Source organism: Callospermophilus lateralis, chromosome 18 (genome assembly GCF_048772815.1).
Source record: "Callospermophilus lateralis isolate mCalLat2 chromosome 18, mCalLat2.hap1, whole genome shotgun sequence".
NCBI lineage: Eukaryota > Metazoa > Chordata > Mammalia > Rodentia > Sciuridae > Callospermophilus > Callospermophilus lateralis.
The window spans coordinates 48639339-48765732 of record NC_135322.1 but is presented as its reverse complement, the minus strand read 5'-3'; the positions used below and the strand labels follow the sequence as shown (position 1 = coordinate 48765732).

The following is a 126394-nucleotide window of genomic DNA, read 5'->3' as shown; positions in this document are numbered from 1 at the left end:
TGAAGCACCCCTGGGTTAAATTCCCAGTACCTTCACCACAAAAAAAAAAAAAAAAAAAAGAAAGGAAAAACAAGTTTCACTCAATCTCAGTGATTTGACACAGAGGATTCTAATCTCAGGGCTTTACCAAAAAACAAAACAAAGCAAAAAACAAAAAAAAGAAGAGCACATGTCCACTAAATGATTTCTGAAAATATACACCGCAAGTTTTACGTAAAATAGCCTAAACCAAGCATGAAGGTACCCTTATCGCAATTCAGGTACTCAGGAGGTCAAAGGAGGAGGATTGGAATTGGAGGCCAGGCTGGAAAAGTTAGTGAGACCCAACTCAAACTAAAATAAACAGGGATGAATATGTAGATCAGCTTTAGAGAGCTCATGGGTTACGTCTCCACTAATAAGGAAAAAAAAGAATAAGAGGGATGAGGACAAATGGAAGTCACTCAGGTGTGCATCAACTGGGAATGGCTTAAAGTGTGGCAGATGTGTACATGCAAGGCCACTCCTGAAAAAGAGAAGAAATTGCAAGTTCAAAGCCAGCCTCAGCAATTTAATGAGGCGCTAAGCAACTCAGTGAGATCTGTCTCTAGTAAAATAGAAAAAAGGACTAGGGATGTGGTAGTGGTCAAGTACACCTGAGTTCAATCCCCAGTACCCCCCGCCACCCCCAAAAAACTCTTAATAACAGCTAATGAAGGAGCTGGGTGTGGCTCAGAGGTAGAGCACTCGCCTAGGACAGGTGAGGCACTGGGTTCGTTCCTCAGCACCACATAAAGATAAATAAATAAAGGTATTGTGTCCATCTACAACTAAAAAAAAGAGAGAGAGAGAACAGCTACTGAAACTACTGAAAGTCTGAAAAACACTCTGAGGACCCACTCTGGGAGCATCCTGTGCATGCTCAGAACTGAAAACCATACAGGGGCATGTTTGCAGCAGGAGCACAATGAAAGTTTTCAGCACAGAGTGGAAGGATTATGCACCAGTCCCTGTACACTAAAAGGAACTAAAAGGTCTTTTCACCTCTGCAGAGATCCAGTCAGCCCAGGCTTACCGCTATCCTCGTCTGCCCCCTGGTGTTCAGGATGGGAAACACGGCAATCTTCATCTTGAGCCCTAAAGGCCTTGGTGCCCTGTGGTGGGGCTTAAATGCACTGGGTGAAAGAGGGGAGTTTCTCTGCTGGGAAAAGTGGTGCCTCATGGGGGCAAGTTGGTGAAAGGGAGAGGATAGGGGAAATCCCAAGGTCCCATGGAGTGAGGAAAACAGCCTTTCCATGACAGAGAGAAAATGCTTTGGAGGAACAAAAAGGTATATGGAGCTCATTTGGCACTTTTGATTACTGAGATAAAAGATGAGAGGATTTCTACTGGAGGGGCCAGAAAAATTTAGGGACAACAATGGGTGAGAGGGAAAGTCAACACATGGATGCCATAGTGAGTGGGGGATGGTCAGGAGGCTGCAGAGGGAATTCTGAAAGATTCTGGTTGGAGAGGTCCTCAGGGAGCCAGGGACAAGAATCCCTTCTGCTATGTGTCTGGACCTCCTGACATGTCAAGGCCTCTTCCAGGACACACCCCACAGAGAATCATCTTCACAGCTGTGTTGTGATTGTGTCACTGTGGGGCTCACAGTGTCTGCAGAGGCACAGAGAATGAGAACTTCAGGAGACAGGACCCTGAGGACCCCACCTGGCTCTCCAGGATGCACCCAGCTGGTCCAGGCTCCAGAAGCCAATGGAAAAGCCCAGTCCTGCTTCTCATAAGGATGGGGCCAGTCACCTCCTTGGGACAGCAATAGATGTGTATGCGTGTAGATTGAAATGTTAATAATGGATGACATTTAATCTCCAGGTGGGCTCAGGGATATGGAACTTTGCTTTTGCTAGTAGTCTGGGTGGGTTAGACGTAAGTGTTTGGCCTGAAAGTTTGTGTGTTGCAAATTCATACATTGAAAGCCAGTCTCCATGGACTGGGGATAGAGCTCAGGTGGTAGAGCGGTTGCCTAGTCCGAACTAAGTTCTATTGCATTAAGTTGTAATGCACTAAGCTCAATCCCCAACAACAAACACACACACACAAACACACAAAAAAATGCATAACTAATAAAATCAGTCTACTACCTGGGCTTTCATTGAGAAAGAAAGAAAGAAAGAAAGAAAGAAAGCCAGTATGAAAGTGATGAATCATTGTGAGGGGACAGGGATTAGGAACTGTCAAATAACCCCAAGAGAACTTATTTGCCCCTTCTGCCAAGTGAGGACATAGTGGGAAGGTGCCATCTAGAAACCAAAGCAAGACCTCCCCAGACAACAAATCGGCTAACACCTTGATTCTGGACTTGTCACGTCCAACACAGAAGACAACACATTTCCATTGTTTATGAGCTACCCAGTTTATTGTGTTTATTTGTTGATATTTAGGTGGTAGGACTGTGATCAAACCCAGGACATTGTGCATGCTTAGCAAGTACTCCACTGAGCTACTCTCCCGGGACTTGTTTTATTTTGAGCTCGAGTCTCCCCAAGTGGTCAGCCTGGGCTGAATATGTAATTCTTTTCCCTCAGCCTCCTGAGTGGCTTGGATTATGGGCATGTGCCACCATGCTGAGCTAGGTTATTATTGGAGTTGTTGTCGTTGTTACTGTTGCTGTTACTGTTACAGGAGCCTATTGGAGTAAAACCCTGGGGCTTGTGGTGTCCAGGTTTTCTACAGAGGTCCCACTGGTATGAGAACATGGGGTACTTGCTGAGAGGTGGGCAAGGGGTTCAGAAAAGTACCAGCTACGCCTCCTAAAACTTCTTTGTCAGCATGGGAGGGTGTGGCAACTGGGAGGAGGGGATAGGAGGGGTTGTAGGGAAGGAGAGGGGAGGAAGGGAGGGAGGGACTCAGGCACAGTGGGGTGAGGAGGAAGGTGGGCATGAACTAGTTTACCCATCCACAGCCTCCTTGGCAATTACTGAGTGTGTCTAACAAGAGAAGACCCATGGCAAAGTGTATGGACGAATAGCTATGTAAACAAGTGGGTCAACCCTGGTTCGTGGGTGGGCATGTGTGGGCACCACAGGAAGACCCCATCACACCTAGCACACCCCTCTCTTCCTGACAAGGAAGCTAGAGCTCTGTGTGCTTGTCCTCAGCCCCCTTTAGCTCCTGGATCTTCTGAGGCAGGGTCTTGGTCCAGAACTGCAGCCTGTGTGCCTTCAGGGCCTGGCCCACAGCAGGCTGGATGTCCAGCTTCAGGTACTGCTGGTCCTGGTCGAACAGTGGCCAGTGGGGTAGGCCCTCTCCGTTGGGGTTCCTGTGCACATGCCCTCCCAGCAGGGCAGGGCGAGGGTCAGTCTGAGCTCTGGTGAACTCAGACCTGACCTTCAACCCAAATTATGAACAGGGCAGCCAGCCAGGCACACAGGGGTATTGAGAATGGGGAGAGGTGTCCTGATGTAGGAAAGTAATGACCTCTCACTTATGTCATTCCACACAGGGCAGAGCAATCTGGCCTGTGTTGCCCTTCCCTGAGAGAAGCTGGCTCCCATGGTAGCCCAGCACTATGGCTCACCCTCTGGACCACTGTGAGAAGAGACCAGTGACCTGTACCCAAATAGCACCCTCTTTTAGTGTGGGTCTTCCCATTGGGTAGGGGGCTAAGATGTGATGAAGGAGACACAATAGCTAATGGGGTCACCTCAGACAAGGGGAGCAGTGGAGGGCTCGTGCCCCATGGGAGGCTGAGATGTGCAGGTGTCCTCACCCATTTCGAGCAAAGTTGGCCCAGCACTTCATCATCCTCCTGTTCAGCAGCTCCTCCTCCTCAGTGAGCTCAACTGTGGGAGGAGGAAGGCAAGGGTCCAGGTCCTGTTCACTCCTGTGCCACACTCACCACCCCAGCCCCAGGCTTGTGTCCCTTCCCTATCACAACAGTCCTGGGGCCAGGCCCTCTGCTTGTGCAACCTGCCTTTCCTCCTCCCAGCCTTTAACTGAATTAACACTGGGCTCCTCCGTGCATAGAAATTTCCTTCTTTTGGACACTGTGAAGTCATTTAAGAAATGATTAGGCTTTTACCCAACCCCCTCTTCTCCTAGGCTAGACACCACAGTTGGGTTGGCAATAGGTGGAAGGAGCATAGATTGGACTGGGAAAGGGCTAACCCTGGAATGACCCATTGAGTTGTAATATGGAAGACACTGGATCCCATGTTCGCTCTTACCCCAGTTTCTCATTGTACCATGAGAGTGATTGCCACCCTGTACCCATGAGAATACTTCTGTGGAACAAGGAGAACTCACCTCTGATGCCATTGATGTAGGATCCAAAGACAAAGACTACCTCATCACCATGGTCAGCCTTCACATGTGGAGGCCTCATGTCCTTAATGACGCTGGGCGGATGCTGGAACTCATAGAAGTAGACAGGAGCATGGGAACCTGGAGGGTGGACAGGATGTGTCACTGTTGGTGTCAAGATTGCTAGGTCCAGCACTGTTTGAATCTTCACAGTGGCTTGGAAGCTCAAAATGGATCAGGGTGTAGTTGGAAGGCTCTTTGTTAAGTCATATCTTGGACTTCCTGGCTGTATGGTGACAGGCAAGTCCTTGAGTGCCACTACCATAGTTCCCGCCTCTGTAAAATGTGTGTGATGTCTATCTCTTACTCTAGCCATAAGGATTAACTGAGATGAGGGCCTTCAAGTGCCTGGGACCAGGGTCTGGAAAAAAGACATGTGTCAGGACCTGACACCAGACCTCACCTGGGACCCACAGCTCTGAGCTGTCTCCTAGGAAGCCAGGATTCAGGTTCAGATTCACTTACTCTGGTCGTGTGCTACTTGGAGTGCAGGTATCACAAACATGGAGTCCGCCATCATCTCCTGGAACTGGAGTCGGAGGGTGTGGGGGTCCTCGTTGTCTCCCATGTACTCCTCCATCAATAGGTCAGCACATTCGGCAGGCAACTTCATCTAGTCCAGGGGATCAGGGAGAGTCAGGTTAGGCAATCTCTGGGGCAGGGAGGCAGGATCTAAAGCATAGGGATTGGGGTTTGGGATGTCTCAGGAAGTAGGGCAAAGGTGTCAAGCTGTGTGGTGGCCCCACTCACAAATTTACATAGATCAATTTTTGTTCCTGAAAAGGAAGAGTGTCTTGCTGCACTCTTGCCTGGCCCAGGACTTCAGGAGTCTCACCCTCTGTGTTGATATTCTCTGCAGAACAGCTCGCATGGTCTCTCTGTCTACGTCTTTCTGGATTTCAGGGGGGCCCAAGATCTGTGTGGTGAAAAGATAGTCTAGAGTTGGGGGTGAGATGACCAGGAAGTACGAAGTCCAAACCACTCCCACCTGACACTATCACGGGAATTTAAAGAAGGGACTCACCATGGGAAGAAGCCAGCCATACTCATCATTGGTGACACCAATGATGCTCGGAACAGGTTCAAAATCAGCAGAGGCCAGAAGCTCCTGGGGGTGCCTGGGTAGGAAGGCCCCATCCACCACAGCAGGAATGATCTTGAAGGGCTAAGGGGGCATACAAAGTCCATGATTATGGGAAGCAAAGTCTCTTTTCTAATGACACCTGAGTTACTTCCAATGCATCCTACTCATCCCATGATTCTCACACCAACATTCAGAGATTCTACACCTGGTTTAGCATATTTTTGTCTCAATTCCCATCCAGAACTATGAGGATACAAGAATATCAAGCCTTGGAAATGACATCATTGTTCCACAGTAGAAATCACTGTATTTTCCTTACATCATAACCCCTGTCTCCTCACTAAAGTCCATTCAGCCCTACCTTGGTAACAGCCAGCATTTCCTGTTCACTCTTGCCCCGCAGGCAGCTCACCAGGGCCTCTGACTCTACTTGCCCACAGGCAGACAGGTTGGCCACCATCTGTAAAGGCACCAAAAAGAGGCTGAATCATCCCTCCAGACAGGGAGGGGGTTGCTGCCTAAGGTCTCAGCTGTTGCAGGTTACCCATAATTCTCAAAGGGAACCATCTGTGTATTCCAGCAAGTATGAAATCCTTCCACCTTCCCTGAAGCTCAGGTGTCAGCCAGAGGAGCCATCACACCTGCTTTACATGGGTCTTCGGAGAATGAGGCCCCCAGGGTGTGTACCCTTGCAGACCCTACAGCAAAATCAACCACTTGAGGCAGAAGTGTGTGAATTCTGACCTTTGAGCTCCTCAGAAACTCTAGGGTATTGGCTAGTTCTGGAGACACCTGCATGGTCTTTGTTCTCATGGAATAGACACAGTGGCAGAGGCTCTGAAGTTGAAGGGTGAGGCAGCAGATTTGGCCTTGGATAGTAAAGGATACTCACTGTGGAGACAACTTTAGATGAGCTGGTGATGAGGTCAGGCAGCAGGGCCACCCCACTCTCCATGATGGCACCATGGAAGAGTCCTTGGGACATTGGAGACACCACATGTGAGGACACACTAGTGCCACCTGCAGACTCGCCAAAAATGGTGACCCGATCAGGGTTGCCTCCAAAGTGGGCGATATTCTGCTGAACCCAGCGTAGGGCGGCCACTTGGTCCAGGTAGCCCCAGTTGCCAGTGGCATGCTGGTCTCCAGTGCTGAGAAATGCAAGGATGATGATCACTGGATGGTCCTCTGTCTACTCAGCCTCCGTTGACCATCCCTGTCCCAGGCTCACCTGAAGAAGCCCAGAACTCCCAGGCGGTACTGAATAGTGACCACCAGTACATTTTCAATGGCTGCCAGAATAGAACCATCAAACATGGAAGCTGAGCCCATCACCAAGGCACCACCATGGATCCAGACCATCACCTGGGAAATCAGGAGATATACCATGTGGTGGACACCCTGCCCAATCCCATCCTGGCTGAACCCCTAGTCTGAACACCACTTTGGTTGTGTAGCTACCCACACAGAACTCTAGTAGGACTTCATGACCTGGGGCACTGGTGACAGTAAGTTCAACTTGGATGATCAGGCCTCCCATACTGTGGGTTCTACCCATGAATCAGAACCTGGAACAATTTCCCTCAGAACTACTCTGAAGGGAAAAGAAAAGTGATGTTTCTGTGATTACCCCACTTGAGCATTAATTTAAAGTGTCATCCAATCTCTGGACCCCAAATTAATCCATGGTCATGGAATGTAGTGATCTCAAAGTGCAGCTTTGGGCACCTGCATGGATCTGCTGGATACAAGCTGGGGAGTTGATCAGTGGGACAGAACATTGGCCTCTGAGAGCATCCAGGGTTCTTTGACTCCATTTCTAGGTTAGCTACCTGCCTGCCTAAGAGGCCTTCTTGGAGAAATGAGAAATTTTCATGGTAGTTCACATCACAGTAGTGGCCAGCTGAACCTGTGTCTTCCAGTGTCATTGGTATTCTTATGTAATACTTGGAGTCAATCCCAGGCCTTCACAGCATTATGCTATCTCTCTACCTTGAACCATGTCCCAATCCAGCTTCGAAACACATTACAAAGGAAATGTTCTCCCACCCTTCCACTGACCATGACTTAACACTCACAGGCAGGTTAGAACCCTCATGGGCATGTGCAGGCGCATAGATGCTGAGGTACAGGCAGTCCTCTGACATGGGGATGGGAGGCAAGTTTATACTTTGAAGGTTCAGATCCTCTGTATTCATTTTATCTGTATTTTGCAGACACCTGGTGACAATGGAATACAGTTACTCCAGGGGCTGAGCAGTGGTCAATTCAGACCTCAGGTCCTGACTCGATCCCAGACAACCTCACTCCCTGCCTTAACTGATGGCTGCCCTCACATGATCCTTCTTTTAAGTCATTTCCCACTGAGTTCCAGGCCACAGGCTCGGGGGAACCTGGGATGGAGCCTAGACCCCCAGGGAGGCCTCAAGATTGTTGAGCACCTGATTCCACCTCCTTCTGAGGCTGGGCAATCCTGACTCTAGGGCCCTGACTGGGAAACACTGGCTGCCCCTGTTGACAGTCACTATTTTTTACTATCTCCACTCAGGCCTGGAACAGCATAGGTGTCCTCACACAGGTGGTGCCTGAGTGGATGGAGGTTAGTTTCTCACAGAAGGGTGATGGGGCATCCCACAGCCCAACTCGATACTCTCAGAAAACCTCACCCCTCCACTGAGTCTCCAGCTATAAGTATATGCCCCTTTCCCTTGGCCCTGTGGGTGGGGTCCCCAAGGAGCCACCACTGTTGCCCTCCTCAGAGATCTGCACCATCAACTGCTGGAGTCAAGATCTTTTATAGGTTCACAGAGCCAAGCCGACCCTCTACCAGACACATGTCCCCTGGTGGGAGAGAACAACTGGAGTAAGTCAAATCCAGGACATGTGTTTCTGCATTAGCACCTGGAGCTAATGCTTTTTCGGCTCCAACCTTGAGGCAGGGGCCTGGCAAAGTTACTCTTGCATTGGAAAAATGAGTGTGGGAATTGCCCCAATGCAGAGGGATATATTTCTATATATTTGTTTAGTTAGGTCCTAGGTTTCAAAGCCAGTGCATTAGGTTGCTAAAAACACATTACCACTGACCTACAGCACCAGGCATGGCAGTGCAGTGTAGATGAAGGAGCCACTGCGGCTCACCCCAGCCCTGAGGTTTCACAGGAGAGCTTACATGGCCGGGTGGGAGGTCCCATCCCTCACACCACTCCAAGGTTCAGGGGGCTCAGGGGCTGCAAAGCGCAGTGGTCCTACAGGTGGCTTGGCAAAGGGAATTCCTAGGAAGGTGTGGACCCCAGCATCGGTGCCCTTCACGTGGATGAGACTGCCCCGCACCTTCCCTGTGTGGGTGGTCCGGATGGGGCTGACTGAGTCCTGGCCTGTGGGCAGAGAGATGCATTTCAGGCTCAGGTCTGCCCACTCAGCTGCTGGCCCACAGCACTGGGCCTGGTTGGCCCTCCTCAGCTCAGCCTTGTGGAAGGAGCCTGATCTGTCAACATTCACTTCAGAATCTTTCTGCCCATCCCTGTTCCTATCCCCACCACCACTATCACTCAACCGGGTCACAGCCTATCCCTCCAGGCTCACCAGGCCCCTGTGACTTGCCACCATCCTTCAGCCCTAGCAACTACCAGCAGAATGTCTTTTGGGCTGATGGGACAAGAGTGTCCATTGCACTCACTGTGCCAGGTCGTGTCACGCAATAAATAGGAGGACTATGGGAATGGAACTAAAGATTCCTATCCTTAAGGATCTCATACTTGATAGGACAAGAAATGATAAAGAAGCATCATTCATGTAAGGAGAAACAGACTGTGGGAGGAGAGCTATGAGTTCAGGGCATGAAAGTCTTGTCCCTACTGGTGTTGGGGATCAGGGCAAGGAGGCAGTGGAAAGTCAAGTTAGATATATCTGGTTTGTCCAAGTCATGATATTTATTAAAAGTTTATGTTGGGCATGTTGGGTTTAACTCTTCTCTCTACCCCAGAATGGGCCCACTCTTGGGTGCTGTGTAGCCCTCAGGATGCCCAGTCCTCTCTGTGCTTCAGGGTGCAGGTAGTTAGCAGTCAGGTCCACAGGCCTCCTGCTATTGTTGACATCTCCCCAGCTCCCACATCACTGGAGCCTTCCCTCCCCCAGGCTCCAGTTCTCACTCTAGAGTTTGGCAGATCTGAGCTGGTTTCCATAAGAAAATGTTAAGAACTTCAAACCTCCTCCTCTCTCCCACGAGATGAGCTAGGATCTGATGTTTGAAGCTACCTGGAACAGGTCAGGCCAGGGCAGCATACACTTACAGAACCAGAGAAGGAAATTGGCCAGCATCCCTCCAAGTCCAAATGCACACTCCTGTCCCTACCAACATGCTGTCTCCACACAAGGCCTTGCCAGATGGGATCCTGGTCCATGTAACTCATGTGGCCACTGCTACTAATGCCTGATATTAGTTACTACAAAGGACAAAGCCTGCGAAATACTCCTGCTCACAGTCTGCTGACATTATGTAGCTGCTTCCTTGAGGACAAGCCCTGCATGAAACAGCAGGAGGAATCTCACCCATGTATATATGTAGGGGTGTGAAGTGTCACCATGTCTAGACGTGGAAAAGGTCACATCAGAAATGATGGGGTTTTGACCATTTAGATGAGAGACAAAGATGAGGAGTGTGTAAGACCTGGAATCTATTCAAGACCTAGATGGGCCTGTGGAGGGGCCAGGACTGGGTGGGCAGAAGACTGTGGGACTCAATTCTATACTCTCTCATGACTCAGTTTTTCTTTTTTTAATTTTTGGACATGAGTTAAAGAAAAAAAGACTGTTGAAAATAGAATCTGTCAGTGAAGCTAGAAAAATCTTCCTGTTCTCTAAGACGCCAGGTAAGGGAGGAAGCCTGTCAGCGGTGGTCCAAGGGGACAGGCGAGCCTGGATTCCTCTGTGAGATTAGACTGGGAAAGCTGGGTCTATGTCCAACGCCCACAATAGGAGCCTTTGGGGTGGGAGGGATCCAGGGCTGCTGACACTCCCTGGGCATGGTGCTCTCCTGCCAACACCTTCTGATAAGGGCCTAGAGACTTCTAGCAGGTACAGAGCACATCGCTTTTATCCTAGAACAATCCAAGCCATGCCAGTTCAGGTTGACCAGTGAAGAGAATTCACCAGTCATTCAGATCAGCTTTGAGAAGTGGTTCCCGGGGTTTCTGTAACCCCCAGGGCCAGTAACCTTGACTGTGGCCCCTTTGGAAGATGCCAGCACTTCTGTGTCCAAGGGGTCAAAACATTCAGAGCCCAAATGTAGCCAGCAAGCTCTTAAATTGCTGTTGTTATTATCCAAGGGTGAGTAGTAGCTACAGCCACAGCCACACACAGGAGGGAAAGGACCCTGTCCCTGTTCCTTTGCCAAGAGGCTTCTGACTTGCCCATTCACTGGTTTCCATTCCCACAGTCTTCTGCCCACCCAGTCCTGGGATCTTCCACAGGCCCATCTCGGTCTTAATTAGGGTCCAGGTCTTACATACTACTCTCTTTGTCTCTCACCTAAATGCTCACAAACCCATCAGAATCCCCTCACACTAGCTCACTCCTCCATGGGGGTGTCCTCAGGCAGCTCTGACCCTCTCTGGCTCACCCTCCTGCCCCTCATCCCCTTCATCTGTCTCCTCGACCAACTCCCCGCCCTGGTGCCTTCCCTCCAGGCTCAGGCTCTGTCTCTGTGCACTTTGGCAGATCCAACCCGGTCTCTACCACCCTCCCCATGGCAGCCTCACCCTGGCCCTGGATGAGGAGCATCAGGAGCCCATAGGCCACGAGGATGAGCCAGGCAGGAAGTCGATGCAGGCACATGGTCGGCTCCCAGGGCTGCTTCTGTATTCCTGGGCTTCACCTGGAAATGCAGAGCAGCATTCTGCCCAGGGGGAATTTGAACCTGACAGTGAGGAGGCTGGGAAATGGGAGGTGCCCTGCAAGGTGTGTGCTGCAGGAGAGTCACTCTGAACTCTCAGAGGTCATGGAGCCATTGTGCAGCAGGCAGGGCCCTACCCCTCTTCTTCCCTTGGGCACCTCCCAAGGTGCCACAAGCCTCTGCAGCCCCTCTGAGATCCCAGGACCCCTCTCCTCACACTGGAGTCACTAATTCTCTGTCCTTGCAGTCACAGGCCCATGAGGGTGTTGGGGAGGAAAGGAGGGAGCAGAGAGCTGGATGTAACTGGAGGAACCTGGGAGGCTTCTCTGGGGGGGGGGGCAGAATGGAGATTTCCAGAGATGGAGAAATACAGGTGTCCTTGCTGGAGTGAGGGGAACTGCTTGCACAGTGGCAGGGAGGTGTGACTGTGACCTTCCTAGCTGACTGGGTGCCCTTCAATAGTTCCTAATCTTCTAACACCATGATCTGAGAACCTTTGAGGGCCCCTCCCTTCTCAGTCTGACCCTTCTTTGTGAAGGCATTTCTGTAGATACCCCATCAACACATGACCAAGGTCCAGTTTACAGTCACTTATCCATTGGAAAGATGTGAAACAAGTGCCTGCCTGTCCAGGGAACTCCCAGAGATTAGGTGTCTCTGAGAGATTCTGAAACATCCTGAGCCCTGCATGGGTGAATGGAAGCCAGTGTGGGTTAGGAGGACCTGCTCAACCTGACTTCCCTGATGAAGGGGTGTGGGGCTCAACTTCAGGCAGCCTAGAGGATCCCCTGCAAACTGTCCTTGGCTAGATTCTCCCCACCCCCCATGGGCTCTTACAGCTCAGTTTTGTGTCCTTCTCAGCCACTTTGGGGAGCAATCAGCTTCATCCAGATGTCAGGAGACAGCATGCTGAGAACACTTCTTCTCCTTGACCTCCACCCAATCCACAAGGCTGCTGTAGATTCAGTTCCTCTGCAGTATTCTCTGCTCCAAGCCATCGTCCCAGCCCCTTCCTGGGCAGATGCTTACTCTGCCCTCAGTCTCCTGATCTAATGCATAGCTGGGCTTTGGGCCCCTCCCAGCTCAGTCCTATTATAAGCTCCTTTGTGTCAACTAGACAACAAGTGCTTCTTCCTAATCTGGAGACTGCTAGGGTGAAGGTTCCCATAGGCTCTGCCATTTATGGCACCATCTTACTGAGGCCTTGGCTTTGACAATGACCAAGATAATAGTAATAATGTGAAATGAAGAAGAGTCTCAGCAGCGTATCTGTGTATGTGTTTGTATATATTATATCTTATACATATATAGAGATGAGAGAGAGAGACAGAGAGAGAGAGAGAGAGAGAGAGAGAGAGAATGGAAGATGGAGGCAGAGTCTAGAAGTCAAAACAAACATCTGCAATGAGATCCCCCAACACGTGGTTTAAATACAATTTGATCTAAGACCATCAGAAAAGTGTTGAAGAGGATATGGAGCAACTGGTACCCTCATAAATGGCTGGTAGGGATACAAAGTGACAGAGTCTTTGTGGAGCAGAGTTTGGTATTTCCCTTAAAGTTTCCACACACACTTGCCATATGACTCAACAATTCTCCTCTCAGGTCTTTCCTCAACAGAAATGACAGCATGGGTCCATATAAATAATTTCTGATAATGTCCCTAAGAACTTCATTAGAATTAGTTAAAAAAATGGAAGTCACTCAGATGTGTATCAACTGGTCAGTGCATAAAATGTGGTGTGCGCCTACAAGGAAACGGAATCTGAGATCTGCTTGCATCTCAAAAATAGGATGTGAAGTGACAGAGTAATTCCTAAAAGTGTCCATTTGTATCATATTTGGGGCAAGGCCAACTAGAAGAACAAGCAATTAGGTGACTGCCTTAGAGCAGGATTCAGGGCAAGGAAGGACTACAAAGGGGCATGAGGAAGTTTAGGAAGCAAAAGAAACTAGTAAAACTTGTGGTGGTGGTGTTTGCTTATCTTACATATTACCTCAGAGTGAGTAAATTGTATACTCAAGAGATTAATTTAATTGTATGTAAGTTATTTCACACTGAGCTGTGAATGGATGTAGCTCAGTGTTATAGTGCTTGCCTAGCAGGCCAAGGAGGTAGGTGTGGTCCCTAGCACTGTACACACTCACACACACACACACACACACACACACACACACACATTCTACACTAAAGCAATTTTAAAAGCTATTAAAAATCTACCAAATATCATGGAAACCCTTTGTATAATACAGTGTGCTTCTGCAGAAATGAAACATAGAGGAATGTTCACAAGAACTCAGTAAATGTTATAATGTTGCACCCATCAGGCTTCACCAAAAGGAAAGTCTTTCCTGTGCTGGGTCTCGCAGGCTTACTGTTAACCTTGTCTGTGCCCTGGTGGCCCAGTTGACAAAATGGAATTATCATCTTTTGCCTGAAATTCATGAATGTCTTTGGGCTTAAATGTAGTGAATGGAAACAAGGGAGCCATCTCCCCTGGAAAAATTGGTGCCCTAGGAGGGCATGTCAGTCAGAGGTTGGAGAGTGGGGGACTCCCAAGTCTCATCCTTTGTGATGAGAAATCCAGCCTGTGAATGTCTGAGAGAAAAAGATTTGAGAGAACCCAGAGGCACATTGAGTATTATTTGCTACCTGTGTTCAATGAGAAAAGATGAGGGGGTTTTCATAGGAGGGGCCAGAGAAGCTTAGGAAGAGCAATGAGGGGAGAAGGAAAATCAATGATGTGGATGCCATAGTGAGTGGGGGATGGTCAGGAGGCTGCAGGGGGAATTCTGCAAGACAGAGGGACACCTTACTGGAGGGAGAGGTTCTCAGGGGACCAGGGACAAGAACCTCTTGTCTGGAACTCTTGAGACTCCAAGACCTCTTCCAGGACACACCACACAGTGAAGCATCTTCTCAGATGTGTTATAATCATGTCAGTGTGGGGCTCACAGTGTCTGCAGATTCACAGAGAATAAGAGCCAACTTCAGGAGACAGGACTCTGAGGATGCCACTTGGCTCTCCTGGACATACTCAGCTGACCCAGGCTCTAGAGTCAATGGAAAAACCCAGTCCTGCTTCCCACAAGTGTGGGGATGGAAATAGATGGGAAAGTGGTTGTTTTAAATAGGCAGACATTTTCCAGTAGTTTGCAAACTTGGTTGCTGAGATCTTGGGCTGTAGGTGCTAGGGTCTCAAAACTTGTGTCCACCCAATTCACACATTGAAACCTAATCTCCAATATGATGGTTTTAAGAGTTAGGTTCGTAGCTGGGTGTGGTGGGCCATGACTGTAATCCCAGTGGCTCTGGAGGCTCAGACAGGAGGATGGGGAATTCAAAGTCAGCCTCAGCAATATTGAGGTGCTAAGCAACTCAGTGAGACTCTGTCTTGAAATAAAAATAAATAAATGAAAATACAAAATAGGACTGGGGATGTGGCTCAGTGGTTGAGTGTCCCTGAGTTCAATCCCAGGTACCAAGAGAAAAAGCGTTAGGATAAAAACTACCGGTTATTGCAGAGAGTTCTTCTTCCTCCAATGTTTAAGTCTGAACATTAGAGAAGTGCCAAGGCAAGCCGATAAAGGAGGTTTTATTCAAAAAGTAGTAATACAGACTTCTCCTGGGAGAAAGAACTGGTCATCCTGGTATCCTGGTATCCCAAGAAGTGAGAGCATCCTGCACCTTTTAGACATTTTAGGCTTTCTGTTTTCCTGCTCTCTTCCCCCTTATCTCTTCCTTCCTGACTAGGCCCAGGAATAGCAAAAAGGTGAGAAGCAGGTGGGCTGGAAGGGCCAAGGTAGAATGATGGGGCAGGAAGGGAGCTGCATCCCAGGGGCCTTAACTAGCAGCTCCCTGTCTGTTCAGGGGGTGCTTCATGAACCCCCTTCTAGGAGGGCAGTATAGGCAGGAATCCTGGTAGACAAAGTGCTCAGGAGGCATTACCATTCCAGTCTCCCAGGGGTGGTCTCCAACTTCCTGGACTCCACCTGGCCTCCATTGTCTCCATCGACCCTGTTACCTATCTACATTGACTGCCTGTCCTTAATTCTGGCTGCAATACGGTCATGGGAAGCATTATTTGTCCCTTATACCATGTAATGACTCAGTGAGAAGGTGCCCTCCATGAGTGAAAAAGCCAAAAGCAAGCTCTCCACAGACTCCCAATCTGCTGGCAACTTACTTTTTTTCTTTCTGCCTTTTTTCAGGACTGAGGTTTGAACCCAGGAGAACTATACTACTGAATTACCTCTCTAGTTCTATTCATTCTTAATTTTGAGCCAGTATTGGCATGAGATCAATATTGGCATCATATCCACCATTTTAGTTTGGGAACCATTTTATTCAGGGACTCCCAGGCTTTGATTCTGAATGTGCCTGCTAAAAGGTTCTCCTCATCCCATCCACAGTGGGAGCCATCTGTGGAAATTAGAAGAAAGACTCCCTTTGATCACTGCAAACACTTGGATGCACTGTATTCATGCCTAAAGACATCATGGAAGGCCAAATATGAAATTGACAATCTAGAGGATTCAGAGAATATTTCTAAACAAAATATAGAAGGAGCTGTGTGGCTATTTTTTGGTCATTTTCATTGAGATTTACAATCATACTTGACAAAGGAAAGCATAAAACACTGGGACTATCACAGTCTGCCCACCTAAGTAGCAAAATGGGAGATTGGGTGAGAATATAGAGGATGGGAAAGAGATAACTATGGGTGGGAAGGAGCCAGGCTCTCTGCTTCAAAACCATGGGAGAGAAGGCCTGAGGCCTACACATAATCTTCCAGGTGCCCTTCCATCAACAGCCCAGAAGACCATGGAAGGGGCCCCAGCATTGTCTCAGGATTCTGCTCCTTGTGTTCTAGCAAAATGCTCTGGTCTGTCCAGGTATGGTTCACGAAAGCCCAGGCATGACTCCTGATGCTGCTCCAAAGGGAGCAAGCAACAGACCTTGGTGATGCCCAAGTGGTGCTATTTTGCAGGTACAGAGAATCCAATGGCTCTGCTGGCACAACAGCTTCCCTGGGGTTTCAAAGGAAAGTTCTGGAGGCCAAGCTGTGGTGTGCAGCCACGGGAAAGATTCTTCACCAGAATGCCTAGTGAGGCCATGAGAGTGGGACCACTGCTCTTGACCCCAGAACTGTACAGCCACTGGCAGTGTGCAATGCCAGCCTAGGAAAACCACAGGCCATGGCAAGAGGCCCAAGAGAGCTGCCATGTGGGCTGAAAGCAGCATCACCCCAGGGGTGGGGCTGCCCAAGGCCCTGGGGACCAGTACCCTGCCCTGTGTCTAGGAGGCTGAACTTGGAGTTTGGGGATCTAGTGTCTTCTTTGGTTGTTTTCAGACTTGCTGGGGGTCTGGGAGCCCTTTCTACTTGCTATTCCTCATTTTTGGAACAGGACTATTTGCCCTGTGCCTGTTTCAAGGCTGTATCCTGAAACCATGTAACTTGTTGGAAGTCATTTCCTTTGAGTTTCAGATGAGACTTGGGACTTTGCACTTTGGAGTCACGCTGGCAAGGTTTCAGCCTTTGAGGACTATAGACATGGAATGACTGCATTGTGCATTGAAAGAAGGACGTGAACCTTGAGGGGCGGGGGCAGAATAGTATGTTTGGATGTGGTTTGCCCCTCAAAGACCCCTATCATGGATGACTGGTCCCCAGTTTGGTTTTACTTTTCAGAAGTAGGACCTAGTGATGGGCTCAGGACTGCCCTGTGAAGGGATTAATGCTAGTCTTTCAGAGTAGATTAGCTCTCACAGGAGTGGATTAATTCCTTTGAGGTGAGTGTGAGTTTTTCTAAAAGACCAAGTCTGGGGCTAGAGTTGTGGCTCTGTAATAGAGTGTTTGCCCAGCATGTGTGAGACACTGGGTTCAATTCTCAGCACCACATATGAACAAACAAATAAATAAAGGTCCATCAATATTCAATAAAAACATTGTTACAAAAGCAATTCTGCCTCTTCTCTGTCTGTTGCTTCCTCTTTGGCCATGTGATCTCTCTCCCACAAAGTCATATGATGTCATGCCATTGCCATATTATGACATAGCTGAATGACATTAACAAAGACCAAACCAGAGATGATCACCTGGGCAGAGGTAAATAAATCTTTTTTCTTTATACATTACCCAGTGTCATGTCAGTTTTATTGTTTTAGCACCCCAAATTGAACTAAAATATGTTCCAAGTCAAAAGCCACACGCATGTCTGTAATCCCAGTGACTCAGGAGGCTGAGGTCACCCTCAGCAAATTAGCAAAGTCCTAAGCAACTTAGTGAGATGCTGTATCAAAATACAATGAAAAGGGCTTGGGGACATGGCTCAGTGGTAAAGTAACCTTGGGTTTCACTCAGTACCAATAAGGTGCGGGGGACAGTACAGTATGCTCTGCATCTCAGTAAACAAGCTGCCTACACAGAATTCCTTACTGGGTGAAATTTCTTTACATGTAATGTACACAGACAGCATCCCAGATGCCTCAGGTGTGTGTTGTGACAGCCATGGACAAAGTCGGCTAAAATGTCCCTGATCAGAGACTTGTTAAGTCAACAGCACATCATCCTTTCCACTCGATGGTGGAGGAAGCTGCACCATGTAAGAGTGTGAGGTGACTCCTGTGTTAGGAAGGGGAAAGCATGGTGCCCCAGACTGACTCTCTCTCTCTCTCTCTCTCTCTCTCTCTCTCTCTCACACACACACACACACACACACACACACACACACAAACACACACACACAAACACACACACACATTCACACACACGTAAAGTCCTGGGCATTGTGTGTAAGACCCTGAGTCCTTGATGGTTCCTGTGAAGGAGCCAGGACTGGTGGGGACAGAAGAAGATGGAACCCAAATCTGTGCTTGTGACTTATTAATGATTATTTCTGATGGGTGAAGCCAAGACAATATTTATAATGGCAGCCATCAGTGATGTTGGGCAGCTCTCCTTGTCTGGAAATTCCTAGTGACTTTTGAGAGGAGCCTGGTCAACAGCAGAGAGGTGGGAAAGACCCTCTGTGGGTGTGCCATGGGGGAGAGGTGAGTGTGGACTCCTCCTGGGCAGAGTGGGGAGGAGTAGCAGGAGATAAGGGGGCCCACAGTAGAAGCCTATAAGGGAAAGGATCAAGGGCCAAGGACAGCCCAGGCATCCTGCCAACCTTGCCTAACTTCTGATGAGGGCCTGGATGCTGCCTGTAGGCTCGGAGTCCCTTCACCTTTGCCCTAATGGCCAAGCCATACCCTTTTTTAGTTCAGGTGCATAAAGTGACAGGAGCCCAGTGACATCCCACATCCCCTTTAGGACACAGTGCCTGGGGCCTTCTGTATTTCCCCCCAAAGACAGGTAACCTTGCACGGAACCCCTTTGAGAGGGTCAGGTCACCCCTCTGGCCAAAGGCATGACCTAGAGACAAATGGCAGCAGGAAGGTGTTCCTAAGTGGCTGTTTTTCCCATTGGCAGCTGGAGCTCCAGCACAGCAGCACTCAGTGTCCTGAATGCCCCGTCCAGAGACAGGGAAGGGGGCCCTGCTCTTCTGGGTTCCTCAGTCTCCCCTCATACCCTGCCTTCTCCTTGGTGGTGGTGACATCAGGCTGATTGACCCTGTCTGCACTTCAGGGGAGTCACCCTGGGCATTAGGTGGACCCCTGGACCCCTGTGTGGCTGCACATTCCCGTCTGTCCACTATCATTTCCACCATCCTCCCCCTCCCTGTCACCTATCCTCCTGCAGCCTCAGTCTCTTCCTCTGCACCCTTTGGCTGATGGGACTCCAGACACTGCCCCCCCAAACCCAAACTGAAGCCTCACCCAGGCCTTGGAGGAGGAGCAGCAGGACCCCACAGGCCATGATGCCCAGCTGCCCATAAAGTCTGTGCAGCCACATGGTCGGCTCCCAGGGCTGTTTCTGTGCTGTTGCGGTTGGCTGTGCTTCAGAGGTCAGCACAGAGAAGGACCTGGGCCCAGGTGGATTTTGCACAGAGGAGGCAGAGTAATGAGTGGTGTCCTGCAAGCTGGGCACTGTGGGAGAGCCACTCTGTACCCGCACAGGTTACAGAGCCAGTGGGTACTGAGCAGGACAGGACTCCCTGCCTCTTAGCTCCTCTGAGATCCCAGGAACCCATTCCTCACCCCTGGAGTCACTAATTTACTGTCCCAGCAGCCACTGGCTCTTTTATTCTACTTTTTTTGCTGCTGTGACCCAAAGACCTGACAAGAAAAACAAGGAAATGAAAAAGTTCATTTGGGGCTCATGGTTTCAGAGGGCTCAGTCCAAAGACAGCGGGTCCATTCCTTAGGTCTCGAGGAGAGGCTGAATATCATGGTGGAAGGGTGTAGTGGAGGAGAGCTGCTCAAGACATCATACCAGGAGGCAGAAAGAGAGCGAGCTCCACTCAACAAAGACTAAATACATACCCTCAGGCCCGCCCCAGTGACCCACCTCCTCCAGCTCCACACTCCAAGGCTACAGTTACCATCCAGTGAACCCTCATCAGGGGATTAATTCAATGATTGGGTTAAGGCTTTCATAACCCAATCATGTCACTTCCAAACTTTCTGGTATTGTCTCACACACTGGCCCATGAGGGTGTTGGGGTGGAGAGGAGGGAGCAGTGGGCTGTAATTAGAGGTGCCAGGAGGGCTTCTCTGAGGGGACACAAAATGAAGATCCCCACAGGTGAGAAATGATGACCTTGGGGGATGAAGGGGACTGCCTGAGCAAACTGGGCAGTGTGACTGTGCCCTTGTTACTGGGAAATCCTTCTTCCCCTCAGCATTCATAGTTTCCTAAGTTCCCTCCAAGGTCCTTGTAGTCCTGGTCTGAGGGTCTGTGTAAACCTGTCCCTATTTGGTCCTGGTTGCTCTGTTGAAATACACTGGTGACTGGAACTGTGACACTTCTTAAGAACCCACCCCCTTGGGCTGGGGATGTAGCTCTGTGGGTAGAGTGCTTGCCTTGCATGCACAAGACCCTGGGTTCAATCCTCAGCACCACAAGAAAAGAAAAGAAAAGAAAGAAAGAAAGAAAGAAAGAAAGAAAGAAAGAAAGAAAGAGAGAGTGGAATGTGGACCTGGAAGGGCTCTCTTGGGCATCTGGGGCCGCTGGGGAGACAGGCCCATAACCAGGAGTTGTCAAATCTTCTAGAATCCTGCAAGGACATAGGGAATACAGCAGGAGACAGGAGTGCCTGCTCTGCCTGACTTCCTGGAGGAAGGGGTGTGGGCTCCACCTCAGATGACCTTCAGTACCTTCTCCTAACAGGCCTTGGCTTCTTCATTCTAGCCTGGGTTCATTCCTACACACCAGGATAGCAAGTGTCTTTATTGGTGCATTTCAAGGAGTGACAATATTCCCAGGTGGCTGTGTCCTTGGCTTCTCCTTGACTTCTACCTAAAGAGCAAGGTCTGTTGTTGATCCAAAGCTTTCCGTCCAATGCACTGTGGTCCAAGCCACTGTCCCAGCTCCTGTCCAGGCAGATGCTCTCTCTGTATTCTCCGGACCTAGTTCACAGCTGGGGCTGTGGAGGTTAAGATATTCTAGCTCCTCCTGGTTCATAGCCATGTTATAAGCTCCTTAATGTCAACTGAAAAACAGTGCTCCTTCCTAACCTGGAAGTTGCTGTCTACCTCTTGGTGAAGGTCCCCAAACTAACAGTAAAACTGTGGAATGAAGAAGAGTCTTCAGAGCATTCCGGCATGTGGGGGGTGGGGTGGGGTGTAAAACTGACATATATGTAATGATCTAGAGAAAGCCTGAGAGAAGAGAAGAGGAGAGAGAGAGCGAGAGAGCGAAAGAGAGAGAGAGAAAAAAACACAGAGAAGAAGATTGAAGCAGAAGCTAAAAATTCAGGAAAATATCTGCAATGACAAATCACTGCTACCGCCCTTTCCATCTCATCAGGTTTAAGACCCCCTAAAAGCAAGTTTTGGTGAGAATATGGAGCATCTGTCACCCTCGTATTGTTTAATGGGATAAAAAATAATATAGTCATTTTGGGAGTTAACTAGACATTGTCCTTAAAAGTTCAGCCCAGAGCTGGGAGCAGTGGCACATGCCTATAATCTCAGCAACTTAGGGGGCAGACACACTAGGATTCTGAGTTAAAGGTGAGCTTTAGAAACTAAGCAAGTTCCTCAGTATTTTAGGGACACCCAGTCTCAAATTAAAAGATAAATAAATACAAAATGGATTGGAGCTGTAGTCAGTAGTGAAGCAACCCTGGGTTAATTTCCCAGTACCCTGTCCACCAAAAAAAAAAAGAAAGAAAAAACAAGTTTCACTCAATCTCAGTGATTTGACACAGAGGAATCTTTTATTTATTTATTTATTTTAGTTTTCGGCGGACACAATATCTTTTGTTTGTATGTGGTGCTGAGGATCGAACCCGGGCCGCACGCAAGCCAGGCAAGCAAGCTACCGCTTGAGCCACATTCCCAGCCGGACAGAGAGGATTCTTATCTCAGAGTTTTATCAAAAAAAAAAAAAAAGAAGAAGAAGAAGAAGAAGAAGAAGAAGAAGAGCACATGTCCACTAAGTGATTTCTGAAAATATACACCCAAGTTTTATGTAAAATAGCCTAAGCCAGGCATGATGGTACCCTTTTTGCAGTTCAGGTACTCAGGAGGTCAAAGGAGGAGGATTGGAAGTTGGAGGCCAGCCTGGACAAGTTAGTGAGACCCAACTCAAACTAAAATAAACAGGGATGGATATGTAGATCAGTTTTAGAGAACTCATGGGTTAAGTCTCCACTAAAAAGGGGAAAAAAAAAATAAGAGGGAGGAGGACAAATGGAAGTCACTCAGGTGTGCATCAACTGGGAATGGCTTAAAGTGTGGCAGAAGTATTCATGCAAGGCCACTCCCGAAAAAGAGAAGAATTTGCAAGTTCAAAGCCAGCCTCAGCAATTTAACGAGGCACGAAGCAACTCAGTGAGATCTTTCTCTAGTAAAATAGAAAAGAGGGCTAGGGTTTGACTCACTGGTCAAGTACACCTGAGTTCAATCCCCAGTACCCCTGCCACCCAAAAAAAAGCTCTTAAAAAAGCTACTGAATGGGCTGGAGTTGTGGCTCTCTTATAGAACACTCACCTAGCACGGGTGAGCCACTAGGTTCAATCCTCAGCACCACATAAAGATAAATAAATAAAGGTATTGTGTCCATCTACAACTAAAAAATATTTTTAAAAGAAAAGAAAAAAAAAACAGCTACTAAAACTATTGAAAGTCTGAAAAATAGTCTGAGGACCCACTCTGGGAGCATCCTGTGCATGCTCAGAACTGAAAACCATACAGGGGCATGTTTGCAGCAGGAGCACAAGGAATGTTTTCTGCACAGAGTGGAAGGATTATGCACCAGTCCCTGTCTTTTCACCTCTGCAGAGATCCAGTCAGCCCAGGCTTACTGCTGTCCTCGTCTGCCACCTGGTGTCCAGGATGGGCAACACGGCAATCTTCATCTTCAGCCCTAAAGGCCTTGGTGCCCTGTGGTGGGGCTTAAATGCATTGGGTGAATAAATAAATAAATAAATAAATAAATAAATAAATAAATAAATAAATAAATAAAAGCACTGGGTGAAAGAGGAGAGTTTCTCTGCTGGGAAAAGTGGTCCCGCATGGGGGCAAGTTGGTGAGACGGAGGGTAAAGGGGGAGTCCCAGGGTCCCTGGAGTAAGGGACACAGCCTTTCCATGACAGAGAGAAAATGCTTTGGAGGAACAAAAGGGCATGTTGAGCTTCATTTGGCACTTTTGATTACTGAGATAAAAGATGAGAGGGTTTCTAGTGGAGGGTCCAGAAAAGTTTAGGGGCATCAATGAGGTGAAATGGAAAGTCAGTCATGTGCATGCCATAGTGAGCAGGAGGCTGCAGAGGGAATTCTGAAAGATTGTACATGGAGAGATCCTCAGGGAGCCAGGGACAAGAATCTCTTTTGCTATGTGTCTGGACCTCCTGACATGTCAAGGCCTCTTCCAGGACACACCACACAGAGAAACATCTTCATAGCTGTGTTGTGATTGTGTCAGTGTGGGGCTCACAGTGTCTGCAGAGCCACAGAGACTAAGAGGCAACTTCAGGAGACAGGACCCTGAGGACCCCACCTGGCTCTCCAGGATGCACCCAGCTGGTCCAGGATCCAGAAGCCAATGGAAAAGCCCAGTCCTGCTTCTCATAAGGATGGGGCCAGTCACCTCCTTGGGACATAAATAGATGAGTATGTCCATAGATTGAAATGCTAATGATGAATGACATTTAATCTCCAGGTGGACTCAGGGATATGGAATTCTGGTTTTGTTTGTAGCCTGGGTGTGTTAGATGTGGGAACTCTAAGTGTTTGGCCTGAAAGTTTTTGTGCTGCAAATTATACATTGAAAGCCAGTCTGCATGGGCTGGGGATAGAGCTCAGGTAGTAGAGTGCTTCCCTAGCCTGCACTAAGCTCTAGTGCATTAAGTTCTAATGCACTAAGCTCAATCCCCAACAACGACAACACACACACACACAATGCATAACTAATAAAATCAGTCTACTTCTTGGGCTTTGATTGAAAAAGAAAGAAAAAAAGCCAGTCTGAAATGATGAATCATTGGGAGGGGACAGGGTTTAGGAACTGTCAAATAGTCCCAAGAGAACTTGTTCACCCCTTCTTCCAAGTAAGGACATAGTGGGAAGTTGCCATCTAGAAACCAAAGCAAGACCTCCCCACACAACAAATTGGCTAACACCTTGATTCTGGACTTGTCACATCCAACACAGAAGACAACTCATTTGCATTGTTTATGAGCTACTCAGTTTATGTGTTTATTTGTTGATATTTTGTTGTTAGCACTGTGATCAAACCCAGGACCTTGTGCATGCTTGACAAGTACTTTACCACTGAGCTACTCTCCCAGGACTTGTTGTTTTACTTTGAGTTCGTGTCTCCCTAAGTGGCCAGCCTGTGCTACATATGTAATTCTTTTCCCTCAGCCTCCTGAGTGGCTTTGGTTGTGGGCATGTGCCATCGTGCCAAGCTAGGTTATTATTAGAGTTGTTGTTGTTGCTGTTGCTGTTGCTGTTGTTGTTATAGGAGCCTGATGGAGTAAAACCCTGGGGTTTGTGGTGTCCAGGTTTCTACAGAGGTCCCACTGGTATGAGAAATATGTGGTAAGTGCTGAGAGGCGGGCAAGAGGTTCAGAAAAGTACCAGCACCACTTCCAAAAACGTCACTGTGAGCATGGGAGGGTATGGCTACTGGGAGAAAGGGATAGATGGGGTTGTAGGGAAGGAGAGGAGTGGAAGGGAGGGAGGGACTCAGGCACAGTGGGATGAGGAGGAAGGTGGGCATGCACTGGGAATTAATGAGTGTGTCTAACAGGAGAGGACCCATGGCGGAGTGGATGGACGAATAGCTATGTGAACGAGTGGGTCAACCCTGTTTCTTGGATGGGCATGTGTGGGCACCACAGGAAGACCCCATCACACCTAGCACACCCCTCCCTTGCTGACAAGGAAACTAGAATTCTGTGTGCTTGTCCTCAGCCCCCATTATCTCCTGGATCTTCTGAGGCAGGGTCTTGGTCCAGAACTGCAGCCTGTGTGCCTTCAGGGCCTGGCCCACAGCAGGCTGGATGTCCAGCTTCAGGTACTGCTGGTCCTGGTCGAACACTGGCCAGTGGGGTAGGCCCTCTCCGTTGGGGTTCCTGTGCACATGCCCTCCCAGCAAGGCAGGGCAAGGGTCAGTCTGAGCTCTGTTGAACTCAGACCTGACCTTAAACCCAAATTATGGACAGGGTAGCCAGCCAGGCACACAGAGGTGTTGAGAATGGGGAGAGGTGTCCTGATGTAGGAAAGTAATGACCTCTCACTAGTGTCATTCCACACAGGGCAGAGCAACCTGGCCTGTGTTGCCCTTTCCTGTGAGAGGCTGGCTCCCACGGTAGCCCAGCACTATGGCTTACCCTCTGGACCACTGTGAGAAGAGACAGTGACCTGCACCCAAAAAGCACCCTCTTTTAGTGTGGGTCTTCCCGTTGGGTAGAGGGCTAAGATGTGATGGAGGAAAACACACCATAGCTAATAGGGTCACTTCAGACAAGGGGAACAGTGGAGGGCCCGTGCCCCCAGGCAGATTTTCTCACCCATTTCGAGCAAAGTTGCCCCAATACTTCATCATCCTCCTTTTCAGCAGCTCCTCCTCCTCAGTGAGCTCAACTGTGGGAGGAAAAAGCAAGGGTCTAGGTCCTGGCCAACCCCATCCAGCTGTCCACTCCTGTGCCACACTCACCACCCCAGCCCCAGGCTTGTGTCCCTTCCCTATCACAACAGTCCTGGGGCCAGGCCCTCTGCTTGCCCAACCTGCCTTTACTACTCCCAGCCTTTAACTGAATCAACACTGGGCTCCTCTTTGCCATAGAATTTTCCTTATTTGGACACTGTGAAGTCATTTAAGAAATGATTTGGCTTTTACCCAACCCCCTCTTCTCCTATGCTAGATATCATGTTTGATGTGAGAACAGGTAGAAAGGAGCATAGATTGGAGTGGGAAAGGTCTAACCCTGGAATGACCTGTTGAGTTGTAAGATGGTAGACACTGGATCCCATGCTCTCCCTTACCCCAGTTCCTCATTGTACCATGAGAGTGACTGCCACCCTGTACCCATGAGAATGCTCCTGTGGAACAAGGAGAACTCACCTATGATGCCATTGAGGTAGGATCCAAAGACAAAGATGCACTCATCACCATGGTCAGCCTTCACGTGTGGAGGCCTCAGGTCCTTAATGAAGCTGGGTGGATGCTGGAACTCATAGAAATAGACAGGAGCATGGGAACCTGGAGGGTAGACAGGATGTGTCACTCTTGGTGTCAAGATTGCTAGGTCCAAAGCTGGCTTGAATCTTCACAGTGGCTTGGAAGCCCAGAATGGTTCAGAGGCAGTTGGAAGGCTCTTTGTTAAGTCATATCTTGGACTTCCTGGCTGTATGGTGACAGGCAAGTCCTTGAATGCCACTACCTTATTTCCCTCCTCTGTAAAATGTGTGTGTAATGTCTATGTCTCACTCTAGCCATAAGGATTTACTGAGATGAGGGCCTTCAGGTACCTGGGAACAGGGTCTGGATAAAGACATGTGTCAGGACCTGTCACCAGACCTCACCTGGGACCCACAGCTCTCAGCTGTCTCCTAGGAAGCCAGGATTCAGGTTCAGATACACTCACTCTGATAATGTGCTACTTGGAGTGCAGGCATCACAAACATGAAGTCCGCCATCATCTCCTGGAACTGGAGTCGGAGGGTGTGGGGGTCCTCGTTGTCTCCCATGTACTCCTTCATCAATAGGTCAGCACATTTGGCAGGCAACTTCATCTAGTTCAGGTGACCAGGGAGAGTCAGGTTAGGCAATCTCTGGGGCAGGGAGTCAGGAGCTAGAGGGCAGGGATTGGTGTTTGGGATGTCTCAGGGAATAGGGCAACGGTGTCATTGTGGCCCCACTCACAAATTTACATAGATCAACTTTTGTTCCTGTGCATTACTAAAAAGGAAGACTGTCTGGCTGCACTCTTGCCTGGCCCAGGACCTCAGGAGTCTCACCCTCTGTGTTGATATTCTCTGCAGAACAGCTCGCATGGTCTCTCTGTCTATGTCGTTCTGCATTTCAGGGGGGCCCAAGTACTGTGTGGTGAAAAGATAGTGTAGAGTTGGGGGTGAGATGACCAGGAGGTACGAAGTCTAAACCTGCTCCCACCTGACACTATCATGTGGGAGGGACTCACCATGGGAAGGAGCCAGCCATACTCATCACTGGTGAAACCCATGATGCTCGGAACAGGTTGAAAATCAGCAGAGGCCAGAAGCTCCTGGGGGTGCCTGGGTAGGAAGGCCCCATCCACCACAGCAGGAATCATCTTGAAGGGCTAAGGGGGCATTCAAAGTCCATGATTATGGGAAGCAAAGTCTCTTTTCTAATGACACCTGAGTTACTCTAACGCAACCTACTCATCCCATGATTCTCACACCAACATTCAGAGATTCTACACCTGGTTTAGCATATTTTTATCTCAATTCCCATCCAGAACTATGAGGATACAAGAAGACCAAGCCTTGGAAATGACATCATTGTTCCACAGTAGAAATCACTGTATTTTCCTTACACCATAACCCCTGTCTCCTCACTAAAGTCCATTCAGCCCTACCTTGGTAACAGCCAGCATTTCCTGTTCACTCTTGCCCCGCAGGCAGCTCACCAGGGCCTCTGACTCTACTTGCCCACAGGCAGACAGGTTGGCCACCATCTGTAAAGGCACCAAAAAGAGGCTGAATCATCCCTCCAGACAGGGAGGGGGGTTGCAGCCTAAGGTCTCAGCTGTTGCAGGTTACCCATAATTCTCAAAGGGAGCCATGTGTGTATTGCAGCAAGTATGAAATCCTTCCACCTTTCCTGAAGCTCAGGTGTCAGCCAAAGGAGCCATCACACCTGCTTACATGGGTCTTCTGAGGAGGAGGCTCCAAGGTGTACCTTTGCAGACCCTAGACCAAAATCAACCACTTGAGGCAGAGATGTGTGGATTCTGACCTTTGAGATTCTCAGAAACACTGGGGTGGTGGCCAGTTCTGGAGACACCTGAATGGTCTTTGTTTTCATGGAACAGACAGAGTGGCAGAGGCTCTGAAGTTGAAGGGTGAGTCAGCAGATTTGGCCTTGGGCAGTAAAGGATACTCACTGTGGAGACATCTTTAGATGAGCTGGTGATAAGGTCAGGCAGCAGGGCCACCCCACTCTGTATGATGGCACCATGGAAGAGTCCTTGGGACATTGGTGACACCACAAGCGAGGACACACTAGTGCCACCTGCAGACACGCCAAAAATGGTGACCCGATCAGGGTTGCCTCCAAAGTGGGCGATATTCTGCTGGACCCAGCGTAGGGCGGCCACTTGGTCCAGGTAGCCCCAGTTGCCAGTGGCATGCTGGTCTCCAGTGCTGAGAAATGCAAGGATGATGATCAATGGATGGTCCTCTGTCTACTTAGTGCCCATGGACCATCCCTGTCCCAGGCTCACCTGAAGAAGCCCAGAACTCCCAGGCGGTACTGAATAGTGACCACCAGTACATTTTCAATGGCTGACAGAATAGAACAATCAAGCATGGAACCTGAGCCCATCACCAAGCCACCACCATGGATCCAGACCATCACCTGGGAAATCAGGAGATATACCATGTGGTGGACACCCTGCCCAATCCCATTGTGGCTGATCCCCTAGTCTGAACACCACTTTGGTTGTGTAGCTACCCACACAGAACTCTAGTAGGACTTCATGACCTATGGCACTCATCACAGAATAATTTCAATTTGGAAGATCAGGCCTCCCATACTTTGGGATCGAATCACCAATTAGAACCCGGATCTATTTCTCTCAGAACTACTCTGAAAGGAAAAGAAAAGTGATGATTCTGTTATTACCCCACTTGAACATTAATTTAAAGTGTCATCTAATCTCTGGCCCCCAAATTAATAGATTGTCATGGAATGTAGTGACTGCAAAATTGCAGATTTGGTCACCTGAATGAATCTCCTGGATGCAAGCTGGTGAGATGATCAGTGGGTCAGTACATTTGGCCTTTGAGAGCATCCAGGCTCTTTGACTCCATGCCTAAGTCAGCTTCCTGCCTGCATAAGAGGCCTTCTAGGAGCTGATAGTGAGAAACTTTTCATGGTAATTCACTCCACAGTGGTGGCCAGCTGAACCTGTGTCTTCCAGTGTCTTTGGTATTGTTATGTAGTACTTGGGGTCAATCCCAGGCCTTCATAGCATTGTGCTAGGTCTCTACCTTGAACCATGTCCCAAGCCCACTTCTAATGTTCTCCCAAAAATGTTCTCCCACGCTTCAACTGACCATGACTTAACACTCACAGGCAGGTTAGAGCCCTCACGGGCATGTGCAGGCACGTAGATGCTGAGGTACAGGCAGTCCTCTGACATGGGGATGGGAGGCAAGTTTATACTCCCTAGGTTCAGAGCCTCTAGATTCAATGCATCTGCATTTTGCAAACACCTGATGACAATGAAATACAGTTACTCCAGGGGCTGAGCAGTGATCAATTCAGACCTCAGGTCCTGACTGGATCCCAGACAACCTCACTCCCTGCCTTAACTGATGCCTGGCCTTACATGATCCTTCTTTCAAGTCATTCCCGACTGAGTTCCAGGCCACAGGGTCGGGGAAGCAGGGATGATCCCAGACCCCCAGGGAAACACAGGCTGCATGTGTTGACATTCACCACTTATCCCTGTCCCCATTCAGGCCTGGAACAGCATAGGTGTCCCCACACAGGTGGTGCCTGAGTGGATGGAGGTTACTTCTCACAGAAGGGTAATGGGGCATCCCACAACCCAACTTGAGACTCTCAGAAAACCTCACCCCTCCACTGAGTCTCCAGCTGTAAGCACATGGCCCTTTCCCTTGGCCCTGTGGGTGGGGTCTCCAAGGATCCACCACATTGCCCTCCTCAGGGATCTGCAGCATCGACTGCTGGAGTCAAGGTCTTTATAGGTTCAGAGAGCCAAGTCAACCCTCTCTGAGACACATCTCCCCTGGTGGGAGAGAACCCCTGGAGTAAGCCAAATCCAGGGACATGTGTTTCTGCTCTTGTGTTCAGCATCTGGAGCTAATGCCTATTGGGTTCCAAGCCCTGAGGCAGGGGCCTGGCAGGTTTACTCCTGCATTAGAAAAATGAATGTGGGAATTGCCCCAATGCAGAGGGATATATTTCTATACATTTGTTTATTTAGGGTCTGGGTTTCAAAGCTGGTGCATTAGGTTGCTAAAACCACATTACCACTGGTCTACAGCCTCAGGCCTTGCAGTACAGTGTAGATAAAGAAGCCACAGTAGCCTGGCCCAGGACTCGGAGTACCCACCCTCACCCCAGTCCTGAGGTTCCCCAGACCCTAGGAGAACTTACATGGCCGGGTGGGAGGTCCCATCCCTCACACCACTCCAAGGTTCAGGGGGCTCAGGGGCTGCAAAGCGCAGTGGTCCTACAGGTGGCTTGGCAAAGGGAATTCCCAGGAAGGTGTGGACCCCCACATCGGTTTCCTTCACATGGACAAGGCTGCCCCGCACCTGTCCAGTGTGGGTGGTTCGAATAGGGCTGACTGAGTCCTGGCCTGTGGGCAGAGAGGGGCACTTCAGGCTCAGGTCTGCCCACTCAGCTGCTGGCCTGCAGCACCTTGGCCTGGTTAGCCCTCCTCAGCTCCGCCTTATGGAGGGAACCTGATCTGTCAACATTCACTTCAGAATCTTTCTGCCCATCCTTAATTCCTATCCCCACCACAACTATCACTCAACAAGGTCACAGCCTATCTCTCCAGGCTCACCAGGCCCCTGTGACTTGCCACCATCCTTTAGCCCTAGCAACTTCCAGCAGAATGTCTTTGGGGCTGATGGGTCAAGAGTGTCCATTGCACTAACTGTGCCAGGTCATGTCACGCACTAGGAGGACTGTGGGAATGGAACTAAAGATTTCTATCCTTAAGGATCTCATACTTGATGGGACAAGAAATGACATAAAGAAGCATCATTCATGTAAGGAGATATGAACAGTGGGAGGAGAGCTATGAGTTCAGGCCATAAACTTCTTGTCCCTCCTGGGGTTGGGGATGAGGGTAAGGAGGCAATGAAAAGTCAAGCTAGATATATGTGGCTTCTCCAAGTCATGATATTTGTTAAAAGTTGATAGTGGGCATATGGGGTTTATCTCCTCTCTGTGTCCCAGAATAGGTCCTCATTTGGGTGCTGTGCAGCCCTCAGGATGCCCCAGTCCTCTCTCTATGCTTCAGGGTGCAGAGAGTTACGCAGTCAGGTCCACAGGCCTCCTGCTATTGTTGACATCGCCACAGCTCCCACATCACTGGAGCCTTCCCTCCCCCAGGCTCCAGTTCTCACTCTAGAGTTTGGCAGATGTGAGCTGGTTTCCATAAGAAAATGTTAAGAACTTCAAACCTCCTCCTCTCTCCCACGAGATGAGCTAGGATCTGATGTTTGATGCTACCTGGAACAGGTCAGGCCAGGGCAGCATACACTTACAGAACCAGAGAAGGAAATTGGCCAGCATCCCTCCAAGTCCAAATGCACACTCCTGTCCCTACCAACATGCTGTCTCCACACAAGGCCTTGCCAGATGGGATCCTGGTCCATGTAACTCATGTGGCCACTGCCACTAATGCCTGATATTAGTTACTACAAAGGACAAAGCCTGCGAAATACTCCTGCTCACAGTCTGGTGACATTATGTAGCTGCTTCCTTGAGGACAAGCCCTGAATGAAACAGCAGGAGGAATCTACTCATGTATATATGGAGTGGTGGGAAGTGTCCTCATGTCCATGTGGAAAAGGTCACACCAGAAATGATGGGTTTGTGACCATTTAGGTGACAGACAAAGATGAGGAGTGTGTAAGACCTGGACTCTATTCAAGACCTAGATGGGCCTGTGGAAGAGCCAGAACTGGGTGGGCAGAAGACTGTGGGACTCAATTCTATACTCTCTCATGACTCAGTTTTTCTTTTTTTAATTTTTGGACATGAGTTAAAGAAAAAAAGACTGTTGAAAATAGAATCTGTCAGTGAAGCTAGAAAAATCTTCCTGTTCTCTAAGACGCCAGGTAAGGGAGGAAGCCTGTCAGCGGTGGTCCAAGGGGGACAGGCGAGCCTGGATTCCTCTGTGAGATTAGACTGGGAAAGCTGGGTCTATGTCCAACGCCCACACTAGGAGCCTTTGGGGTGGGAGGGATCCAGGGCTGCTGACACTCCCTGGGCATGGTGCTCTCCTGCCAATACCTTCTGATAAGGGCCTAGAGACTTCTAGCAGGTACAGAGCACATCGCTTTTATCCTAGAACAATCCAAGCCATGCCAGTTCAGGTTGACCAGTGAAGAGAATTCACCAGTCATTCAGATCAGCTTTGAGAAGTGGTTCCCGGGGTTTCTGTAACCCCCAGGGCCAGTAACCTTGACTGTGGCCCCTTTGGAAGATGCCAGCACTTCTGTGTCCAAGGGGTCAAAACACTCAGAGCCAAATGTAACCATCAAGCTCTTATATTGCTGTTGTTATTATCCAAGGGGGAGTAGTAGCTACAGCCACAGCCACACACAGGAGGGAAAGGTCCCTGTCCTTGTTCCTTTGCCAGGAGGCTTCTGACTTGCCCATTCCCTGGATTCCATTCCCACAGTCTTCTGCCCACCCAGTCCTGGGATCTTCCACAGGCCCATCTAGGTCTTAATTTGGGTCCAGGTCTTACACACTACTCATCTTTGTCTCTCACCTAAATGGTCACAAACCCATCAGAATCCCCTCACACTAGCTCACTCCTCCATGGGGGTGTCCTCAGGCAGCTCTGACCCTCTCTGGCTCACCCTCCAGCCCCTCATCCCCCTCATCTGGCTCCTCTACCAACTCCCCCGCCCTGGTGCCTTCCCTCCAGGCTCAGGCTCTGTCTCTGTGCACTTTGGCAGATCCAACCTGGTCTCTACCACCCTCCCCATGGCAGCCTCACCCTGGCCCTGGATGAGGAGCATCAGGAGCCCATAGGCCACGAGGATGAGCCAGGCAGGAAGTCGATGCAGGCACATGGTCGGCTCCCAGGGCTGCTTCTGTATTCTCTGGGCTTCACCTGGAAATGCAGAGCAGCATTCTGCCAGGTGGAATTTGAACCTGACAGTGAGGAGGCGGGGAAATGGGAGGTGCCCTGCAAGGTGTGTGCTGCAGGAGAGTCACTCTGAACTCTCAGAGGTCATGGAGCCGCAGTGGGCAGGGCCCTACCCCTCTTCTTCCCTTGGCCGCCTTCCTACACTCTGCAGCCCCTCTGAGATCCAGGACCCTTCTCCTCACAACCTAGAGTCACTAATTCTCTGTCCTTGCTGACCCAGGCCCATGAGGGTGTTGGGGAGGAGAGGAGGGAGCAGAGAGCTGGATGTAACTGGAGGAATCTGGAGGGCTTCACTGGGGGGTGCAGAATGAAGATTTCCAGAGATGGAGAAACACAGGTGACCTTGCTGGAGTGAAGGGAACTACTTGCACAGTGGCAGGGAGGTGTGACTGTGACCTTCCTAGCTGACTGGGTGCCCTTCAATTGTCCCTAATTTTCTATACACCATCATCTGAGAACATCTGAGGGCCTCTCCCTTCTTATTCTGGCCCTAAATTGAAGGCATTTTTGTAGATACCCCATCAACACATGACCAAGGTCCCTTCTACAGTCACTTATCCACTGGAAAGATGTGAAATGAGTGCCTGCCTGTCCAGGGAACTCCCAGAGATTAGGTGCCTCTGAGAGATTCTAAATAATTCTGATCCCTGCATGGGTGAATGGAAGCCAGTGTGGGTTAGGAAGACCTGCTCAACCTGACTTCCCTGATGAAGGGGTGTGGGGCTCAACTTCAGGCAGCCTAGAGGTTCCCTGAAAACCATACTTTGCTAGATTCTCGCCACCCCCCATAGGCTCTTACAGCTCAGTGTTGTGTCCTTCTCAGCCACTTTGGGGAGCAATCAGTTTTATCCAGATGTCAGGAGAAAGCATGCTGAGAGCACTGCTTCTCCTTGACCTCCACCCAATCAGCATGGTTGCTGTGGATTCAGTTCCTCTGCAGTATTTTCTGCTCCCAGCCATCTCCCAGCCCCTGCCTGGGCAAATGCTTACTCTGCCCAGAGTCTCCTGATCTAATTCATAGCTGGGCTTGGTCCTCCTCCCAGTTAAGTTCTAGTATAAGCACTTTTGTGTCGACTGGACAACATAGTGCTTCCTCCTAATCTGGAGTCTGCTAGGGTGAAGGCCCACATGTGCTCTGCCATTTATGGCACCATCTTACAGAGGCCTTGGCTTTGACAAAGACCAAGATAATAGAAATAATGAGAAATGAAGAAGAGTCTCAGCAGCGTATCTGTGTATGTGTTTGTATATATTATATCTTATACATATATAGAGATGAGAGAGAGAGAGAGAGAGAATGGAAGATGGAAACAGAGTCTAAAAGTCAAAACAAACATCTGCAATGAGATTCCCCAACAGGTCCTTTAAATACAATTTGATCTAAGACCATCAGACCAAGTGTTGAAGAGGATATGGAGCAAATGATACCCTCAGTTGCTTAGGGATGCAAACTGACAGAGTCCTTTTGGAGAAGAGTTTGTTATTTCCCTTAAAAGTTCCACACACACTTGCCATATGACTCAGCAATTCTCCTCTCAGGTCTCTCCTCAACAGAAATGACACCATGGGTCTATATACATAATTTCTGACAATGTCCCTAAGAGCTTCATTAGAATTAGTCAAAAATGGAAGTCACTCAGATGTATATCAACTGGTCAATGAATTCATCATGTTGTGTGCCTACAAGGAATGCCACTCCCCAGGAAAAGGAATCTGAGATCTGCTTGCATCTCAAAAATAGTATGAGAAGTGACAGAGCCATTCCTAAAAGTGTCCATTTGCATCATATTTGGGGCAAGGACAACTAGAGGAACCCAAGCAATTAGGTGACTCCCTTAGAGCAGGATTCAGGGCAAGGAAGGACTACAAAGGGGCATGAGGAAGTTTAGGAAGTGAAAGAAACTGGTAAAACTTGTGGTGCTGGTGTTTGCTTATCTTACATATTACCTCAGAGTGAGTAAATTGTACACCCAAGAGATTAATTTAATTGTATATAAGTTATTCCACACTGGGCTGTGAATGGATGTAGCTCAGTGGTATAGTGCTTGCCTAGCAGGCCAAGGAGGTAGGTATGGTCCCTGGCACTGTACACACACACACACACACACACACACACACACACACACACACCCCACGCTAAAGCATTTAAAAAGCTATTAAAAATCTACAAAATATCATGGAAACCGCTTTGTATAATAAAGTGTGCTTTTGCAGAACTAAAACATAGAGGCATGTTCACAGGAACTCAGTAAATGCTATAAGGGTGCACCCATCAGTCTTCACCAAAAGGAAAGTCTTTCCTGTGCTGGATCCCTCCAGGCTTAATGTTAACCTTGTCTGTGCCCTGGCGGCCCAGATGACAAAACGGAATTTTCATCTTTTGCATGAAATTCAGGAAGGTCTTGGTTTGGGCTTCAATGTAGTGAATGGAAACAAGGGGGGCCATCTCCTTTGTGAAAATTGGTGGCCCAGGAGGGCATGTCAGTCAGAGGTTGGAGAGTGGAGGACTCCCAAGTTCTTTGGGATGAGAAATCCAGCTTCTGAATGTCTGAGAGAAAAAGATTTGAGGGAACCCAGAGGCACATTGAGCATCATTTGCTACCTTTGTACAGTGAGAAAAGATGAGGGGGTTTTTATAGGAGGGGCCAGAGAAGTTTAGGGAGAGCAATGAGGGGAGAAGGAAAATCAAAGATGTGGATGCCATAGTGGGTGGGGGATGGTCAGGAGGCTGCAGGGGGAATTCTGCAAGGCAGAAGGACACCTTACTGGAGGGAGAGGTTCTCAGGGAACCAGGGACAAGAATCTCTTCTCTGGACCTCCTGAGCCTCCAAGGCCTCTTCCAGGACACACCACACAGAGAAGCATCTTCTTCTATATGACTCAGTGTTATAGTCACGTCAGTGTGGGGCTCATAGTGTCTGCAGATTTACAGGGAATAAGAGCCAACTTCAGGAAACAGGACCCTGAGAATGCCCCTTGGCTCTCCTGGACATACTCAGCTGGCCCAGGCTTTAGAATCAATGGAAAAAAACCCAGTCCTGCTTCCCACAAGGGTGGGAATGGAAATATATGGGAAAGTGGTTGTTTTAAATAGGCAGACATTTTCCAGTAGTTTGCAAATTTGGTTTCTGAATCTTGGGTTGTAGGACCCTTGTGCTAGGGTCTCAAAACTTGTGTCCACCCAATTCACACATTGAAACCTAATCTCCAATACGATGGTTTTAGAAGTTAGGTTCATAGCTGGGCGTGGTGGGCCATGACTTGAAATCCCAGTGGCTCTGGAGGCTCAGACAGGAGGATGGGGAATACAAAGACAGCAATGTTGAGGTGCTAAGAAACTCAGTGAGACTCTGTCTCGAAATAAAAATAAATAAATAAAATACAAAATAGGATTGGGGATGTGGCTCAGTGGTTGGGTGCCCCTGAGTTCAATCCCAGGTACCAAAAGAAAAAGAGTTAGGATGAATAGGAAACCACTGGTTATTGTGATGAGTTCTTCTTACTCTAATGTTTAAGTCTGAACACTAGAGAAGTGCCAAGGCAAGCATATAAAGGAAGTTTTATTCAAAAAGTAGTAATAAAGACTTCTCCTGGAGGAAAGAAGGGGGCCATAGCTGGTGGTATCCTGGTATCCCAAGAAGTGAGAGCATCCTGCACCTTTTAGACATTTTAGACTTTCTTTGTTTTCCTGCTCTCTTCCCCCTTATCTCTTCCTTCCTGACTGGGCCCAGGAGATGCTGGTGGAATGGCCAAAAGGTGAGAAGCAGGTGGGCTGGAAGGGCCAAGGTGGAGTGATGGGGCAGGAAGGAAGCTGCAGCCACGGGACCTTAATTAGCAGCCCCCTGTCTGTTCAGGGGGTGCTTCATGAACCCCCTTCTAGGGGGGCAGTATAGGCAGGAATCCTGGTAGACAAAGTGCTCAGGAGGCATTACCATTCCAGTCTCCCAGGGGTGGTCTCCAACTGGCCTCCATTTTCTCCATCGACCCTGTTACCTATCTACATTGACTGCCTGTCCTTAATTCTGGCTTCAACGAGGTCATGGGAGGCATTGTTTGTCCCTTATACCATGTAATGACTCAGTGAGAAGGTGCCGTCCATGAGTGAAAAAGCCAAAAGCAAGCTCTCCACAGACTCCCAATCTGGTAGCATCTTACTTTCTTTCTTTTTATTTCTTTTTTCAGGACTGAGGTTTGAACCCAGGAGAACTTTACTACTGAATTACATCTCTAGTTCTATTCATTCTTAATTTTGAGCCAGTATTGGCATGAGATCAATATTGGCATCATATGTGCCATTTTAGGTTGGGAACCATTTTATTCAGGGACTCCCAGGCTTTGATTTGAATGTGCCTGTTAAAAGGTTCACCCCACCCCAGCCCATGATGCAACCCCTAAGCATGCTTGTTGCTGCTGTCCCAGGAAGGACAGCCTTGTCAGTTTGCTCCATGCTACTGACAATAAATCTCTTGTGTAGGATTCTGGTGTGTGGTGTGGTCCTTGGACTTTGCGTGAACCTCATGAGTGTCCTTTCAGTGGTGCCATGACTTGGATTGGCTCTCCTATTGATCTTCCTCTCCCTTTGGGGACCTGAGCTGCTTTGGGATCCTATCCTGGGTCCTAGGACACCCTCACCACACACATTCCGTTTCACTGAGCGCTCGATTTCTCATCCACCGCCAGCTGATTCAGGTAAGTTCCCCTGCCTTTAGTCAATTCAAAGGAACTGCGGGTCCAGAGAAGTGACCATGGAACATCTGGTGCTCCTAGGCTTCCCTTTGGTCTGGGACACCCCCAACTATGGCTTCCAGAGCTGTGGTTGGTCCCTACCATCAACTGGGTCCATAGGCTCAGAAGTTCTCACCCCTAGCAAAAGATCTCTCTCTGGGTCTTGGTTACTCTTTGGGCTCAAAGCCCTGGTGCCAGGCACTGAGAACCCCTATGGGCGTTAGCCCCAGCTGCCATCCTGAGGTCAGCTGTTCCTTACTCAATATGGGAAGACACAGAGGGATGCCTCTGCTCCTCCCTAGGAACTCTCTCTCTCCCTCTTGCCGTGCATGAGGCCACCTCTGTCATCCCCTGGACACCCTTGGGTTGCCTTTTAGCAAATTCAGACTCCCTCCACCTTACCCCTGACTTAAAGGAACAGAAATTAATTTGTCTCTGGAACTAAATTTGGCCCCTCTATACCTTAGACAATGATTCCAAATGGCCACTTAACGGCACTCTAGAGCATTTTTGATGAAACTTTTTAAATTTTGGGAGCTCTCTAGGAAATGCAAAGATATCCCCTATGCTCAGGCCTATCTTTCCTTCTTTCCAAACTGTCCCTCTGCTCTTCCTGTTCTCTAGCCCAGGTTCTGCTGGCTCTTAAACTCTCTCTTCTCGACCTCAGGACCCTCCTTAACCCCAGACTTTGAACTGCTGAGGAACCCCCTCCCTACCATTCTGCTCTGACCCCTCTGGGACCTCCCTCACCTACTTTCAGTCCACTTGCTACTCCTTCTTGCTCAGCGCCCTCTACCCAGCCTCACCTTTGCTTCCTTTTGTGAAGTAGCAGGTCAGAGGGAGTTGTCCAGGTACATGTCCCTTTCTCCCTTAGTGACCTCTCCCAAATGGAAAGGAGGCTAGGGTCTTTCACCTCTAGTCCCACAGGGTACAGTAAAGAATTCCAGTACCTAACCCAATCAGAGGATCTAACTTTCCATGATCCTATCCAACTGTCTCCTACCACTGAGAACAAGGTTACTGAAAATTTAAATTATCCCAACAGGTATAATTCTATATACTTGAATATTGTATTTTCATGAAATGGTAAACAAATGAGATTCTCTATTCAAATAGGTCTGAAAGTTTTAACTGTGTTTCAATTAGAGTACTTTAAATAGCATAAAGTATTTATTTTCATTAAAATGGAATAATTTGTCTAAATTCAGAAATTTACAAGGATTATTTTAAAAAGTGAATATAAAAGAGTTTGTTTAAAGATGGGAAAGAGAAATTAGAAGGTTTTAGGTATGGAACCATATTTAATAGAAGGAAAAGAAAATGTTTCTGGATAAGAAAGTCTTTATGTGATGAAATAAATAAGAGGGTTTAACTAAGTTATAAAGAGATCTGTATAAGTTGGATATATACATATATATATAAGTTGGATATATATATATAAGTTGGATATATATATATATATGAATCAGTCAAAGCTACTGAAGGTTTTTTCCTAAGGTCAAATATTAATGCACTGATATAAACCAAAGTTTAATCAACATGTTAAAATGACAAGGATTTTTTAAAACATTAATTTACACATAACATTGTGTTTATAAATTTTACTTTTTAGAATAAATAACTTGAAAGAATTTAGGTAAATACAACTGATAAACAACAACTGTTACAAAGTCTAAGTTTTCTTTAAAACCTAAATTTGGTTAATATAAAAACATCAATATAATTATGGTGATATTCCTCTTCTTTGTATATTAAATATGTTTTTATCTTCCAGGTAAACAAGTCTTTAAGGTAGAAGGTTTAAAAGAACATTATGTCAAGCTGGTATTCTCCAAACTAAAATTTTATGGTAATTTTAGATTCATAAGAATAACAAATTTTATTGGGGATTTATTTATATCACTTAATGTTCTACAACTGGACCTGTTATCAATAAGATATATAAAGCTTTATGTTACTTTTTACACTGGGATACAATTTAAATGTATTTTTGAGTTAATGAGAGCCTAATCTATTTAAAGGTTAATATTGTAAAACTCAAAAGCATTTTGCTACATTTCCCCCAAAATGTTAAAAACTCTCAGCCTTTCTTTAATTTGTGTTTTAAATGTAATATCATATTGTGTTAACTAACATTCATATGAACTTTTAAAAAAGACAATATATGTAAGCTTTGTCAAACGGTATTTAAGAAAGAGGCAAAAATCAGCTTCAGAGCTAGAACACTTCACCCAAGTTTTATGAGGAGCCCTGCCTTACCTGAGATAAGGCTCTGCCTCCTGCCTTACAGTGTATCAGAATAACTCCAAAGTAGGCCAAATTTCAGCTCATTGAAAGTTATGTTCAAAAGGTGGATTTTTGTTGTTAAGATTACTAGGATCTCAAATAGGGTATATATATAGATATATAGATATATATAGATATATAGATATATTGCTCAGCCAAAATTCAAGATAGTTATTACACAAACTAATTATGTTTTTACTTGTTAACTTTAGTTTGTATTTTCCTTATAAACTGTATAAATGTTGTCTGTTAATGTTTTGCAGAGGTGTTACTTCAAGAACACACAACCTGGGTTAATTTAAGATAATAAGTCATCACCTATAGGACAGATAGGATAATACTAACCCTGGTTTAATAAAATGGGTAAGTGATTGTAAGGTTATAGACATTAAAGTTAAAAACCAGTAGTCTTAATTTAAGACTGGTGAGACTGACTTGCTGGATGATTAAGATCAAAACTTAAAAATTAATGTTAAATTAACAGGGCCAAGGAAATCAATACTTGGCTCTTGCCCTCTGAGTCAGTCTGAATTCAGGATCAGGGAACTTCTCCAAAGAGCTTTGCCACTCTGGGCCACACAACCTCGTGATCAGGGAGATTAATGAGACCACTGGAGAATGAAAAGCCAATCAGTGCACTCTCTGTGAAGAGGAGGGTCATTGGAGAAGGGAGAATGTCCCTGAGGTTTCCAAGGAAAGCCACATGTCAGCAACACCTGGACCCATCCTGGTGCAAAGAGCACTAGCAGAGCTGAGACCTGCTCTCAAGTGCCCCTACGAGTCACCCCTGTGGGAACTCAGCTGACTCTTTACAATAGATAGAAACAAAGTCCGTTTTGACCAGCTTGACCTTAAACACCTAGCAAAAACAGTTGAACACAAATAGAGCCATTCCTGGGCATTAAAAAAAAAAGGAAGTAATAGTTAAATGTAAGTTAAGATATACACTTGTGTTAGCCCCCAAGAATATGTAAGACTGGAGGCTACAAAAGAGAGATTCTTAGGCAAGAATGCCTGATAAGGATCAAGAGAAACTGCCAAAGCCAGAAGTTTTTAGTTAGTTTAAAAACCTACAGATATTCCTAACCTACACATGTGGGCTTGATGTTTGCTAGTATGATTATCTGGCCCTAAGTAACAAATATAGATATTTTACAAAATCAGATGACATTAAATAGCTTAACTATATCTTGAGAGGATGGACATCTGTGACATTAATAGTTAAATGTTGTGTTTATATTCCTGATAATTCTGGCTCTGTTAAAGATTTATATTCTCGAATAAAGTCCTTGTCCTCTCCACCGCTGTTATAAAGAGAGGTTCTCAGCTCTCAGACCTCCTGGGAAGAGATTATTGGCTTCTCTCATTTAATAGCAGGTCCTCTATGCCTAAACAGCTCCTTGGTAAGTCTGTGCTCATATGAGGCCTTGGACAAACGGGCTATTCAATTTGTTTCTCTACAAGCCAATCTAGGGTTATGGCAGGCCTAGCCACAGGAAGGGCAGGAATAACCACATCCATTTCCCACTTTTATCAGCTCTCCAATCAGCTGATAGGGGATATCCAACAGGTAGCCTAGTCTATAGTAACTTTCCAAAATCAACTGGACTCCTTAGCCTCTGTGGTCCTACAAAACCGCTGTGGACTGGGACCTATTAACAACAGAGAAAGGAGGCCGCTGCCTGTACCTACAGGAGGAATGTTGTTTTATGTCCACCAGTCAGGGGTAGGAAGAACAAGAGAAAAACAACTACAAGAGCAGCTAGAAACGAGGAAACAGCAAGTAGGCCAACAGTGGCCTTGGGGAATGTGAAGTCAAGTGTGGCCTTGTCTTCTCCCCCTCACAGGACTCCTATTAGTCTTCTTTCTGTTTCTCCTACTAGGACCATGCCTGTTAAATTGCTTACAGAAGTTCCTGCTGGATCAGATACACAAATTCATCAACTAGTTGGTCAATCAACTACTTCTCCTTCAAGAATACCAGCCCCTGACTCCCAAGACAGAGACCTATGACTCCTAGTCAATTGTTCCAACTCCAGAGACTCTGCCCCACCTAAAACCCTCCCTGACTCCCTTCATAGGAATGAGATTCTTTGTCCCTAACCAGCAGATAGAAGCTACAGAAGAAAGACCAACACCCTCTGCAATCCTGTATCTATAAAAACAAAAAGGGAAGATTATTGGCATGAGATCAATATTGGCATCAGATCTGTCATTTTAGGTTGAGGACCATTTTTATTTAGGGACTCTTAGGTTTTGATTTAGGAGCCATTTTACTCAGGGCCTCCCAGGTTTCGATTTAGGAGCCATTTTATCTAGGGACTCCCAGGATGCGATTCTGAATGTGCCTGCTCAAAGGTTCACCCCACCCCAGCCCATGATGCAACCCATAACCATGCTTGTTGCTGCTGTCCCGGGAAGGACAGCCTTGTCAGTTTGCTCCATGCTACTGACAATAAATCTCTCGTGTGGGATTCCACAAGAGAATGTGGTACTTGGACTTCACAAGTGTGCTTTCAGAGAGGTTTCTTGCTTTGTACTTGTGATCCTCCTTCCTCAGTCTCCTGAGTTGCTGGGATTACAGGTGTGCGTCACCATGCCAGGCTGGGCATCTTGACTTGAAAATAACCTTGCAAACTCTGAATAATTTTCTGTGGTTTATAAGCTACCCACAGTGTGATGATGTTTGAATGTACCAAGACACTAGGGCTTTAGTAAACAGATTTCTAGTCTAGTCTGTCTAGTGATCAATGTCAAAGATGAGAATACATTGGACTTGCTGAGAAGTAGATGTGGGATTTTGACACTCAGGTGTGGGCAACATTCTCAAAGCATAGCCCTCTTTTGAAGAGTGGCTAGGTGGTTGGAGGAGAGAAGACAGAAAGTACTGGGAGGTGAGGTGAGAAAGGGAGGAATATACTCAGGCCCAGGTGGGAGTATATTCAGTCCCAATGGAGGACAGAGGGCATCCACTGGGCTTACCCATCCACAGCTTTCTGGGGGGATTTACTGAGTGTGTCTAATGAGAAAGAATCCATGGCATCCTGGGCAATGACCATGATGAGGTGAGTTCTTCATTAGTGTTGACTGAATGGACAAATGAAGAGTGGACGAAGAGCTATATGAATGAGAGGGCCAACCCTGGCTCCAGGGTGGGCAAGAGAGGACAACACAGACAGACCCCACCTGCACGTAGCCCTTCCCTTCCTCCCTAAACAGGGAGCTAGAGCTCTGTGTGCTTGTCCTCAACCCCCTTTAGCTCTTGGATCTTCTGAGTAAGGGTCTTGGTCCAGAACTGTAATCTGTAGGCCTTCAGGGCCTGGCCCACAGCAGGCTGGATGTCCAGCTGCAGATACAACTGGTCAGTGGCCAGTGGGGCAGTCCCTCACCTTTGGGATTCCTGTACACATGCCCTTCCAGCAGTGTGGGGTGAGGGTCACTCTGAATCCTGTTAAGCTCAGACTTACCCTTATCCTTAACTTTACCTACCCCATTTTGGCAGGCCTGGTGGCCAGGTGGGCAGGGGCTTTGAGAATGGTAAAATTTCCTGATATAGGAAAGCAATGTGTGACTCTACTTTGTGTAGAACCAGAGATATGAAAGACTGTGCTCTATGTGGGTCATATGAATTGTAATGCATTCTGCTGCCATATGTAACAAATTAGGAAAATACATAAATAAATAAATAAATTTTTAAAATAAAAAAAAAATAAAAAGGATTGGGGATATGGCTCAGTGGTTCAGTGCCCTTGGTTTAAATCCCCTGTACAACAACTACAAAAGAAGTTGAAGAATGAAAAAGAAAGGAAAGTGTTGTACTATTGTAAATGGAGAATTGTCAGTAATCCTGGTGAGAGTTCGAACGACAAAGAGAAAAGGAAGGAGCTAGAACATCATAGAGATTGGTTAAGTGGTTATATTCAGAATGCTCATTGCCATGTGCTTAGTAAAGGCCATCCTAAGGAGGCTTCAGAAGGAAGTGGGAGCCATCTGTGGAAATCAGAACAAAGGCTCCCTTTGATCACTGCAAACACTTGGCTACACTGTATTCATGCCTAAAGACATCATGGAAGGTCAAATATAAGATTGATGACCTAGAGGATTCAGAGAACAACATTTCTAAGAAAAATATAGGAGTTGTGTGGCTATTTTTGGTCATTTTCATTGAGATTTACAATGATACTTGACAAAGGAAAGCATACCCTAAAACACTGGGAATATCACAGTCTGCCCACCTAAAGAGCAAAATGGAAGATTGGGTGAGAGTATAGAGGATGGGAAAGAGATAACTATGGGTGGGAAGGAGCCAGGCTCTCAGCTTCAAAACCATGGGAGAGAAGGCCTGAGGCCTACACATAATCTTCCAGGTGCCCTTCCATTAATAGCCCAGAAGACCATGGAAGGGGTCCCAGCATTGTCTCAGGATTCTGCTCCTTGTGTTCTAGCAAAATGCTCTGGGTCTGTCCAGGCATGGTTCACGAAAGCCCAGGCATGACTCCTGATGCTGCTCCAAAGGGAGCAAGCAACAGACCTTGGTGATGCCCAATTGGTGCTATTTTGCAGGTACAGAGAATCCAAGGGCTCTGCTGTCACAACAGCCTCCACTGGGGTTTCAAAGGAAAGTTCTGGAGGCCAAGCTGTGGTGTGCAGCCACGGGAAAGATTCTTCACAAGAATGACTAGTGAGGCCATGAGAGGGGGACCACTGCTCTTGATACCCCAGAAATGTCGAGCCACTGGCAGTGTGCAATGCCAGCCTAGGAAAGCCACAGGCCATGGCAAGAGGCCCAAGAGAGCAGCCATGTGGGCTGAAAGCAGCATCACCCCAGGGGTGGGGATGCCCAAGGCCCTGGGGACCAGTACCCTGCCCTGTGTCTAGGAGGCTGGACTTGGAGTTTGGGGATCTAGTGTCTTATTTCGTTTTTTTCAGACTTGCTGGGGGTCTGGGAGCCCTTTCTACTTGCTATTCCTCCTTTTTGCCACAGAACTGTCTGCCCTGTGCCTGTTTCAAGGCTGTATCCTGAAACCATGTAGCTTGTTGGAAGTCATTTGCCTTGAGTTTCAGATGGGACTTGGGACTTTACACTTTGGAGTCATGTTTGCAAGGTTTCAGCCTTTGAGGACTATAGACATGGAATGACTGCATTGTGCACTGAAAGAAGGACGTGAACCTTGAGGGGCGGGGGCAGAATAGTATGTTTGGATGTGGTTTGCCCCTCAAAGATCCCTATCATGGATGACTGGTCCCCAGTTTGGTTTTACTTTTCAGAAGGAGGACCTAGTGATGGGCTCAGGACTGCCCTGTGAAGGGATTAATGCTAGTCTTTCAGAGTAGATTAGCTCTCACAGGAGTGGGTTAATTCCTTTGAGGTGAGTGTGAGTTTTTCTAAAAGACCAAGTCTGGGGCTGGAGTTGTGGCTCAGTAGTAGAGTGTTTGTCCAGCATGTGTGAGACACTGGGTTCAATTCTCAGCACCACATATGAACAAACAAATAAATAAAGATCCATCAATATTCAATACAAACATTGTTACAAAAGCAACTCTGCCTCTTCTCTGTTGCTTCCTCTTTCGCCATGTGATCATATTATGACATAGCTGAATGACGTTAACCAAGATCAAACCAGAGATGATCACCTGGGCAGAGGTAAATAAATCTATTTTCTTTATACATCACCCAGTGTCAGGTCAGTTTTATTGTTTTAGCACCCCAAATTGATATAAGATATGTTCCAAGTCAAAAGGCACACGCATGTCTGTAATCCCAGTGACTCAGGAGGCTGAGGTCAGCCTCAGCAAATTAGCAAAGTCCTAAGCAACTTAGTGAGATGCTGTATCAAAATACAATGAAAAGGGCTGGGGGGCATGGCTCAATGGTAAAGCAACCTGGGGTTTCACTCAGTACCAATAAGGTGCGGGACGATACAGTATGCTCCACATCTCAGTAAACAAGCTGCCTACACAGAATTCCTTACTGGGTGAAATTTCTTTACATGTAATGTACACAGACAGCATCCCAGATGCCTCAGGTGTATGTTGTGACAGCAATGGACAAAGTCGGCTAAAATGTCCCTGATCAGAGACTTGTTAAGTCAGCAGCACATCATCCTTTCCACTCGATGGTGGAGGAAGCTGCACCATGTAAGAGTGTGAGGTGACTCCTGTGTTAGGAAGGGGAAAGCATGGTGCCCCAGAGGGTGAGCTGTGGTCATGGAGATGGAAACCAGGCATGAGAAAAAAAATCTCTCTCTCTCTCTCTCTCTCTCTCTCTCTCTCTCTCTCTCTCAAACACACACATACACACACACACACACACACACACACACACATAAAGTAAAGTCCTGGGCATTGTGTGTAAGACCCTGAGTCCTTGATGGTTCCTGTGAAGGAGCCAGGACTGGTGGGGACAGAAGAGGGTGGAACCCAAATCTGTGCTTGTGACTTGTTAATGATTACTTATGATGGGTGAAGCCAAGACTATATTTATAATGGAAGCCAATAGTGATGTTGGGCAGCTTTCCTTGTTTAGAAAGTCCTAGTGTCTTTTGAGAGGAGCCTGGTCAACAGCAGGGAAGTGGGAAAGACCCTCTGTGGGTGTGCCATGGGGGAGAGGTGAGTGTGGACTCCTCATGGGCAGAGTGGGGAGGAGTAGCAGGAGATAAGGGGGCCCACAGTAGAAGCCTATAAGGGAGAGGATCAAGGGCCAAGGACAGCCCAGGCATCCTGCCAACCTTGCCTAACTTCTGATGAGGCCCTGGATGCTGCCTGTAGACTCAGAACCCCGTCACCTTTGCCCTAATGGCCAAGCCATATCCTTTTTAGGTTCAGGTGCATAAAGTGACAGGAGCCCAGTGACATCCCACATCCCCTTTAGGACACAGTGCCTGGGGCCTTCTGTATTTCCCCCAAAGACAGGTAACCTTGCACGGAACCCCTTTGAGAGGGTCAGGTCACCCCTCTGGCCAAAGGCATGACCTAGAGCCAAATGGCAGCAGGAGGTGTTCCTAAGTGGCTGTTTTCCCCATTGGCAGCTGGAGCTCCAGCACAGCAGCACTCAGTGTCCTGAATGCCCCGTCCAGAGACAGGGAAGGTGGCCCTGCTCTTTGGGTTCCTCAGTCTCCCCTCATACCCTGCCTTCTCCTTGATGTTAGTGACATCAGGCTGACTGACCCTGTCTGCACTTCAGGGGAGTCACCCTGGGCATTAGGTGGACCCCTGTGTGGCTGCACATTCCCCTCTGTCCACTATCATTTCCACCATCCTCCCCCTCCCTATCACCTATTTTCCTGCAGCCTCCGTCTTTTCCTCTGTATCCTTTGACTGATGGGACTCCAGACTCTGCCCCCCCAAACACAAACTGGAGTCTCACCCTGGCCTTGGAGGAGGAGCAGCAGGACCCCACAGGTCATGATGCCCAGCTATCCATAAAGTCTGTGCAATCACATGGTCACTTCCCAGGGATGTTTCTGTGCTCTTAGGGTTGCTGTGCTTCAGAGGTCAGCACAGAGAAGGACCTGGGCCCAGGTGGATTTTGCAGGGAGGAGGCAAAGAGTGGTGTCCTGCAAGCTGGGCACTGTGGGAGAGCCACTCTGAACCCTCAGAGGATACAGAGCCAGTGGGTACTGAGCAGGACAGGACTCCCCGCCTCTTAGCTGCTCTGAGATCCCAGGAACCCACTCGTCACCCCTGGAGTCACTAGTTTACTGTCCCAGCAGCCACTGGCTCTTTTATTCTACTTTTTTTGCTGCTGTGACCAAAAGACCTGACAAGAAAAACATAGAAATGGAAAAGTTCATTTGGGGCTCATGGTTTCAGAGGGCTCAGTCCAAAGACAGCGGGTCCATTCCTTAGGTCTCAAGGAGAGGCTGAATATCATGGTGGAAGGGTGTAGTGGAGGAGAGCTGCTCAAGACATCATACCAGGAAGCAGAGAGAGAGAGAGAGCTACTTTCAACAAAGACAAAATACATATCCTCAGGCCCGCCCCAGTGACGCACCTCCTCCAGCTCCACCCTCCATGGCTACAGTTACCATCCAGTGAACCCTCATCAGGGGATTAATCAATGATTGGGTTAAGGCTTTCATAACCCAATCATGTCACCATTAAACTTTCTGGTATTTTCTCACACACTGGCCCATGAGTGCTGGGAGCCACAGCCAATTAATATGATGCTATGATGCATGGCATTTTTGATTGAAAGGTGATGCCAGTTAGCCATTGAGATGATATGATTATGTTAAAAATTACATTCATATGGATACCGGACTCCTGCTGCGGGACTCCTGGAGAGTTCCCATTGGTTGGGAAAGTGCAGTAGGAGGGAATTCCGGGGAGGCGCTTGCGCTGGAATGCCGGGAAGGGACCGGCAGAACACCGCGTGGGTGGATCGGGAAGCTTCCCGGGCGGACGTGTTATTGGCGGTTCTTTCAAATAAAGTTTGTTCCTGTTTGAGTGGCTCGTGATCTTGTGCCCAGCCAGAGACTGCGGCACATGAGGGTGTTGGGGTGGAGAGGAGGGAGCAGTGGGCTGTAATTGGAGGAGCCAGGAGGGCTTCTCTGAGGGGACGCAAAATGAAGATCCCCACAGGTGAGAAATGATGACCTTGGGGGATGAAGGGGACTGCCTGAGCAAACTGGGCAGTGTGACTGTGCCCGTGGTACTGGGAAGTCCTTCTTCCTCTCAGCATTCATAGTTTCCTGAGTTCCCTCCAAGGTCCTTGTAATCCTGGTCTTAGGGTCTGTGTAAGTCTGTCCCTATTTGTCCTGGCTGCTCTGTTGAAATACACTGGTGACTGCAACTGTGACACTTCTTAAGAACCCACCCCCTTGACCCTGGGTTCAATCCTCAGCACCACCAAAAGAAGAAAGAAAGAAAGAGAGAAAGAGAGAAAGAGAGAAAGAACCCACCCCCCTCTACTTGCTCTGTCCCCACCCTGTGGCTTCCCCTGAGGACAGCTCCCTCTGAGTTGAGTTTACTGTTATTTATGCACCTGATAAATTCTCTGAGGACTTTCTGGTTCTAGCACTGTGGACCCAGAAGGGCTCTCTTGGGCATCTGGGGCCGCTGGGGAGACAGGCCCATAACCAGGAGATGTCAAATCTTCTAGAATCCTGCAAGGACACAGGGAATACAGCAGGAGACAGGAGTGCCTGCTCTGCCTGACTTCCTGGAGGAAGGGGTGTGGGCTCCACCTCAGATGACCTTCAGTACCTTCTCCTAACAGGCCTTGGCTTCTTCATTCTAGCCTGGGTTCATTCCTACACACCAGGATAGCAAGTGTCCTTTACTGGTGTCTTTCTAGGAGTGACAGTATTCCCAGGTGGCTGTGTCTGTGACTTCTACCTAAAGAGCAAGGTCTGTTGTTGATCCAAAGTTTTCCGTCCAATGCACTGTGGTCCAAGCCACTGTCCCAGCTCCTGTCCAGGCAGATGCTCTCTCTGTATTCCCCTGACCTAGTTCATAGCTGGGGTTGTGAAGTCTGACATATTCCCAGCTCCTCCCAGGTCATAGCCACGTTATAAGCTCCTTTATGTCAACTGAAAAACAGTGCTCCTTCCTAACCTGGAAGTTACTGTCTACCTCTTGGTGAAGGTCCCCAAACTATCAGTAAAACTGTGGAATGAAGAAGAGTCTTCAGAGCATTAGGGCATGTGGGGATGGGGTGGGGTGTAAAACTTACATATATGTAATGATCTAGAGAAAGTCTGAGAGAATAGAAGAGGAGAGAGAGAGCGAGAGAGCGAAAGAGAGAGAGGGAGGGAGGGAGGGAGGGAGGGAGAGAGAGAGAGAGAGAGAGAGAGAGAGAGAGAGAGAGAAACACAGAGAAGAAAATTGAAGTAGAAGCTAAAAATCCAGGAAAATATCTGCAATGACAAATCAATGCTACCGCCCTTTCCATCTCATCAGGTTTAAGACCCCCTAAAAGCAAGTTTTGGTGAGAATATGGAGCATCTGTCACCCTCATATTGTTTAATGGGATAAAAAATAATATAGTCATTTTGGGAGATACCTAGGCATTGTCCTTAAAAGTTCAGCCCAGTGCTGGGAGCAGTGGCACATGCCTATAATCTCAGCAACTTGGTGGGCAAACACAGGAAGATTCTTAGTTAAAGGTAAGCTTTAGAAACTTAGCAAGTCCCCCAGTATTTTAGGGACATCCAGTCTCAAATTAAAAAATAAATACAAAATGGATTGGAGCTGTTGTCAGTAGTGAAGCACCCCTGGTTTAAATTCCCAGTACCCTCTCCACCAAAAAAAAAAAAAAAAAAAACTCAAAAGGAGAAACAAGTTTCACTCAATCTCAGTGATTTGACACAGAGGGTTCTTATTACAGGGCTTTACCGGGAAAAAAAAAAAAAAAAAAAAAAAAAAAGCACATGTCTACAAAGTGATTTCTGAAAATATACACCTCAAGTTTTATGTAAAATAGCCTGAGCCAGGCATGATGGTACCCTTATTGCAATTCAGGTTCTCAGGTGGTCAAAGGAGGAGTTGGAGGCCAGCCTGAGCAAGTTAGTGAGACCCAACTCAACTAAAATAAACAGGGATGGATATGTAGATCAGTTTAGAATGCCCATGGGTTAAGTCTCCACTAATAAGGAAAAAAAGAATAAGAGGGATGAGGACAAATAGAAGTCACTCAGGTGTGCATCAACTGGGAATGGCTTAAAGTGTGGCAGATGTGTACATGCAAGGCCACTCCTGAAAAAGAGAAGAAATTGCAAGTTCAAAGCCAGCCTCAGCATTTTGATGAGGCATTAAGCAACTCAGTGAGATCTGTCTCTAGTAAAATAGAAAAGAGGGCTAGGTGTGTAGGTCAGTGGTCAAGTACCCCTGAGTGCAATCCCTAGTACCTCCCGCCACCCCCAAAAAACCTCTTAAAAACAGCTACTGAATGGGCTGGGGTTGTGGCTCAGTGATAGAGCACTCACCTAGCACAGGGGAAGCACTGGGTTCAATCCTCAGCACCACAGAAAGATAAATAAATAAAGGTATTGTGTCCATCTACAACTAAAAGATATTTAAAAAAGAAAAGAAACAGCTACAGAAACTACTGAAACTCTGAAAAACACTCTGAGGACCCACTCTGGGAAGCATCCTGTGCATGCTCAGAACTGAAAACCATACAGGGACATGTTTGCAGCAGGAGCACAATGAAAGTTTTCAGCACAGAGATGAAGGATTATGCACCAGTCCCTGTACACTAAAAGGAACTAAAAGATCTTTTAACCTCTGCAGAGATCCAGTCAGCCCAGGTTTAACGCTATCCTCGTCTGCCCCCTGGTGTCCAGGATGGGAAACACGGCAATCTTCATCTTCAGCCCTAAAGGCCTTGGTGCCCTGTGGTAGGGCTTAAAAGAACTGGATGAAAGAGGAGAGTTTCTCTGTTGGGAAAACTGGTGCCCCATGGAGGCAAGTTGGTGAGAGGGAGGGTATAGGGGGAGTCCCAGGGTCCCTAGAGTAAGGGTCACAGCCTTTCCATGACAGAGAGAAAATGCTTTGGAGGAACAAAAGGGCATGTTGAGCTTCATTTGGCACTTTTGATTACTGAGATAAAAGATGAGAGGGTTTCTATTGGAGGGTCCAGAAAAGTTTAGGGACATCAATGAGGTGAAAGGGAAAGTCAATCATGTGCATATCATAGTGAGCAGGAGGCTGCAGAGGGAATTCTGAAAGATTGTATATGGAGAGATCCTCAGGGACCCAGGGACAAGAATCTCTTCTGCTATGTGTCTGGACCTCCTGGCATGTCAAGGCCTCTTCCTGGACACACCCCACACAGAAACACCTTCACAGCTGTGTTGTGATTGTGTCAGTGTGGGGCTCACAGTGTCTGAAAATCCACAGAGAATAAGAGGCAACTTCAGGAGACAGGACCCAGAGGACCCCACCTGGCTCTCCAGGATGCACCCGGCTGGCCCAGGCTCCAAAAGCCAATGGAAAAGCCCAGTCCTGCTTCTCATAAGGATGGGGCCAGTCACCTCCTTGGGACATAAATAGATGAGTATGTGTGTAGATTGAAATGTTAATGATGAATGACATTTAATCTCCAGGTGGACTCAGGGATATGGAACTTTGGTTTTGTTTGTATCCTGGGTGTGTTAGATGTGGGAACTCTAAGTGTTTGGCCTGAAAGTTTTTGTGCGGCAGATTATACATTTAAAGCCAGTCTCCATGGACTGGGGATAGAGCTCAGGTAGTAGAGTGCTTGCCTAGCTCACACTAAGCTCTAGTGCATTAAGTTCTAATGCACTAGGCTAAATCCCCAACAACACACACACAATGCATAACTAATAAAATCAGTCTACTTCTTGGGCTTTGATTGAAAAAGAAAGAAAAAAAAAGCCAGTCTGCAATGATGAATCATTGGGAGGGGACAGGGTTTAGGAACTGTCAAATAGTCCCAAGAGAACTTGTTCACCCCTTCTGCCAAGTGAGGACATAATGGGAAGGTGCCATCTAGAAACCAAAGCAAGACCTCCCCACACAACAAATCGGCTAACACCTTGATTCTGGACTTGTCACGTCCAACACAGAAGACAACACATTTGCATTGTTTATGAGCTACCCAGTTTATGTGTTTATTTGTTGATATTTTGTTGTTAGCACTGTGGTCAAACCCAGGACCTTGTGCATGCTTGACAAGTACTTTACCACTGAGCTACTCTCCCAGGACTTGTTACTTTATTTTCCGCTCAGCTCTCCCCAAGTGGCCAGCCTGGGCTGCATATGTAATTCTTTTCCCTCAGCCTCCTGAGTGGCTTGGGTTATGGGCATGTGCCACCATGCCGAGCTAGGTTATTATTGGAGTTGTTGTTGTTGTTGCTGTTGCTGTTGTTGTTATAGGAGCCTGATGGAGTAAAACACTGTGGCTTGTGGTGTCCAGGTTTCTACAGAGGTCCCACTGGTATGAGAACATAGGGTAAGTGCTGAGAGATGGGCAAGAGGTTCAGAAAAGTACCAGCACCACTTTCTAAAACTTCTCTGTCAGCATGGGAGGGTGTGGCTACTGGGAGGAAGGGATAGATGGGGTTGTAGGGAAGGAGAGGGATGGAAGTGACTCAGGCACAGTGGGGTGAGGAGGAAGGTGGGCATGAACTAGTTTACCCATCCACAGCCTCCTTGGGAATTACTGAGTGTGTCTAACAAGAGAAGACCCATGGTGGAGTGTAAGGACGAATAGCTATGTGAATAAGTGGGTCAACCCTGTTTAATGGGTGGGCATGTGTGGGCACCACAGGAAGACCCCATCACACCTAGCACACCCCTCTCTTCCTGACAAGGAAGCTAGAGTTCTGTGTGCTTGTCCTCAGCCTCCTTTAGCTCCTGGATCTTCTGAGGCAGGGTCTTGGTCCAGAACTGCAGCCTGTGTGCCTTCAGGGCCTGGCCCACAGCAGGCTGGATGTTCAGCTGCAGGTACTGCTGGTCCTGGTCGAACAGTGGCCAGTGGGGTAGGCCCTCTCCGTTGGGGTTCCTGTGCACATGCCCTCCCAGCAGGGCAGGGCGAGGGTCAGTCTGAGCTCTGTTGAACTCAGACCTGACCTTCAATCCCAATTATGGACAGGGTAGCCAGCCAGGCAGAGAGTGGTGTTGAGAATGGGGGGAGGTGTCCTGATGTAGGAAAGTAATGACCTCTCACTAGTGTCATTTCACACAGGGCACAGCAGCCTGGCCTGTATTGCCCTTTCTGTGAGAGGCTGGCTCCCATGGTAGTCCAACATTATGGCTCACCCTCTGGACCACTGTGAGAAGAGACCAGTGACCTGTAACCAAATAGCACCCTCTTTTGGGTCTTCCCATTGGGTAGGGGGCTATGATGTGATGGAGGAAAACACACCATAGCTAATGGGGTCACCTCAGACCAGGGGAGCAGAGGAGAACCCATGCCCCCTGGCAGGTTTTCTCACCCATTTCGAGCAAAGTTGGCCCAGTACTTCATCATCCTCTTTTTCAGCAGCTCCTCCTCCTCAGTGAGCTCAACTGTGGGAGGAGGAAGGCAAGGGTCTAGGTCCTGGCCAACCTCATCCAGCTGTCAACTCCTGTGCCACACTCACCACCCCAGCCCCAGGCTGTGTCCCTTCCCTATCACAACAGTCCCAGGGCCAGGCCCTCTGCTTGCCCAACCTGCCTTTACTCCTCCCAGCCTTTAACTGAATCAACACTGGGATCCTCCTTGGCGTAGAAATTTTCTTCATTTGGACACTGTAAAAAGTCATTTAAGAAATGATTTGGCTTTTACCCAACCCCCTCCTTTGATAGACACCATGGTTGGTGTGGGAACAGGTAGAAACAAGCTTAGATTGGACTGGGAAAGGTCTAACCCTGGAATGACCTGTTGAGTTGTAAGATGGTAGACACTGGATCCCATGTTCTCTCTTACCTCAGTTTCTCGTTGTACAATGAGAGCAATTGTCACCCTGTAGTCATGAGAATGCTCCTGTGGAACAAGGAGAACTCACCTCTGATGCCATTGATGTAGGATCCAAAGACAAAGACGAACTCATCATCACCATGGTCAGCCTTCACGTGTGGAGGCCTCAGGTCCTTAATGAAGCTGGGTGGATGCTGGAACTCATAGAAGTAGACAGGAGCATGGGAACCTGGAGGGTGGACAGGATGTGTCACTCTTGGTGACAAGATTGCTAGGTCCAAAGCTGGCTTGAATCTTCACAGTGGCTTGGAAGCCCAGAATGGATTAGAGGCAGTTGCAAGGCTCTTTGTTAAGTCATGTCTTGGACTTCCTGGCTATGCGGTGACAGGCAAGTCCTTCAGTGACACTACCTTAGTTCCCTCCTCTGTAAAATATGTGTGATGTCTATGTCTTACTCTAGCCATAAGGATTTACTGAGATGAGGGCCTTCAGTGCTTGGGACCAGGGTCTGGATAAAGACATGTGTCAGGACCTGACACCAGACCTCACCTGGGACCCACAGCTCTGAGCTCTCTCCTAGGAAGCCAGGATTCAGGTTCAGATACACTCACTCTGATAATGTGCTACTTGGAGTGCAGGCATCACAAACATGGAGTCCGCCATCATCTCCTGGAACTGGAGTCGGAGGGTGTGGGGGTCCTCGTTGTCTCCCATGTACTCCTCCATCAATAGGTCAGCACATTCGGCAGGCAACTTCATCTAGTCCAGGGGATCAGGGAGAGTCAGGTTAGGCAATCTCTGGGGCAGGGAGGCAGAGGCTTGAGGGCAGGGATTGGTGTTTGGGATGTGTCAGGAAATAGGGCAATGATGTCAAGCTGGTGGTGGCCCCACTCACAAATTTACGTAGATCAATTTTTGTTCCTGTGGATTCCTGAAAAGAAAGAGTGTCTGGCTGCACTCTTGCCTGGATCAGGACCCCAGGAGTCTCACCCTCTGTGTTGATATTCTCTGTAGAACAGCTTGCACGGTCTCTCTGTCTATGTCTTTCTGGATTTCAGGGGGACCCAAGATCTGTGTGGTGAAAAGATAGTCTAGAGTTGGGGGTGAGATGACCAGGAGGTACGAAGTCCAAACCACTCCCACCTGACACTATCATGGGGGTTTGAAGAGGGGACTCACCATGGGAAGGAGCCAGCCATACTCATCATTGGTGACACCAATGATGCTCGGAACAGGTTGGAAATCAGCAGAGACCAGAAGCTCCTGGGGGTGCCTGGGTAGGAAGGCCCCATCCACCACAGCAGGAATCATCTTGAAGGCCTAAGGGGGCATTCAAAGTCCATGATTATGAGAAGCAAAGTCTCTTTTCTAATGACACCTGAGTTACCTCCAACGCATCCTACTCATCCCATGATTCTCAGACCAACATTCAGAGATTCTACACCTGGTTTAGCATATTTTTATCTCAATTCCCATCCAGAACTATGAGGATACAAGAAGACCAAGCCCTGGAAATGAGATCATAGTTCTACAGTATAAAGCACTGTATTTTCTTTATACCATGATCTCTGTATCCTCACTAACGTCCATTCATCCTACCTTGGTAATAGCCAGCATTTCCTGTTCACTCTTGCCCCGCAGGCAGCTCACCAGGGCCTCTGACTCTACTTGCCCACAGGCAGACAGGTTGGCCACCATCTGTAAAGGCACCAAAAAGAGGCTGAATCATCCCTCCAGACAGGGAGGGGGTTGCTGCCTAAGGTCTCAGCTGTGTGCAGGTTACCCATAATTCTCAAAGGGAGTCATCTGTGTATTTCAGCAAGTATGAAATCCTTCCACCTTTCCTGAAGCTCAGGTGTCAGCCAGAGGAGCCATCACACCTGCTTTACATGAGTCTTCTGAGGATGAGGCCCCCAAAGTGTACCTTTGCAGACACTAGAGCAAAATCAACCACTTGAGGCAGAGGTGTGTGGATTTTGACCTTTGAGTTCCTCAGGAACCCTGGGGTGGTGACCAGTCCCGAAGACACCTGCATGGTCTTTGTTCCCATGGAGCAGACAGAGTGGCAGAGGCTCTGAAGTTGAATGATGAGGCTACAGATTTGGCCTTGGGTAGTAAAGGATACTCACTGTGGAGACATCTTTAGATGAGCTGGTGATAAGGCCAGGCAGCAGGGCCACACCGTTTTCCATGATGGCAACATGGAAGAGTCCTTGGGACATTGGAGAGACCAAATGTGAGGACACACTAGTGCCACCTGCAGACCCGCCAATAAGGGTGACCCGATCAGGGTTGCCTCCAAAGTGGGCGATATTCTGCTGGACCCAGCGTAGGGCGGCCACTTGGTCCAGGTAGCCCCAGTTGCCAGTGGCATGCTGGTCTCCAGTGCTGAGAAATGCAAGGATGATGGTCACTGGATGGTCCTCTGTCTACTCAGCCCTCATTGACCATCCCTGTCCCAGGCTCACCTGAAGAAGCCCAGAACTCCCAGGCGGTACTGGATAGCGACCACCAGTACATTTTCAATGGCTGCCAGAATAGAACCATCACACATGGAAGCTGAGCCCACCACCAAGGCACCACCATGGATCCAGACCATCACCTGGGAAATCAGGAGATATACCGTGTGGTAGCAACCATGCTCAATCCTGTCCTGGCTGAATCTCTTGTCTGAAAAGTACCTTGGCTTGTGTAGCTACCCACACAGAACTCTAGTAGGACTTCATGACCTCGGGCTGGGGATATAGCTCAGTTGGTAGAGTGCTTGCCTCACATGCACAAGGCCCTGGGTTCAATCCCCAGTACCACCAAAAAAAAAAAGGACTTCATGACCTAGGGCACTGGTGAAAGAATAACTTCAATTTGGAAGATCAGGCCTCCCATACTTTGGGGTCTAATCACGAATTATAACCTGGATCTATTTCTCTCAGAACTACTCTGAAAGGAAAAGAAGAGTGATGTTTCTGTGATTACCCCACTTGAACATTAATTTAAAGTGTCATCTAATCTCTGGCCCCCAAAAAATTAATGGTCATGGAATGTAGTGATTGCAAAATTGCAGATTTGGGCACCTGAATGAATCTCCTGGGTACAAGATGGTGAGTTGATCAGTGGGTCAGAACATTTGGCCTCTGAGAGCATCCAGGCTCTTTGACTCCATGCCTAGGTCAGATTCCTGCCTGCATAAGAGGCCTTCTTGGAGCTGATAGTGAGGAACTTTTCATGGTAGTTCACTCCACAGTGGTGGCCAGCTGAACCTGTGTCTTCCAGTGTCATTGGTATTGTTATGTAGTACTTGGGGTCAATCCCAAGCCTTCACAGCATTGTGCTAGCTCTCTACCTTGAACCATGTCCCAAGCCTGTTTCTAAATATCTTCTAAAAGAAATGTTCTCCCACCCTTCCACTGACCATGACTTAACACTCACAGGCAGGTTAGAGCCCTCATGGGCATGTGCAGGCGCGTAGATGCTGAGGTACAGGCAGTCCTCTGACATGGGGATGGGAGACAAGTTTTTCCTCCCTAGGTTCAGAACCTCTATATTCATTGCATCTGCATTTTGCAGACACCTGGTGACAATGGAATACAGTTACTCCAGGGGCTGAGCAGTGGTCAGTTCAGACCTCAGGTCCTAACTAGATCCCTCACTCCCTGTTTTAACTGATGGATTACCTCACATGATCCTTCTTTCAAGTCATTCCCCATTGAATTCCATGCCACAGGCTCAGGGAAGCAGGGATTTTCCCAGACCTCCAGGGAAACACAGGCTGCATGTATTGACATTCACTTCTTAACCCTGTCCCCATTCAGGCCTGAAACAGCATGGGTGTCCCCACACAGGTGGTGCCTGAGTGGATGGAGGTTACTTCTCACAGAAGGGTAATGGGGCATCCCACAGCCCAACTTGAGACTCTCAGAAAACCTCACCCCTCCACTGAGTCTCCAGCTGTAAGCACATGGCCCTTTCCCTTGGCCCTGTGGGTGGGGTCCCCAAGGATCCACCACTGTTGCCCTCCTCTGGGATCTGCAGCATCGACTCCTGGAGTCAAGGTCTTTTATAGGTTCAGAGAGCCACGCCGACCCTCTCCCAGACTCGTCTCCCCTGGTGGGAGAGAACACCTGAAATAAGCCAAATCCAGGGACATGTGTTTCTGCTCTGTGTTCAGCACCTGGAGCTAATGCCTGTTGGGTTCCATGCCCTGAGGCAGGGGCCTGGCAAAGTTAGTGCTGCATTGGAAGAATGAGTGTGGGAATTGCCTCAATGCAGAGAGATATATTTTTATATATTTGTATATTTAGGGCCTGGATTTCAAAGCCAGTGCATTAGGTTGCTAAAAACACATTAGCACTGATCTACAGCCCCAGGCCTTGCAGTACAGTGTAGATAAAGAAGCCACAGTAGCCTGGCCCAGGACTCGGAGTACCCACCCTCACCCCAGTCCTGAGGTTCCCCAGACCCTAGGAGAACTTACATGGCCGGGTGGGAGGTCCCATCCCTCACACCACTCCAAGGTTCAGGGGGCTCAGGGGCTGCAAAGCGCAGTGGTCCTACAGGTGGCTTGGCAAAGGGAATTCCCAGGAAGGTGTGGACCCCCACATCGGTTTCCTTCACATGGACGAGGCTGCCCCGCACCTGTCCGGTGTGTGTGGTTCGAATAGGGCTGACTGAGTCCTGGCCTGTGGGCAGAGAGATGCACTTCAGGCTCAGGTCTGCCCACTCAGCTGCTGACCTGAGCACTGGGCCTGGTTGGCCCTCCTCAGCTCCGCCTTATGGAGGGAACCTGATCTGTCAACATTCACTTCTGAATTTTTCTGCCAATCCTGTGCCTATCCCCACCACCACTATCACTCGACCGGGTTTCAGCCTATCCCTCCAGGCTCACCAGGCCCCTGTGACTTGCCACCATCCTTTAGCCCTAGCAACTTCCAGCAGAATGTCTTTGGGGCTGATGGGTCAAGAGTGTCCATTGCACTCACTGTGCCAGGTCATGTCACGCACTAGGAGGACTGTGGGAATGGAACTAAAGATTTCTATCCTTAAGGAACTCATACTTGATGGGACAAGAAATGACATAAAGAAGCATCATTCATGTAAGGATATACGAACGGTGAGAGGGGAGCTATGAGTTCAGGCCATAAACCTCTTGTCCCTCCTGGGGTTGGGGATCAGGGTAAGGAGGCAATGGAAAGTCAAGCTAGATATACCTGGCTTCTCCAAGTCATGATATTTGTTAAAAGTTGACTTGGGGCATGTTGGGTTTAACTCTTCTCTCTACCCCAGAATGGGCCCACTCTTGGGTGCTGTGCAGCCCTCAGGATGCCCAGTCCTCTCTCTATGCTTGAGGGTGCAGAGAGTTGGCAGTCAGGCCCACAGTTCTGCTGCTATTGTTGTCATCTCCACAGCTCCCACATCACTGGGGCCTTCCCTCCCCCGGGCTCCAGTTCTCACTCTAGAGTTTGGCAGATCTGAGCTGGTTTCCATAAGAAAACGTTAAGAACTTCAAACCTCCTCCTCTCTCCCACGAGATGCACTAGGATCTGATGTTTGATGCTCCCTGGTACAGGTCAGGCCAGGGCAGCATCCACTCACAGGACCAGAGAAGGAAATTGGCCAGCATCCCTCCAAGTCCAAAGACACACTGCTGTCCCTACAAACATGCTGTCTCCACACAATGCCTTCCATATGGGATCTTGGTCCATGTAACTCTTGTGACCACTGCCACTAATGCCTGATATTAGTTACTACAAAGGACAAAGCCTGCAAAATATTCCTGCTTGGAGTCTGATGAAATTATGTAGCTGCTTCCTTAAGGGCAAGCCCTGTATGAAACAGCAGGAGGAATCTCACCCATGTATACATGTATGTAGTGGTGTGAAGTTTCCTCGTTTGTCCAGATGTGGAAAAGCTCACATCAGAAAAGATGGGTTTGTGACCATTTAGGTGAGAGACAAAGATGAGTAGTGTGTAAGACCTGGACCCTACTTAAGACCTAGATGGGCCTGTGGAGGAGCCAGGACTTGGTGGGCAGAAGACTGTGGGACTCAATTCTATACCCTCTCATGACTCAGTTTTTTGTTTTTTTTTTAATTTTTGGATGTGAGTTAAAGAAAAAAGACTGTTGAAAATAGAATCTTTCAGTGGAGCTAGAAAAAATCTTCCTCTTGAGAAAGTTGTATTTCTCTAAGACGCCACGTAAGGAAGGAAGCCTGTCAACGGTTATCCAAGGGTGACAGGTGAGCATGGATTCCTCTGTGCAGATTAGATTGGGAAAGTTTGGGCTATGTCCAACACCAACACTAGGAGCCATTGGGGTGGGAGGGATCCAGGGCTGCTGACATTCCATGGGCATGGTACTCTCCTGTCAACACCTTCTGATAAGGGCCTAGAGACTTCTAGCAGGTACAGAGCACATCGCTTTTGTCCTAGAACAATCCAAGCCATGCCAGTTCAGGTTTACCAGTGAAGAGAATTCACCAGTCATTCAGATCAGCTTTGAGAAGTGGTTCCCCGGGCTTCTGTAACCCCCAGGGCCACTAATCTTGCCTGAGGCCCCTACGGAAGATGCCAGCACTTCTCTGTCCAAGGGGTCAAAACACTCAGAGCCAAATGTAACCAGCAAGCTCTTCTTATTGCTGTTGTTATTATCCAAGGGGGAGTAGTAGCTACAGCCACAGCCACACACAGGAGGGGAAGGTCCCTGTCCCTGTTCCTTTGCCAGGAGGCTTCTGACTTGCCCATTCACTGGATTCCATTCCCACAGTCTCTGTCCACCCAGTCCTGGCTCCTCCACAGGCCCATCTAGGTCTTAATTCGGGTCCAGGCCTTACACACTACTCATCTTTGTCTCTCACCTAAATGGTCACAAACCCATCAGAATCCCCTCACACTAGCTCACTCCTCCATGGGGGTGTCCCCAGGCAGCTCTGACCCTCTCTGGCTCACCCTCCTGCCCCTCATCCCCTTCATCTGGCTCCTCTACCAATTCCCCCGCCCTGGTGCCTTCCCCCTAGGCTCAGGCTCTGTCTCTGTGCACTTTGGCAGATCCAACCTGGTCTCTACCACCCTCCCCATGGCAGCCTCACCCTGGCCCTGGATGAGGAGCATCAGGAGCCCATAGGCCACGAGGATGAGCCAGGCAGGAAGTCGATGCAGGCACATGGTCGGCTCCCAGGGCTGCTTCTGTATTCTCTGGGCTTCACCTGAAAATGCAGAGCAGCATTCTGCCCAGGGAAAATTTGAACCTGACAGTGAGGAGGCGGGGAAATGGGAGGTGCCCTGCAAGGTGTGTGCTGCAGGAGAGTCACTCTGAACTCTCAGAGGTCATGGGGGCAGTGTGCAGCGGGCAGTGCCCTACCCCTCTTCTTCCCTTGGCCACCTCCCAAAGTGCCGCACAGCCTCTGCAGCCCCTCTGACATCCCAGGACCCCTCTCCTCATACCTGGAGTCACAGGCCCATGAGAGTGTTGGGGAGGAGAGAGCAGAGAGCTGTATGTAAGGGGGGGGGGGGCTTCTCTGAAGGGTGCAGAATGAAGATTTCCAGAGATGGAGAAATACAGGTGACCTTGGTGGAGTGAAGGGAACCACTTGCACATTGGCAGGGAGGTGTGACTGTCCTTCAAAGCTGAGTGGGTGCCCTTCAATTGTCCCTACTCTTCTAAACACCATGATCTGAAAACCTCTGAGGGCCCCTCCCTTCTCAGTCTGACCCTTCTTTGTGAAGGCATTTCTGTAGATACCCCATCAACACATGACCAAGGTCCAGTTTACAGTCACTTATCCACTGGAAAGATGTGAAACAAGCACCTGCCTGTCCAGGGAATTCCCAGAGATTAGGTGTCTCTGAGAGATTCTGAATCATCCTGAGCCCTGCGCGGGTGAATGGAAGCCAGTGTGGGTGAGGAGACCTGCGCAACCTGACTTCCCTGATGAAGGGGTGTGGGGCTCAACTTCAGGCAGCCTAGAGGTTCCCCTGCAAACTGTCCTTGGCTAGATTCTCCCCACCCCCCATGGGCTCTTACAGCTCAGTTTTGTGTCCTTCTCAGCCACTTTGGGGAGCAATCAGCCTTATCCAGATGTCAGGAGACAGTATGCTGAGAACACTGCTTCTCCTTGACCTCCACCCAATCAGCAAGGCTGCTGTGGATTCAGTTCTCCTTCCAGGGCACTCTGCTCCAAGCCATCGCCCCAGTCCCTTCCTGGCAGATGCTTACTCTGCCCTGAGTCTCCTGATCTAATTCATAGCTGGGCTTGGGCCTCCTCCCAGTTAAGCCCTATATAAGCATCTTCGTGTCAACTGGACAACAAGTGCTTCTTCCTGATCTGGAGTCTGCTAGGATGAAGGTCCCCAGGTCCTGTGCCATTTATGGCACCATCTTACAGAGGCCTTGGCTTTGACAATGACCAAGATAACAGTAATAATTTGAAATGATGAAGAGTTTCAGGAGCCTATCTGTGTATGTGTTTGTATATATTATACCTTATACATATATAGAGATAAGAGAGAGGGGTGGGGAGGGGGGGAGAGAGAGAGAGAGAGAGAATGGAAGACAAAGTTAACATTAAACCTGCAGGGACCCATCAGACCAAATGTTGACGAGGATATGGAACAACTGGTACCCTCATAAATGGCTGGTAGGGATGCAAAGTGACAGAGTCATTTTGGAGAAGAGTTTTTTATTTCCCTTAAAGGTTCCACACACACTTGCCATGTGACTCAGCAATTCTCCTCTCAGGTCTTTCCTCAACAGAAATGACAGCATGTGTCCATATAAATAATTTCTGACAATGTCTCTAAGAGTTTTATTGTCAAATTGGTCAAAAATTGCAAGTCACTCAGATGTATAGTAACTGGTCAATGGATAAATTGTGTTGTGTGCCTACAAGGAATGTCACACCCCAGGAAAAGGAATCTGAGATCTGCCTAGATCTCAGAAATAGTATGAGAAGTGACAAAGCCATTCCTAAAAGTGTCCATTTGCATCATATTTGGGGCAAGGCCAACTAGAGGAACCCAAGCAATTAGGTGACTGCCTTAGAGCAGGATTCAGGGCAAGGAAGGACTACAAAGGGGCATGAGGAAGTTTAGAAAGTGAAAGAAACTAGTAAAACTTGTGGTGGTGGTGTTTGCCTATCTTACATATAACCTCAGAGTAAGAAAATTGTATACTCTCTTGATTAATTTAATTGCATATAAGTTATTCCACACTGGGCTATGAATGGATGTAGCTCAGTGGTATAGTGCTTGCCTAGCAGGCCAAGGAGGTAGATATGGTCCCTAGCACTGTACACACACACACACACACACACACACACGCGACACTAAAGCAATTTAAAAAGCAATTAAAAATCTACAAAATATAATGGAGACCCTTTGGATAATACAATGTGCTTCTACAGAACTGAAACATAGAGGCATGTTCGCTGGAACTCAGTAAATGCTATAAGGATGCACCCATCAGTCTTCACCAAAAGGAAAGTCTTTCCTGTGCTGGGTCCCTGCAGGCTTAATGTTAACTTTGTCTGTTCCCTGGTGGCCCAAATGGCAAAATGGAATTGTCATCTTTTGCACGAAATTCATGAAGGTCTTAGTTTGGGTTTAACTATAGTCAATGGAAACAAGGGGGTCATCTCCCCTGGGAAAAATGGTGCCCAAGGAGGGCACGTCAGTCAGAGGTTGGGGAGTGGGGGACTCCCAAGGTCTTTGGGATAGAAATCCAACCTCTTAATGTCTGAGCGAAAAAGATTTGAGAGAACCCAGAGACACATTGAGCATCATTTGCTACCTTTGTACAATGAGAAAAGATGAGGGGGTTTTTATAGGAGGGGCCAGAGAAGCTTAGGGGGAGCAATGAGGGGAGAAGGAAAATCAATGATGTGGATGCCATAGTAAGTGGGGGATGGTCAGGAGGCTGCAGGGGAATTCTGCAAGGCAGAGGGACACCTTACTAGATGGAGAGGTTCTCAGGGAACCAGGGACAAGAACCTCTTCTGCTTCATGTCTGGACCTCCTGAGCCTTCAAGGCCTCTTCCAGGACACACCACACAGAGAAACATCTTCTCAGATGTGAGATGTGTTGTGATCGTGTCAGTGCGGGGTTCACAGTGTCTGCAGATCCACAGAGAATAAGAGCCAACTTAGGAGACAGGACTTCAGCTGGCCCAGACTCCAGGACCAATGGAAAAGCCCAGTCCTGCTTCTCACAAGTATGAGCCAGTCACCTCTCTGGGATAGAAAGAGATGGGTGGGCAGGTGTTTAAAATAGGCAGAGACATTTTCCAGTAGTTTGCAACCTTAGTTGCTGAAATCTGGAGGCTGTAGGTGCTGGGGTCTAAGAACTTGTGTCCCCCCAGTTCACATATTGAAACCTAATCTTCAATATGATGGTATTAAGATTTGGGGTCCTTAGCAGATTTTATCACATCACAGGCATTATTTGTCCCTTATACCATGTAGTGACACAGCATTAAGGTGCCATCCATGAGCCAAAAAGCAAGTTCTAACAAACTCCAAATCTGTAGGCATCTTTCTTTCTTTCTTTTTTTATTTTGACTTTTATTTTCAGTACTGTGAACCGAATCCAGGAGAACTTTACTACTGAGCTACATCCCAATTCCTATTCATTTTTAATTTTGAGGCAGGGTTTCACTAAGTTGCTCAGGCTGGCTTCATAGTTGTAATCCTCCTTCCTCAGTCTCCTGAGTTGCTGAGATTACAGGTGTGTGCCACCATACCAGGCTGGCATCTTGACCTTGGACATAACCTTGCAAACTCCGAATAATTTTCTGTTGTTCATAAGCTAACCACTTTGTGATGGTATTTTTTTTTTTTACAGCAGTCTGAATGTACTGTGATACTACGGCTTTAGGTAATCATGGTTTCTGTCTAGTCTGTCTAGTGGTCAATGACAGATATGAGAATACATAGGACTTGGATGAGAAGTAGATGTGGGATTTTTTTTTTAAGAGAGAGCAGGAGAGAGAGAGAGAGAATTTTTTAATATTTATTTTTTAATTATCAGCGGACACAACATCTTTGTTTGTATGTGGTGCTGAGGATCGAACCCGGGCCGCACGCATGCCAGGCGAGCACGCTACCGCTTGAGCCACATCCCCAGCACCTAGATGTGGGATTTCAACACTCAGGTGTGGGGACATTCCTCAAAGCATAGCCCTCCTTTGTAGAGTGTCTAGATTCTTGCAGGAGACAGAAAGTCCTGGGAAGTTTAGTTGAGGAAGGGAGGAATATACTAAAGGCCCAGTGGGTGTGGAGGAAGTTGAGCATCCACTGGGTTTACCCAATGACAGCTTCCTGGGGGGGATTTACTGAGTGTGTCTAAAAAGAGAGGACCCACAGCAGACTGGGCAATGAACATCATGAGGTGAATTCTTTACCAGTGTTGGCTGAATGGATGAATGAAGAGTGAATGAATGGCTATGTGAATGAGAGGCCAACCCTGGCTCCTGAGTGGGCAAGAGTGGGCACCACAGGCAGAGCCTACCTGCACATAGCCCTTCCCTCCCTCCCTGAACAGGGAGCTAGAGCTCTGTGTGCTTGACTTGTGTGCCTTGCTCCTGGATCTTCTGAGGCAGGGTCTTGGTCCATAACTGAAACCTGTGTGCCTTCAGGGCCTGGCCCACAGCAGGCTGGATGTCCAGCTGCAGGTACTGTTGGTCCTGGTCGAACAGTGGCCAGTGGGGTAGGCCCTCTCCGTTGGGGTTCCTGTGCACATGCCCTCCCAGGAGGGTGGGTCAAGGGTCACTCTGAATCGTGCTAAACTCAGACCTGACCCTTCCTACCCACCCCATTTGGGACAGGCCAGGTTAACAGGCTGGCAATTGTGTTGAGATTGGGTCAAGTTTTCCTGATGTTGGAAAGCAATGGCCTCTCACTAGTCTTGTTCCACACAGGGCAGGGCAATCTGGTCTGTTTTGCTCTTTCCTGTTTGGCTCTCATGGTAGCCCACCACCATAGCTTACCCTCCCAGCCACCATGTGTAGAGACCAGTGAGTGACCAACACCCACAAAGCACCCTCTTTCAGTGGGTCTTCAGGTTGGAGAGGGGGCTAGGATATGATTAAGGACACACATATGCTAATGAGTCATCTCAGACAAGGGGAGCAGTGGAGGGCCCATGCCCCCAGGCTGAGTGTGCAGGTGTCCTCACCCATTTCGAGCAAAATTGGCCCAGTACTTCATCATCCTCCTGCTCAGCAGCTCCTCCTCCTCAGTGAGCTCAACTGTGGAAGGAGGAAGACAAGGGTCCAGGTCTGGCCAACTCTATCCAGCTGTCCACTAAAATGCCACACTCACTACCCCAGCTGTAACCTATCCTTGGGCCCCAGATTTGTGTCCCTTCCCTACCCCAACAGTCCTGGGGCCAGGCCCTCTGCTTGCCCAACCTGCCCTTATTCATCCCAGTCTCTAGCTGAATCCACCTTTGCCTCATCCCTGGCCCAGTAATTCCCTTTTAATTTTGGACACTGAGGTGTCATTTTAGAAATGATTATGCCTTAAGTCACTTTTCTCCTATGCTAGACACCATGATTGGGGTAGAAATAGATGGAGGATCAAAGACTGGGATGGGAAAGGCTGAGATTCTAATCATAGAGCAGGTTTTTGAGCTATAATATGGTGGATTCCTGATTCCATCCTCTCTGAGCCACAGTTTCCTCTAGTTTACCATGAAGTCCCTCAGGGCTCCAGCCAGGGCCCTATCTCAGCTTCTGGAGAATTAAGAAGACTCACCTTCACTGCCCTTGAAGGATCCAAAGACAAAGATGACCTCGTCGCTATGGTCAGCCTTCACGTGGAGTGGTCTGATGTCACTGAAGATGTTGGGCCGATGCTGGAACTCATAGAAGTAGACAGGGGCATGGGAACCTGGGGGCATGGACAGGTGATGGCCCCTCACCTTGAGCTCTTCTGCTTTACCCATCTTATTAAGATGTCTGGGTCCAAAGTTGACTGCAATCTGAACAGTGGAAAGGGGAGCCCCAGGCTGGGCCGGGTCGGTTGAAAAGTCTCTTGGTGAAATCATAACCCTGGACTTCCTTGCTGTGTTCTCATGGGCATATCACTAAATGCCATCAAATCAGTGTCCTCATTTGTCAAATGAAGGTGATGTCTGTCTCTTACACTAACCATGAGGATTTTCTGTATGGGAGCTACCAAGTGTATTGCCTCCAGAGTCTGATAAAGACATCTGTGGGGACCAGGACACCAGAGACCTCACCTGGGACTCACACTTGTGAGCTGCATCCGTATGCAGCCAGAATTCAGTAAAGATATACTCACGCTGATAATGTGCTACTTGGAGTGCAGGATTCACAAACAGGATGTCTGCCATCAGCTCCTGGAGCTGGAGTCTGAGGGTTTGTGGGTCCTCATTATCCCCTATATACTCCTCCATTAACAGGTCACCAAATTCAGCAGGCAACATCTAGCACAGGAGAACATTGAGAGTCCTGTTAAGCAGGCTCTGGACTCTGGGTTGGGGGATGAACAGGAATGGATGAAAAGACTAAGTTTTGGGGTGGGTGACCACATACATTACCATTTTAGGTCACTCTTTTTTGCTAGGGGTTGTTACATGAGCAGGATATCTGATGTGCCCTCAATTTTTTTTTGTTTTGTTTTTTGGCAGTACTGGGGATTGAACCCAGGGACACTCTACCACTGAGCTATATCCCCAGCCCTTTATAATTTTGAGACAGGGCCTTGCTAACTTGCAGCAGATATCCTTGATCTTGTGATCCTCCTGCCTCAGCCTGCTGAGTCACTAGGATTACAGATATGCATCACTGATCTGGTGTCCTCTTGAATTTTTGCAGGACCCCAGGAAACTCACCAAATGTGTCCACATTCTCTGAAGAATAGCCTGTGCAGTCCTTCTGTCCATTTCCTTCTGAGTGTCAGCAATTAAGCCCTGGTTGGCAGAAAGTCTTGATTTAGGGATGGATGAACTTGGAGCTACAAATCTATACGATCTCCCCAGGGTTTCCCAGACACCGGGGGTATGGGAATGGACCTCACTATAGAAAGAAGCCAACCAAACTCATCATTGTTGACACCAATGATGCTGGGGACAGGTTGAAAATCAGCCAAAGCCAGTAGTTCCTCAGGATGCCTGGGCAGGAAGGTCCCATCTACCACACCAGAGATGGTCTTGAAAGCCTGAGGGGACACTCAATGACAGGAAGCAAGGTCAGGGAATAGAAAATTTCTGATGTCCTCGGAGTGCTTTCCACCTTTTACTGACTCTCCCAAAATGCCCATCCTAAAAGGCACTGCTTCCTCATGACCTGTTCCACCAATTCAAACACAGACAATGGTATGGAAATGAGTTAACTGTCCCACAAGATGAAGGGCACTCAGACCTTCTGCCCCTCTAACTCTCCATGCCCTTCCTCCATACCCATGACCATTCAGCCTACCTTGGTAATAGCCAGCATTTCCTGTTCACTCTTGCCCCTCAGGCAGCTCACCAGGGCCTCTGACTCTACTTGCCCACAGGCAGACAGGTTGGCCACCATCTATAAAGAGACCAGGTAGGGGCTGGATCATCCCTCCAGGCTGGGAGGAAAGTGTTGCCTACGATCCCAGCTGGGTGCAGGTGACCCTAATTCTCAAGGGTGCCGTGTGTGGATTGTCACAGGTGTGAAACTTTTCCCTGAAGCTCAGGTGTCAGCCAGAGGAGCCATTACACCTGCTTAGATGGTTCTTCTTAGGATGAGACCCCCAGGGTGCAGCTTTTCAGAACATAGAGCAAAATCAACCACTGTGAGGTAGAGCCATGCGGATTCTGACCCTCGAACCCCTGAGCAATCTTTGGATAAACATCAATTCTGAAGACACTTCAACTGTTTTTGTTGTCCCCACTGAACAGACAGAGTAGAAGTGGCTTGACGGTGAGGGGCGAGACAGTGCGTCTTGGCTTTCGTGGTTGAGGGCACTCACCATGGAAACCACCTCAGATGAGCTGTCAATAATTTTGGGTAAGAGAGCCACCCCACTCTCCATGATGGCACCATGGAAGAGTCCTTGGGACATTGGAGACACCACATGTGAGGACACACTAGTGCCACCTGCAGACTGGCCAAAAATGGTGACGCGATCAGGGTTGCCTCCAAAGTGGGCGATATTCTGCTGGACCCAGCGTAGGGCAGCCACTTGGTCCAGGAAGCCCCAGTTGCCAGTGGCATGCTGGTCTCCAGTGCTGAGAAATGAAGGATGATGATCACTGGATGGTCCTCTGTCTACTCAGCCCCATTGACCATCCCTGTCCCAGGCTCACCTGAAGAAGCCCGGAACTCCCAGGCGGTACTGGATAGTGACCACCAGTACATTTTCAATGGCTGCCAGAATAGAACCATCATACATGGAAGCTGAGCCCACCACCAAGGCACCACCATGGATCCAGACCATCACCTGGGAAATCAAGACAGATGCCATGTATCTCTCACCCAACCCAAACCCCTCCTGGACTGCTCTCTAGACTTGGATAGTCTCTGTGTAGCTACTACATGGACAGAACCCCAGCAGGTGACATGGTATTTCTCATGAGCAAGGGACTCCGTTTCAAGACCACTTATGCTATTTTTTTTTTTTTTTTTTTTTTTTGGTACTGGGGATTGAACTCAGTATTGAATTTGACCACTGAGCCACATCCCCAGCCCCTTTTTATATTTTTTGTTTATTAGAGTCAGGGTCTTATTGAGTTGCTTAGCACCTCACTTTTGCTGAATCTGGCTTTGAACTCATGATCCTCCTGCCTAAGCCTCCCAAACTGCTGCTGGGATTATAGGCATACACCACTGCACCCGGCCCATTATGCTTTTGAATCTGCCCATGTATCAGATTCTGGCTCTATTATTCCCAGAAGCCCTTTGAGACGAAAATAAAAGGGGTGTCTCCCTGAACGTCCCACATAAACATTAACCAGTTTTATTAGCTCAACATTTTTAATAGCTCAACAGGTAATCAGTGTTTGGAAATGCAGATGACCTCAAAATGCAGTCCTTGAGCACCTGATTGTCTCTCCCAGGCATGAATTGGTTGTTGGTGTCCTGGATCCACCCTAGGGCCACAGCCTAAAACCTCTGGGGACAAGCAGGTCTCTGTAATCCCAGGCCCAGGGTTCAGTTACCCATCCTGAGTAAGAAGACTTTTTGAACCTGTTAGTAAGAGTCTTCTTATCAGGGTCCACACTGCAGTGGGGCTCAGACTATTCTCATCTTTACAAAAATCTTCTTGCAGAACAGCTGTTTTCCCACCCAGCGGCTGACCAAGGTTTGACACTCACAGGCAGGTTAGAGCCCTCATGGGCATGGGCAGGTGAGTAGATGCTGAGGTACAGGCAGTCCTCTGACATGGGGATGAGAGGGAGGGTCAGATTCAAGAGGTTCGTAACCAGTGTATTCCTAGCCACATCCTGCAGACACCTGGTAAGAATAGCAGTTATTCCAGGAGCTGTGCCGTGGGCAAAACCAGACTGTGGGTCCAGAGTGAGTCTAGGTGCTCAGTCACCCTCAGTCCCCACTCCCCCTCAACCCTGCTCACACTTGATCCTTCTCCAGAGACTCTTTCCACCAAGTTCCAGGCCACAGGCTCGGGGGAAGCTGGTATGGAGCCCAGACCTCCAGGAGGTCTCAAGGTTGTTGAGCACTTGCGTCCCACTCCCCCTGAGGCTGGGCAATCATGACTCTAGGGGCCTGTCTGAGAAACATTGGCTGCATGTGTTGACCAAATAATCCCTGTCATAGGGTGTCCCCACACAGGTGGTACATGAATGGGTAGAGGTTAGTTTCCCATAGAACATACTAGGACAACTCACAGTCCAATTCGAGACTTTGAGGGAACCACATCCCTCCCACAGGGTCATCAGCTATAAGCACATGCACCTGTTTCTTGGACACTGTCTCCTGAACCTGTGGGCTGGGATAGTGACTATAGAAGGTGGGAGTCACCAAGGAGCCACCACTGCTTCCATCCTCAGGAATCTACAGAATGTACTGGTGGGTCTTTTATAGTTTCTTAGAACTAACATGAACCTCTCCCAGACACACGTCAGTCCCCTGGTTGCAGAGAACATCTGGCATAAGATAAGCTGGGACAAACATGTCTCTGCAACTAATGCTCTCTGGGTGCCAAGGCCTGAGATGGGAGCCTGGGGAAGTTAGCAACTGGTACTCTCTGATCCTCTGTCTTTGGAAACACGCATGTGAGAATCTTCTCAATGCAGAGGGAAGTTGCCTGGACAGTGTAGATGAAGAAGTTACCGAAGCCTGGCCCAGAGCTCAGAATACTCACCCCCACCCAGGTCTGAGGTTTCCCAGACCCCAGGAGAACTTACATGGCTGGGTGGGAGGTCCCATCCCTCACACCACTCCAAGGGTCAGGGGGCTCAGGGGCTGCAAAGCGCAGTGGTCCTACAGGTGGCTTGGCAAAGGGAATTCCCAGGAAGGTGTGGACCCCCGCATCGGTGCCCTTCACGTGGACAAGGCTGCCCCGCACCTGCCCGGTGTGGGTGATCCGGATGGGGCTGACTGAGTCCTGGCCTGTGGGCAGAGAGATGCACTTCAGACTTTGGTCTGCCCAATCAGCTGCTGGCCCACAGCACCACGGCCTGGTTGGCCCTCCTCAGCTCTGCCCTGTGGAGGAACCCTGATCTGTCAACATTCGCTTCAGAATCTTTCTGCTCATCCCTAGTCCCTATCCCCACCACCACTATCACTCGACCAGGTCACAGCCTATCCCTCCAGGCTCACCAGGCCCCTGTGACTTGCCACCATCCTTCAGCCCTAGCAACTGCCAGCAGAATGTCTTTTGGGCTGATGGGGCAAGAGTGTCCTTTGCACTCACTGTGCCAGGTCACGGCACGCACTAGGAGGACTGTGGGAATGGAACTAAAGTTTCCCATCCTCAAGCATCTCATTCTTGAGAAGACAAGAAATGACATAAAGAAGCATCATTCATGTAAGGAGAAACAGACTGTGTGAGGAGAGCTATGAGTTCAAAACTCCTGTCTTGCCTGGGGTCGGGGATCAGGGCGAGAAAGCAATGGAAAATCAACCTAGATATACATGGCTTGTCCAAGTCATGATATTTGTTAAAGGTTGATGTTGGGTATGTTGGTTTTAACTCTTCTCTCTACTCCAGAATGGGCCCACTCTTGGGTGCTGTGCAGCCCTCGGGCTGCCTTAATCCTCTCTGTGCTTCAGGGTGCAGGTAGTTAGCAGTCAGGCCCACAGTTCTGCTATTGCTGACATCTCCCCAGCTCCCACATCACTGGAGCCTTCCCTCCCCCAGGTTCAAGTTCTCACTCTAGAATGTGGTATAGATCTGAGCTGGTTTCCATAAGAAAAAGTTAAAAACTCCAAATCTCCTCTTTTCTCCCACCAGATCCCCTAGGATCTGCGTGTTTGATGCTCCCTGGTACAGGTCAGGCCAGGGCAGCAGCCACTCACAGGACAGAGAAGGAAATTGGCCAGCATCTCTTCAAGTCCAAAGGCACACTCCTGTCCCTACCAACATGCTGTCTCCACACAATGCCTTGCCAGATGGGATCTCAGCCCATGTAACTCACATGGCCACTGGCCACTAGTGCCTGATATTTGTTATAATAAAAGAAAAAGTCTGCTAAGTATTGTTGCAGCTGTCTCATTGAGAACAAGTCCTCCATGAAACAGCAGAAGGAATCTCTACCATGCAGTGGTATGAAGTGTCCCCGGGGCAGTATATGAAAAGCTTATGCTTAGGTGAGAGACAAGGACAAGCACTGTGTAAAACCTGGACCCTCTTTAAGACCTAGATGGGCCCTGTGGAGGAGCCAGGACTGGGTGGGAAGAAGACAGTGGAACCCAACTCCATACCCTCCTATATGTCTTATTTTTTTTAATGTGAGTCCAAGAAGAAAGATTGTTTAAAAAGACCTCAGTGAAGCTGTAAAGATCTTCCTGATGAGAAAGTTCTGGTTTTCTAAGATCTCAGGTAAGGGAGGAAGCCTGGCATGATGGTCCAAGGGGGTAAGTGAGCCTGGAATCCTCTGGGAAGATTAGAGTGGGAAAGTCTTGGGGTTATGACCAGCACCCATACTAGGAGGCTTCAGTGTGAGAGTAATCCAGGGCTGCAGATACACCCTGGCAATCACTTCTGATAAGGGCCTAGAGATTTCTAGCAGGTGCAGAGCATATCTACCTTTGTCCTGGAAGCCAAGCCATGACTGTGCCCCAGCTCAGGCCCATGAGTGAAGGGAACCCAGCAATCTTTCAGATGAGCTTTGAGAAGTGTTACCAGGAACTTCTGTATCCCACCAGGCCAATAACCTTGCCTAGGGACCCTTTGGAAGGTGCTAGGCACTTCTGTGTCCAAGGGATGAAAACACTCAGAGCAAAATGTAACCAGCAAGGTCTTCTTATTACCATTGTTATTATTCAAGGGTGAGTAGAAGCTACAGCCACAGCCACACATGGGAGAGAAGTGTCTCCTATTCCGGTTCCTCTGCCAGGAGGCTTCTCACTTGCCCATACTGTGCTCCTCAGAATCCCTCACACTAGCTCACTCCTCCATGGGGGTGTCCTCAGGCAGCTCTGACCCTTCTTTGGCTTTAAGAGAGCCACTCTGAATTTTGAGGGAGCTCACCTTCCTGCCCCCATCCCCTTCATGTGTCTTCTCCACCAACTCCCCCCACCCTTGGTGCCTTCCCTCCAGGCTCAGGTTCTGTCTCTGTGCACTTTGGCAGATCCAACCCGGGTCTCTGCCACCCCCCATGGGATCCTCACCCTGGCCCTGGAGGAGGAGCAGCAGGAGCCCATAGGTCACGATGGTGAGCTGCACACCAAGTTGCTGAAGCCACATGGTCAGTTCCCAGGACTGTTTCTGCATCCACTGGGCTTCACAGGGCACTGCATGGCAGGACCTCAGTCCAGGTGGAATTTGGACCTGGCAGGGAGGAGGCAGGGAAATGGGTGGTGCCCTGCAAGGGGTGTGCTGCAGGAGAATCACTCTGAACTCTCAGAGGTCATGGAGCCAGTAGGCTTGTCCCCTTTGACACCTCCCAAGGTGCCACACAGCCTCTGCAGCGCCTCTGAGATCCCAGGACCCCTCTCCTCACACTGGAGTCACTAATTCCCTGTCCTTTCAGTCACAGGCCCATGAGGGTGTTGGGGAGGGGAGGAGGGAGCAGAGAGCTGGATGTAACTGGAGGAACCTGGAGGGCTTCTCTGAGGGGGCAGAATGAAGATTTCCAGAGAAGGACAAATACAGGTGACCTTGCTGGAGTGAGGGGAACTGCTTGCACAGTGGCAGGGAGGTGTGACTGTGACCTTTATTGCTGACTGGGTCCCCTTCAACAGTCCCTCATCTCAAGACTGTGTTCTCAGAGCCCCTGAGGGCCCCTCCCTAGTCAGTCTGGCCCTTCTTTTGGAAGGCACTTCTGTTGGTACCCCATTACCCGATAGCCAAGGTCAAGTTCACCTTTACTTATTCACTGGAAAGATGTGAAATTAGGGCTGGCTGATCCAGGGAACTCCTAGGTCTTAGGTGCCTCTAGGAGATTCTGAATTATCCTGAGCCCTGCATGGGTGAATGGAAGCCAATCTGGGCTTAGAGAGCCCACAGCTTGATTTCCTAGAGGAAAACTCACAGCCCAGCACCATCTATGTTCCTTCTTAGCACCTTTGGGAACCAATAAGCATTTATTCGGATCTGAATAGCCAGCATACTGGTAGCACCACTTCTCCTTGACCTCCACCCAATCAGCAAGGCTGCTGTGGATTCAGTTTCCCTTTCAGGGCACTCTGCTCCAAGCCATAGCCCTAGCTCCTGCCTGGGCAGATGCTTTCTCTGCCCTGATTTTCTTGATCTAATTCACAACTGGGTTGTGAGGATCCTCCCACTCAGAGTCATGTTACAAGCTTCTTTATGTCAACTGAATAACATAAGTGCTTCTTCCTAATTTAGAGCCTGCTGTCTACCACTGCTAGGGTGAAGGTCCTCATAAACTTTGCCACTTATTGCACAATCATTCAGAGGCCCCTGCATTCATGGTAGCCACAATAACAGTAAAAATGTGAAATTAAGAAAAGTCCCAGGTGCATATCTGTGTATGTGATTGTATCTATTCTTTCTATCTACCTATCTAGATACGAAGAATTTCTTCTGCTAGACTGACCCTCTGTCTTCTAGTTCCATTCTCAAGAAAGACCTCAAGAAAGGTTGGGAGTTAAACCTCCTTGCAGTTGTGCAATGATTGATGTCAATATGGTCCTCAGAGTCTACAGATCAAAAAATATAGGAGCAAACTTCACAAGTGAGGATCCTAAGGAACCCACCTGACTCCCTTCAACATCCCATTGCCAGCCAGAAGCCAGGAGCCAATGGTCATGCCCTGTCCTTCCTCTCACAAAAATGGGGCCAATCACATCTCTGAGACAGAAATAAATGTCAACAATAGATGACAATATAACAATATAGGGGGACAATAGGTAATGTCAGGGACCTTTATATTTTTAGTATTGGTAACCTTGGTGGCTGAAGTATGGGAACTTATGTGCTATGGTTTGAAATTTTTTTCCCCTCTTAGATTTATATGTTAAAATCAAATCCCAAATGTGATGGTATTAGCAGGTGAATGCTTGAGAGGTGACATATGAGATGGAGTTCTCAAGTATAAGATTGATGCCCTCTATGCTTTGGATCATATTTGTCCCCCCAAAGATTCATATGCTGGAAGGTCCACAGTGGTGACAGGTAGTGTGTCGGTGGCCATGAATGAATTGTGAATTTGTTTGAGCCATCTCAAGGCAGGGTGTTGCTCTTCTGAGAACTCTTTGTGAAATCCCTCTGATATAAGACCACTCAGTTTACGCAGACACCCTGCCCATTATCTCAGACAGCTCTAGGCTCAAATGCAGCAGCCCAGAAGTAGAGGAGGTGGGCATAACCTGCTAAGACCCAACCAAGTTGTTTTTGCCATCTCCATCCTGTTTTCCTTGGGAGGTTCTTCATACTGAATCCCACTGGTGTTCCTATCCATATAAATAAAGGGCATGGGTTCTATTTTGTGGTTAGATCCAGTCTCCATCAGAGCTAGATCATCCCACCGTGCCACCTGCTTTTTATTTATTTCCATGCCTTGTCTTTATTTCTAAAATTTCTCATATCATTAATATTTCTAATCTGACTCACCACCCTAGTTCAGGCAACTGAGTAAACACCATGCAGGTCATGACAGTGGTGGAATCTTCAGGGGATGGGGCCTATTGGAAGGTAATTAGGTCATTGGGATCATTGCTTTAGGTAGAGATTAATACAGTTCTTGTGAGTCCTACAAGTGCCATTTTTATACATCAAGGTCACCCCATATACTATCCCCTTCCACATTTAGCCATCTCCCTCCCCACTTCCCCAAAATATTGTGAGGCTGAAGGGAGCCTTTGTGAGTGGCTGAAGAAATGGCAGCACCAAACTGGGACTTTTAAAACTGTGAGCCAAATGAAACTCTTATCTTTATATGTACTAATTTCAGGTATTTTATTATAGCAACAGGAGACAGGTTACTACAACACCATTATAAATTAAGCCTGTGAGAGCTTGTTTGTTTCTTCTGTCTCTTGAGGACAGTGAAAAGGTGCTGTTCAAGAGCCATCATCATCAGATACCAAGTTATCTGGCACCTTGATCTTAGACTTCCCAGCCTCCAGAACTGTGAGCAATAAGCTTTTCTTATATATAAGATACCCAAATTATACTTTCATAAAATCAGCCCGAATAAATTAAGATACTGGCACATTTGGAGTGCAGGTGTTTTTATTGGCTTCTTCCATGTAAGAAAACATGGGAGACATGCTGAGAAATGAAACTGGGCTTTTGATATCTAGGAGAGGGCAACATTCCCCTAGCACCTCTCTTGAAGTGGGGAGGGTACGAGAGTTGGGAGGAGAGGAGAGAGAGGGTTCAGAGAAGGAGAGATAAAGAAGCTGGGAAGGGACACAGGACCAGTGGGATGTGCAAGAAGGTGGGCATCCACTGGGCTTACCCATCCACATCTTCCTTGGGGATTACTGAGTGTGTCTAACAAGAGAGGACCCACGGCAGCCTGGACAATGAACATTGTGAGGTAAGTTATTTGTAGGTGTTGGCTCAATGGATGAATGAATGGCTACATGAAATGAGGGGGTCAACACTGGCTCCTAGGTAGGCGTGTGTGGGTACCACAGGCAGACCTCACCTGCACTCCACCCGCCCAGCTCTCCCTGACATGGAGCTACAGCTCTGAGCTTGTCGTCAGCCCCCTTAAGTTCCTGGATCTTCTGGGGCAGAGTCTTGGTCCAGAACTTCAACCTGTGGGTCTTCAGGGCCCTGAGCCCCCTGATTTTGGTCATGCCAGGCATCCAGGCATCCAGGCAGGCAGGAGGCATGGGCAATGGGGGGAGGTTTCCTAATTTAGGAGAGCAATGACTTTCTACTTGTAGACTTTCCACATGGGACAGAGCCTGGCCTATTTTGTCCTTCCCTGTCAGGGCTTCTGATGGAAGCTCTGAATTGTGGCCCACCCTCCTGGTCGTTGGAAAGGGACCAGGTAATGGCACACACAAGATGCCCTCTGTTAGAGTGAGTCTTTGGGTTGAAGCGAGGGGCCTACGTTGTGATTAAGGACATGTGTGTTATTGAAGTCACCTCAAACAAAGGGAACACTGGATGAGTACAAGTCTCAAAGGAGGCTAAGATGGGTGGTGCATTCTTTCACTCATTTCCAGTAATTTTGGCCCAGTACCTCATCATCCTCCTACTCAGCAGCTCCTCCTCCTCAGTGAGCTCAACTCTCAACTATGGGGAAGAAGAAAGCAAGGATCCAGGTCTGGCGAAGCCCATCCAGCTGTTCACTCCCGTGCCACACTTAGCACCCTAGCTGTAGCCTGTCCCTGGACCCCAGGCCTGTGTCCCTTCCCTACCCCAACAGTCCTGGAGCCAGGCCCTCTGCTTGCCCAACCTGCCCTTACTCATCTCAGCTTCTAACTGAATCCACCCTGAGTTTGTCTTTGGCTCAGAAGCCTCCTTATTCCTTCTAAAACGGGGAAGTCATTTAAGAAAGCATTACTATGCCTTTTTTTGAAAAAAAAAAAAAGAAACAATTATGACTCTAACCACCTAACCATGGTTAGGGTGGGGACAGGTGGAAGAAAAAAGATTGAAGTGGTAAAGGGCTTAGATTCTAACTCTGTTATGAACTTTTGAGTTGTAAGATGGTAGACACCAGATCCCATCCTCTCTCTAAACCACAATTTCCTCATCTGTACAGTGGGATAAATTGCCACTCCTGCCCACTAGAATGCCACCTGGCTCCTAGGAAATAAAGAAGACACCTCTGCTGCCCTTGATGTAGGATCCAAAGACAAAGATAATTTCTTTGCCATGGTTGGCCTTCGTGTGAGGTGGCTTGATATCCTTGAAGAAATTGAACTAATGCTGGAACTCAAAGAAGTAGAGGATGGGAACTGGGGGGCTGACAGGATATGTGTGGGTGGCTCCTCATCTCATGTGGTGGCCCTCTCCTGCCGTACCCTTGGCAATAAGATACGTAGGTCCAAAGTTGGCTTGAATCTGGACAGTGGAATGGGGAGTCCCAGGCTGGAGCAGAGGCAGCAGGAAGGACCTTGGTTAAATCAGGTCTTGGACTTCTAGCTGTGTGGTCTTGGGAAAGTCACTAAGTGTTACTAACTCATTTTTATCATCTGTATAGTAAAGGAAATGGTTGCTTCTTACACTAGCCATGAGGATTTATTGAGATGAGGATCATCAGGTGCTTGGAACCAGGAACCTGATAAAGACTTGTTTCAGGACCTGGATACTCTTATGAGACTCACAGCTCTGAACTGCCCCCTAGGCAGCCAGGATTCAGGTACAGATATACTCACAATGATAATGTACTATTTGGTGTTCAGAGATCATGAACAAGAAGTCCGTTATCTTCTGTAATTGGACTTGGAGGGTGTGGAGGTCTTCATTGTCTCCCATGTACTACTCCATCAACAGGTCATTGCATTTGGCAGGCGACATCTAGTCCAGGAGATCAGGGAGTGTTAGGTTAGGCAGGCTCAAGGACAGTGAGTCAGCAGTCTCAGAGTCCAGAGATGGGGCTTGCCATGGGACTGAGAATGGAGGAGAGGGCCAAACTCTGGGAAGACTTTATCCAAAAATATGTACATAGTTTAGCCTTTGTTCCTGGGGTTCCTACATAAACAGGAATGTAGAGGTGTTCCCTCCATTGGGGCAGGACCCCAGGAACCTCACCATCAGTGTTGAAGTACTCTGAGAAAGAGCCTACCTAGTCCCTGTGTTTCCATCTGGGTATCATCAGTGCCTATGAGCTGGGAGGTGGAAGGAAAGTCTTAAATTTGGGGTAGGCTGGACGTGAACCTTGAAATCCTGAGCCATACTTACACACACACACACACACACACACACACACACACTAAATGAGATCTTCAGGATTTTAAGGACTTGGAACTGGGCCTTGCCATGTGGAAGATCCAGCCATACTCATCATTGTTGACACCAGTGATGCTAGGAATATGTAGAAAATCAGTGGAGGTCAACAGCTCCTGGGATTGCCTGGACAGGAAGATTTCATCCACCACATAACACATAACCTTGAAGGCCTAAGGGGATATTCAAGGTCAGGGAACAAAGTCAGAGCTCAGACATTTTCTGATGCCCACTGAGTTACTTTTCCCCCTTCCTTATTAATCCCAGTATGCTCACATATATCCCAAACCTGACTTTGCATAACTTTGTCTCCATTTCACATTCAGCTATGGAAATAAAGTAGTAAACAGGAAAGTTTCCCTGATTATTCTGTCTGAATATTAATTAAATTGTCTTTTAATCTCTTTGTCCCAAAAGATAACCCATGGCTGGGGGCCTGGGTGACCTCAAAGTGTAGTCCTTGAGTAGGTCTCCCAGGAATGAGCTGATTGAATACCCTGAACTTATGAAAGGGCTACAGTTTCTGACCCCTGAAAGCAACCAGAGCTATGTGAACCCATACACAGGGATTAGCTGCCCACCCTGTGTAAGAGGCCTTCTTGGACTTGATAGTGAGAGACTTCTCATCAGGATCCACACTGCAATGAGGCCTGGGTTAATACTTCCTGATCTTCTTGTAAAACAAAACAAGTTTCTTCCCATCCCAATGGCCATGGTCTGACACTTACAGGCAGGTTTTCCTCATGGGTGTGGGCAGCTGTGTAGACGCTGAGATATAGGAAGTTCTCTTATACAGCATGGGAAACAGAGTCAGAGTTAATAGGTTCAGAGTCTCTATGACTTAAGCATTGTGCAGACATCTGGTGTTCTGATTTAGATATGAGGTGTCCCCCAAAAGCTCATGTGTCGGGAGCCATTTCCACACGTGACTGGGTGACTCCCGGTTTGGGCCTGAGGCTTCTGGCTGTGTCGGAATTTTCCCGGCCCTCTCCAGTTGAGAGAACCCGGCCGTGTGGGGGTGTGACTGACCACTGACCCCGGGGGCCCAATCACTGACCCTGACCTTGGAGTGCGGGCCCCCTTCAACCTTCATTGGATGGAATTCTCCCCTGAATTTCTTGTTCCCCAATAAAAGGCTACTCCCTGGCGTGCTCCCTCTCTCTCTCTCCTGCTAGCCCTGAGTAATCCTTGCTGCCCCGCCGGGCGGTTAGAGGTGGGAACCAGAGAGGGGAGTCATCTCGGACCTGGTCATAGAAAAAGGTAACTGAGTCTGTGTGTTTATTTCGATCTCACTAGCTAACTTTTTATGCCAAGAACCTCATTAATGAAACCATTGTGCTGGCCGCATGGTGGACTCATGTGTAAAATAATGCAAGGAAGTTCAGAGGTGAAATGATTGGGTTATGAGAGCTTTGACCTAATTGGTTCATTAATCCACTGATATGGATTAACTGGGAGGTAACTGTAGATAGGTATGGAGTGTCTGGAAGAGGTGGGTCACTGGGGACCTGTCTTTGGGACTTACACTTTATCTTTCTCCTTCTTAATTGCCATGTCCTGAGCTGCTTTTCTTCACCATACTCTTCTGTTATGGCGTTCTGCTTTAGTTCATGCCCAGAGGTATGTAGTCAGCTGTCTATGGGCTGAGACCTCTGAAACTGTGAGCCAAATAAACTTTTCCTCCTGTTTTGGCCAGGTCTTTTGGTCCCAGTGACAAAAAAAAAAACTAAAATATTTAGTAACAATGGATTAAGGTATTCCAGAAGCTGTGCAATGGTCAACACTGGACCTCTGGTCCTGATTTGCTCCCAGACACTCTCAGTCCCTGCTCCACCTGATGCTCTGCCTTTCTTTAAAGTCATTTCCTAACAAGGTAGAGGTCAGAGGCTCTGTGGAAGCCGGGATGGAGCCCAGACTTCCGGGGAGGACTAATGATTGTTGAGGGCTTAAGATCTCACTCTTCCTGAAGCTGGGAAATTGTGTCTCTAAGGGCCTGTTTTGGAACCTTTTGGGGCCTGTGTTGACATTCATCATTTATCCCTGTACCCATTCAGGCCTGAAATAGCATAGGTGGCAGTGCTTGAGTGGATAGAAGTTAGTTTCCCATAGAAGAGTAATGGGGCATCCCACAGCCCAAGTCGAGACTCTCAGGGAACATCATCCCTCCCACAGAGTCTCCAGCTATAAGCACACACACCTGTTCCTTGGCTGCTGGTACCTGGCCCTGTGGATTGCCACAGTGACTGTGAAGAGCTGAGTCCCCAAGAAGCCATCACTACTTCCCTCCTCAGGAACCTGCAGTATCTGTTGCTGGAGTCAGGGTCTTTTATAGGTTGATTGAGCCAACCTGAAGAGGATCCATCAGTGAGGCTGGGTAGATTTTCCTGTCTGGAAGGTCCTGGTGTCCTCCAAGAGCCTGATCAAGTGCAGGTAAGGAAGGAAGCCTGGCAGGGGCGGGCCATGGGAGTGAGGTGAGCATGGATTCCCCTGGGAAGATTACACTGGGAAAGTGTTGAGGATCTGGTCAGGTTCCACACTAGAAACCTTTGAGGTGAGAGAGATCAAGGGCTGCAGACATCCTGAGCATGGTAACCTCCTGGCAACTATTCCTGATAAGGGCCTGGAGCCTTCTGATATGTGCAGATCACTATCACGTTTGTCCTGAAACCCAAGCCATGTCTGTGGCCCAGCTCAAGTCCATGGGTGAGGGGAACCTACAGCCTCCCTGTTTTGCTTTGGGATGTGGTATGATGGGGGGTCATGTGGTGAGAAGGGCTGTTGTGTCCCACAAAGCCAGTAACCTTGCCTGGGGACATTTTAGAGGATTCCAGGTGCTTCTCTGGCCAGAGGGGACAAAATACTTAGAGCCAAACATAACTGGCAAGGTATTAGTAGTACTAGTACTAGTAATAGTAGTAGTAGTAATACCTGAAGGTCAGTAGCAGATATAGCCACAGCCACATATATTGGAGAGAAATGTCCCAATCCCTGCTTCTCTTCTGACCTGCCCCTCCAGGGCTTTCAGAGGTCTAATAGTGGACTCAATCCTCTATGTTAGGTGTCCTTAGACAGGCCTAATCCTTTCTCTCTGATTTCAGGGGAGTCACCCTGGGATTTGGGGGTTTATGGGATGGTCACATTTCCCCTTCTTCATCTCCACCACCTCCCTACTTCCTGGCACCTTCTTTTCTGCTGCTGTGGGCACCATGCTCACCCACAGGCCACTGTGGAGCAGGACCTGTCCAGGCTCAGATAGAGTTTGGAACCAGGAGGGAAAAGTTGAGGCAATGGGTACCACTGGGAGAGGTGGGTGCTGTTGGAGAGCCACCCTGACTGGGCAGAGGTCATGGAACTAGTGGGCAGTGGGGGGAGCTGGGCCATCTCCCTTTTGCCTACCTGCTTTGTCCACCTTCCAAGGCACTGTGCCAGCCCTTCTGAGAACCCTAGGAACCCTCTCCTCACACCTGGATTCACTGATTCACTATCTTTGCAGTAGTGGCCCAAAGAAAGAAATGTGTTGAGAAAGTAGGAAGTAGGAAATGTTGAGAAAGAAGGAAGCAAAAAGTTTGTCATTTTCACAGGCCAGTTGTGCCAGGGCAATAGGGTAAGCTGCAGTAAGGACAAAGAAAGTGTTCAGAGACAGCAAATGAGACATATGATTTCTAGGGGAAAGCTTACAGCAGATCAGTGACTGCACCAACAAGAGTTCAGTGTGGACAAGCCAAACAGATAGCACCTTTGTCCCTCTGTTCCTTAAGGTGCTTTGCCATACAGTGCCTCCTTGACTCTCAGAGCATTTTGTCCACTGGCAGCTGGCTGGACAAGGACATGCATCCCTTCAACAGTGCCCTCAGTTCCATGCCTATCCCCATTCAGAAAGGGGTCTTATATGTTCGACTGAAGAAGCAGTGACATCATCAGCATTAGCTTGCTTGTATGGCCATTATCCTAAGGAGCAACAGTCCTGGTGTGCCTGCAAGAAAGTAACTTTTTACAGGTAAAGTAACATGCTCCCAGAGTGCATAAGAGAAAGCCAGTGTCCTTCCACAGAAAGCCTATGTACCTGGACTTTCCAGCCCAGGCTTGCTCTCATTGTTCCCTTAATTTAGTTAGATTTTTGGGAACAGAAAAGAGGCATTCAGGGATATGGTGTTTAATGATTCAGAACTGTAACTGGAGAAGCCAAGGAATCCTTACATGAACAGAATGGACCTTCCATTTGGTGAAGGGATCAGTTTAAACAAAGGCAGGGAGGTGTGGCTGAGCCATTAACTCTGAAAGCTCATCATCTTCTGGAGCAGAGTTTATTGGTTCCGCTTCGTGGTCTGAGGGGTCTGCACAGGCCCCTCCCTATTCAATCATGGCTCATCTTTTGAAATGCACACGTGAATGTGCACTTCTCATTGACCTCCCCATCAGCAGGGCTTTCACTCTCCCCACTCCACGGAAGATCGATTTCAATGCCCCTTATCCACCTGAGAAACATTTAACATTAAAGAGTGCCTGCTGGTCCCAGCTTTTGGAACCCGGCAGGTCAATCCCAGGTCCGATTCTGCGGGGGAGGCAGGTTCATCACTGGAAGATTCTGAAACCCCGAGAACACTGCCAGGATAGAGAGAGCTAGCCTGGGCACGGGAGTGCCCGCCCAGCCGGACATCCCGGAGGAAAACTGGTGCGGGGCTCAACCTCAGCTGTCAGTGCCCTCCGACAACTGGGCCGTGGCCTCCGCGTTCCAGCTCCCAACCGGCTCGCAGTGTCCAGCGTCGCCAGGTCCCTTCTCAGCCCGTTTGCGATAACTGTCAAGTTATTTCCTGGTCCGAGTAACCAGTACGCCAAACCTAGTTCTTAGCTAGACAGCGGCTCCTGTAATCCCGAGGCTGAGGCAGAGGATAGCAAACTTGAGGCCAGCCTGGGCAACTTAGCTATACCCTGTTTAAAAATAAAATATAAAAAGGGATGTAGCTCAGTGGTGGAGTACCCCTGGGATCAACTCCCAGAATCGAGGATAAGAGGCGAGCGGCGGAGCAGCCAACAGTTCTCTGAGACCCGGGGCTGAGAACCCGCAGCGCCGCTTGTCCCTCGCGTGACCCCGTAAAGACGCCCCGCCCTCTTCCCGTTCCCAGGAAGTGCGCCAGTAGGAGCGGAAGAGCTTACTGACTCCGGTCGACAGCGGTTCCGGCATGGTGGGCGGCGGCAGCGGAGTGGGCGGTAGCCTCCTGGAGAACGCTAACCCCCTCATCTATGAGCGCTCTGGGGAGCGGCCGGTGACGGCGGGCGAGGAAGACGAGCAGGTTCCCGACAGCATCGACGCGCGGGAGATCTTTGATATCCGCCGCTGCTGGGCGCGGGCGGGTTTGGGGGTCTTGGGGCAGGCGGAGAAGTGATGTCCAGCAGCGGATAGAGGAATATTCTGGCCAGGTATTCCTGGCGGAGGGTTCTGAGTGGCCAAAAACACACAAGTCCGTTTTCCTTCACTTGACACATCTTATTCGCTCCATCAATGACCCGGAGCATCCACTGACACTAGAGGAATTGAACGTAGTAGAGCAAGTTCGGGTTCAGGTGAGTCACTCCCAGTGTCAGAGGGGAGCAACTTGTTCGGGAGAGTCAGAAAGGCTCCTCTGTACATCAGGGAATGGCTTTCAGCTTAGGGACATTTAGGGGTATATTTGGGAGGAGGATTGTCTTGCCTGTTTTTACAGATGTTGAAACTGAAGCCCATAAAGTATAGGTGACTTGTCCAAAGCAACAAACCAAGAAGAGGGCCTCTGTCCATACCAACAAACCAAGGGTATGGCCATGATCCTTGACATCTCCCCACCACTGCCAGGTTAGCGACCCCGAGAGCACAGTGGCAGTGGCCTTCACGCCCACCATTCCACACTGCAGCATGGCCACCCTGATTGGCTTGTCCATCAAAGTCAAGCTTCTGCGTTCACTTCCCCAGCGTTTCAAGGTCAGTTCATTTTGAGACTTGAGGGTGAAATGTCTTGGTCTGCTACTGGGGAAAAAGAAAAGGGAGAGAATGAACTTGAAGAGAACATCAGAGTGGAGTCTGGAAGGATCCCAACTAGTTGAGAACTGAAAGGAAACTTTCTAACTTGATATGACAAAAATTAAAAATTGTGATCTGGTGCCAGGCATGGTGAAGCATGCCTATAATCCCAGTGACTTAGGAGACTGAGGCAGGGGAATTGCAAGTTCAAGGCCAGCCTCAGCAACTTAGTGAGACCCTGCTCAAAAGAAAAATAACAAGGGCTGGGGATGTGCTTCATGGTTTTTCAAAAATTGTGATCTAGAAAGTGCAGAAAGTAGTGAGGAGTGTGGCAGAAGGGATATAAGGAGCTGCACATGAATTTGGATTAAGGATGGGGCACAGACATTTATTTATGTATGTATGTATGTATGTATGTCCTGGGGATTGAACCTAGAAGTGCATTACCACTGAGCCACATCCCCAGTTCTTTTTAGTTTTATTTTGAGACAGGATCTCACTAAGCTGGGGAGGCTGACCTCAAACTTGGAATCATCCTGCCTCAGGCTCCCAAGTCTTTGGGATTACAGGCATATGCCATCATGCCCAGCTTAGGCAGGCCTTTAAATTAACAGTTGTTGATCAGTTCTTTGGGTAGAGTTGGAGTGGTTGTGGATTGGTTAGAGGTGTAATGGAAGGGCCAGAACCCAGGGGTGGATTGGGAGGAAGGCTCAGTTGGAGGTGGTGCCTGAGGGTTTTGTTGAAGGGGCAGAAGGGGGACTGATGGGTGGGTACCCACTCAGGCTCAGGTTATCTCCTTTCCAGATGGATGTGCACATCACACCAGGGACCCATGCCTCGGAGCATGCAGGTAAATGTGGGCTGGGGGTGAGGATGGTGTGCCAGGGCTCTAAGCTGTCAGAAGCTTCTCTCACCACAGAGGTTTATAGGCCAACATTGGGGGTGGGGGACTGAGTGAGGGAAATTGCCAGATTTTTTTCAGTGAAGGTGGTGACCCAGACCAAAGCTGGCCTGACTCGAGTCTCCTGCTTACCATATACTTCCCTCCTGCACTCCTCAAGCATGTAAGATCAGTGTGTCAGGCTTCAGCAATATTGGAGGTAGACATGAGCAGCCAAGTGAGAAGGGTCCTAAAGAAGGCAGGATAGGTGTCAACTCAGGTTATTGGGGTACCCTAATCAAGGATTCTGGGAAGGATGGGACAGAAGAGCCTTACTGGTGGGGACATACTGTTCTAAAGCTCAGAGGTGGACTGGCTGGTAGCCTGGTCAGAGCTTGGCTTTGTGTGTGTGAGAGAGAGAAACTGGGGATTGAACTCAGGACTTTGTATATGCTAGGCAAGTGCTCTACCACTGAGTTATATCCCCAGCTCAGAGAGCATGGCTTTGATTCTGCCTTTCTCACTCCTCCCCGACCCAGTGAACAAACAGCTTGCAGATAAGGAGCGAGTTGCAGCTGCCCTAGAGAACACTCACCTGCTGGAGGTTGTGAATCAGTGCCTGTCAGCCCGCTCCTGAGCCTGACTTTGGCCCTCAGCCTGCACACCAGTGTCCTGGCCTCAGCTTCACCCAAGGCTTATGGCTTGTTTTCTTGAATCATAGATGATGAGAAACTAACATTTTGCATTTTGTAATAAACCCTTAATTTATATTCATTTCCCATCATGCCTTAGCATCTTTCATCTTGGCGGAGTCACTTGGGATTTGGGAGAGGGTAGTTATAATGGGTGCCTATGTAGGGCGGATCAAAGATTTGTGGTTCTTTACTTGTTTTTAAAATCTCTCCCAGTGTTTTGATTAGGGACTAAAGTTAAAATTATACAAAAAAAAACTGAAAGAGTAATATGTGAATATACCTTTATATCAAACACCATCAGAAAAATCAAAAAGATAAAATAGAATAAACTGCCTTACCATAACCACATCCAGTTTTTGAAGAATATTAGATAATATGAAGACTGAGAGTTCTAATCTGTGTGTTAATTTCTCAATAAGTCATAGTTAATCACAAAAAAAAACACCATCAGTAGATCCAACAATTGTTGACCTGTTATAACACTGGCCTTATTTATATGTGTGCATATAAATATAAGTATATTTGAGAGTAATTTACAGAGACATGACCTTTCATTTTGACATCTATATAAGATAAACCTGTGTAGTCACAGCACTTTTTTTTTTTTCTTTGCAGTACTGGGAATTGAACCCAGGGGCACTTTACCAGAGCTACATCCCCAGCCCTTTTATTTTGAGACAGAGTCTCACTAAGTTGCTTATGGCCTTGCTAAGTTGCTTAGGTCCTCACTAAGCTGTTGAGGATGGCCTCAAACTTGCAATTCTCCTACCTCAGCTTGCTGAGGTTACAGGTGTGCACAATCATGCCCAGCAGTTATAGTACTTTTGATTGGTCAAGAACTGAGCAATAAGAAAAAAAAGAAGAAGAACTGAGCAATTGGTGCTGGGGTTGTATCTCAGTGGTGGAGCCCTTGCCTAGCACACATGTGGCACTGGGTTCAATCCTCAGCACCACATAAAAAATATTGTGTCCATATGCTAAGGCATAAGAGGAGGTCTTCATGTTGTTGAGGGTGTACCCTCCAGGGAGGATAGTGGACACCCTCTCTTACTCTCTTTTGCTTCCTGGCCATGAGGTGAGAGGCTTTGCTCTGTCACACAAACAGTGTTCTGCCTCACCACGGGTCCAAAGCAACAGCCAACAAATAAGGGACTGAAATCTCCAAAACTATGAGCCAAGATAAACCTGTCCTCTTATAAGTTTGTGATAATAGCTTGTCCAGCTGATGGTGATGCTCAATCTTGTTTCCTCATCAAGGCAGTGACATCAGCTTTCTCTGCTGAAAGAATCCTGAGGAACCCTTTCTATCAGTCCTCCCAGAGATGTATGACACCCCAGGTGTTGGGTAAGAAGGGGAGCTCAACCCCATGAAATGATGTTTCAGTTCTGGGGCCTCCACCTCCACCTCCCCCTGGCTCTGGGTCCTAAGTGCACTTGGTTACTTGGAGAGACCTCAGGCTTAGATACTAGCTCTGCCAGTTAGGAGTTCTTTCCCAGGGCTCCCTGCCTTGGGATTCTCTGGCACAGTTTCTTTCTCTGAGGATAAATGGGAACACACCATAGCCGCTGGGGCTCAGAAGTGATTATGGGCTGAGACCTAAAGAAGCCTCAAAAGGAAACCTGGGCACTTGGTAAATCTGTTCTTGAGCACCACCGACAACCTTAAGCCTGTCCTAAGAGTGGGCATTGGACCAAGGGCTTTACACTTACAGTCTAGTTGGATAGTTCTCCATCTAACCCTGTGTAATGGTTGCTTTTCTTATCCCCAATTTGCAGATAAGGAAATGGGCTTAATAAAAAATTCCTTCTAAGACTTCCAACTAGGAAATAAAGGAGAACCTGAGCAGCCTGATAGGTACTGCTTAGATGACAGGGAACACTGTTGCCTCTAGAGAAGGGCTTAGGCCTACCTGAGACCCCCAACTCCTATCATCATCACAATCAGTTTTTAGGAGTACTATTGTCACCCAGGGACCAAGGAGAGGCTCTGAATGTGGCTGCCTAAGATCAGAGAGGTGAAGTCCTCAGCCATTGCTCAGTTTTGTTTGGTTTTTACCTGTGATGTAGCGACAGTCATGGCAGTACTTAGGACTGCTCTGTGGAAATTTAAAGTGGCTCTGGGCCTATCTCAGATGACCTTCCAGACATCAGATCCCCTATTTCACAGATGAAGAAGCTGAGTGCTCTCAAGAGGAAGGGTGATATACCAGGTGATCAGATTCTAGCAGTTTTCCCAAGCTGTAGGCCTTACCACATGCAAACCTCTGCCCTGATACCCCCAATTGTCTGAGGTGGCCATGGTGTCTATGTGCAGCTGAAAGTGGGACTCACAGGGAAGGCAGGTGTTGCTGAGTCATTCTGCTGGCCTTCCTGACAGCCAGGCCTTGGTGGGTGAGGGATACCAAGCTGCCCATGCCATATCTGGCATTTCATATAGTCCCCTGGACAGTCTTGACTCATCTGTGCCTAGCCCCTGGCTGCCTGCAGGGCACCATCTGTGCACACTAGGCCAATGCCAAAGGAACTTTCTGGAACACCAGCTGATGTGTGAGGACCTGGGGTGTGGTGGAAGGTGGTGGAGTTTAAGGTTTTTTGATACCCTCTGCCAGGTGTATCTGGCTCTGTGTTTCTGGCCACGACCCCTCAGGCCTTGGTTACCATATTTTTTAAATGGGAATAATCAATCATAGCTAAATGAGATTGTCCCAGGGGTTAGATGACACACATGAACATATGTAGCTATATTTCCATTCATAATCCTGCCTCCCTGAACAACCACCTGGCATACAGTAGATACTTATTGTAGGTTAATGGAATGAATGAATGGATGGAGTCTTAAAACAGAGCAGAGGCCCTGGAGCACTGGGTTGAGGAGTGAGAAAGGGTGGGGACACTGTAACTAAGTTCCCTTTGCAACATTTTGTTACCTGAAGAAAGGGGAGAGCATGAGACCCTATAAAGGGGAATGCTATTTGCATTATTCCTGAGATCTCTGCCCCTTTCCTGGGCAGATCACCATCCTAGAGAGAATGGTGCAGCAGCAAGAGAGTGCCAACAGATTAACTCAACCTGCCCCATCCAACCAAGAGTAATAAAAATAGAAGTGTTCTTTCTGAGATATTACCCTGTGCCAGACGTGAGCCAGCTACCTTACCTCTGTAGTTCATGTTATTTATCTGAGAAAAATCCCCAAGAACACATTATCCTTGGTCTATACAGGAGAAAACTGAGTCTCAGCCATGATAAATGGACAGAGGTAAACAGCAAAGGACAGAGGATCCTAGGCCTGGCTCCAACCTCAATTCTGAACAGGCAGGGATGTCTCAAGGTCATGTCCTAGGGCCCCTGGCCATACCTAGGCTCGTGATGAGTGTCTCTGGCCTGTTGGGGCAGCTGCCAGAATGCCTGGGGTCTGAGTAGCCCTGTGTGGATGTGGTTCCCTTGGCAATGAAGACACACAGCTGAGGTCAAGAGCTCAGATTACCAGAGGGGAAAGCCAGCAGTGTTTCCCTGCATGGCCCCTGCTGGGAAGGGCTGTAGCTACCACCTCCTCCTCTCCACACACCCCCCCGCCCATCCCCCTCACCCATCCACTTCTGCCAGACACTTCCAGGCACCTATGGGCTCTTTCCAGCCACACTGTGTATGTGTTACAGGTGGCAGGGGTGGGGGGAGGCATCACAAGCAGCTATCCAGGATTCCTGATGGGAAGTGGTGTATAGCTCTTGAGACTTCTGTCCTCTGATGAGAGGCTGGACTCATGGCTCCCTCTTCGCACTGGACTTTGTCCAGGAAGCCAAAGTCAGCGTGGGGCTACCCAGGCCTCTGAAATTCCTTCCTATGGACAGGCCTCCCCTTAGCCCAGCTCTTACCTACTTTTGGGAACTCAGGAATAAGAGGGCCCTGCATGAACCTGCTAACCTTACTTAGCCAGGCCCTCCTCAATTCAATGCCTTCTTAAATGTTGCCAAGGAAACTGACACAGCAGCCAGAGAGCCTGGCCCAGGTCTCCATGACAACCTGCGAGAGCCCACTAGGTTTCATCCATGATGTCACCTGAGTCACAGATGGGTACTCTCCACCCCCACGACACTCAAACGTCACAATCCAACGTCAGAGTCTGATAGCAAGCTCCTGTCACAGCCTGTCTACCCCCAACCCTCATGCACCCCAGAGATGAGCAAGGTGGGGGGAATAGGTCATGATGCCCGATTTATATAGCTGGGCACCCTAAGACTAGGAGAAGGGCAAGAGTCAGTAGGCTGGAGGCAGAGCCAGGACTAGACACTCTGTCCCCCATTGCCTCTCCTTCCCTCTGTGCCCCAGCCACCACCCTAGATCTGAGGAAAGGTGTGAACTCTGGACAATGATGGCACCAATGGGTGGTTAAGACATTCCCCATCTCTTGCCCCTATTCTGCATCTATGCCCCTCCTGGGCCTGGGGGTGCTAAACAGCAGGCTCAGCCTGAGGCTATGAAACTGGCAAAGCTTGAAGACTCTAAAGTGGCTGGCCTCTGCCTGAATTTCCTTAGCTCTGGCAACTTTCAGGCCAGGAGCAGAATGACCAGGGAGGGCCAGGAGGAGGACTGATATTTTTAGCAGAGTTGCTGGCAGCTGTTTGGCAGGTGCCAGGAGGTGGGGTGGGGACTGAGTTCAACTTTTCCCTTCTCTGGGCCTGTGTTTCCTCCTCAGGATTAGAGCATCTGCATCTGCTTGGTGCTGCCAGAGGGTCCCCCTGGTCTCTCCCCCAGAAGCCCTCTAAGGGCCTCCAGGGGTTTATGAGTGATAACCACCCTCACCCTGAAGGGCAGACTTCTTAGGGTGAATCTCCAATATCCCAGAACAGAGAAGAGAATAGGACTTGGTGTTGAGGTTAGAAGCAGGGATTTAGTTTGGTATCTGGGCCTGTGGGGAGTGGGTATCATAGGCGGAGAAGGTGAATCTCTGTCCAGTCCACAACTAGTCTACTTGCTTGGGCAACAGGCCAGGACTAGGAGAGGGAAGGGAGAATTCACTCTTAAAGGGCCAGACCTAATTCTTCCCCAGAGGGGAGCTACTGCTTGACTGGTCCAGTTTACCGCTGCCTGCCTCCCTCTCACACCCCCCAATCGCTTCCTCCTTCCTCCTCCCACCCTCTCACACAACCTGCCCCGCCCCTGATGAGTGGGAGTGTGTGTGTGTGTGTGTGTGTGTGTGTGTGTTGGGGTGGGGGTGAGGTCCCAGGGGGAGGGTGGGGGATTCCCGGGCCGAACACGTCAGCCCCCACAGCAGCGTGGACGGGGGCGGAGGGGGCGGGCGGGGGCTTAAATAGGCGGCTCCGGAGCCCAGACCAGCAGGAGCTGAAGAGAGCAGAGGCGGCAGAGGCTGCGGCATCAGCAAGGGTCCAAGTGGCTGAACCCTGGTCTGCGAGTGGATTGAATCTTAGACTCAGCGGGCTGTATCTGTATTGGAGCCCGGATCCTGGTCCTGACCCTGTCTGTGTGTGAGTGGGTGAGTGCCCTGGCAGAGCCGGGTGGGCCGCACCGTCTGGGTTGGGGATGGATAGGCCAGGCCCTGCGGGATCACAGGTTAGGACTCAAGGACCCTAGTGCCTGGGAGTAGGTGGCGGCAGATCCGAGCATCTTGCCTGACTCCGCATCCCGCCTTCCCTGCGGCTTACACTGATATCCCGGTTCCCGTCCCCCAGACCCCAGACGGCGTTGGACGCGATGACTCTGAACCGCGGTGGCAACGGAGCTGGTGGGAGCCGCGGTGGGGTCCGGGAGCGCGAGCGCCGTCGGGGCAGCACCCCCTGGGGCCCGGCGCCTCCGCTTCACCGCCGTAGCATGCCTGTGGACGAGCGAGACCTGCAGGCGGCGCTGTCTCCTGGCGCCCTGGTAGCTGCTGCGACTGGAACCGGGCCCCAGGATCGGAGGCTGGACTGGCCAGAGGGCTCTTCCGACTCGCTCAGCTCAGGGGGCAGCAGTTCAGACGACAGCGTTTACAAGGTGCTGCTGCTAGGGGCTCCAGGCGTGGGCAAGAGTGCTCTGGCGCGTATCTTCGGTGGTGTAGAGGACGGGCCTGAAGCAGAGTCTGCAGGTGAGGTGATGCTACTGTTCAGGGGAGGGGAGATTCCCCCTGGTGCGGGAATGGGATGAGGTTGGGGGGCTGTGAGGCCGGAGACCTGGACTAGAAACAGTAAATACCATGGACTTCTAAAGGCAGTTTCAAAATCAGCCCTACCTATTTCAGAGTCTACTTTCCTATTTCAAGATGCAGAGACTTAAGGAAGAAAGGACTCCACCCCCATCCCCACCCCACATGTCAGACCTTGGTAGGAAAGAAATGCCCAAAATAGAAGACCCAGGGCTTGGATGTGACTACTGTGTGGGGCAGGACATCCCTCCCTGCCAAGGCTGGCAGGAATACAAGCAGAGGGAGTTCTAGGAGAAGAGCCCTGGATGGCCAAGGCTGGACCCCGGGGGTATGACAGTCACTATTCTACAGGCACTGTGATCAGAGCCACCATGGGGACAGACAGCAGGAGGGCAGGGAGCATTCAAGACTTTACTAGCCTAGAGGGATGTAGATGGAGGTCAGGCACACCATGCTGTCCATCCCCCAGCTCCTAGCTCTTATTTTTGTTGCTCATAGTGGAGAGGAGGGTTGGAGGGTTCTGGGGAAGAGCAGGGAGGATGTGGCCACTACAAGAAACAAGGAAATGGGGGCTTTTGACAGCCAACAAGTAACCTGGCTACTTGTCTCCTGCCTAGGGCACACTTATGATCGCTCCATCATGGTAGACGGAGAAGAGGCATCACTCATGGTCTATGACATTTGGGAGCAGGTAAGATTTAGACTGGAACCCGTGGCAGGAGTGGGAAGTTGAGCTGGGGTAGGGTCCTGCTGGAAATGACAGGTTCACGTCAGGGGCATGAAGACTGTTGGGTTGATGTGTGTGGGTGTGTGTTCTTTAGGATGGTGGCTGCTGGCTGCCTGGCCACTGCATGGCCATGGGGGATGCATATGTCATCGTGTACTCAATAACTGATAAGGGCAGCTTTGAGAAGGCCTCAGAACTTCGGGTCCAGCTGCGACGGGCACGGCAGACAGACGATGTGCCCATCATCCTTGTGGGCAACAAGAGTGACCTGGTGCGCTCTCGTGAGGTCTCCGTGGATGGTAAGCAGGCAGAGGGTCAGGAAAGGGAGGGAGATCCTGGCTGGACTGTGGTCCAGTTAGTCTTGGCTCAGCTTGAATCCCTGGGGGGTCATCAGTGGCTAAAAATATTCAGGAAGACAACTTAGGGAAAAGGAAGGGAGAGAGAGTTTTTGCCCCCACTGTCCTCCACAGGGCTCCCAATGGCTCAAGAGGCCTGGGAAAAGAGTCACATCTGCTAGGGGAAGTAAGGCACCATGGGGCCCTACTCTCCTGCCCCACTGACCCTGACCTGACAGAGAGTGATCAGGTAGAAGAGAGTTCAGGGAACCAGACAAGAAGGTAAGAGTCTGGTTGCAGGCTGAGACCAATCTCAGAGTAAGCTTGGCCCTTCCTTCTCAGTCTCAGTATTCTCCTCTGTGGCCTCCATCACTGAGAACCACAGAGGAACCCAGCAGTGACTTGCACCACCCTCCAAGTCTACCACCCAAGTCTACTGGGTCATTCATCATAATATGGCATCAAAGCTGTCCAAAATAGTTCTTATTTTCTTGGTTGACTACTGAGGTACTTCCCTTTAAACATCAGACTTCAAATAAATGAATGAATGAATTTCTTTTGTGGGCTACCATTTTGGGGGCTCCTTAAATGTAGGCACATCCTGCCTGTGGGGTAACCCTGCAGTGCCCTGGACCCTCAGAACAGGAGTTCTAAGGAAGACCCAGGCCTCCCCTTTCCCCTTACCTGGGAATTCTTGTGTGGGAGCTGCCAGGGGTGGTCAGGGTTTGAATGCTGTTCCCTACCCTTTGTTTACTGGTACATGCTTATCCCCACCACCTAGAGGGCCGGGCCTGCGCTGTGGTCTTTGACTGCAAGTTCATCGAGACATCAGCAGCACTACACCACAATGTCCAGGCACTGTTTGAGGGTGTTGTGCGCCAGATACGCCTGCGCAGGGACAGCAAAGAGGCCAATGCACGACGGCAAGCTGGAACCCGGCGGCGGGAGAGCCTTGGCAAGAAGGCAAAACGCTTCCTGGGCCGCATTGTAGCACGCAACAGCCGCAAGATGGCCTTTCGTGCCAAGTCCAAGTCCTGCCATGACCTCTCAGTTCTCTGAGACCCTGCAGGCTCTCACTGAGGTGGGCAGATGGATAGGTTGGTGGGCTGGCCCAGCCAACCGCCACTGGTACCTCAGGGCTAGCTCACTTTCGACACCCTGTGGAGCTGCCAGCTGGGCATCCACCATGGGTCATGGACAGAAGGACCGTGCTGCCCAGGGAGGCAGTTCCCAGTGGCTGGTGAGGGCTGGGCCCACAGATGTGCATGTGCAGGCCCACGTATATACCAAGCAGCAACCTGAGCCCAGCCAGACCCATGTGAGGGGACAGGACCCTGCCTTTCTTCTTTGTGCGTGCCTTGGAAGGAGGCTGTACAGTGCAGTTGCTATTGTTTACATGGAGATTTTTGTAATAAAGACTTATTTCCTGACATGTCAGGGCTGTGAACTGTGTTTCCTCCTATCTGGGGGCTTCTGGAACAGGAAGGTATCTGAAGTTGAGAGATAGGAACTTCTTGCCCTACTCTGGTGTGCGGCCTTGATAGTTCTCATGTTTGGGCCTGCATATAGCCAGATGGACTGAGGAAGCAGGTCCAGGCAAGGCAAGGTTGGGAGTGTCCAAGGAGCAGGAGGAGACACAAACCCCTCCCAGCCTCTGTTGTCCAGATCTATCTCTGCACTGGGGCCTGGTATTGCCTGGCTGATTGTGGGTCTTATCACCCCACTATATATAAAAGGAAACATTGCCTGAGAGAACACGCCTTCCCCTGGGCTTCACTGCCTGACAAGAACCCTGGGTCTGGCTCTACACCAGGTATTTCTACCCTGTTCCCTCCTGAGGTGCCGGGAATCCACTGAGCTGCAGATGGAGGGAGGGAAACTTCAGTGACTTGGGTGGCAGAAGGGTGGATGGTTTGTAAGAGTGGGAATGAGGAAGGTATACCTGAGCATTCTTGGCTCCAGGTGGCTCCTTCATCTCCTGTGCTGAGGTTGGGTTACTGAGGGGGCCCACACAATTCTTTCTTAAAATTCTTTCTGGCTGGGCATTGGCTAATTTGATTTTGGTAAAAACAGCTCCCTGGAGCCCTGGCTGCCTGGAATGCAAGAGCATGCTCCCTGCCCACCCACAGTACTGGGGACTGAACACAGGTCCTTGTACATGCTGGGAAAGTAAGTGCTCTCCCACTGGGCTACATCCCCAGATCATACATTCTTGGAAGAATGTGAGACTGTGACTCCCTCATCCTCAACACAGGCGCTTGTGCAGGAGTTTGACTATAATTATCCCCCATTATCTATAGTTTCACTTTCTGTAGTTTTAGTCACCCTTCATTGACTACAGTCTGGAAATATTAAATGGAAAATTCCAGAAATTAACAGCTCCTACGTTTTAAATTGCATGATATTCTAAATAGCATGATGAAATCTTAAGCCATGCAGTTCTGTACAACTCAGGATATGAATCATTCTTTGTCCAGAGGATACACACTGTGTGTGCTACCCACCTGTTAGTCTCTTAGGGCATCTCAGTTATCCTATCAATTATCTTGGTATATCACAGTGCTAGACATAAAGTAATCTTTAGTTTACTTATTTATGGCCACTAAAACACAAGAGTAGTGATACCGGCAATTCAGAAATGCCAAAGAAAGGCTGTAAAGGCTGCTTCCTTTAAGAAAAGGAGAAAGTTTATCATAGGTTTATATAGGCAAAAATGTAGTGTTTGTGACTAAATACACACACACACACACATATCCATATATATGTATATGTATACATCATATATATTCACATATATGGGAGGAGAATGTGTGTGGGGGAAGGATACTGTCCTCTGTCTCAGGCATCCACTGGAGGGCCTTGGAATATATCCCCCATGGACAGAAGACTGCTGTGCATGGTTTCAGGAACGAGCATTTGCATTTGGTAATGGACAGAAAAGTGACTAAATGGGGACTGGTATACAAATCTCCTCATCTTCAAAGCCTGGAGGCAGTCTAGGACAAGGTGAGGGACACCTTCTGAGAAGGGTCTGAGATATGATCCATGTATTTCCCATTTCTACATTAGTTCCATTTATTCATTTCACTGACCCCTGGAAGCTCCCAAGACCTGGTTAGAACCCCAATTACAACTTGTTCCATGGCAAAAGGAGGTTTGAAGCTGGTCCAGTGTGTGTGTGGTGTGTTCGTGTCTATGTGTGTGTGTGTGTGTGTGTGTGTGTGTCTCCACTGAGTCTCACCCACATGCCCCCCAGGACAATATTCACTATTCAAAACTGCTGCTGCTGCCTGTGCCTGCTGCCAATATACTTTGACGTATGGGAAGGGCATGGTTTTCTCAGAGCAGATGAGGGTCCCCAGCCCTGAATAGGAATCCTGGCTCTGCTATTTATTGGCTGTGTGATCCAGAGTACTAAGAACCACTTCGCTTCTCTGTGCCCCAGTGTGTGGTTTGAAGACAGTGCCCCCTTCAGAATGGAGTGGGTAGAATAGTGTGTGCTCAGAGAGGTGCTGGGCATAGTGGGAGCCCAACATCTGTGAGACCCTTTCAACATCCCCACACATCACTGACCCAGACTGGGTGCCCAAGTGACTGAGAGGCAGGCACTCAGCTTGTGACAAGACTGGGGGCAGCTGACAGGCCCTAGCCTAGCTGCCAGCCTAAGAGAGTCTAACCAGATATGCAGTGGGAAGGCCTCAGGGGAGATCATGGGAAACTCCAAGGACAGGGAGAGACAGGAGACCAGGATATCCCCCCTCCCTTTTCCCCCTCATCTCAGACTCCCAGGCCCCAGAAGCTTCTCCTGGATCTGCTTGGCAGCACTCATTGGGGGAGGGGCTCTAGTCAGCCTTGAAGTTTCTCAAGGTCACCTGAGTTGGCTCAGTCTTCTCTTTCCTTCTCAGAGGCATAAGACAGTTCATTGTCCCAACTCTATCAGCAATCAGGGGCCAATGCGAGGATATGGGGACACTCAAGGGAGCTCACAGCTGTTGTCCCACTCATTCGTCCCAGTGGTGAACCACCTAGAACCCTTAATGCCCACTTCAGGTCATGCATTGCTCATCAGCCCTCAGGTCCAGTCCTTGTCTTAGTTTCACAAACCAGTTGGGAGCTGCCAGGCATGGCGAGGGTCAGGTTGTGACTGGAAATTTGAATCCTGCTTTGGAGGGGCTCCGAGTCCAATGAATGGACGACAAGCTGGTGTCCTCTACACATTGATAGAGAAAGTTTATGGTGTGGGGTGGGGTCATTCCCAGAGGAGGCTCCTGAACCAGCCTCTGAGCACTGGGGGCTCTCCTGGTAAAGGGACCGTTTGCCCTGAGAACTGAAGCATGGTACTTACCACATAGATGAAGCAGTGGGAAGGGCATTCCAAGGAAAAGGAACAGAGTGTGCAAAGGTGCAGCTGCAGGTGCCGGCACACACGGGAGAAGTGGGACCCAGTCTGAAGCCATGGAAAAAGTAGTGTCCAAGCCCAGAAGGCCAAGGAGTGTCTACTGAGCTGTGTCGGAGAAGGGGAGGGCCAGGCCATGGTTTGCCCACCTCCTGGGGCTGGCAGTCACGGATGCTGAGCAGCAACCAGCTTTCCAATGTCAATGAGTAACTTGGGGGCTAGGCCAGGCCAGGCCAGCTGCTATGGGCCTGGTGGCATTTTCCACTCCTGAGCAAGCAAGGCTGGCCCGCCTACCTGTTCCAGTGCCCGCCTTGCCCTACTGGACCCAGCCCAGCCTGCCCAGAGCTCCCTGCAGAAGGAGCCCTCTTACCTGGCAGCTGGACCAAGGGTAAGGGAATGGGAGTGGGAGGGAGTGTGAAAGTGGGGTCTGGGGGCACCACCCTCTCTTTCTGTTGTCCTTTGGGGAAGAATTTCCAGGGATCCATCTTGGAGTGGTTGTGGATGCTCTATGTGCTTAGCTATAGGCCAAGTGCTGGAAAATGCCCAGATGAGGGCAGAGCTCTTACCCTGGGGGTACTCCATGTCTGGAGTGTGGCAGGGGAAGCAGGACAGTGCCTGAGACCCCAAGCCATGAATCCTTGTTCCAGGAGGAATGTTCTTGTGGTCAAGTCCTCTATGACCTTGGCCAGGCCCTGACCTTCAGACCTTGCCTGCAACATGAGGCAACTACAGGAAGTGACCTCACACAGTCTTTCCATCTAAAACTTTTGAGATTTGTTGTGTGTCCAGGGATGCGGGGCTGCCGGAAAATCACTGCATTGGGATCTACAAGCTGGGGAGGTGAGGGCTTCAGAGAGACAAAGGTGTCTGGATGGATCCTTGTGGGAACAAGAGCCAAGAGGGTCTGGGGTCTTGCTGGGTCTTGCTGGGGAGTTAGACACCTCCCTGTAGGCAACAGTGAGCCACAGGGAAGGAAGAGGAGGCTAGTCCATAGTGAGGTTCCTCTAGTCGTGTGAATGGGATAGAACCTCCCTTCCCACTCATCTGAGCCAGATTCTCACTGCCATGTCCCTCAGACCCATCCTGACCATGGTCCCTGCCTGGCTGTGGCTCCTTTGCCTCTGCGTCACCCAGGTGAGTTGGGTCCTGCCCGCTCCTTCAGGCCCTGGTCTTGGGGGTTGGCACCCTTTTCCCTCAACTCCATCTGGACCAATTTACTCACCATAGGAAGAGTATAGAAGTGGGGGGCTCAGAGCTCAGGGTGTAGGGCTGATGTGGGATCCGGAGGTCAAAAGCCAGAAGGTAGATGGGCTGAGGTAAAGCCAGGTCCAGAGAAGGAGCAGAAATTTCTCTTCCCATCACATCCCAGCACCTTTGTAGGAAGATAGACCATGGGTCAAGGTGAGCATTCACTCACAGGTTTTCCCTGAGGCCCAGCCTGCAGAACTGCATGTGGAAGTCCCTGAAAACTATGGTGGAAATTTCCCTTTGTACCTTATCAAGGTGAGCTTGAGAGCTGGTAAGTGCCAGCTCAGTGTCCCCACATGTAAAGTAAGTGAAGGGGTACTCTTCAGGGGCCTGGTCTCCACTTCCTTTGGTTCCATTCTTACCAGCTGCCACTGCCCCGTGAGAAGGCTGAAGGTCGGGTTGTGCTGTCAGGGGACTCAGACGTGGAAGCTGAGGACCCCTTTGCTGTGGACCCAGATTCTGGCTTCCTGACAGTGACCAGGGCCCTGGACAGAGAAGAACAGGCAGAATATCAGCTGCAGGTATGGTTGGCAAGATATAGGGGAGAGTAGGCAGGGTAAGGCCAGGTACTCACGACTCTTCTTTGACAGGTCACCCTGGAGACTGAGGATGGACATGTCTTGTGGGGTCCACAACATGTGATTGTGCATGTGAAGGATGAGAATGACCAGGTGCCTCAATTCTCCCAGGCTGTCTACAGAGCTCAACTGAGTCAGGGTACCAGGCCTGGTGAGTGATGAAGGAAGACAATTGTAGCAGTCAGGTGAACACTTACGGAACAGCCAAGAGTAAAAAGACGATCAGTATAGGGACCAGGGCAGCCAGGGTCTAAGCTTCTCCCCCATCTCTGTCCCATCCTGGCCCTTCCCACCTTGCTGTGGGTCATGTCTATTCTTAGCTTCAGTTTTCTCATCTGTGAAGTGGGATGAAAAGCTATGTCTCACCCCTACAATCCTGATAGAAGGATGGATATAGAAGGAAGAACCAGGGAGAGAGAGGGGAGGCACAGGAGAATCCCCACCCGCACCATCTCTTACAGTGTATCTTCTCCCCACCCACCAGGTGTCCCCTTCCTCTTCCTTGAGGCTTCAGATGGGGATGCACCAGGAACAGCGAACTCAGATCTTCGATTCCGGATCCTGAACCAGGCACCAGCCCAGCCTTCGCCAGACATGTTCCAGTTGGAGCCTCAACTAGGGGCTCTGGCTCTCAGTCCTGAGGGTGAGCCCGAGGAGAGTCAGGGAAACTGAAAAAGAGGGGCTCTGAGCTGCAAATGAGTTGGAGCTGGAGATGAAGGGGGATAAAAGGATGGAGAGCAAGGCAGAGGTCATGCCTGGCTGTGTGTGGAGAGCTAGGAAACAGGGTGGTGTGCCTCTGCCCACACCCAGGAAACCAGGTAGAAATGGCTCAAAGGGGCTATGGTCCAGGAACCTCAGAGCTGAAGGCAGAAGAGACCTCGACAGGGAGTTCAGACTAGAAGCACTGCTTGAGGATGAAAAAAAAAAGTGAATCATACCTCAACCCTTCACACATTTACCCTGACGCCACCTATAGAGCCCATCTGTCCAACACTCACATAGCCACATACTCTTCCGGGCACTCACTCAAATCCCTATCCATCAATCCAGTAAATTATTCATTCATCCAATGATCATCTCCCACCCTACCCACATCTAACACATCTCCATCCTGGCTATCCATCTACCCCTCACATCACTGTGTGAGTAGATATGGAAATGACATTGCAAACTATCAAATCCTAGTTGGAATCTCATGATGGTGCTCCTCTCATCCTTTGAGCAAGAGAGTGTTTTGAACCTCTGCCACTGGATTGGCTTTGTGTTTGGTATCTGCTGTGAAGGTTACTCTGGTTCTTGCTCCCTGGCCTCATGCTTGGATAACCATCCTATCCCTTCTAGGGAGCACCAGTCTAGACTATGCCCTGGAGGGGCCCTACCAGCTGTTGGTACAGGTCAAGGACATGGGTGACCACGCCTCAGGCCACCAGGCCACAGCCACCATAGAGATATCCATAGTAGAGAACACCTGGGTGCCCCTAGGACCTATACACCTGGCAGAGAATCTTGAAGTCCTGTACCCACACTACATTGCCCAGGTAAGTAAGTGGTTTTCAGTGGCCAAAGCAATCCCAGATGGTGCAGTTGAACCTGAGGCTCATGGACTGTTGGAAGGTATGTCTGGGAACCAACTTGACCCCAACTCCTCCATCCACTCTTCCCATTACTTCTCACTGTAGAGGAGGGTATATAAGGCTTTGGGACCAAGCCCATAGTCCCTAACCTGCCATCCTCTGGCAGGTGTAGCTCTGTATTCTGACCTCTCCAGCTTGCCCAAGGCTTTCTTGGGGAGAACAGCTGCTACCTCTTGCTGCCATGGGGATTGTCACCCAGGACAGGAATGTCTCAGGCCTTCTCTAGGAATGTCCTTGGGTCAGGCCCAGCTTGAAAGGACAGAAAAGAAAGCAACCTGGTTATTAGGGCACTGTGGGACAGGGCCAGGCTTGAATCAAGGCAAAGTCACAATGACAAGTGCCCCCTACAGGGGAATCTACCTGGCCTCAAGACTTAGGGAGAAGAGCAGTTTGCCTAAAGTCACATGGTAATTGGGTCTGGCCCCTTGCTTGGGTATCTCTTTGGGACACAAGAGCTGACACTGAACATTCCTGTGCTTGGCATGGGTGTCTTCACTCTGTACCCTCCTCTCAGGCACGTTGGAGTGGAGGGGATGTGCGCTACCACCTGGAGAGCCAGCCCCCTGGGCCCTTCAAAGTGGACACAGAGGGGAAACTCTACGTGACCAGGGAGCTGGACCGAGAGGCCCAGGCTGAGGTGAGGTGAGAGGGAAGCCAGGGAGGTAGGCGGGAGGGTGCTTAGTCACTGGTTGGCTTTTGGGGATGTCACATCCCCCACAGACACTGAGGCAGTGGAAGAGAGCCCAGGAGAGCTGGAGCTGGCCACCAGAAGGGACTGGAACCATCCTTGGCCCTGACCTGATGCCTCCCACTGCCCACTGCAGTTTGTGCTCCAGGTGAGGGCTCAGAATTCCCGTGGTGAGGACTACACAGCGCCTCTGGAGTTACACGTGGTGGTGATGGATGAAAACGACAACGGACCCGTCTGCCTCCCACATGGGTCCTCAGTCAGCATCCCCGAACTCAGCCCTCCAGGTGTGCTGTGGGTCTGGTCAGGGGTGAGGGAAAGGTGCAATCTCTGAGAACCATCCCCTTGTGCTTCTCTGGGGTAAGGGACTCTAGCTTCAGGCCCCTGTATTAATGTCCCTCTCCAACACTCCTCCGCACGCAAGCTCAAGTTAAGTTCAGCACAAAAAAGAAGCATGGAGTGGGAGGCTTAGGGCCTCCAGTCTGGGCCGTGGTCCCACCCAGGTGTGGCCTGTCTTGTAGGCACTAAAGTGACTAGGTTGTCGGCAGAGGACGCAGATGCCCCTGGCTCTCCCAATTCCTACGTTGTGTATCAGCTGCTCAGTCCTGAACCCGTGGAGGGGGCTGAGGGGAGACTCTTTGAGCTGGATCCTACTTCAGGCTCTGTGACTCTGGGAACTGCTCCACTCCAAGGCGGCCAGAACATTCTGCTTCAGGTGCTAGCCACTGACCTAGCAGGAGCAGAGGGTGGTAAGTGCCCCGATGGTGACCTGGGTCTCCTACCCACTCTGTTCCTACTGGAGTCTCACCAACACGAAGCTCGTTCCTGCCTCAGGCCTCAGCAGCACGTGTGAGATTGCAGTTACAATCACAGATATCAATGACCACGCCCCTGAGTTTACTGCCTCCCAGGTAAGTAAAAGCAGGAAGGAGACCTTGGGAAGGGTGCTGGTAGGGCTCACCACCCCTCGCCCTCTCTCCAGATTGGGCCTATAAGCCTCCCTGAGGATGTCGAGCCTGAGACTTTGGTAGCCACTCTCATGGCCACTGATGCTGACCTTGAGCCTGCCTTCCGCCTCATGGACTTTGCCATTGAAGCAGGAAACGTGGAAGGGATATTCGGCCTGGATTGGGAGCCAGACTCTGGTCATGTGCAACTCAGACTCCGCAAGGTCAGGGTCTGAGTAGATGTAAAAGGAGCGCATGTGCACATACACACAGGCACATGCACACATGCACAGGTGTGCCACGCCCCAGCCCACACAGTGACCTGGGCCTCTCTGGTTCCAGAACCTCAGCTATGAGGCAGCTCCCCATCACAAGGTAGTGGTGGTAGTGCGGAACGTGGAAGAACTGGTGGGCCCAGGCCCAGGCCCTGGATCCACAGCCACAGTGACAGTGCTGGTGGAGAGAGTGATACCACCCCCCAAGTTGGACCAGGAAAGCTACGAGGCCAGGATCCCAGTCAGCGCCCCAGCTGGCTCACTGCTGCTGACCATCCAGCCCTCAGACCCTAGGAGCAGAGCCCTCAGGTGAGCCAAAAGCCCAGCCCTTACTTGGGCTGGATCTATCTTGCTCCCCAGGATGACTCCAGGGCCTCAGATGAGATTCACATTATCTGTGGCCTAGAATAGTGATTGTGATTCCTGGGGGAATCAAGTCTGGATGGATTGGGCAGGGTATGGAGGCAGTGTTCAGACCCCATAGAAGCTCACCTGGAGGGGGTTCCTCCACATTGCATCCAGGTAGAAGCACAGACAAAGCTTTCCCCAGGCTCTGATCCCATCCAGACCCCTTTGCAGTGTGCCCTGGACCTAGTTGAATTAGGTCCCCCATTACTGTGGTAGACTTCCCTACCCACAGTATCCATTGTTCGATTCCCCCAGCACCAGCAGGTCCTGAGCTGGGGAGAGAGCCTATTGTCTCCCTTGAATCACAGAGAGAATGTGGAACTTGAACACTTCACACTGTCCTGGGGATTTCTGGGCAAGACCTCATACATAGTCCCAGTGCCTCCTTACCTCTACCCTCTTCTCTGGGCCTCAGGTTCTCCCTGGTCAATGACTCAGAGGGCTGGCTATCCATCAAGGAATTCTCTGGGGAAGTGCACACGGCCAAGTCCCTGCATGGCGCCCAGCCTGGGGACTCATACACAGTGCTTGTGGAGGCCCAGGATGCAGGTATGGCCAGGCAATATGGGGGCCTCTGGGAGGTAGGCACTGGGACTACATATTGAAGTAGCTCCATATGCAAATCTTACTAGCTCCATATGCAAACCTCAGACAGATGGACAGACAGGCAGGACTGAGCTTCCTCCTTGGGACATTTATGGACAGCCACCAAGCCCCAGGCAGGAGAGAGGGACAAGGAGCTAAGTCCAGTGTCTCTTTCTGAGAATGGGTCTACCCCCAGGTAGTAAGAAGGAGCCAGGTAGACCTGGTCTCTGCCTCCCCTCTTCCACCACCCTCTAGCTTCCCACTTGAAATCCCCCAGCCCAGTCCCTTAACTTCTGGATGGCCTCTTAGGGTGTTGGCTTCAGGAACAAGCTCAGGACAGAGGTACTAGATTGGGGAAGTGGAAGGAGGTCCAGGGACTGCCTTTAGAGCAGAGGTGTTGGGAGATGAGCCAAACGGGACACTGCTGAGGCCAGGTGTGGAGGACTGTGAATGGAGCTTTTACAGGATGAACAGCTGGCCCTGGGGAGGGTAAGTCATAAGGCTCAGGGAAGACCAACAGGGGTGGGCTTTTCTATGGTGAGGGTGCTGCCATGTGGCTGGGTGCTGGCATCAGTAGCAGGGGTGGCAATGGGGGCAGGTTTGGCATTCAGAAAGGTGCAGGTAGACAAATAGCTGCTCAGATAGTGAAGTAGTGAAGCTCATTGTGAGGAAGAGACTGCCTGGGGATGATGGTGGGATGGAGAGAAGGAGTGGATAGAGTGGAGGCAGAGTGGCAGGGAAGCAGCAGGATGAAACTGATGGGTTATGTGGGGAGAGAGCAGCCCAGGGACTCTGGAGCTCAATCCTACCCCCAACAATGCAGATGAGCCAGGACTGAGTACCTCTGCCACCCTCGTGGTCCACTTCCTAAAGGCCCCTCCTGCCCCCACCCCGGCTCTGGCCCTTGTACCTGCTCGGCACCTCTGCACACCACGCCAGGACTATGGTGTGCTCATCACCAGTGAGGACCCTGACCTGGCCAGTGGGCATGGTCCCTACAGCTTTGCCCTTGGTCCCAATCCCACGGTGCAGCGAGATTGGCGCCTCCAGCCTCTCAATGGTATGTGATGGGGGAAGACAGGGAGGGTCCCCTGGAAGTGAGATGGGGGTGGCATCAGACCTAGGGGAAGTAGCCCCCAGTGAACCTGTCAAGCTAATGACCCTGGTTACTTCCTGCAACATGACAGGTTCCCATGCCTACCTCACTCTGGCCCTGCATTGGGTAGAGCCACGAGAACACATAGTCCCTGTGGTTGTCAGCCACAATGCCCGAATGTGGCAGCTCCTGGTTCGAGGTAAGGCTGGGGCTTAAGTTAGGGAGCCTGAGGGAGCATCAGGATGCAGGGGGGAAGGGCTGGTACCCATCATGTGGGCTCACAAGGACAGCATACACCTGTGCTCACTTACATATTTGTGATTGAGCCCACATACTTGCATGCACCCAGGCACACACATTCACATACCCATGCATATGTGTGTGTGACAGAAACACAAGTCAGCCAGCTGACCAGGCAGGAGTCTCTAAGCAGCCAAGAGAGCCCTCCTGCATCGCTCTCACCTTCCTCTACTCTGTCCCCCAGTGATTGTGTGTCGCTGCAATGTGGAGGGGCAGTGTATGCGCAAGGTGGGCCGCATGAAGGGCATGCCCACGAAACTGTCGGCAGTTGGCATCCTTGTGGGCACCCTAGCAGCAATAGGTAATGGAGGATGGGGTCCTGCATGGGGGAGAGTGATGGTTGGTTGGGGCCACAACTTTCATATAAACAGTGTCCCTTGTCGCTATAATGATACCAGGTCTGGAAAAAGGAACCCCCAACACCCCTGCTCATTATACTCGTGCCCCTGGCATCATAGTCATCATAATCATTACTTATAACAGCATTTTCTATTATGCGATTTGTGCACTGTGTCAGGCCCTATGATAAACACTTTACGTGGATTGTCACATGGAATCCTCTCTTCACTCTGCAAAGTAGATCCTGGTATCTTCCTATTTTGCACATGAGGTCTCTGTAGATCAGAGAGATGAATAACTTGCCTGAAGTTACACGGCAGAGCCCAGGTCTTCCCAGCCTAATTCCTGCAGTTCAAACCATCCTCTCCATTCCCTGTATTTATTTAGCTCCTTAAAATTTTTTCCTTGCTGGTTTTTTTTTTTTTTTTTTTTTTTTGCTGGTTCTGGCAGAATGCTATGATGTGCCTTTCTCCTGGAGGAACACAGGAGCAACTTACTGACTCTCAGATGAACTCCAACCAAACTGTCCCCCAGAGAAGGGGACTTTGGTGGCTTGAGTGTTCCAGGGCTGTCTCAGTGCAGTGAGGGCCTGGTGAGGTACCAGGAGACCAAGTGGCCTGAATTGTCAGGCACTCAGGGTCATACCAGTCCATCTTCTGGGATACTGTCTAGGAAACTTCCTCTCTTTATTAAAACCAATCCCAATAGCAATGGGTCCCTAGTAATGGAAAAGTCCCACAGCCCCTCCTGAGGGCTGATCCATCCCTCTTGGGCCCCTCAGGCTTCTTCCTCATCCTCATCTTCACCCACCTGGCCCTGGCAAGGAAGAAGGACCTGGATCAGCCAGCAGACAGTGTGCCCCTGAAGCCAGCCATCTGAGGGACCCAGGAAGCTCCAGCTGGAAGTTTTGGCCTCTGACTCCATCTGAACCCACTTGGAAAGGTTCCAGTACCCAAGGTCCAGTGGAGATGAGGACAGAGTAAAAGCCCTTACACCCACCTGGGCAGAGGCACTGTTACCTGACAAGTCCCCAGAGCCTGGACACTGACTTTAAAGGGTTATCCATGGGAGTACTCCAAATGGCAGCTTGTTGTCCAATAATAAAGCCTCAGCGAGCGGGGCTGGGCTCTAAAGGATGGCCGTGCCATGTCTGAGCGTCCACAGGCATGTGTGCATGCACATGTGGGTGTGAACACACCTATCCCTTCATGCCTTCCCCATCTCCTGCTGCACAGAATGGGTCTTGGGGCTTGAGGGACAAGACTGGGGTCCCTTGTAAGGAAGAACATGGGGCATCAAATGGGCTATTGGTGAAAATGGGACCAAAGCAAGAAGGGTCACTAACCCCAGATGGATTAACTGTGCAGGTGATGATAAAGAGGACAGTGCTGGAGGATGTCATTCTTGTGTTTTCAGGACATAATTTTGGCTATGGCAGGACATGACCTTGTGAGTCTGTGTCCTCTGCTCGTATTCGAGAACACTTCTATCCCTTTGCATGAGTCACCTGCACCCAGAGGTGGGCAGAGGTCTCTCAGTCTCAGAAGGAGCTTATTAAGGAATCCCTCAATCTCCAATCTCTCTCTCTCTCTCTCTCTCTCTCTCTCTCTCTCTCTCTCTCTCTCTCTCTCATAGATGGGCACTATAGCTTTATTTTATTTTTATATGGTGCTGAGGATCGAACCCAGTGCCTTACATGTGCTAGATGAGTGCTCTGCCACTGAGCCACAGCCACAGCTCCTGTTCAGGAATCTTGAGGGCCTGTAAGCAGGATCCAAAGAGGTGAGGTGATGGGTGCCCTTCTGCCCCAGTGCAGGCTCCAAGGCACTTCAGGTTTTTTCTAAGCAGGCTGGTGAGCACACAGGGCCTCTGCAGAAACTCAGGGAAGGGGAGTCACTCAGATGGACACCATTGCATTGGACAGGAACCCTTGTGGATCACCCTGGAGTTGCTACTGCCCCAGGTGAACTCTGCCTCTGGCCCAAGTTAAGCCATGGCCCTGGTGCTCTGCTAAACCCACACCTGCAGAGTGCCCTCTAATCCCTGCCCCTTGACCTACCCAGACACAGGCTTATCCCACATGTCCCCTTCCTGATAGTCTCTGGGGAGCCAGGGTGGGACTTGCCATCCCAGGCACCCTGAGCTGATGATGGTAAATCACGGGGAAGGAAGAAAAACAACCTCGGTGGGGCCCAGCCCTATTTTTAGGAGATAATCTCTCCATGGCTGGCAGATTCTGTGGGATGGGGGCCAAGGCTAGCCAAGAGAAACAGAGCAGCATTCTGGCTGGCCTGCAGGAGCCTGAAGATGTATTAAGAGACCACTCTATACTCAGGGACCATGCCACCCCACCATTGGAAGTTACACTGCCCACCCCAGCCCAAGCAAGGCTTTCCTGCTGCTCTCAGAGGATTGTCTGTTTGGCTCAGAAGTCTTCAGGGAACAAAGTTCCTTGGAGATTGCAGCTTATCTAATCTTCTCATCAACTTGCTAGGGTAGATTATTGTTCCTATTTGCAGTGGAGGATCTTGAAGGTCAAGGAGGTTAAGGGCTGTAGTCAGAGTCTTGGATCACAATGCAAAACTGTGTGGCCAAGGTCCATATTACCTCTCTAGAAGTATCCACAGGCTTCAGCTGGTCTCTGCTTCCACAGATTCCCCTAGAAAACCCTTATAGAACACCCTGGCAGCTTCTTCAGGTAAAGGTAGAAATTTGGATCATAAAAAGATGGAAGGACCATCCCAGTTTTATCCAACCAGTGAGATTTGGCAACTGAACTAGAACCTCCCTGCTCTCTGGGTCTTTGTTCTGGATGCATGGGTAGGTGGCTGGATGAGTGAGTCAGGTGGGTGGGTGAGTAATAGTTGCATGGGTAGGTAGCTGGGTGGGTGGATAGGTTGGGGGGGGGGGCGGGCGGTTGATGAGGAGGTGGATGGGGAACCAACAAAGGAAAGGGTAGATAACAGGATGCCAGGGCAAATTGAAGCATCTGCCCCAGTTTGAGGGTTTCTTCCTTTAGCCTGCGAACCCTAGGCCACTCCCTGTTTGCGTCAGTCTTAAGGGCCAAGGCTCAATTTCCCTGAGCACCTGTGGGCATACATTTCTCAGCCTCATTCTAAAGAGGAAGGTGAGGGTCACCAAGAGAGAGAAACACTTTAGCAATAGAGCAGTGCGTGTTTGTAGGGATTCACACTAGTGAGGCAGGCCTCACGCTGTAGGCAGAGCTTAAATCCTAACAGAGCAAGGTGGAGTACCAAGAGGCACCCTCTGGGTAGAACAGTGTGCAATCTGTGCCCCATTTCATCCTTGCTAGGTAAATCACTTTAGTTCTCCAAGTCTCAGTTTACCTGTTGGTAAACGGGCCTCAATTCATGGGGCTGTTTTGAGAATTGCATGAGAAAAATTCTTGCAAAATGCGTTTAGCAGAGTCCAGGAACACTGAAGGAGCTTAATAAATGTGGCTTTCTCTAGTCCCCAAAATGCCTGCATCCCCACACTCCCTAGAGGCCCCATGAGGTCCAGGCTTTGGGGAGGAAATATGGAGAAGGGTCGCTGCTCCAGCCCCAGCAGGCCTTGCTGGGCGACCCAAGACACTGCTTCCTGCCTAGGCTCCTTTCCAGACCCTAGGCTTTCTCTGGCTCTGTTGCTAAGGGGTCTCACACATCTCTGACTGGGCTGGAGCTGGAGGGGTGGAGGGATCAGCCCCAGAGTGGGGCTCATGCTCTCCTTCTCCCAGGCCCCTTCCAGAAGCACGAGGCCAGATCAAAGAGACCCAGCACTGAGGACCAGGAGGCTGACTGGGAAAGAATGTAAACATGAGGATATTTTTAAACTTTTTTCCAGCCCCAGTGATAGAGCTCTTGAAGCAAGAGGCCTGGAGGTCAGTCCAGCCCTCACCTCCAAAAAATGAAACAATCTTAGGACCCCAAAGACCCCCCCCTCCCACACCTATATCCACCAAAGGATTCTAGTTTGGGCCTCAGGGCAGAAATTCTTCCTGAGATCTCACCTCCAGATGTCCTGCTGCTGTAGGATAACATGTTTCCTACTGAGAAGACCTCAGAGGTGTGGAAGGATTCAAGGGTGCAGGCATGGTGGGAGCCCACCTGGAAAGCTAGTTGGGGGACTCAATTTGGGAGACTCCCTCGGCAGCCTTTCACTCTGTCGGGCATGAGTGTGCACACGTGTGTTCCCGTGAGTGTGTAAGCGTGAGCAACAGTTTCGCTGTTGGAACATGAGCTTGCATCCCTCCACCTCTTTCCCTAGCAACCCTGACCTCCTTCCCAGGGCCCTGTAGGTGGAGAGAAAAGAGACAGCAGTGAGGGCCAAGGGAAAGAGTCACCTGAGATCAGGGGCCGATGGGGAGGGCAAGGGGGCTGGGGCGAGGGCAGGGAGGGGGCCTGGGTCCCTGTTCATGATGTGAGTCAGTCTGTGAGAACTGCAGGGGCCACTGATGTGGGGACCAGGGAACTTGACTCCCTGAATCATGCCCAGGTGTTGCAGTGACTCAGGAACATGGAGAGAAGGCTCCCTGGATCTCCCCACTTCCGGTGTCAGAGTGATGCTCACCAGGGGTTCCATGACAACAACCTCTTCCCTGAGTGACGTGGCAACCCTCTCACAGTCACAGCTGTGTCACAAGAGACTGGTGCAGGGAAATCAGCCATGATCTGACCATATCATGGGGACCCCTATGCATGGGACATGGGGACCCTCACCCTATCCACATGCCCACTGACCAGCCTTCTCAGGGCCATGAAGAAGCCAGACAAAGGTGCTGTTGCCAGAAGAGTGAGGGCCCCATCTCCTGGAGAGGCCTTAGCTGGCTCTTTCCCTTGCTTCAGTGAGATACTTTGTCCCCTTTCCCTGCTTAGGGGCTCAGAGGGGGACTACACCAAGCTCCAGGTCACACAGCTCCTCAGCGGAGGTCAGGGTGCAGTCTCCTGGCCAAGATCCAGAAGGCTACAGCGTTGTCTACCCCAGATCCCCTGCTGCCCTGCAGGGCTGAGGCTTGCCCTTTACCATACAGTGTGGGGGCACTTCCAGCCCAGGAGGACAATGGGAGCTCAGCAGGACTGGGCAGGGAGACCCAGAGACCTGTCCTCATCTGAGGGCCAAAACTGCCCTGAAGGCATTGTTGTGTTGTCCCAAATTGTGGTGTCTCTGTGTATGCCCCCCCCCAGAGCTGTTGCTATTCTTACTCACTTGGTGGTGGCAGTAGGGTCAGAGATAGTGGCAGGGTGGGAAGGAGTCATGAGCACCAGCTCCTTATCTGACACATTCCCTGGAAACTTGGCAGGGGCTGCCAGCCTCTGGGGGCCTGGGCAGGGTGGGGGTGAGGTGGTCACAGGGCTGGGGTGGGGGCTGGGCTCACTGCAGTTGAGGCCCTGCTCCAGCTGTCTCTGCTACAGCCAGGCGGGGTCTGGTCAGAACTGGTCTGGGATTCTAATAGGATTCCTTCCCACGTGTCCTTCTCAGTGCTACCCAGTCCAACCAGAATGTACCACCATTGTTCCCGTCTCTGAGCCTCTGACACTCCAGAGGACAATGCATTGCCTGGTGACAGTGAACAGCACTGGACTAGGGGCCACAGAAGCCCAGATTGGCCATGGTCCTCCCCATTTCTTAGCCATGTGACCTTGAGCAAGTCACCTATTTTCTCTGAGCTTGTTTCCTCATCCCTTTCCCAGGCTATTGTAGGAATCCCAGGGTCCAACATTCAGAAAGGTGGGCTAAGGGATGGAACTTGTATCTATGTGTGTGTACTCACTTGTGTGTGTGCATGTGCACACACACATGCATACTCAGGGGTGAGGGACCAGAATGGGAAGAGGGAGGCACACGGGTCCCGCACCTCGGAGACTCCCGCCCCATGGATTTTCCATTGGCACGTCTGCACTCTCTCCCTCAAAATAGGCCCTACCAGCCGTGCGCGACAGAGCCCAGACTGAGGGGACTTTATTTAGCTGCCCTTTGATTGTCAGCTCTTGAGCCACTGCTATTTCAAGCTCCAACGCCTAGAAGAGTAGGGCCAAATGGGGGGTTAACTCAGTGGGTCTGGCTGGCTCCCTGAAGGCATCCCCAAGGGGGTCAGCCCTGCCCTCTCTCTCCTAGCACGGCTGGCAGGGGCTGGCAGGAAGAGCGCAGCACCCCTAAGGCTCAACCATCCACCTCCAGGGAAGCTGCAGACCTGGCAAAACCAACCATGGGCCACTCTCCATCCTCTCACCCAGAGAAGAGCAGGCTGTGGAGATTAACTGAGATAATACAAACAAAGCCCTGACTTAACACAGGGGCTAGCACATAATTGGCCTTCAAAAAATGGAAAAGGGGCGGGCTGGGGATGTGGCTCAAGCGGTAGTGCTCGCCTGGCATGCACCTGGCACTGGGTTCAATCCTCAGCACCACATACAAATAAAAATAAAGATGTTGTGTCCACTGAAAAACTAAAAAATAAATATTAAAAAATAATCTCTAAAAAATGGAAAAGGAGGCTCGGGTGTAGCTCAGTGGCAGAGCACTTGCCTAGCATGCATGAGGCCCGAGTTCCATTTCTAGTACCAAAGAAAGAAGAAGAAAAACAAGAGCTACAACTCTTATTGTCATGACTCTTATTGCCACAGTCAGTCTTGGTTTGTTGTTTTAGCAACTTTTTTTTTTTTAAATTAGATTTCCTTCCAGTCTTTTTTTCTGAGCATTTGTCTCATGCTGCTGGGCTCAGGACATGACCTTCTCCCACATTCCATATACACATACACAACAGTTTTCAGCAGGGAGGAACCCAAACCTGCTGGAGTGTCCCTCCACAGATCTGCGGGTTGCTCCCTCAAGGATCACCCACTCTATAAACTTAGGGTCCATAATTCCTGAGATTGTACTTGACCTTTAGAGTATCTGTGGTTGTACCCAAAATTTCTGTCATCTTCTCAAACATTCCTACCCACACAGGATTCCAAAGCCACAGATTCTGAAAGTCAATTTCTAGATGTTGTAGCCCCAAATGGCCCCTGAACCTGGATTCGAGAATGAACGCTCCAATTAGAACCCAAAGAAATGGGCTCATTCAACCGCTGACATGAGAAGGAATTTTCTGGTTGTTCAGGTGCATAAGGTTCGATGATGGATCGTAAGGACAAAAGCAGATGCTCTGGCTTCCTGGTCAGAGTGTGCATGTGTATAGAGGTGTGGGCTGCCATAGAGGACCATATGTGGGAACAAGATTCTAGGAAGTGGCTAGGAAGAGAACAGGAGTGTGGCTAAGCCAGGCCTTCCCCTTCTCAGTCAGGGTCATTTCCCAGCAGGGCAGCAATGTCAGTTGGGGTTAGGGGGTCACATGTTTTACCCTTCCCCCAAATGGTTACTGGACAAGGTGAGACTTCCTTGTTACCCAAAGAACAAAAATAGGTCCCAGGTGATGATTTGCAATCCATGCCCAGAACTACCAGGGTTATTCTGAGAGTGACAGGCACAGGGCCAGGTCAGGTGGGACAGCTGGAAGTGGCATCCTTGGCCTGTGGGTGGACACCCTGCCCTCTTGGGGATGCTGAATGGGGGTGGGGGACTGAAACTGTATACCAGCTGATCCTCAATAGTCCAATCCTGACTCAGCCATGTGACCTCAGACGAGCCACTTGGCATCTCTGAGTGTCAGATTCCTGCACAAATGCTGGAACCTGGGTTTCTACTTTTTAATGAGGCTGAGAATTTGGAGAATTTGAGAGATGGCTTAATAGAAGGGTGAATCCCCACTTTAGCTGTCTCAGAGCGAGGCCTACATGTCCAGAGAGGGCAAGAACCTTATTACCCAGAAAAAGAAAAATCCTTTCCCCTCCAATTCTGAAGGAGCCAGAGTCTGACACTAGAGCACACTTCTGGCAGGGTTTGTGGGGATTTTCCAAGAACAACTCTATCTGATTTCTATTCCTAGCCCTGCTGCCCAGAGCTTAAGCTAAGAAAGAGACACTGGCTTATTCCAGTTCTATCCAGCTCCTGCCATTGGCCTACTAAGCCTAAGCCAAGGTGCCCACACCATGTTTTCTGGCTGAGTGCTCAGGTGTCTGAAGCGCTAGGGTTTCCTAGCTACCCCTTGTGGTCCTGTCACAGAGCAGTGCTGAGCGCACAGTTGGTCCTCTCCTGACCCCCTATCCCTTCTAGGGGCCTGCCTTTTCCTTCATCTAACAGGTCCAGGAATTTTCCCTGGATCCAACCCCTGACCTCAGCTGAACATGGACAAGCTGGCAGGATGAACACTGACTTGGGGACAGATGGCATCTGACTCAGCTCAGGGTAGGGAGTTTTGGTAAAGGCAGCTGGAGAGGGGAAGGGTAGCTGGGCTGGGACAAGCGCCTGGGCAAAGGTTTAGAGATGTGACTAGGCTCCAGGATTGGGACACACTGCAGTTTCCTTGAGGCTGGAGCTCAGGTTTAGGGTAGGCTAATCGACATTGAAGCTGCAGACACAGGGTCCGGGGAGATGGAACTGAACTTCACCTACCAGTCAGAAATTAGATCCCGATTCCTTTCCCAACTCTCTTTCCCTTACAACTACCCCCAGCAGGGTTTTGGCCAGAAACTGGCGGCTGGGTTGGGCAGGTCTCCAGGGAAGGCCAGACTGGCTGATTGGAATCCCAAGACCCACCAGGTGTTAGAGGCAGGTGTTAAGTACCAGGCCACCAGCTCTGCACTTCACAAGGTGGCTGACGTCTGGGATAGTCTTATACCCCAAAAATGCACTTTCTGTCCATCTTGGTCTCTGGGGAGTGCCTTGACACCCAGATCCTTTGGGAACAAAGTTCATACCGAAACCCAGTTGAGACCTGGAAATGCCCCCCCTCCCCCACTTTACCACTCTGAACTTCAGCCCTGTCTGGTGGCCAAAAAAGCTTTAGCCACTGTTGAGAGCCATCCATGAACTACGTGTGGACCAAATCAGCATGGAGCCCATTGAATAGGAAAATCTGGTATTTGGGAACTTTCAGTGGCAATCCTGCTGGTAAGATCGCTTAGGTACATGTGAGTCCTGTTCAGTTCTGCCAGGTCCCACCCAGCACCAGAGATGGGGTGACCTGCTGTAGCCACACAGCCTCTCAGAGATGGGTGTGACCTACCAAGATGCCAATTAACCTGTTGACTGCAAGATATCATGAAGCAAAACTCCACCCCTGAAAACCTTATCCCTGACTTTGATGTACCCCCTTAAATAAAACCACCAGAGCCATTTTCTAATTGAACTGTTCTAGCTCCTACAGGACTGGAAGAATCTATCAGGTCCTCCCTTAAAATTAAAATTCTGACTTTGTCTTTTATTTCTTTGCTAACTATTTCAGATTTTATTTTCTCAGGTGGCTTATCCCCTCCTGTGCAGGAAAAATTACCCTGGTGAGGTGCTGGCCCCCTTGCAATAGGCCACCATCTTCATGCTGGGGAGGGGACACATGGCTCCACTCCTTCCTGAGACTGGCGCCAAGGTTTATGAGCCAGTGCAGAAGTCTCTGAGAGCCATATGGGTGGAAAAAGTTACCCTGTTCTAAATCAGCCAGCCTTCTGGTGATCTCATCCCCTTCCCAAGATAGTTCCACTCCCCTCCCCCACCCACCTGCCCTGGCCAATGGGGTAAGTCACGAGGGGGGAGCCGGTGAAGGAGTGTGTGTGCAGGCTGGGGGGAAGTGTTTCAACTTGGGGTCACACTGTATATTCTGTTGATTTCCCACCCCCACCTCCCATTTATAATATTTACAAATAGCAGTTTTCTGTCAAATAAACAATTAAGGTCTTCCGCCATGTTTTCTTTTCACATGTCACTTTTTAAAGTGTGCCAGGATGGATGTAACAGAATCTATGTGTCCAATCTTGGAGGAGAACGTGTCAATGGTGTACAGTTTCTCTTTCTTACAAACACCAGCGCCATGACCATTTTTGTTCAAATCCCCACCTGACACCCTCAACCTCCAATGAATACTCACAGGTGTTGGGTGGGAGGGTAGGCTTCATTGTGGGCCTGAGGAGTTGTGGGCCCTTCCCCAAACTGCCAGGCCCAGGTAGGGCGGGACCAGCAGACCTCCCTCCTGCTTGTTCCAGACCCACATTCCCCAACTTCTGCTAACTGTTGCCCTCCCAGCCACAAAGATCAGGCTGACAGGGGACACGGGGAAAAAGGCATACACAAGGTCTCCTCTAGCCTAAGCTGGAGGCTGTGTCCACACAGTCCCCACCCCCGACACAGACAGGTACCAGTCTCAAGGGAGACCCCTCCTAATCCATCCCCTTCACATCTTGCCAGGCACTTACTCCTCCAGTTTTTGCTAGAACATCGCTATGGATTGATAGCTTACTCCTTCCTAGTTGCTGCCAAGCCAGTGGGGAGCAAGTGAAACTTTTCTTTTAATCAAATGAATAAATATTCAAAAGAATTACATGAGTGCTAAGAGGAAGCTTTGGAGTCAGACACCAAGATTTGAAACTCAGCTCTGCATTTACTGGTTTTGTAGCCTAAGGCACAGCATTTTACCTCTCTGGGCTCAGTTTCTTCATTTGTAAAGTGGGTTAGTAATACTTATATGATTGTATGAGGATTAAATAAGATGAAGTCCTGGGCACAGCACTCAATGTGGCCTAGTTTATTATCTTAAATTATCATAAACCAATAATATGGTTTATGATAATTTAAGATATGATATGGCTCCTCCCTGGCCGAAAAGAAATCAGAGTGGCCAAGAACAGAACTGAAGAGATAGGAAGTAAGGTGGGCAGGGCCAGATCACACTTGACCTTGCATGATGTATAAGAAAGTGACTGAGGTATTTTGGACTCTTCGGAAGCCAGAGAGGGTGAAAGGGCCAGGGTTGGGAGGATGTCACTGAAGTTTTGTTTTTTTTTTTTTCCTAATAAAAAAATTTCTAGGAGCTCTAGGGAATGTAACTCAGTAATAGAACATATGATTAGCATGAGAAAGACCCTGGGTTGATCCCCAACACCAAAACAATGAATAAGCTTCCAACATCAAAAATAGAGTGGATAGTATAATAAAGCTACTTAAATAATGTATCAGAGTCACCAATTATCAAGATTTTGCCACACTTTAAGTTTACCAACCCCCAGTGTCATTTTTACTATATTCTCTTGGTTGTAAGCAAGTGGCTAAGGTCAGCCAGGATTAAAGGGGAGGGGAATTCGACCCCACTGCTTCATGGAAGAAATGTCAAAGAATTTGAGATATCCTTAAACCCACAACTGAAGAAACAAAAGGAAGAGGGTTCCAAACTCCACCTCAGGAATGACTAAAAGGCTGGCCCAACTATTGGAAGAGGAAACTCCAATCTGTGGGGGAAAATCAAGACCTTTTTCTTTTCTCACTCTTCCTTCCCTAACATTTTTTTAAAAATTCTTTTGCAACCAAAAAAACAAATAACCCAATCAATAAGTGGGCCAAGGAACTGAACAAGACGCTTCTTAGAAGATAATATACAATCGATCAACAAATATATGAAAAAAATATTAAATATCTTTAGCAATTAGAGAAATGCAAATTAAAACTACTCTAAGATTTCATCTCACTCCAGTCAGAATGCCAGCTATTAAGAATACAAACAACAATAAGAGTTGGCGAGGATGTGGGTGGGGAAAAGGAAACGCTCTTATATTGCTGGTGGGACTGTAAATTGGTACAACCAATCTGGAAAGCAGTATGAAGATTCCTTGGAAAACTGGGAATGGAACCACCATGATCCAGCTATTCCACTCCTTGATTTATACCCAAAGGACTTGAAAACAGCCACATCAATGTTTATAGCAGCACAATTCACAATAGCTAAATTGTGAAACCAACATAGATACCCTTAAGTAGATGAATGGATAAAGAAAATGTGGTATATATTCACAATGGATATTACTCAGCATTAAAATAGAATAAAATCATGGCATTTGCAGGTAAATGGATGGAGTTGGAGAATATCAGACTAAGTGAAGTAAGCCAATCCCAAAAAACCAAATGCCAAATGTTTCCACTGATATAAGGATGCTGATTCATAATGGGGATGGGGGAGAGCATGAGAGGAATAGATAAACTTTAGATAGGGCAAGGGAGAGGGAGAGGAAGGGAGGTAGAATGGGGGTAAGAAAGATGGTGGAATGAGATGAGCATCATTACCCTAAGTACAAGTATGAAAACACGAATGGTGTGACTCTATTTTGTGTACAACCAGAGATTGTACACAAAAAATTGTGCTCTATTTGTGTATATGAAGTGAATTGCATTCTGCCATCATATATAACAAATTAGAATAAATTTTTAAAAATTATTTTGCAATGTTGGGAATTGAACCCAGGGCCTCCTGCATGCTAGGCAAATGCTCCACCACTGAGTTATACTCCCAGGCCCCACCCTAACATTTTAAATACATTTGTTGAGTGCCTACTGCATGCCAGGCACTGGGCTGATTCCTGGGGATCCAGAGGAGAGTCAGACCAGGTCCCTGTTGCCAAGAGGGTCAATAGACATAAAGACAGGAAACACCCAAGGAGATATGATGGAGGGTCAATACATGGGAGCCAGAGGAGGCCTAGAAAGTCAGGAACGTCGCCTCAGCAGAATCCGACTCAATAAGTAGGCCTAAGCCAAGATTTGGTGAAGGATGGTGCAGGTGTTTTGGCCAGAGGAAACAGCAGGACAAAGGCCTGGTACATTCTAGGAACATAGTGCTTTGTGTGACAGTTGGGCCCATACAACTGGGGAGGAGGGGGAGAGGTCAAGGAGGCCAATAAGAATCTGAGCTCTTACCTTAGGGTGATAAGGAGCCATGGAAGGGTTCTGAACACAGGAGTGACAGAGTTGACTGCAGTGTGGTGGGTGGAAATGACTAGAGGAGCAGTTGTCATTTGGGGGCAGGGGAGGATAAAGGTGGTTCGGATTTTTCTTGAAATTGGGACAGGATGTTGGCAGGAAGGCATGGACCCCAGGGTTGCTGGAAAAGTGGCTGTGGGAACTGGCTGTAAGGAGTGGAGTAGGGAGGATGGGATCAGAGGTGTAAGGTAGTCTGCAGAGGAAAAGCCACACTGTCACCATAGCAGCCACTCTCTGATCACATGTGATCTACCACCTTCTCTGCTGCAATCTGGGACCCTAGCAGCCCCTTTCCCATAAATCTGAGCTGGGTGACCACAAATCAGAGTCCTTCTCCCATCCCACACTTGTTTCTTGCCCCAAAGACCTGAGACTTTCCAAACTTGTTTCAGCTTGCAGTCACAGAGAAAGCTTGCTCAGGCTGGGGCTAGGCCTCAGGAACACACTCCTCCCACCCTGGCTGTATCTGGTGTCAGCATGGCTGGATGGTGACATCTAGAGGCAGCCTCTGGATCTCACATGGCCTCGGGCTTTCTGCTGATGTTCCACCCATCACGGTACTTGCAGGATTTAGTGATCAAGCCACTGGGCAGAGGTGGGAAAAACCCCATCTCCTCCATCCTCAATGCCAAAACTCTGTTCAGAGTCAGCAGATTCCCTGGGACCCCAAGTGCCCCATGGACACTCTCCCCTCCCACAAGACAAGGAGCACACTGGTTTGCTGATGACATTCCCTGTCCTCCCACCCTCTGTACCACTTTGTTTCAGAGGTAGGGTCCTCCCGGCAACTTAGCCAAGCCTTTTCTCAGAAAGTCAACACCCTGTCCTTACCTCCATCTCTCCATCAAGGCCCATCCTCTGTCTTCATCCCCAAGTGAGGTTACAGAATGGTCTGCCCCTCTCCTGCAGCAAATCTTTCTTAGCTAATTATTCATTTCCATCCAGCCACATCCATGGCATTTCTGGATCTGGACACTCTTTGCCAACTCCCCTTGCTTCTTTCTGCTTCCAAGCCACCACTCACTCTTCTCCTCCTACTTCTTTGAGCCTCCTGTATGCTAGTCCCTCTTCATTTACTCCTCCCTTATCATCTATCCATCCATCTGTCCTTCCATCCTTCCTCACTCATTCCACATTCATTCTGAGCATGCTTGGAGCAGGACAGGGGCCAGGCCTGAGGCTAAAGGGGTCAGGGTGGGAGGAGAGTAATAAGAGTGACAGCCCTGGAAGTAACACCACAGGATATTGGGGGGTTGAGGCAGGATTCCCAGCTCTCCTCCCTACCCCAGGCTGATGCCAGAGCAAGCCATGCCCATAGCCCTTCCTGAGGCCACTACACCACCTTTCTCATTTTCCCATCCTAGAGGTCCCCTGAGGGGCTCATCCTTGCCCAGCCAGCCACATTTAGCTAGCTTCCCCTCCCCCTTCACTGCAACAATGCTCCAGGAGCCCTGTCCCCAAACACTGGGCTGGACCAGATCCTGGGCTTCAATCCATGTGCTCTCTTCCCTGGACTGGCCCTTCCCATTCCCCACTGTGGCTGTGTCATAGGCCTCTCAGCCCCTAGCTGGATTGGGCCATTCCTGGACAGCTCCACATGACTGGCTCTGGGGCATGCAAGGCTCAGAGGTAGGCAGACATTCCTTCTGTTTATCTGCTATAGGGAGAACAAGGTTGGGCAGTTGAGGGCTTTCCAGAATCCTGGGAAGGCAGGAAGACTTGAGATAGGAAATGAATGGGTTCTGGAGTGTCCCTCCCCAGACCCTTTATCCACAAGTCTAGGCTGCTTATTCCCTTGGTAGTAAAAGCTGGCACTGGAACCCTGGCCTCCTCAGCCCTGAAGTCCCAGCCCGGCCATTTCTCAGACCAAGACATGCTTGGAGAATACAATAAAGCCAATGAGACAAAGACACTCTGACCCATCCTCCTAGGGGAGCCACCTGAAGTGCAGACTCCACAATTCAGAGGTTCTCCAGACTGAGGACCATTTGAGGGAACTTAATAGCCTCAAGTAAAATAGAAACAAAAACACTAAGGGTGAAAACTGAAACCTAAATTCGTAAATTTAATTTCCCTCTCTCTAGGAAAATTGAGCCCAAACAGTTCAATTTTAAAAATGTAGTTCTTTTCTGTGTTCCTTCTATTTTTATTGTAATTCAAAATGATCAGATATTGGAATGTCTAAGGTAAGTATATGGAGCCTAATAGCCAAAGCAGTATCAAGAGTTAACAAACCTATCTCTCTATTTTATTCTCAGCAATGACCCTAAAAAGCCTTCTGGCTCCCTTTCAGCACCAATGACCTCTTCTCCTGGCCCCTCTACGCTGGTCCAAAACTGTGCAAAAAGAGGTTTTCCATGAAGTATTATCCCTCTCTGAAAGTTCAGTACAGGGACAATATTTAAAACTTGGTTCAAATCTTGGCCCTACTATGGTATCATGGGAAGTTTTCCAACTTGAGCCTTTTATCAAAGAAAAAAGGGGGATAATATATCATTATTCTCCACTTTCACCTTCCATCTTTCCCTTACCAAAATCTGCTAAAAAATGATAAAATGTTAAGGTGATGATATATTAATTACCCTGATTGGATCAATACACAATGTACACATGAGCTAAAATATCAGATTGTAACCCATAAATATGTACAATACTTCTATGTCAATCAAAAATCTGTTCCTTGCCGGGTGTGGTTGCGCAGGCCTATAATCCATGTGGCTCAGGAGGCTGAGGCAGGAGGATCATGAGTTCAAAGCCAGTCTCAGCAACAGTGAGGTGCAAAGCAACTCAATGAGATCCTGTCTCTAAATAAAATACAAAATAGGGCTGGGGATATGGTTCAGTGGTTGAGTGCCCCTGAGTTCAATCCCTAGTGCCCTCCCCAAAAATATGCTCCTTCTAAAAGCCCAACACACACACACACACACACACACAGAGAGAGAGAGACAGAGAGAGAGAGAGAGAGAGAGAGAGACAAAATCAATATCTATCTAAAATCCCAGTAGGCCTTGGCCCTAAATGTATGGAGACCCTCACAGCAGAAGTCTATTCCCTTTTCCACATATGGTTAACATAAATGAGGACTTCCTGGGTACTCACTCAGCAGCCACCAAAAATTTGTAGAACACCATGCTTGTCTTTTGGGTGAACTCTTAGAGCCTAAACTCTTCCTTGGTCAGATAAAGGTGGTAAAACAAAACACAGTGTACTAAGGGCTAAAAAAATTAGTGTTCATACCAAAGGAAGCCAAATTTCATTTTGCTTCTTTTATTTACAAGTTTTGATTAAATAGCACTAATGGTTGGAGAAAATCAGTGTCAGATATGAACATTGGTTACAATGCCAAAATACAAATGCCAGTAATTATTAAAGAACATGGTTAATAATTATTCCAAGAGAATGTTTAATAAATATTTTCTGGGAGGCAAGTTAGATATCAGATGCCCCAGAAGGAAGGGACAGAGCCTGGGTCGGCTCAGGAGATGGTTAAACAGCAACCAAACATACCTTCCCCTCAGGTTATGCATATGGCAGCTCTATCACAAGCTTATTGAGGTGTCATAAGTCTGGGTCCCCCAGCTCCAAGGCTATACTAGGGCTTTTTCCTGTCATGGGGATCACATTTCTGAGACAAGTGAAGAATCATTTTCTGATGAAACCAAGTTGGCTCAGTTCCAGGATGTTCTAGTTTGATCTGGGAATTTAAGACTTCCCAAAAGTTGTCAAATAAACATGGGCCATTATGGGCTGATGGGCTAAAGAGTCCAGCCAGACTCATTCTGAACACCTTCTTTTTTTTTATTCCACATAATTATACTCTTCTTTAACTAATTCGAGTTCAAGTTGTTTATGTTTCATTCATGTTTAAAAAGTGTCAATTTGTTTGTGTCTCAAACTGAACCTTCAAGACCTATAACATTTTAGGCCAAATGACTTCACGGAAAAATGTGTTCATACATTAATATATCCCAAAGTTTATATTTTCATTATAATAAATTAGCTTTAATATACAAATAACATCTCAGAAAGCTGAATCTCAGTAACAATCTAGCATACCAATTTGAATTGAGAATACCATCTTCTCTATCCATTTTGACCCAGAATCAACAGAGCTATATTATTTATATATAAATAATATCTAAATTACGCCAATATTATCAGTTTCATACCAAAAATAATAAATAATTTTAAGCACCAAAGCATATTTCCTTCAAAGTTACATCTAAAATATTACATGGCCAATCTCATTTAAAAAAAAAAATTTAAAAAGCCTCAAAATTGAAATCTCTATATAAAAGGAATGACAGGTGCTTTGCAAAATTTGACAAAGACCTCTAACCTCCTTTCCAAATGCAGTGTCCCAAAGCAGAAGACCATGTGCTTTAGGAAGGCTACTAACAAGAACTAAAGTCTGGAGACAGACACACTGGAGTTTAACCAGAAGGTTAGACTCCCTGGAGCACTCATAGTAAGAACTGACAGTTCACAGCACAAAAGACATAAATGGGCCATTCTTCCCTTTCAATATGCCAACTAGATAGCAGGGAAATCTAATAGGCAAAGGGAAAAAAACAGGCTTGGAGACACAGGTGGGAAATCTGTGTTCTATCAGCTGCTACTCAAGCTACTGAATCAGACACATTTATGAACCATGCATCTAAAGTAGGATTCAGACCCTCTAGGCCACTTAAGGTTCCAGGGTGTAGTTGGCATGGAAAACAAAGGACAAAGAAAAACATTAGGCAAGCAGAGACCTCACCTCAGTTTGAACAAAGAACCTTCATGCTAACAGAATGGTAGTGATTCACATTTTATTTCTGAGTTAAGGTCTAAGAGATCAAAGAAAATAATAATGGTTTCAGCAAAAAAAGGACCAAGACTTAAGTACCTAAAAGAGAATTTCTTAGATGAAGCCATGTCACTAAACAGGTGTCCTGGATGATAAACAAAGAAATGTTCCCATATTAGACATATCCCAACTGTTGACTGAATGTCAGCTGGGACACAAATAAGAGGAAAACACTCAGGTTATTAGCTTTTCTTTTCAGGGGGATGGCAGGGTGAGTAGAGGAATCAACTAATGCAGTTTGACTACGCTGAAGAATTCTGCCTGACGCAGTACAGGAAAACCAAAATGGTCAATTTTGTGGAATTATATTTGTGTTTCTATTTAGGGACACATTTCCTGTTTAAATGCCACAACTGCACATGACAAGAGGAAATTCATCCTCAAAAAGGATCCCTGTGGGTTAATTTTTAAGTAAACAGCCTCTGTGGCCCATGGAAACCATGACAAGTTAAATTTTTTTTTTACCTTAACTCCTATACTAAACATGGTCTAATTTCTGAGAAGTAGCAATGGTGATTGATCACATTCTAGGATAGATGTCCCATCTAATAAGTCTCACTCCTCCCTCCTCCTCACTGCCCCTCAGGATGCAGAGTCTCGGACAATACCTGTTCTCTTTAGACCCTTCATGTTTTCACCTCTCCAGATTCAGACTAAATCTTAAGTCCACTAAATAATTCTGTCTCCTGCCTAAATGTCCATCACAACTATCACACATGCTCACATAGCCTCCTTTCCTGAAACCTATTTGAATAGAAAACAGGTGAAAGACTTTCTAAGATACTCTTGTGTAGTCAGCAGCTGCAGGGCAAGACTGGGCAGAGGTAGAAGGACTGTGTCAGATGGAATTAACAGAAGAATGTTTGAGAGATATAATCAAAAAGGCTAAATGCTGTAAATAATCCCCTCAGGAAGTGAAGGGGGTTATTAAATAAGCCTAGAAGAACATTTTCTAACACAAGAAAAAGGCCAGGAGTTAAGGATTAGACATAAATTACCCCCTAGTATGGCTCAAAGGTTCTGGAGTGAGACTCATTGGAGGAGACCAAATGCTGTACAAGTAAATTTAGCTAGTCCAGAGGCCTAGACACTCTTACTCTCAGCTAAAAAACAAAACATGCTTACAGTAGGCCTGCTTGTAAGTTTGACGATTAATTTGTAAATAAGCTAAAACAGAACTAGAATGTAGTATTACAGAAGGTCTTCACAAGAATACTCACAAAAAAGTTAGAATATTGCATAGAAAAGTGTACTGTAGTATGCTTTGTAACCCTAGGCTTTATTAATTAAACAAAACAAAACAAAACAAACAAAAAAAAAAAACTCTTCATAAGCCTAGAGTGCGTGATTGTGAATTCAGAATGATCAAATCTGCAGATTTTGCAGTTGAATCTCAGAAGATCCTGAAGTTCTTTATGCTTAGAATCATAATTAAATTTGCCCTTTGAAAGTTCAGGATGACACAGTTTAACAGTGTCTTTATAAGGATTTGGGCTATATGAGCCCAGGGCCAATTCTATGGTCCTCTGCCCTCTCTGCATAGAAGAATTGACCAGTACATTCAGACATATGAA

The 126394-nt window shown here is 48.9% G+C and overlaps 8 protein-coding genes and 1 non-coding gene across 22 annotated transcripts in view; 4 read left to right on the top strand and 5 right to left on the bottom strand.

The window, feature by feature from the left end:
- Positions 1-3111: 3111 nt before the first annotated feature.
- On the bottom strand, positions 3112-11257 carry LOC143383459 (cocaine esterase-like). Of its 3 annotated transcripts, none has more exons than XM_076838047.1 (12): positions 11182-11257; positions 8595-8799; positions 7504-7645; positions 6657-6790; positions 6318-6576; positions 5787-5885; positions 5366-5506; positions 5177-5257; positions 4807-4954; positions 4285-4422; positions 3749-3821; positions 3112-3298 (listed from the first exon to the last, which is right to left on the bottom strand). In XM_076838047.1, the coding sequence occupies exons 1-12, from the start codon at positions 11255-11257 to the stop codon at positions 3112-3114; spliced, it is 1683 nt and encodes a 560-aa protein (XP_076694162.1). The 3 variants fall into 3 exon arrangements, with proteins under 3 accessions (XP_076694162.1, XP_076694163.1, XP_076694164.1); XM_076838048.1 differs by having other exon boundaries at positions 4333-4422; XM_076838049.1 differs by lacking the exon at positions 5787-5885.
- Positions 11258-24817: 13560 nt separating this feature from the next.
- LOC143383229 (cocaine esterase-like) lies at positions 24818-32931 on the bottom strand. The gene is made up of 12 exons (XM_076837567.1): positions 32856-32931; positions 30266-30470; positions 29214-29355; positions 28362-28495; positions 28023-28281; positions 27495-27593; positions 27075-27215; positions 26893-26973; positions 26520-26667; positions 25997-26134; positions 25443-25515; positions 24818-25004 (listed from the first exon to the last, which is right to left on the bottom strand). The coding sequence occupies exons 1-12, from the start codon at positions 32929-32931 to the stop codon at positions 24818-24820; spliced, it is 1683 nt and encodes a 560-aa protein (XP_076693682.1).
- Positions 32932-53303: 20372 nt separating this feature from the next.
- LOC143384451 (cocaine esterase-like) lies at positions 53304-61545 on the bottom strand. 4 transcript variants are annotated; one of them, XM_076839522.2, is made up of 12 exons: positions 61470-61545; positions 58859-59063; positions 57814-57955; positions 56856-56989; positions 56517-56775; positions 55987-56085; positions 55567-55707; positions 55378-55458; positions 54999-55146; positions 54476-54616; positions 53924-53996; positions 53304-53490 (listed from the first exon to the last, which is right to left on the bottom strand). In XM_076839522.2, exons 1-12 carry the CDS (start codon positions 61543-61545, stop codon positions 53304-53306), a joined length of 1686 nt encoding a protein of 561 aa, XP_076695637.2. The 4 variants fall into 4 exon arrangements, with proteins under 4 accessions (XP_076695637.2, XP_076695639.2, XP_076695638.2 ...); XM_076839524.2 differs by having other exon boundaries at positions 54527-54616; XM_076839523.2 differs by having other exon boundaries at positions 54999-55140.
- Trnav-cac (transfer RNA valine (anticodon CAC)) lies at positions 57125-57197 on the top strand. The gene has a single exon. It is a non-coding gene; the product is annotated as a tRNA-Val (tRNA).
- Positions 61546-65921: 4376 nt separating the features above from the next.
- On the bottom strand, positions 65922-74241 carry LOC143384452 (cocaine esterase-like). 2 transcript variants are annotated; one of them, XM_076839526.2, is made up of 12 exons: positions 74166-74241; positions 71738-71942; positions 70688-70826; positions 69680-69813; positions 69343-69601; positions 68820-68918; positions 68419-68559; positions 68234-68311; positions 67681-67825; positions 67132-67266; positions 66551-66623; positions 65922-66105 (listed from the first exon to the last, which is right to left on the bottom strand). In XM_076839526.2, exons 1-12 carry the CDS (start codon positions 74239-74241, stop codon positions 65922-65924), a joined length of 1668 nt encoding a protein of 555 aa, XP_076695641.2. The 2 variants fall into 2 exon arrangements, with proteins under 2 accessions (XP_076695641.2, XP_076695642.2); XM_076839527.2 differs by having other exon boundaries at positions 67177-67266.
- A 10779-nt stretch (positions 74242-85020) lies between these two features.
- On the top strand, positions 85021-92641 carry Ciao2b (cytosolic iron-sulfur assembly component 2B). 3 transcript variants are annotated; one of them, XR_013089222.1, is made up of 6 exons: positions 85021-85199; positions 85357-85434; positions 85703-85828; positions 86672-86717; positions 88700-88787; positions 90662-92641. XR_013089222.1 is itself a non-coding variant. In XM_076838958.1 (5 exons), the coding sequence occupies exons 1-5, from the start codon at positions 85053-85055 to the stop codon at positions 88723-88725; spliced, it is 423 nt and encodes a 140-aa protein (XP_076695073.1). In that variant the 5' UTR covers positions 85021-85052; the 3' UTR covers positions 88726-92641. The 3 variants fall into 3 exon arrangements, 2 of the variants coding, with proteins under 2 accessions (XP_076695073.1, XP_076695072.1); XM_076838958.1 differs by having other exon boundaries at positions 88700-92641; XM_076838957.1 differs by lacking the exons at positions 88700-88787; positions 90662-92641 and adding an exon at positions 87287-87521.
- Positions 92642-92759: 118 nt separating this feature from the next.
- Positions 92760-96051, top strand: Rrad (RRAD, Ras related glycolysis inhibitor and calcium channel regulator). Of its 2 annotated transcripts, none has more exons than XM_076838560.1 (5): positions 92760-92925; positions 93130-93521; positions 94196-94269; positions 94400-94604; positions 95422-96051. In XM_076838560.1, the coding sequence occupies exons 2-5, from the start codon at positions 93152-93154 to the stop codon at positions 95697-95699; spliced, it is 927 nt and encodes a 308-aa protein (XP_076694675.1). In that variant the 5' UTR covers positions 92760-92925; positions 93130-93151; the 3' UTR covers positions 95700-96051. The 2 variants fall into 2 exon arrangements, with proteins under 2 accessions (XP_076694675.1, XP_076694674.1); XM_076838559.1 differs by having other exon boundaries at positions 92760-92933.
- A 4074-nt stretch (positions 96052-100125) lies between these two features.
- On the top strand, positions 100126-108013 carry Cdh16 (cadherin 16). Of its 4 annotated transcripts, none has more exons than XM_076838867.2 (17): positions 100126-100170; positions 100456-100539; positions 100650-100805; positions 100875-101013; positions 101347-101505; positions 102204-102400; positions 103011-103133; positions 103321-103471; positions 103706-103933; positions 104019-104095; positions 104167-104355; positions 104474-104715; positions 105230-105359; positions 106339-106459; positions 106587-106694; positions 106980-107096; positions 107916-108013. In XM_076838867.2, the coding sequence occupies exons 1-17, from the start codon at positions 100126-100128 to the stop codon at positions 108011-108013; spliced, it is 2364 nt and encodes a 787-aa protein (XP_076694982.2). The 4 variants fall into 4 exon arrangements, with proteins under 4 accessions (XP_076694982.2, XP_076694979.2, XP_076694980.2 ...); XM_076838864.2 differs by having other exon boundaries at positions 105230-105363; positions 106223-106459; XM_076838865.2 differs by having other exon boundaries at positions 105230-105367; positions 106293-106459.
- Positions 108014-123222: 15209 nt separating this feature from the next.
- Positions 123223-126394, bottom strand: part of Pdp2 (pyruvate dehydrogenase phosphatase catalytic subunit 2) — a 6917-nt gene continuing 3745 nt past the window's right edge. For both annotated transcript variants that reach the window (XM_076838760.2, XM_076838762.2), the window contains one exon: positions 123223-126394. This exon is cut by the window's right edge and continues 1808 nt beyond it. The gene's annotated coding sequence lies outside the window, so the exon portion shown is untranslated.

Excerpts from the sequence above, each read along its gene's own strand:
- LOC143383459 (XM_076838047.1), bottom strand. The coding sequence starts at position 11,257 with ATGTGCCTGCATCGACTTCCTGCCTGGCTCATCCTCGTGGCCTATGGG. Across the intron at positions 8,800-11,181 it reads GCTCCTCATCCAGGGCCAGG|GCCAGGACTCAGTCAGCCCC; the intron begins GTGAGGCTGCCA and ends CTCTGCCCACAG. Across the intron at positions 6,577-6,656 it reads GGAGTTCTGGGCTTCTTCAG|CACTGGAGACCAGCATGCCA; the intron begins GTGAGCCTGGGA and ends TGCATTTCTCAG.
- LOC143383229 (XM_076837567.1), bottom strand. The coding sequence starts at position 32,931 with ATGTGCCTGCATCGACTTCCTGCCTGGCTCATCCTCGTGGCCTATGGG. Across the intron at positions 27,594-28,022 it reads CATCTAAAGATGTCTCCACA|ATGGTGGCCAACCTGTCTGC; the intron begins GTGAGTATCCTT and ends GTGCCTTTACAG. Across the intron at positions 25,516-25,996 it reads CTACCTCAATGGCATCATAG|TTGAGCTCACTGAGGAGGAG; the intron begins GTGAGTTCTCCT and ends TTCCTCCCACAG.
- LOC143384451 (XM_076839522.2), bottom strand. The coding sequence starts at position 61,545 with ATGTGCCTGCATCGACTTCCTGCCTGGCTCATCCTCGTGGCCTATGGG. Across the intron at positions 56,990-57,813 it reads ATGAGGGCTCTAACCTGCCT|GTGATGGTCTGGATCCATGG; the intron begins GTGAGTGTTAAG and ends CTGATTTCCCAG. Across the intron at positions 53,997-54,475 it reads CTACATCAATGGCATCAGAG|TTGAGCTCACTGAGGAGGAG; the intron begins GTGAGTTCTCCT and ends CTCCTCCCACAG.
- LOC143384452 (XM_076839526.2), bottom strand. The coding sequence starts at position 74,241 with ATGTGGCTTCAGCAACTTGGTGTGCAGCTCACCATCGTGACCTATGGG. Across the intron at positions 70,827-71,737 it reads GGGACCTCCCACCCAGCCAT|GTGTCTGCAGGATGTGGCTA; the intron begins GTAAGTTCTCCT and ends TATTCTTACCAG. Across the intron at positions 69,602-69,679 it reads GGAGTTCCGGGCTTCTTCAG|CACTGGAGACCAGCATGCCA; the intron begins GTGAGCCTGGGA and ends TTCATTTCTCAG.
- Ciao2b (XM_076838957.1), top strand. The coding sequence starts at position 85,053 with ATGGTGGGCGGCGGCAGCGGAGTGGGCGGTAGCCTCCTGGAGAACGCT. Across the intron at positions 85,200-85,356 it reads ACGCGCGGGAGATCTTTGAT|CTTATTCGCTCCATCAATGA; the intron begins ATCCGCCGCTGC and ends CACTTGACACAT. Across the intron at positions 86,718-87,286 it reads CCATGCCTCGGAGCATGCAG|TGAACAAACAGCTTGCAGAT; the intron begins GTAAATGTGGGC and ends TCCCCGACCCAG.
- Rrad (XM_076838560.1), top strand. The coding sequence starts at position 93,152 with ATGACTCTGAACCGCGGTGGCAACGGAGCTGGTGGGAGCCGCGGTGGG. Across the intron at positions 93,522-94,195 it reads GCCTGAAGCAGAGTCTGCAG|GGCACACTTATGATCGCTCC; the intron begins GTGAGGTGATGC and ends TCTCCTGCCTAG. Across the intron at positions 94,605-95,421 it reads TCGTGAGGTCTCCGTGGATG|AGGGCCGGGCCTGCGCTGTG; the intron begins GTAAGCAGGCAG and ends CCCACCACCTAG.
- Cdh16 (XM_076838864.2), top strand. The coding sequence starts at position 100,126 with ATGGTCCCTGCCTGGCTGTGGCTCCTTTGCCTCTGCGTCACCCAG. Across the intron at positions 100,540-100,649 it reads TCCCTTTGTACCTTATCAAG|CTGCCACTGCCCCGTGAGAA; the intron begins GTGAGCTTGAGA and ends CATTCTTACCAG. Across the intron at positions 103,472-103,705 it reads CCCCGAACTCAGCCCTCCAG|GCACTAAAGTGACTAGGTTG; the intron begins GTGTGCTGTGGG and ends CCTGTCTTGTAG.